Here is a 110,553-nt window from a genome sequence, read left to right as displayed (position 1 = left end):
TGTCTAGAGGAACAGTATAGAAGCACACTGCTATTATTCTTACATCTGGCTGCTAGCAGTATTTTAAAAAGTTCCTCTTTAGGAAGTTGTTTGTGGAAAGGATGTGAAATGAAATAGAGAAAGATTCCTTTAACAGGACTGAGGGCCTATGGTGCAAGAGCAAGTGGAGGCCAGAATTAGTATAGCCCCTCCCTCCCTTCTTAGAAGCAAAGCTATTCAAAGGCTGCCTTCCGTTTCCTCATGGATTTTCCGCTCCAAATATGTTACCACCTTTGCTGCTGGCTGCGGCCTGCAAGTCCACCAAGTGCCTGTATGCGCGACCCTGACAAGCACTTCTGGGTGGAGAGCTGATGCCTGCTGACTTCCAAGCCTTTTCTTTTTGATGTGTGCGCAGGTGTGCAGTCAGGTCCCTAGCAGGGACAGGCAATTCCACACAATTCCAACGATGGTGTTAGTCAAAACTAAATGATACAGAAGACTCTCACTTAAATCCAGCAGACTTTAATAGAAGTTAAACCGAACTACAGCTAAACAATTTGGTTTTTCCAAAATGCTACATATTTTGAATATGAACATTTGTCAAATGACAAACCACTGCACAACAACTTCCAAAAAAGCCTCTGTCGTGATGCGGTTTGGCCTGGATTGTCTTTGGCACCAAGGTTTATGCAAGAACCCCTCAGTTGTGCTTATGGCTGTGCTTGCACTTCCCTGTTTAAGCAAGAAATGGGAGAGACTCGTTTTGCTGCCATGTTTAGAACAAGTCAGTTGTATTAAACCCCAAGTAAAATGAAATAAAACTATATTGGCATCTTCTCCAATACTGTGGTAGTCCACTTTTGTTTATCCTCAGTGCTCCCCAGGCAGAAATAATCCATCCTTTCAAAAGTCTATTTTCCTTCAAAGCGCTACTCTTCAAACAAGACGGAGGAGAAGTCTTCAGGACAGTAATGTTTCTCCTCAGTAAAGACAGCCATTTCCTGGCTGCCAAAAATTTCCTCTTCATCAGCTCCAAATGCCCTCAACTCATCCAGCTCCTCGTGGCTCATAGTGACTTTAGTCAACACTAGATTGTTTTCTGCCTCCAGATAGGTTTTAACCTGGTCCAAACTCCCCTTCTCAATGGGATGATCAGATGGCAGTAAGTTGGCACTGCTGCTGTCTGTGCAGGAGCTGGGCCGTTTGGCTTCAGTGTCCTTATACCTTGGCACAACAAACGACTTCTTTGGACCTTGAAAGGAACACAAAAATCAGTGAAGACTTCCCCTTTGGGCCACAGGGCCATCCTGTGTGGCAAAGCAACATCCTCTCCTAATACATAATCCCAGCCCCTTCCACGGCCTTCTCCTGGCAACGCTAAATGAACTTTAAATAATCATGTTAACCATAGAAAGGCTTCATAACTTGAAGCTCTATTCCCAGTCATGGTTTAGAAAGTTCTTTTCCAAGTCCACTTCTGTAACTTTTGCCTCTGTGCACCTGCTGAGCAGGGTCCGAAGTTCACAAAGGCTTCTGCCACAGTAAATGTGTTAATCTTTAAGGTGTCTTGGTCGCTTTACCTGAAGAGACCAACACATTTACCTTGCTGGAAACTCACTCTTTTGGCAACAAACAGAACAAGCCTCTCATGTACCCAAGCAGAGCTAGAAAGCCGAAATCTTGTTCTTACCTTTCTGATCATCTTCAGGCTTGCTTGCTTTGGGCTCAGTTACAGCTTTGGTGGGCGTTGCCTTTTTTTGGCTCTTTTTTGATAAAGAGGAACTTTTTTTGTCCCCTGCATGAACAAGTTGGGGTATTTATTTTGTTTCTGTATAAGCCCTAGAGCTCAACGTTGTGGGGTACATGGGAAGCAGAAGGCTGGGATGGAAATGGCTTCAAGGAAAAGGGTAGTTTCCGAGGCCAAAACACTCACTTTTCACATAGGTTTTCTTCTTATGCTTTCCATCAGGTCTCACCACTGAAGTCCCAGGAAAAAGCTAGAATACAGATGCGGTTTGTTAATCAGGTAGCAAAACAGACCACATGAGCACACGGACACTTCCACTGAAGTACTTGCCTAATAAACGTGTGAGGGCCTTCTGCCGTGGTCAAATAGGGGGGAAAAATCAGTCACCTCAATAAGCTCCTCTCCACAAACTTATAAGGTGGCGTTATGCCGAGTCTATCCAGTTCAGTACTGCCTATTCTGACTGGCAGTGGCCCTCCACAGTCTCAGGCACAGGCCCTTCGCATCACCTGCTACCTGATTCTTTAAAAAATAAAACCAGGGATGACACGGGTTGGATCTGAGCCTTTCTGTCTGCAAAGCCACTGAGCCAGGCCTCCCCAACTCCACAAACCTTGTCCAGACTCTTGTTTGATGTCACAGCGCTCTCATTCCCGCCACCTGGGTCTTGTGTCTTCTTGGCACGAGAATGACAGGTCAGGTTGTCTAGATCTTCAATGTAAAAAAAAGCACAGGGAGGCTGTGAGGCACTTGGGTGCCGTTTGGCTTCTATGACAACATTCAGGCTTTGGGCTGCACATGCTACTTCCAAGCAACAAAGCCAAAATACCTTTGAGGTCTTTCCCATTGAATCGGCTGCAGAATCCAAACGTTCTTATTCTCTCCTGGTGCAGTAAAGGGGAAGAGAAAGATAGGCACTGATATACTGCTGCAGGGAAAAAAGAGACTGGACCTGGTTGCAGGCCAAAATGAGAAGGTGTCTGGATTAGCATCAGTCCGCCTGCCTCCTCCATCCAGCTACAGCCGCCACAGTGGCTTATTTCAGGGCAGGCAGACCCTGTGGATGGTGTTGACAGGAACACAGAGCCGGTCATGCTGCACTTCGGAACAGCACCTACATCCGTCTCCCCCAGTGACTTCATACCAACGTTAAATAGGATCAGTGCTCAAGCAGAGCCCTGTGGACTTCGGAAGTCTAGCTTCTTAAGAGCTGAGGTGGCATTTCCAATGGCCGCAGGGGGAGGAAAACTGACGGAGAGCTGGATCGGATATCCCAAAAGGGTACTATCAGAATCCTTCACAACCGGATTTCCTCATTATGCAATAGGAGAGCCAGTTTGGTGTAGTGGTTCAGAGTGGCAGAACAGTAATCTGGAGAGCCGGGTTTGATTCCCCACTCCTCCACTTGAAGCCGGCTGGGTGACTCTGGGTCAGTCACAGCTCTCTCGGAGCTCTCTCAGTTCCACCCACCTCACAAGGTGATTGTCGTGAGATAATAATAACATGCTTTGTAAACCGCTCTGAATGTGGCATTAAGTTGTCCTGAAGGGCAGTATCTAAACTGATTACTACTACTACTACTACTACTCTCTCCATTTCCATGTTTAACATTTTATTATAATCAAAAGCATGCCATGCATGACTGCACACATTATTCCATGGCAGACTTCAAATGAGAAAAGTGCGTTCTGTCACAGGTGTTCTACAAGTTAAACAAAGGTGCGCTCTGACAAGCACTGCTAATGCACATCCTCCATTCATTTAAACGAGGTTTGCACAGGCTCCCTTCCAAGCCTCCCAGAAGAAAATGGAGACTGTACATCAGCCGTGTTTGCTGGACAGCAACTCAGCCTTCTGCAAGGTGCCAGCAGTTTTCACTGGGAGGGTTCCCGCATATGTTCTAGAAGTTCCCAATGACAGAACTCCAAAAAGAGGCCAAAGGATAACATTTACAATTGCAGAGGCTGCTCACCACCATACCGGAATGTTTATTTGTTCTGCTTCTTTTGCCATCTTTTGAGCACTTTCTAGATTCTTCCTGTCACTTTTTCTCTTGGGCTTGGCCTGAAAGACAAAGTGCAGGAGACATTGAAAAGACTTTGATTTAGGAACCGGAACTGACACGCTGCCTGTCTCAGTACTCCCAGTCCCCAAAAGTCACTGCACTTTTTGCTTTTCACACATGTCTGCACAGCAAACAGGTACAGGTTTAACCATCCTGGCTTTCCCCCAACGGAACTCTGGGAACTGAAGATGTGTGAAGTGCACAGGGAGAGCCAAACGGGATGCAACGTGTGTTTAAACCCAGACCTGCCATAACCACATAGGAAGAAGGGCAATGATGTATGTATGTGTTTGGTTTGAACTGCAAAGGGTACTTGGCGCCTGCCCATGCCTTGGCTTATCTCCTTGCAGACTCTTCCCTACAAGGCTCTCTTCTATTCATTGTGCTCTGATATCAGAAAGAGCTGGGCTGGGAGAAAAGTGTACGGGAAGAAGAGGACAAGCGATAGGAGAGTTTTGTATTCTTTATCCAAATGCCCCTTTGGCTTTGAACTCAGGGTGGAAAAGAACCCCTTGCCATCCACACAGATCTGACACCATCCCATCCAGTTTGACCATCAAACTGGATTTCTCAGGGTATGTGGGAGGCAGTACGGCAGAACAGCTTTAAAGCCAATTCAAGTTCATAATGTAGCTGTAATGTGCTGTCAACAGTCTTTCCTAACTGCAAAATACAACAATCGTGGAACAATAGAAAGGAAAGAGATGAGAAGAAGAGAAAGAGCTCAATGACCTGAATCTAGTTCAGAGAGAACTGACATGGAGGAAGGGGAGGATAGAGAAATTAACAAAATAAAAGTCCTCCTCCAATCACTAGGAACCTGCCTAAACAGAACACCCCCTTTGCCAAGACGCATACCCACACCCACACCCCCTTCCCAGTTTTGCCAACACATATTCTGTATCGTATTTGTTGTCAAAAGGTATCACCTGTCAGTTGGATTTCTTTCAGTACCCACTACCTCCTGTTGCCTGGTTACCAATTAGGTCATCTTCTGTTGTAATTAGCAACCATAAACAAAAGCTCCTTTACCAGACAATTTTCCTCTGCATTTGGTTCGCTAAAGTTCCTCAGCATAGAAGCAGAGATCCATGCACGGGTCACAGAGTCACCAAAAAATGTCACGTGATACTTGGACTGCAATGGGAAATAAAATAGAACATGTTTGGCTGCAGTGTGTGAACTTAATCCAGCATGCAGTATCCTGGATTCTTTTCAAACACCCAACACCATTCTGTGTGGCGACCCTTTGCCAGAGCCAACACATGACTATCTCTGGGATGGAGGCAGCTGCTTATACATGTCCTCTACTAACATGCAAACAAATAAACGTAATACTTACAGGAAGTGAATCTGTTCGAGAAGAAAACAGGAAGTATTCTCCAATGTCAGGATCAGCTTCTACCATTCCAGGCCACCTATAAAGCACAGAACAGAAGACGCTGTTATGACTGTACCAGGCCAGCCCTGGTTTCTGAAAAGGCTTTTCCTCAACAAGTATTGCGTTATATTTTTAAGAAAAGGCCTGGCTTCTTTGGTAAAGAAAAGTTCTTCTAGATGCCACTCACCTGCGAATTCTCAAGTTCAAATGTAAAACCGTTGACCTTTTAATTAATAAAAGTGACCCATTGCTAAAACCAGCTTATTCACTGAGTGATTGGGAGGGCCAAGCCACACATAACATCGGGCTCCATTAGCAGATTATCTGTCATAACGTTAGCTGCAGAAAGCAGATCTGGTGAGATGGGCAGACCAAGATGGCTCAGAGCCAACTCATTCTGAAAGGGTTTCTTTTTTAATTCCTTGTGTTATTTCCCTGATCAAAACTGTCCTCTAAGGATCAAAAGTGCGGCACAATATGGACACCTTTTTTTCCCCTGCTGCAGCTTAGAACAGCTGGCGTGGGGTCCAACCAGAGAAATGGCACTGCGGGTGCTCTGTGTCGTGGCCCTGATCCACATTTTCCCACAGCTGCTCCTGAGGGCCAAATTACACATATCAACCTCCAGTCACAGAACTTCAGCATCACGTGCAGCGTGGCCTTCAGTCTACATCCCTGTGATGGGAACCAGTATGCATTTTCCTTTTCCTTGCCTTCACTTCTGTCGTGCCAAATATTACTTTTTACCTTTTTTCTGCCCCCTTGAAGGTGCCAAACTTCAACGTCTTGCTTCAAACAGCTCTTTCAAGAACATAAGATGCGTAGCAGGCCTCGAAGCGGAACACATAGCTTATTAAAAGGATCACCTTTGGGAACTTCCCTTTCTGTGGAGGAGAGGCCCCATTCTCGGCCTGTTTTCCACCAAAGGCCTGCAGCTGCTGCACTGGCAAAGGTGCTAGGAAAGCGTGGCTATTTTGGCTAAGCATCTCAAGCAGGGTAAGAAGTTGAACAGACTGCCAGGAGCCGTTGGGCTGCAAACTGTAGATCTGATTATAGTACAGTGGCACTGGTACCTTAAAAAATAAAATCACAATGGAGGCCCTCAGGAAAGTATTTGCACTGCAGAGAATGTACGTGTGTGTGTGTGTGTGTGTGTGTGGCAGAGGACAGGATGGGGTACTGGTTTTGTGCTCCCGGCTGAAAGAGAAAATCTGTCAGTTTAGCAGACAGCACTGCTCTTCTCATACTCGAAGTACCGTCTTCGACAGAGTTGCACCCTTCTAAGTCAATGAACTCAACGTGCTCACAAGGGTGTAAATCTGCTCAGGAATATGCACTGCAGCTATACTTCTCTGCCCCCATGTTGTAAAATATCCCCGCAGACTAATACCATTTTCCTCTCTCTCATTTAGCATTTGAATAGGTCTAATTAATTTCTTTAGGGTCCCAAACTAAGTTTAGGGCAGGGGCATACCATTTTAATATAGATTTATTTGGAGTGAGGTCCCTACCATGGGTATCCATACTGTTTGGCCCACACAATTGACCCAGGAATATAAACCGCGTAGACCACCTCATTCTCAGACCCTGACCACATTTCCTCAGGAATGCTGCAGCTGTTGTACTGAAGATCTGCAACAGCGAAATGACAAGGTAATTACATTTTACAAGCAATCTGACTCTGTGTTTGTAAGAGGCACTGGGCTCCTAGAAGGCATTAGCTTTCTTATTTTGAAGAAGTAGAATTTATAATCCTCTCTTCTATGTTGTGGGGGGAAGGCTGAGAAGAGACAGGTCACAATTCCAGAGACATTTGTCACTTTCTGAAACTCTTCGAAACATTCAGAGGGCTCACTTACTTTTAAGGTTCACAAATAAGTGTGTAGGCTAACCAGAATTTACAATGGCGCTAACATTTATCCTTCAGACACATCTTTTATACCTAGGTAGGCAGCAGTGCAGAGGACATACAACAGTCAAAAGTAACACTAGTACTTCTTGCTTGTTAACCTGAGGAGGCTGCCAAATGCCTGACCACTCCTCCAGAAAAAGCTGGTCCTTCTGTTTTACCTGGGTTCTGGCTGCAGGACCAATTTTCAGGCAGAACTGATGGGTCTACATCACTGCTGAGGCGTCTCCACTTCTCACAGGCTGGGTATGAGCACTGGACCCATACTACACACCAACCTGGGATGGTAACAGGAAAAGTACACTGAACTTCATGAAATACGCTTGGTGCTGCACATCGTTTGGTGTGAAGCGACGTCACTCACTGGGTATGGCTGGCGCGTGAAGTCTTCTGCCACAGGGGATTAAACCCATTCGAGCCTTCTGAATCAAGAAGTGCATTTGTGTGTGTTATGTGCCGTCAAGTCACCTCCAACCTATGGCGACCCATGAATGAAAGACCTCCAAAATGTCCTATTGTTAACAGACTTGCTCAGATCTTGCAAACTGGAGAAGATGTGCATTACCATGTGTTTATTTATTAAACTATTGGTATCCTCATCTTTCCCCAGGTATCCAATGTAGCTAACAAAATGCCAACAGGCAAGAGTACAGTTAAAACAAGATAACAATAAATACAGCCTGCAAATAATACAATAGCCTATTCAGCCCTCCTCCACAACTGCACAGAGCCACATGGCCATCAGTCACCAGCAAAGGCCCTCTGGAATAGCACGGCTTTGCCAATCCTCCTGCAATCAGGAGGAGGTCCTTCCAACTTCCTCTGATAAGCTCTTCCATAAAATGGCCAACAGCACCCTAGAATGAGCAGAGAAGAAACAAACCGATCTCCAAGAGGGCACAGTGAGGGGATGTCTCAAAATTAAGGTCATGGTGCAGATTATGACAGCCATTCCTGAGTGGAGAAGGCTGTTCAAGGAGACGTCACAGAACTGGAAAGATTTCGGATGTTTCAAAGTAAGGTATCCCATACAGTTGTGGGTACATCTATGTCTCCCCAGGATACACAAGGGGCTCAGGAGCAGGGCTTTAGAAACAAGTGATGTCTCTGTTACTTAGAATCATAGAGTTGGAAGGGGCCATACAGACCCATCTAGTCCAACCAACTGCCCAGTGCAGGATGAGCCTAAAGCATCTCTGACAAGTATTCATCCAGCCTCTTCTTGAAAACTGCCAGTGAGGGGGAGCTCACCACCTCCCTAGGCAGCTGATTCCACCTTTGAACTACTCTGACGGTGAAAAAGTTCTTCCTAATACCCAGCCGGTACCTTTGTGCATGTAATTTAAGCCCATTGCTTCGGGTCCTACCCTCTGCTGCCAACTGGAACAGCTCCTTGCTCTCCTCCAAATGACAGCCTTTCAAGTATTTAAAGGGAGCAATCATGTCCCCCCTCAATCTCCTCTTCTCCAAACTAAACATTCCCAAGGCCCTCAGCCTTTCTCTCGTAGGGCTCAGTCTCCAGACCCCTGATCATCCTCGTCGCTCTCCTCTGCACCCTCTCGATTTTGTCCACATCCTTTTTGAAGTGAGGCCACCAGAACTACTAAAGAGATAGCCCATGTTACTAAATCCCCACTCCTGAGCAGGCTGTCGGAGACCTAGTTTGCTGGTATTTGCAACACATTGTGGACTAAAAATGGGCCTTTCAGCAGCTTTACAAAGAAAAAAAAACAACCTAAGAACTCTCGTAGTTTCTACATCATGCTTCATAATTAACTGGGCCAAATAGCTTCATTCTCATCCCTACCAAGAGCACAAAGCTTTTGCCTAGGAACTATCTACAGAGCTACAGCTGTGAGACATTTTGGTGCTCCCAAGGTCCTCTGACATCCAAGGTCTTTGATCGCCACCAATTTTGTGTGTGTGTGTGTGTGTGTGTGTGTGTGTGTGTGTAATGCGCAGTTAAGTTGCTTCTGACCTATGGTGATCCGATGAATTAACAACCTTCAAAATGTTCTATCATTAACTGCCTTGCTCAGCTCTGGCAAACTGGAGGCTGTGGCTTCTTTTATTGAGTCAAGCCATCTCATTTTGCGTCTTCCTCTTTTCCTACTGCCTTCCACCTTTCCTAGAACTATTGTCTTTTCTAGTGAATCTTGTCTTCTCATGATGCAACCAAAGTACAATAGCCTCAGTTTTGTCATTTTAGCTTCTAGGGAGAATTCAGGCTTGTTTTGGCTTTTGTCTACCCTCCCTAAAACCTTGGGGGGGGGGGAAGACTCACTACAACTGCCTTCATCTGCCTCCTCCTCCCCCTCCTTTTGCTTTTCCTCTTGGTGAACGATTTGGGCGTTGCCTTGAACGTTTTTCTTGGGCGCTCCTTTCCGGTTTTCTCTACGCCCCCCATTGTCTGCTTCTGGGTTCTCATCTGCCAGGAGACAAAGAAAAACAAGTCCTGTGCGTGTTATTGCCTCTTTAGAAAAACACCAGACGAGTGATGGGATGGCGACACTGGAGCTGGTGGTAGGAAGAGGAAACTGTGAGCTGTCTAGCAGTCAACAGAAGCAACTTGTTTTTAAACACTGGAAAGAATGTGGATGTCCACTCTGCCCTGTACAGCTGCTCCCCCACGGCCCCTCTTACTGGGGTGTTCTGTCTCTTTCCACTGCCTTGATTCCCATCCAGCCTGATATATTATTTACACAGTCCTGGTGTGGAGCTTTTTTATGACTCCTATTCTTTCCAAGGGAAGGTGCTTCTCAGTGAGTTCTGCTCCATGTAAGAGGCTTACTTGTCTCATGTTTGTCCTCCTCCAGAGAAAGCTTGCTGTGTATCTTCTTCTCAGGTTGAAGCTCCTGCTGTTTTGCTTCTAGAAGCATCGCCTCACCTTCATCTCTGCTTCCTTTTCCAGAGACAGCTTCCCTTGTAGGCAGAGAGGCGTCCAGAGTCTCCCTAAAAAAAAAGAGAAAATACAACACTGAGAAACAGTTCACTGCCCCCTCCCAAAATCAAAATGAGCCAAAATAGGATCTTTTCTGGGACGAGCTGAGGGCCAAAGAGCATGTAGTACTTATGTGACCAGAATTTGAGCTGTATTTTTTATCCTAAAAAACAGCCACAGGAAGCCCTATCTGGGTCAGGGCTGTGTCAATGGGGCAGGAGAGGGGGTTAATTCTGCCCTCCTTTCCCAGTGAAAACTCCCTTTTCAGACTTGTCTCAGGATGGCAAAAAATAGGCACTATGCAGGCATCATGTGTGCGCGTGAGCAGGTTTCCAACTGGGGGAACAGCTTGGAGAGCAGAGGAAGAGTTAAACCTGCCCGTCCCCACTGCTCGAATCCAGTCCTGATCATTCTCCTCTTCCCCTCCAGCCTTTCAGGGCCAAATTACATGTCCAGAGTCCCACTGACAGAGCATCACATACAGAGCGACACTGAGTCACCTCTCACTTTCCAGGGCTTTGGTTTAGTGTAGTGCTTAAGAATGCGGGACTCTAATCTGGAGAACCAGGTTTGATTCCCCACTCCTCCATTTGAAGCCAGCTGGGGGACCTTGGGTCAGTCACAGCTCTCCGGAGCTCTCTCAGTCCCACCCACCTCACAGGGTGATTGTTGTGAGGATAATAACACACTTTGTAAACCTCTCTGAGTGAATGTTAAGTTGTCCTGAAGGGTGGTATATAAATCAAATGTTCTTGTTGTTATTGCATTTCTAGCTAGGTAAGCCCAAGACACAACTTCCCTCCCAAGCGACAGAGATCCTACAATGAGTACCCCTCAGGCCCCTCCAGTACTCAGGAGAGAGAGAGAGAGAGAGACGCAAAAGGGACCCACGCTCTGCTGAAGAGGCTAACTGTTTGTGTCGCCCAAACACACAGAAAAGTGTCCCAATTTCATTTTTTTAAAAAACAGCAAAGGGCAGTTAGCTCTCTCCACTGTCTCTCTTCTCCACTAGCCTGGGACATGTCTTCTCCTCCAGCAAGCAGGGAAATGTTAGAGATCTATTCAGAGCACGGAAATGGTGGAAATAACAACAACAACAACAACCATGTGCTTATATTTATTTATTTATGTCATTTGTGGTCCACCTTTCTCACTGAGACTCAAGGTGGATCGCACAGTGTGAGAGTAGTATAGTCAGTATCAAGGACAACTTCCTAAACAATGCATAGGGTAAATAAACACAAGTTTATTACATAACATTAGCAAGAGAGCTGCTGTAGCACTGTTGTGAAGTGATCTGGCTGTGAATCAGCACTCTACTGGTTCGAATCTTGCTACTGCCATAAGCTCAGTAGGTGGCCTTGGGTTAGCCACTCCTCTCAGCCCAGCTCCCCAGATATATTGTGGAGATTATAACAACACTAACTTGTTCACCGCTCTGGGTGAGGCACTAATCTATCTAGAAGAGGGGTATATAAGCAGTTGTTGTTGTTGTTATTAAGAATACAATAGAGAGTTGAAGAAATGCTGAAACAGAACATAAGCAATTCTAGGGCTGACATAGAAGCACATATTTAAAGCAACAGATAGTATGTAAGGCAACACAGTGGTGAAGTTTGGGAAATGGGACAGGAAATGAAGATGTGGAGAATAAAATTGGGGGAAAGTATCAGACCAGACCTCCAATGTATCCCTCATTATTAGGAAAGTCAGTCAATTTTTGGTTTTGTTTTTAGTCATAGACTATTATAAGTTATTGACAGTTGACCTGTATATAGTATATATATGTACCGTCCTTCCAGACAGATTAGTGCAATACTCAGAGTGGCAAACAAAGTCAGTGTTATTATTATCTCCACAATACAGTTGGGGATTTGGGGCTGAGAGTAGCAGCTTAGGGCAGTGGTGAGAATTGAACTAGCAGAGTGCTGATTCACATCCCAGCCACTTAACTACTATGCTAAAGCAGTCCCCCCCTTCCTTGTTTACTGTTTCTCTGCTCAGTACCTGCCACCCAGTATCTTTTCTCTGAAATCACACAAACAGCATCTCACACGGTTGTGCATAATGTGTAGTCAGGGGTGTGCTTAGGAGCAGAAGGCAACCTGCAAGGCTAAAGACTGTGCATATGCATAGCCTGTACTTGGGCACCACCCAGAGGCCAAAGTGTGATTTCATATATGTACATTGCTTTCTAAAACACTGCTAATGGGGCTGTGGAGTCCTTGGGCATTTTTCACAACTAAGGTTGCTGCCGCAAGGCAGAGGAAAGCACCTGTCAACCCAAGGCTTCAACTGGGCTGCAAATTAAAAAACTCGTGTTGATTATAGCGTACATTCTACCCTCCAGGTAATAACATTTAGATCAAAGGTGCTGGTTAATGTTTTGAGTGAAAATGAGCCATGCAAGTTCTCTCAGGAACAAGGCCTTACAGTGGGATTTTTGTTTTAAATGCAGTGTTAATAGTTTGTTAATTTTTAACTATTTTTATCTGGCTTTTTTACTGTTTTACTTATAAGCTACCTCAAGCAGGTTTCCTGGAGAGACAGCATAGCAATGTTCTGAACAAATAAATAAATGGGTGTCAGAAACAGTTGTAATCTGACACACTACATGAGAACAAGCACTCCAGGCAAAGGTCCGGGAGTTTCAGGCTACTTCCACACCAACAGTTTCGTCTGGCATGGGGATCATGACATCCTATGGCAATCCTCAATGACCTGTCATTTTCCAGACCTGATCCAAGGTGATTGCAAACAACGCAAAACTGAATTATTCAAAAGGGCTTTTTACTCAGGTAGGAGGGCTGTATTATAGAGAGGTGGTCTCAAAGAGATGCTCCACTAACGAGTTAGGGACTATAGACTTCACCACCATGTTGTCGTACGTACTATCTGTTGACTGAAGTATGTGTTCTTATGTACTACCTGTTGCTTTAAGTATGACCCTACTGGGTAGTTCTAATGTCAGTCCTAAAATTGTTTATGCTCTGTATTAGTATTTCTTCAGCTCCGTAATGGATTTTTTGCTAATGTTGTGTCTTCATAAACTTGCATTTATTTACCTTATGGCATTGTTTACTGAAATGTCATTGATATTGATTGTATTAATCTCATACTATGTAACATCCCCTTGAGTCTCAGTGAGAAAGGTCGACTATAAATGACATACATACATACATTTTTTGTGACATGTAAGACACCAGTGTGGCATCAGATGGTCCACTGTGGACAACAAAACAGACCTGAAAGATCAATGGAAAAGATCTTACCTAAAACTTCAGATCAGATTAATCTTAGGGCTTGTTTATTTTAATCACTTGGTTTATGTTGGTTTACTCTGTAGAAAACAACCACACAATAATACATACACTACAGTAATGAGTAATTTCCATGTTTAGAGAGTGCCTCTGAGAATGTACAGAATACCTTGGCTTTAGTATGGAGTCAGGACAGCTACCACACACTAGCAGGTTTGAAAAATTTACCTTCCCAGACTTCGTTCCTCAACTGAAGGAGCTATCTTCTTAAAGTCTTCTGGAAAGAAAAATTACATTTCTTTAAGCAGCTTTGCAATCAAAGCCTCAAAGGGTTATGAGTTCAAAAAGTCTGAAAGTGAAAGTAATTTAATGATTCATTGTGTGACAGTATTGCTAACTCTCAGATATTATCTTCCCGATATCATCAAGAATCTAAACCCACTATGGTTTTTAGCTGACATTCCAAGAGCTAGTGGCCTGACAAGCCAAGTGAAATTGGCCGGTTCAGATCTATACCATGTACCTCTAATATGTACCTCAAGTCACAACCAACTTATGGGGACCCCAGCAAGGGGTTTTCAAGGCAAGGGAGAAGCAGAGGTTTCCCACTGCCTTCTTCTGCCGAGTCTTCATTGGTGCCCCCCCAACCAAGTACTGATCCTGCTAGCTTCCAAAATCTATCAAAAGAACAGCACTTGCAATAGGATATAATCAATGACTTACTGCAAATTTACAGAAAATATTTCATCTATTTAAACTGTTCGGTGCAAAAGTGTGATACCAAAAACTTTCAATTTCTTAACAACCACTATCATACAAAATTCTTACAAATCAATTGCAAAAGACAAATTTCGACCGTGTCCCTTTAAGGCAGTCCCACAGTAGGTAGCAATGTCCTCAAGTATGCGTTTATTCTTTTCATCGAAGACTGGAGACTTTTTCAATTAAGAAATTGAAAAAGTTTTTGGTATCACACTTTTGCACTGAGCACTTTAAATGGATGAAATATTTTCTATAAATTTGCAGCAAGTCATTAATTATATCCTATTGCAAGTGCTGTTCTTTTGATAGTGTTTAGGTTGCATCTTGCAGAACACCTCTGGGTTTGCTACAAGCTTCCAAAATCTGACAAGATCAGGTTAGACCACACCATTCCATGTCCCATCTGCCTTTGACCCCCCTTTAAAATTGCTCACTCTTGTTTTCTGCAGGCACGATATTATTTTGCTGCTAGAAGGATGGGGTCATTTGGAAGGAAAACAGAAGCAGCATAAGATGCTTGGACTGCTCTCTCCCTCCCCCCCAGCTTTTCAAAAGAACAAAAAACCTCAGTAAAACTAGATGAAACAGTTCCGTGCAACAGTGCAGACTGCAATTCTTATGTTATTTTACAGCTTCTTTTATCACTCTCATAAACACCTAAGAGCAAGTGACCTGGATCAGAATACTGGCCCACCCAGTCCAGTACCCTTTATTACACAGTGGCCAACCAGATGACCACAGAAGTCTTATCAGCAGGGAACAAAATCCTCCTCCTGCTGCTTTCTACCACAGCACTGGAATTCAGAGCATTACTGTCATGCAGTTCCACCAGAGGCTACTAGCCATGGTGACTAAAGGGAACCTCCACATCCAGAGGCAGTAAATCTCTGGATACCAATGCCAAGAGAACAGCAGTGACACCTTAAGAGACCAACAAGATTTTCAGGGTAGGAGCTTTCCAAAGGTCCCTTCATCAGATACCAGGAGGCAACATCAGGACAGGCCTTGGCCTCTATGCCCTTTGTTGGCCCGCCATGGTAAGGATGCTGGACTAGGTGGACCTCCACTGGTCTGATCCAGCAGGGCTCTTATTTCTGTGAACACAGCAATTTCATTTAGCCATCAGGGCTAATAGCCATTGATAGATTTCTCCTACTCCATGCATTTGTTTGGTCTTCTTTCAAAGCCATCCAAACTAGAGGTCTGTGACAGTGAATTCCACAACTGACCTACTCTGTGAGTAAAGAACTTTCCTCAAGAAGTACTCTTTCCTATCCTCAGGCTCTCTCTGTCAACGTACCCATGCACTCCGCCAAAGATTTCTTAAGTACACACTCAACAATCTCTTCAAATACTGAGTCAGTGAGGTAACCATCTTCCTGCCAAAAAACAAGCAAACAGGACAGTTACAACAATGCCATTGCCTGCAGCAACTAGACTGGACAGTAAATACAAGTCCCAAGCCAGCACCCCTTGCTCACACAAGTACACGGCTGAAAGATAAGGACTGTGTAACTGGGATCTTTTATACTTGTCCTCAGAGAGGTTCACGCTCTTCTCCAGTAGGAGTTTTATCTAATTGTTTCCCATTACACCTCTCTCTCATGGCCCCAAGTTATTTCCACATATTAGTTAAGTTCTTTCATGCCTGGGCAGTGCTCTTATCTGTCATGACTGTAATTTAAGATCTACTTGAAGAGACTCTATTGAAATTCAGGTGTAAAATGTATACAACTAAGGTCTACGTTTAATAACTTTTAAAGAAACACACAATATCATGCAAATCATCTTAAATAGGAAAATAAATGAGAACTTTACATCTTGAGGGCTTTAAGTTTGACCCTCTTTCAGAGAAAACAAGGGCTTCACTGACTGTGGTTTTCCGTCTATGTTCTCCCAAGTAATACATTTCCAAACTTTCCCAAGAAAAAAAAAACCAACATTGGAGCACAAAAATGGTTCCTGAGGCATGGATATATGTCCATCACATAGGGGACCTCCACATGTAATTTTTGCTTCAATTTGGGCTCCTAATTACAGCAGATTATTTCTGTGTATCTGCATTGTACCTTTTCCTTACCAACTCCAAATGGGTAGTAATGTTACAGGAAAAAAGGGAACATTGTGACACCTTTAAGATTAACAGATGAAGTTTGCATAAGCTTTTGAGCAACTGATGAAGTAGGCTCTAGTTCACAAAAGTGTATGCTATAATAAATCCTCTGGCACCTAAAGCCTCTTTTCGTTTCCCTCAGCAGTGAGAAACTACAACTAGCTCCTCCCCTGTCCACTTTGGTGGTGCCCTCCAAGACCAACAGAGCTTCCAAGCAAACCACTTTCTCCACTTTGCCTCCCAAACTGCAGCGATTCTTCTGGAGACTTCTGAGTGACACTGATTTCCGGCTGGCCTGCCTCCAGGTTTTAACTGTAGGTAGCAGACATATCACTATAGTGTTAAAACACTATAGTGATATACAAACTGATTTTTAAAAACATGCAAATAGTCTAATAGAGACCGAGGGGGTGGGGGGGAGAGATGGAGGGCACAAAAGGAAAGAATGGGGAATCACCCCCAAGCTGAGGCTCCATGCAGTTCCTGTGCTGTTATCTATGCTTTGGCATATCCCCATGCTGACTCTTGGTTCTTTGGCTGAGCACTGGTTGGCCCTGATTCAAACTCAGCCATGAAAGAATGACTTCTGGTTCTATTACTCTGATCCCCCATAATTGTGAGATATTCCACAGGGTAGCAATTCCCTGTAGTTTTTCTGTTGCTGCTTTGGCTTCCTACCCTAGCACATGTGGGATTTCCTGCCCCTTGAGTTGCAGTGGCAATGAGACTGCAAACTTAAGGGGCCAAATCTACCTTTCTGTCTACATTCTTGGTAATGTTCGAAACCTCCTCATGCTTTGCTTCCTTTTCTTCCTTAGTGCTTCTCTTCTGCTTCTTATCTTGACTTCTTATGTTGACCTTTGAATAATGTGCTTTTATGGGTTTGACTGAAGATCCATTGACTTCAGAGTGGTTCAGAGGAACAGGAATTGTTTGGCCATCTTCTCGTTTCCTGTGAATCTCTGGTTCCCCTTCAGCAAAGGGAGCGTAGGGTTTAGTTAATGGAGGGGCAAAGAGTCTCTTTGACACCTTCCTGAGCTCTGAAATCACAAAAAACATAATTTACACTTGAGTGAATAATATGCTAAAGAAAATGAGTGCTAAAATACATTCTAGTCCTGCTGTTACTACAACAGACTAGCAGTGCCATCCTAACCAGAGTCACACCCTTCTAAGCCTATTTACTTCATCCATACTTAGGATACTACTGAAATAGCACAAAGTAATATTTTGTAAAACAATATGCCTCTATCACAGGGTCAACTCAAGCCCCTTTAGTGCTTTAGGCAGGAAATCCCACATGTGCTTTTTCCACATGGCTGTGCTTTCCTGTGGAAGCTGCAATTGTTGCTGTAGCTGTCAAAGCAGTGCAGCAGCAACGGGTCTTCCAGATGATAACTTTCCCCACATTTTCTCTGCACCAGTTCTCATGCTGGCCGTTTCTCCCTGCATTGGGGGAGGGGGAGATCAGTTATTTCAGAGAAATTTTTAAAACCAGTAATAAACACGCCAACGTATCATGTTGATGTTTCAATGGCCAGTTTAAAAAAACTGAAAAAATCCCTTTGTTGACATGGGCAAGGGGGCAAAGGGCAACTGGGATTTCAGCAGGGAAAGTAGCTGCTGTGCAGGCAGGACTAGGAAAATCCAGGCTTTTCCATCCATATGGCACCCAGTCCGATGTTGCTGTGGCCTTTCCCAAAGCGCTGCAGCAACGTACTGTACTGTGATGCTATCGGGAAGCAGGAAAAAACCCCACTTCTCAGTAGCAACTGGGCCAAGTAACACATGACTTAAATAAAAATCCACCAGGAAGTTATTCAGCAGAAAAGCCTTTTAAAATTGTTTTACTAATACTGGAAAAAATTAAGGACTTGTTTCTTTTGGAGGATGTGGGCTTTGTCTCCCACTTCACACTATGAATAATTGTAATCAGTTTCACTTCCTTGTTTTTGAAAAGAAGCCAAATTAAGGCTTTTCAGTCATAGCCTTAGAGGAGCAAGAACTGGGCTGGAACCCTTTAGCATTGGTGTATGCATGTCTAGCCAACTTTTTAAAAAGAGGGAGGGGAATACAGGTGTGGCTATTTCTTCATTGCCAATCTAGAACCATTGGGGACTAAATACAACATTCTTATTTCCTTGAGAATTTTAAAGGTCCGTGCATTGCAGGACTGTATTAATAAGTAGCTGTACTGAGGAACAGCTCCTCCCCACAGGTCCTTTGAAATATATAGAGTACAAGCTGATCTTACCATCATTTTTGTTCTGACTTGCCATTATATAACTGTGTGTCTTGGAGGTATTTGTTTCCAATCCAACTTTTAATTCAGAAAAAGGGGGAGAAAAGAAGGCAAGAAATAAAGGCCATGTATTTAATCAAGTGTCCTTAAAAATGAAACTATGAAACTCCTTGTGAAGGTAAAGAGCAGGAGATTCCCCAGAATTTTCCCTCTACACTTACTTCACATTAACTCTACCATTACTGAATAATTTAACCAAGATGAAGTATAAATGGTCTTCTCAGTGCATGGTCACAAAAGTATAGAAAAATATGAGTGTTAGTCCAGAACAATTAAACCAAAGTGAAAGGATGTCAAAAGTGCTTTCAATCGCTTCTTTCTGAACCAAATAATTCTGCTTTTAACTAACAGGCAAGGGTTTTCCCCACCACACGTTCACTTCTTCCTAATGGAAGGACTGCTTCCATTATGAACTAGCTCAGCTGTCAGTGAAGATCTTCTGCCCAGGCCCTGCCATGTGTGCCCCCTACTTCAGTAGAGCTGTAGGTGGTTACCAGAGACATGAGTTTTTCTGCAGAGGCACCTCCACTCAAGAACTCCCTCCTCACAGCCTACTGCCTAGATGATCACATTTAGGTGCCTTTTCTGTCCACTGAGGCTTTGGGCTAGCTTCATCTGATTATGTCAAGGTGTGATGGGGCTTTTTCAAAGGCCAAACTTATCCAGAGTGAAGCGCGCTGAAGCCTATCTTGTTCCCACAGGGGCCTCATTCAGCTAGTTTATGGCCACAGCACTGGGAAAGAAGAGGGCTGTGCTCTGGGCTACGATTCCCCCCTCCCCACCACCATGGAAGCTTGCTGGGTGACCTTGGGCCAGTCTCACCGTCTCAATCACATCTACCTCACAGTTATCGTGAGGATGAAATGGAGGAGAATGGTGTACGCTGCTTTGGGGACAAATGCAGGGAATACATGAACTGTACAGCGATCCAAGAAAGCCTCAAGATGTAATGGGCACAATCCAGCCAAACCAAAAGCACTTTGAAATCTGAAAGTTTTGCAGTGAGATAATGAAGCACGGCTGGGTCTTGCCCAAATGCTGGTTGGGACGGACTCCTCTTCCTTGCCAGCCAGTTTTGTTGGCTTGGCGCCACTCCTGGGCTGAGGGGCTTCTGCTAACATGGAGAGACCCTCCTCAAGGCCAGCCGTTTCCACATTTCCAGCATTTGGGGGCATTTAATTGTAACAGGGAGTAAGCCTAGGCAGGCCTACTCAGAATTTAGCCCCGTTTTACTCAAAGGGGCTTACTCCTAAGAAAGCGCCCTTAGGATTTTACTGACAGCCCGCCCGCCAAGGCTGCCATCCGACGGGCCGTTTCGTGGGAGTAAGCTCCATCGAACACAGTAGGGCTTGCTTCTGAGCAGACCCGCGTAGGCCTGCGCCCCCAGGTGTTTGCGTCCCGCCGCTCACGCCGCCAGTGTGAGGCCCTGGCAAAGGGCTTTTGCTCAGCATCTTTGAGGAAGGTAAAAAAGAGGCCTCTTCGGTTCCTTGTACCTCGCTGGCACGGGCCTCTCCAACCCAAACTGGAGCTCCGCGAAATTACCTCACGGGAGGCGCGGGCATCCGCGAGGCCAGCGGCGACTTCCGGCGCGGCCCTTTGGCGCCTTTTTCGCCCTCGCGCCTCTCCTCCCCCCGCCCTTCCGCCGAACCAGCGCGCCTGGGAAAGAAAGCGGAACTGCGCATGCGCCCCAGTCCTGTCCGATCCCTATCCCCTACCCTCAGAGGAAGGAATGACTCATGAGAGGAGAGGTCCACACCACGCATGCTCAAAGGCGTCACGGGCTTGGACGGAGAGCGACGCTCTTCTTCGGACATGCGCGCTTGGACTCTATGCGAAGCCTCCGCCCCAGTGGGATGTTTACTGCCTCTCTTCGTTGATCGGGCCTCAAACTCTCCCCCCGCCCCGCATAACAGGGCCTCTGGGCACGCGCAGAGTGCCTTTTACCGACCACCCGCTGCTGGTGTATAAAATCTAGGATCAGAGCACAGGCTTTTCTGGGCCCTGAAAAGAAATAAATGATTAGCCCAGTAATGTATTTATTATTTATTTATGTCATTTATGGTCCGCCTTTCTCACCGAGAGTCAAGCGGGATTACACAGTGTGAGATTAGCACAGTCAATATCAAGGATATTTCCATAAACAATGCCATGAGGTAAATAGATACAAGTTCACAAAGACACCGTTTGGGAGCATCAGTGCTATATATCAAACTATTGATGTGCACTTCCCTCTTGCCTGACGGAAAAAAAGGGAATCCAGGTCAGGAACTGATCCATACTGCATAAAATGCAGACACGCAAATCGGCAAAATCTTTTAAAATAATCCCTGAAATTATAACACCGGTGAGATTGATCAAAACAGCATAATCATAGAAGATACCGCAGGATTTTAACAACCCCGGTTTTCCCCAGGCAACCCTCCTTTTTATGGCCTTCGTTCCTTGTGAAAATTCCCACCCCTCTTCTTGTCTTTTGGGGTGTTTAGGCAAAGTGTTGGCGGGATGCATGGCCGCTGTGGTTGGTCTTTAAGGACCAGCTCGGGGCATTGCTGTAAAGCGTGCCAGGATTATGGCCTCCACCTTGGTGAAAGAGTTTGTGGCAGAGGTAAGATTTGAACCAGGGACAGTTGCAGCTCAGTCTCTGGGCTGCTGGGCGATACTAGCTGTTTTTATGGAGGATATGGAACACTCCACATCCATCTCCTCAGAAGCACTCTGGAAGAAGAATGCTTTGACGTGTTTTCCTGAAGCATTTGGAGGGAGGCCATTACCCTGCCCCCCCCCCCCGAAAAGAGTCTCTCTCTGCTGGTCTTCATGCTGTGGAGCTGGCGTTGCCTAGAGTTAGCTGTCATCTGGCACACCATACAAAGCTCCCCTATGCCACAAGTTCATTAGGAAAGCCATGTTCTTTCTCCCAGGCTCAGGTTCCCTGATAGGGCTGATATAAGGATTATAAAATAACCTGCTTGAAAACTTTGAAAGAGTGAAAGCACTTTAAAATATGTTAGATATTTTTACTAGGTAGAAGGGTTTTGTTATTAGCTAGATGGATTTGTCAAGGGAAATTATTTCATCCTTTGCTGACTGCTCGAGAGGCCCCTCTGCGGACTTTGAAGAGCACTTTGCACGTGCTCAGTCACTGAAAAGAGACTGAAGGCTTGCAGGAGCGTCCCTTGCACAGCCGCAGAGCCATTTGGTCAGGCAGGTCCACCATTTTTATGGGAGCGAGGCTTCGTCGTCTTAAACGCCACCCCCCCCCCCAAATCACATGGTGAGAGCGGAGGGGGGGGAGAGACTATTTACACAGAAAACACGCACGCGCGTTTGAGTTTGCCCGCCCATCTTTCGTACCACTAAAATTTTCAAGCGCGCGCTCGCTCGCGCGCAAAGTTCCGGCACTCCGCGCTTTGAAACTACAAATCCCGGTGACTTTTGCGCAAGCCGGCTTCGTTTGAAGTCACGTGATCGTTGGCAACCGTCTATCTGGCAAGGCTTTTAAAAATAAAATGTGGTTACTTTCATATATATACAAAAGGCAGAATGCGCTGATTCCGCACAATCTCTCCGGTCCGTCCGTGCACTTTAAGAAAAGGTCTCTGTGAAACATAAAGAATCCACAATGTTTTTTCTCAGGGGTTATTTGAGGGGTCTAAATCAGTGCCTGGAAAAACAATAGCTTGCTTTTGGAAACATTTTTCCACAGTTTTTACCTCCTAGTCTATGATGTAAACTTTTTATTAATGGCTGTTGTTAGAGGTGGAAAGGATCCGTTTTGGTCTAGTTTTTGTATTTTGAAGCCTGAAGACACTGAAGCAGGCGCTTGATATAAACTACCCTGAAGAAACGAGGACCCTCCCCGATTGGATTGGCTCCAGTTGTTCTAAACCTGTTCATCTATTGGCTAAAATGGAAATGCGGAGGCGGGAAGAAGAGAGGGGCGGTGGCTTCTGGGGCTCACTGTAGAAAGGAGCGTGATTGGTTATCATTCCAAGTGAGTGGCCATAATATTGAATTTCTATTGGTCTTTTCTAAGGGATGGAGGCGAGTCTTTCTGCGAACCCGCCCCTCAAATATATAAGCCTCAGTCGAAGGGGGCGCGTGCCATCGCGGGAAGGCAGGAGGCGCGAAGCGTTCTTCCTCTGGGTGCTGTTGGAGTCGCGCATGCGCCGGGAGGGGAGGAGCAGCCGACGGTTGTAGGGGAGTGTTTGTGCGCATGTGCGTTTGAACCTGCCAGAGAGAATAGCGCTGCGGCTGCGCGTCGGAAAACACAGGGCCTGCGCAGAACGGAGGAGCCTAACGGCGCACGCGTCGGAGGGCCCGAAGAGGGGTGGAGGGAGACGCGAGCGCCTCGAGCTCGAGGTGAGTGCGGAGAGCGGCGCGGGCGGGCCGGCCCCGGCGCGGGGCATGCTGGAGATGGCCACGGACAAGGAGACCTTCCTGGTCCCGGCGCCGCCGCCGCCCCTCAAGCCCCCGCCCAGGGGGGGTGGGGCCGAGGAAGGGCGCCAGAGCGGCAGCGGGGACGTCCCCCCGGGGCGGCCGGGGCCGGGGCCCGGGCAGCGCGGCGGCGGCGGCGCGGCCCCGGAGGAGGAGGAGGACGGCCTGGCTGAGCTCCAGCGGCCCCGCAACGGCCTCCAGCCCCCCCAGAAGCCCCCCGGGGGCGGCAAGCGGCGCAACAGCTGCAACGTGGGTGGCTTCAAGCACCCCGCCTTCAAGCGGCGCCGCCGGGTCAACTCGGAGTGCGACCCGGTCCTGCCCTCGGAATTCCTGCTGGGCGGCAACATCTTCGACCCGCTGAACCTCAACAGTCTCCTAGACGAGGAGGTGAACCAGGCCCTCAACGCCGAGACCCCCAAGTCCTCGCCCCTGCCGGCCAAGGGCCGCGACCCAGTTGAGATCCTCATTCCCAAGGACATTACCGACCCCTTGAGCCTTAACAACGCCCAGGAGGACCCCCCGGTGCTGGCCTCCCCCATCAAAGCCGGGCGCAAGCGACATCGCCATCGAGGGGCACAGCGGGCAGCCAGCAACCCCGAGGGCAGCAAGGCTGCCTCCTCCTGCAAGTCGTGCCAGAAGGCCTGCAACGGAGCCACTCCGCAGCCCTATGAACTCAACACAGCCATCAACTGCCGCGATGAGGTGGTGTCCCCCTTGCTGCATGGCAGTGGAGACCTGCCACGGGGCCAGCAGGCCTCCAGCTCCGTCGCCCCCTCTGGTGCTTCCATGGCCTCTTCAGCAGGTGGTGGCAGCAGCAGCCGCCATCATCACCATCATCGCAAGAGGCGCAGGACTTGTAGCAAGACAGAGGGTGCTGGAGCCAAGCATCCAGGGTCATCCACAGCGAGTGAACCATCTCATCGAAGCAGCCCAGAGAGGGGACGGAGCGTGCCCAGGTGCAGGCACCAGCCACCTCCTTCCACACAGCAGCCTCGGCGGCAGTCGCAGCGCAAGTTCCAGTATGGCAACTATTGCAAATACTATGGCTACCGCAACCCTGACTGCGAGGACTCCCGGTTGCGGGTAATGAGGCCCGAGTGGTTCCAGGGTAAAGAGGTGCTGGATGTGGGTTGCAATGTGGGGCACCTCACTCTGAACGTGGCCAAGAAGTGGGGTCCCAGCAGGATGGTGGGTGTGGACATTGATGGGGCTCTCATCCACTCGGCACGCCAGAACATCCGGCACTACCTTTCTGAGGAGATTCAAGTGCAGCAGCAGAGTGGTGGCAGCAGTGAGGGGGCTTGCCTTACCAAGAAGACCTTCCCTGTGTCTCTCATGGCCAGCCGAGGGCCTATTGCTGCACCAAGGGTGCCCCAAGATGGTGCAGATGCCAACATCTTCCCCAACAACGTGCTCTTTGTCAAGGTAAAGCAGGGGAAGGGCTGTATCTGTAGCCACCTGGGCTGCTGCTGTGGTTGAGATTGGCTGGTTGGCTTCTGAGAATGCTGTGTTCTGATGTTTTGGGTGGGGCTGGACGGAGCTGAAGCAGGTGAGTTCATGGAGGGCTCCTTGTGCCTCTTACGCTGGTTTCAGAGTTGCATCAATGGGATCGTCCTGCTTCCTTTCTCATCGCACTTCTGGCTGATTTAGGCTCTAGGAATAAAGTAGAGCTGTATTTCACTGTGTTCTTACCTGGAGGCAGTGAGGCTGGCCTTCAGGTGTAGCGTAGGTGGGCAGGGCCTCAGCAGCTGTCTTATCTATGCGTGTACCCATACCCTTCTGGAAGATGGGGAGAAAGAGTTAACGTCCTGCCATGTCATGCCAAATTCCCCTTGTATTGAATGTTCACCCAAGCTGGGGGGAAGAGAAGTTCAGTGCTGACTGGGTCTCCCTGACTGAGTTGGTGGCATGCAGAGATGATTGGCTTGGGGGGTTTTGTGGGGGGAGGTGCTGCCTCAAGCAGGGAAAGGGTTGGCTGCTGGATCACGTTGGCTCTCGGGTCTCCTGGGCCATCCAGGCAATCCCTGGGTGTTTGGGCCCTCTGGAGAACTTGGTGGGAGTACTTGGAGGAGGGAGTTGGCAGCTCGCCTGAGCAGATGGGTCCTAGGAGGTCTTGCAAAGTGCCGAGCCGTTCACAGCCAGAGGAGCAGCATTCCGAAGCTGGCTGTGGAGGAGGAACTTCAGCCTGTAGCACCCTTAATACCAAGGCTGCTTCTGGAGCAGTTTGGGGCCAGGGAAAACCAGACCCTAGGGGGGCTGTTTACGCCGAAAAAGTCTTCCCTGAAGCCTGGAGAAACCTGCTTTCCCTTCTCGCCCTTTCTGCTTTCCAGCTGTACATCTGCTGATGCCCCTACGTTTCTTTTCTCGGTTTGCTGTATAGTAGCTGGGGGGGGGAGGGGAGCCACAGAGAGCTGAGAGACAAGCTGTGGTCATCTCAGCCTCTGTAGGGTGTTGGGGGGGACACACTTGGCTATCAGGAAGGTTCTACTTTCTACATCTTGCCGGCTTGGATTGGGCCTGCCTGGAAGCATCCCTACTGCCTTGCTTGCAGAAGAGCTGAGGCTCAGCCCCTCCCCTTTTAAAATTACCTTGGGGCGCTGGCAGGGAAAGAGGCCTTGGAGAGGGGCCACTGGTCTAACAAGCCTGTATGGAGCACCCCTTGGGTGTGTGCACGGCTCTGATGTCTTGTGGTGGAACTGGCTTGGCCTAAGAGTGTTGGGTTGCTACTCTGTGGTCTGGGCTGGGGGGCAGAGGGATGGAGAGCTGAGTGGCCCTTGGGGCGCAGTCCAGGCCGCATTAAAACAGGGAGCCGAAGAGGGGTTCAGAAGAGGCTGGCAGTGTGGGAGACAGCAGCCAGCATGGGTTGTTATCGATCTCTTGGCTTTTGGCAGTGCAGTTGGACAGGTGACCCACGGGCTGGTCAGGAGCAGCTCTGGTCAACGGAAGCTCTCTCCTCCACCTGCGCCCACGCTGAGTCCCACTGAAGAGCATCCATGTTGCCAGCCCAGGGCACCTGAAGCTCCAAGCAAGGCAACAAAGAAGGCCCCAGCTTAGGTTTTGACTAGCAGCATCCCACAGACAAGCAGCCCAGTGGTGCAGAGGAAGGGGAAGGCCCCCTTGGGCTGTGGACTTTCTTTCCCTCCACCCCATGTAGCTCACGGCAGAGGCATAAAGAACAAGAGCAGGCACCTTTTGCTTGCGGGGCGGGGGGGGGGGGGTGGCTGGTTGCAGGCAGAATACCCACCAAGCCACATTCTTGATTTGAGATTAAACGCAGAAATCCCCCTGCATCGACCCCCCCCCCATCCCTGCCAGCTCTCCTGGCCACCCAGGAGCCCCTAGGAGCTTCTAAGAGCTCTGGTGGTTTGTTTGAAGCACGCTGGGCTCTTTCGAGTGTGGGTTCCTCCTTGGCAAGCAACACCAGACACAGGCGGGTAAAACAGGAGTTTATTAAAGGAAGAACATAGAAGCACGCGGAAAGCAGAAACCGCTCATGAAAGCATTTAGGCAAGGCAGAAAACACCTTGCTGATCTGTGTTCCAACTGGCTAAAATGCTACTTGCTGGCTGACTGACTAGCATTCTCCGAGTTGGTTCCACAGCTGGTTGATCTTACCCAAGGCCATCCATGCCAGCTCACACTGGGCATCCTGGAGATGGCATGGAGCTAGAAGCTGGCTGTTCTCTTGCATAGCTGGTAGTTGGCAATGGCTACAAGGTGGCAAGGCTGGTCAAGACTGGTGGTGGTAATGGTAAACTGCCTAGAAACAAAGAGGCTTCTTCAAATCTGGAGGGGCATCAGCCTGCTCGGGGCATCAATCAGGGCTCGTTTCTTAATTAAGTTTAGGGAGTATGGCAAGAGCTGAGATCAGCACCAAGCCCTGGCCTTCCCAAGGCCACTCTCTCAGGAGAAGAAAGCGGCCCAGGTGCAGCTAATTAACACAGCTTGCGCCTTTCCCAGTAGCCAGGCCTAATAAGATTTCTTGCAAGAACCCAAGTTTTATTCCATACTAGGTGGAACAAGGCCTGCCCCTTACACCCCTCCACCCTTCTCCTGCTCCTTATGCATGGGATGGGGACTAAATTTCTCTTGCACTTTGCAAGAATACTTTGGATTCCTGAGCACCAGACACACCTCTGTGCTTCGGTATGTGGACGGCTGCTGCCAAGGTGCGCACCTCCCTCTCCCCAACCCAGAGGGCACAGCAAGCAGCATCTTGCCGGTGTCCTTCCTGGATTCGTCCCCTTCTCTCTCTGAGAAAGAGTGACCCTCAGGGCAGTGCAGGGATCAGAGCTCCTTGGCAGGGGGGTGGAAAGGGCCGAGCTTAGGGATGAAGCTGGAAGGGGGCAGTTTTCAGCTGCGTTGGCCAAGTTTTCCCCAGGCCAGCCTTGAGGCTGAGCCTGCATTGTCCCCCACCTTTGTCCACTCCTTGGCCTTGAATGCTCCTGGACTCTTCCCAGCTTTTGTGCTGCTCTCTTGGGCAGGGATCAGTCTGCTTTGGGCACAGCTGCTTTGCAGCCTCCAGTGGAAACTGGCAGCATGGCTGCAGATGGCCGTTGTGGATAGAAGTCTGCATCAGCACTGCTGTGCGCGTGCTTGCGATGCTGTGCAGAGGTCTGTGAGAAAGCAGAAGCAAGGACGGAGCCTGGCGGGTCTTCAGGGAGCCGTGTCCTCTCCCCACAGGGCAACTACGTGCTGGAACGTGATGAGCTGCTGGAGGCTCAGAAGCCAGAGTACGACGTGATCCTCTGCCTCAGCCTCACCAAGTGGGTGCACCTCAACTGGGGGGACGAGGGGCTCAAGCGCCTCTTCAAGCGCCTCTACCGCCACCTGCGGCCTGATGGCATTCTGCTGCTGGAACCCCAAGCCTGGGCCTCGTACGGCAAAAGGAAGAACCTGACGGTGAGTGGCAGGCTAGCCTGGCAGGGATGTGCCTGGGCAGAGCTGGCCCTCGCGAGTTGCCGTGGGAACAGCTTGTGTGTGGCCACTCGCACCACCCCCGGCATCCGAAGGAAGAGTGCCTAAGGGGGTGAGGGAGGGCATAGAGGCAGAGCCAGCTAGAGTGATCTGTTGGATGGCAGAGATCTCTGTGCTTTTTGCTGCTGGTCCCAAGGGCAGATACGGAAGGGGGCAGGATTCAGGCGGAGCGACACTCACTCACTGCTTTCAGTATCACTGGTTTATTGCTTAGAGCCAGTGTGGTGGTTAGAGTGTTGGATCTTGGACGCCTGGGTACAAAGCTCTACTCTGCCCTGAAGCTTGCTGGACAATCCACAGCCAGTGACTTACTGGGTAGGGGATGGAAAGTTGGGGACACTGCCCAAGCTCCTTGGAGGAAAAGCAGGAAGAAAATACACTCGACAGAAATCTGTTGTAGGGGGAAGTGCCATCCAGACATTGCCCCCCAGGGGATGATGTGCCTGAGGCCTGGTGGTCATCACACCAACCCCAGGCAAGGAGAAGCTAGAGATGTATTATTTCTGGGAACTTGGAACCCACGGGGTGATCCGTGCTTGGGGGCAAATGGAAATATGCAGTCTTTCCCTATCCAACCTAAAGTTACTTTTACCTTTTTAAAACACAAAATGCACCCTATTTATGGCATCTAAAAGTATCGTTGCCTTAGTTCCTAGTTTTCCCCCCAGGCCTTCACAATCCTCGGTTGGTTGCAGTTCCTCAGGAGGGAGGGCAGGACAACTGCAGAGGCCGTGCTGTGGCCGAGGCCACAGCCACAGCCTCCCACCTGTCCTGCCCTCTCAGATGAAGCAGAACAAACGGAAGACCGTGTTGGCGGGGGGGGGGGCGGGGGGGAGACCCGGCTGGATGTTCCACGCCTTCCTCTCATTTCTAGGAGACCATATGCAGGAACTTCCACCGCATCAAGCTGAAGCCTGACCAGTTCCCTGCATACCTGACCTCGCCTGAAGTCGGCTTCTCCAGCTGTGAATTGGTGGCGACGCCCAGGCACACCTCCAGAGGTGAATGGGGCAGGACAGATCCGCCACCTTTGGAGCGCTTGCGGTGCCTGCAGACTATCGGATGGGAGGGCGAGGGTGGCGTGGTGAAGCTGCCCCCATCAGTCTTGCATGAGCTCTGGATGACCCAGAGAACGGTGCTGAAGGAGGGCAGGGTTGAGAGGAGCCCGTGTGCAGGCCCCTGAAATTGAACTAGGTTGCGTGTTCCTAAGGGAGAGCAGTGGCTGGACAGGGCGCAGCCCTTCAGCATGAGCAAAAAGCAGCCGGTGAGCTAGAGAACCGGCAGCTCTCTAGTATGGAGCCAAAAGCAGAAACTCCGCGGAGGTCCTCAGCACTCATGGCTTTTCCAAGGAACGCTTCTACGGTCTTGGGCTCCTAGCACATGCTCTAGTACTGCTTCAGGGTTATTAATGCTTAAACTTCCCCCAATATTGTAGAGCGCTCTTTGGGGTTGTTCTGATCCACCGGGCCGAGGGGGGGCATGGGACTGGGGGGAGGGCTCTGCTGATCAGAACCCTCGAGCTGCCTTCCGCAGCCTCAGCCCTTTGGGCCCATTTACCTCAGAATTGCTCCCTCTGGCTGGCACTGGTGGGGCCTCCCTTTATGGAAGAGGCCTGGGAGGGAATGTGGGACCTTCTGTGACCCGAAGCTGTGCTGCAGTGCTGAACTGGGCCTCCTTCTGACTGACTGACTGCTTGTTTGGGCTCTCTCCATAGGATTCCAGCGGCCCATCTATCTCTTCCACAAGGCCCTCCCAAAAGCGCAATGAGAAGCTTTGCCCAGGCAAGAGAGCCCTTCTGAGCAGCAGCCAGGGACATTTTCCAGAGACACTTTGACAGGAAAGCAGAGAGGACTGGGAGACTGGCCACCTGTGACCCTGGAGGTGGAGCTGCTTCGCCTCTGGGGCTCCTGTCCGTTTGCCTGCAGCTGGCCAAGTGAAGAACAGAGAAAACCGAGATGGCCTGGAGCCGCTACCATGATCCTTAAGTTGCGGGGGGTGGGAGGTAGGCATGTCCCTCTTCTCATGGCAGTGGAGAGGGTGCTGGCTAGCTTCTTCCTAGTGCTCCTCCTGAAGGCATGACCCAGAATAAGAACAAATGCTACCCTGCAGCTTTTGGCAAGTGCCCCACCCCCTGGCCACTCAAGGAAAAACTGTAGTGGAATCCTAGTTGTGGAGAGGGGCAGATGGGGGAGGGCATCCCCTGAACAGTGAGTGGGGCAGGCAGATCATCAGTGGGAGGCAGCACCCCCCCCCCCAGGACATAAACTAGTGAAGCTTCCCCCCATGCTGTCTGCTTCCTGGGATGAGCTCCCTCTACAGTGTTTAGTATACGAGGAAGGTAGAAAACAGGGTTGGGCTCCTGCAGGCAGCTTGCTACCTGTTTCCAGCGGGAGGGGGGGAGAGACTAGAACAAACCCCTGCTCCACTTAAGGAGGGAGGGAGGGGGCAGGCTACCTCCTGTGCCCTGGTACCCCATCTGGAGCAATGGCTGAAGAAGCCAGGCTATCCCTCCTTTCAGAAGAGCTACCTGCCTTGCCCCTCCCCCACAATGGGATGGTTTGAGCCAGGACTTTGATCTTTACAAAGATGTTGATTCTATATATAAATAAAGCCTACAAATTACCAACTGATAGCCCAATTTGTGTTTATAGGGAGGAGATGGGTGGGTAGTAGGGGGGACAAAGTCAAAAGTGTTGCTTGTAATTCAGTTCATGTACAAAAATAGAGAAGTGTGTGTGTGCGCGCACACGTACAAGCCGCCTGTGAATGAATAGCCCTCTTGCCGTGCTACAGCCAAGGCAGTCTGAGTCCTTTGGAAGGCACAGGGAGCAGCCTGCCCCCCCCCCCCTCAGCTGTCCCACTGGCGCAGCTTCCGGTACATCACGAAAGTGGCTGCTGCATCTCGTGTGCGTGGCTTCGGCTCCAAGGGTGGCAGTCCCTCCACATCCAAGAAGGCCGTCTCCGTGAACAGCTCCTCTGGGTCATAGAATGCCAGTAGGTCTGGGCCCTTGCAAGCTGCCTCCTAGTATGCAGTGCCAGGGGACAGCTTAGTATTTATTGAGGAAACGTTATACCTGGGTCTCAAAAAGAGAGCTGGGCAGGGGAGCCTGTACCGAACTGGTGCCACTGCTCAGGCACCTGTCCTCCAGGAGCTTTGTAGAAGCAAGAGGAACTGAATAGCTCCCTCCCCAACCAAGACTGAGAAGCTCGTTTAGCCCTCAGTGAGGGCCACGGAATGCTTTGCAAAAAGCTCTCCCCAGCTCACCTTTCTGGCTTCTGGCAGCCGGGGCCCAGTAAGTGCAAGCTTCTCCCGCACCGCAGAGCTCACCAGTTCCTCTGCAGGCACCTGCAGGCTGACCAGACCTTGATAGAGCTGCTGTTCCCGAGGGATGTTCATGCCTGTGGGGTGAGAGTGATCTGGGGAGTGGGAGAACTTTGAGAAGGATGGGTGCACGTCCCACACTTGATTAGATGGACAGGGCAGCTTGAAGTAGCTGCACCATTTTGCTATCTCTTGCTACAAAACTGGATTATCTGACAACTGCCAAAGTAGTGCGTGAGACACACACAATCCTAGTGCAGTGTTGAGGACTGAAGGTACTCCCATTCTGTCCAGCTGAAGGAAAAAAATGTTCCCATTAGTCCGTCCCCCCAGTTCCTTGGAAGAGATGGCAACAAGAACACATTCTTCATTCCCGCCACCACCTTGCATAGCATAATGTTGCAGCATGGTTCCAGTGCTCACCTTCCTCTGTGGGGGCGGGGGGGGGGGGCAGGGTTTCAGCAGATGGAACTGCAGCCAAGTGATGTGACAAAGGCCACAAGATAAGCCCAGGGCAGAGGGAGAACATGGAACCAGTTACCTCCTCAGTACTGCTCTATAGCCGTTAGGCAACTGTGTATTCTAGCCTTCTCTTGTAGAAGACCATATGACAGCAACAGTCTTCTCCAGTGGTGCTTCTTAATATGCCACTCGCATTTCTGGGTCATTTCCCCCCTGAACCTTGTCTGTAGGAGGGAGGTACTGCTACCCCTCCTCCCAAACCCTGCTTTTGAGCCTATGGCTCTTCTGGGAGCAGCCTTCTAGCCAGTCCCGAGGAGCAAAGCACCCAACTCAGGACTTTAGGTTTTCATACCCTACTGTGCTCTCTCTCTCTCTAGTGGGGAGCCGAAGCAGCTTTCGTTTTTCTCAGTTCTGCCCTCTCAACTGCCCTGTGAGGTGGGTCAGGCTGAGCGGGCAGGACTGGCCCAAGGCCCCCGGGCTGCTTCCATGGCGGCGGGGAAGCGAAGCGGCGCCTGGCGGTCCGAGTCAGAGATTCTCCCTCGGGTCTCGCCTGCGCCAGCTGGCAGCGACGCCGGGTCGGCTTTTCCCCGGACGGGCAGTTAACTGGCGCTGCCGCGGGAGAGGCGCCCTGCAGAGCCGCGCGACCTACCTTCGCCCACCCGAGCCTCCGCCGCGCAGCGGGCCACGAAGGAGCTGCGGAGGCGCTGCCGGGCCGCCTGGCGGGCGTCGAAGGCCTGCTCGCGCGCCGCCCGCACCTCGGCCCCCAAGGCGGCGCTGCTGTGGAGCACGGGGGCGCCCAGGCCGCGGGGGGGCTCCGGCCGCCAGTCCTCTCTCGCCAGCACGCCGGCCAGGCTCTCCGCCGCTTGCCCCGGCAGCTCCGGGCCGCCGCCTTCCTCCTCGCCGGAGTCCAGCCGGAAACGAACCTGGGGCGGAAGAGCAGCAGAGGCGGCGGAGGCGGCTGCAGGGGCCCCTTCGCCCGGCCCGGCCCGGCCGCGGGCCCCGCCCTCCCCGCTCACCTGCCTGCGGCGCGTTCTGCCCGGGCCGCAGCGCCGGAGGATCCCCCCCGCGGGCGCGCCGCCCTGCCGCTCCGGGGTGAGCCGCACGCGGGGGTCGGGGCGCGGGGGCCGGGCCGGGGGCGCGGGCAGGGGGGCTCGGGCGGCGCAGGGCAGGCTCTCCGCCGCCGCCGCCGCCGCCTCCTCCTCCTCGCGGCCGCCGCTGTGGCGAGGGGGGGCGGCCATCGCCTGCCCGAGAACCGGCGCGGGGGGGGGCAGAGCCCCCGACGGCGCCGAGAGGATTCTCCCCGCAGGCCCCGGCAAGCGCGCCTCCCCTCCGTCCGGTTTCCAGGCGCCCGCGCCCCGGCCAGACCGCTTCTCCCCTCCGGCTCCTCTGAAGGAAGGACCGTTGCCCGGAGCGGAAGCGCCTCCCGCCCCGCCCCGCGGTCTCGAGCCAACATGGCGCCAGCCTGAAAGCGCCCTATCACAGGCGTGGAGATGGCCCCTCCCACCATAGACAACCCAGGCCCAGAAGGTCCACGCGGAGTCGGCGCTCGCGGAGGGTTTCCCTTAGGACAACAATTGATGAGTTCCGCTCTAGCCTTTGGAAAGACTCTCCGAGTCGAAAGCTTTCGCACCGCCCACAGAGACACAGAGCCAATGGGGGCGCTGACTTCCGATGACGTTTAAGTCGGGGGACGGGGAAGGCTGGTCGCTGCGGCCTCGTTGTGAAACCAAGATGGCGGAGAGGCTGGGAGTGCCCTATGGTCAATACAGAGCGGAGCGAGCCGCCGATGGCAAAATTCTCCGAGAAGGAAATGGAAGCTGCTGCGCGCATGCGCTAGGAGACAACAGCGGCAGCCCAAATAAGCTTAGGTCGCAGGTTCGAATCTTGTTTCTGGATCTTGTGTTTCAAAGGACTGGTTAAAAAAGTGCAAACCCCCTTTTAATTATATGGGCAAAGGAAACCTGCTTGGGTCTGTGTTAGCCAAACAAGGGGCTGGTGCCCTAAAGATCATTGTTAGCCCAAGATGTTAAATTCAGTTCCCAGCCTCCAGCATGGAGGCTCCAGATGGGGCCTGGAGATCTCCTGGAATTACAACTGATCTCCAGAGCAGAGAGATCATTTCCCCTGGGAACGGCTGCTTTGCAGGGAGAACTGCATGGCATCATGTCCTACTGAGGTCCCTCCCCAAACCCAACCCTCAAAAACCCTACATGTTGTCATCTGCCAACAGGCTAAAGCTTTATTCTAATGGAACAGAAGGTCAGAGGCAGTAGTCTGCAAAAGCTCTCAGCCTGCCTGGGGGCAGGATGCCACATCTTTTATACAATCAGGTAAACAATTCTGTGCATGTCTTTTAAGCACTTATACAATGGAATCTTCGTTTCTACTGATTAATTCTAAGGCTCTTTGTGTATTTTCTAAGCAAGCGGTTGTACTGGTTAGAAACCAGACAGTTCTGCTTTTGCAGTGAGTGCTTGTGGGTGAGCTAGGTTCTAAGAATATTTCGGACTTTCTTCTTAACCTCTGCAGAAATCCTAAGGCTCTCAGACGTTCTAGCTTTGTCAGGAATCCCAATACCCAAACTTGCCGGCCTCGTCAGAAATCAGGAATAACTCAGACATTTGCTATGTGAGACAAAAACGGGAGAGTTGCACTTAGCTGTCACTTCTGTTCACTGAGATCTTCTGCGCATGCACAGGCCCCGTGTGGGATGGCACTAGGAGACCGACAACGAGCAGTTTAGTTTGCAGAGTGCAGCTTGAATACTTTTTGCAAGTTACATGATTAAAACAAATTACATGATCAAAAACAATATATAGTAGAATCACTTAGGTTTTCCTGATTTTTCTATCAAGAACACAAAAGGTAGCAACTCAGGGCAAAAAACCCTTCCCTGAAACCTTATTTATTTATTTATTTATTTATTTATTTATTTATTTATTTATTTATTTATTTATTTATTTATTTATTTATTTATTTATTTATTTATTTATTTATTTGATTTATATTCCGCTTTCCCTACACCAGCGGGCTCAGGGTGGATTACAACCTTAAGGGCATGCTTTGGCTCTGGGCTTCTCCAAGGAACACAGGATGCAGCCTTCCCTCAAACCAGACCCACTGTAGGTCCAGTTAGCTTCTCTGACTGGCAGTTGTCGAGGGGTCCTTCTTTCTCAAGATTTGCTACACATCATGTCAGAGACTGAAGCTGGGACCCGGAACACGCAAAGCAAGTTCTCCAGTTCTACCGTGGGAACCCATGCAAAACTGCCATGTAGGACATGAGATCTATAACTGCTTTATACAAGCCAAATTTATGCTTGTTTTCAAACTTCTGCATCCCGTACTTGATGGTATTATTCCTAGCTGCTGGCAGTATTGACTTGCATTGCGTAATCCTCCTCGAGTCCCAGTGAGAAAGGCGAACTATAAACAAACATACATTTCGGCAAAGTGCAGCCTGAGTGCGAAGTCCCCCGGGAGAGCGCTTTGGCCTCAGCCAGGGTTGAATTCAAATATGGCCCTCCTCAGGGCTTTTTTTTCAGCTGGAACGTGGTGGAACGGAGTTCCAGAACCTCTTGAAAATGGACACACGGCTGGTGGCCCGCTGGAGCGGCGTGGAGGGCCCCTCTGTCTGGAGATCCGGGGGGCAAGGCCACCAGCCATGTGACCATTTTCACCAAGGGTGATTTAAACTTTTAACCCCCGCCCCCTTGTTCCAGCTGACCCAAAGTGACATCATTGGTCCTGGGAGCATGCGTGCACTTTGTGCATGCGCATGTGGTACCAGGGGCACCTCCTCCCACCAAGAGTTGCCCCCTGTGCTGGCAACCCACTGAGTTCCACTGCCTCTTTTCCCAGAAAAAAAGCCCTGGCCCTCATGCATCATTGGTATGAAAGGGATGTCTCCCATTAGCAGAAGCCTCTATTCAAGCCCTCGCCAGGTTCTAGAAGTTCTACAAATGTGGTCGGAGGGGGGAGGCCCTGCCCCAAAGGCATTGCAGTCTGATCTGTGGAATGATAATGTGTGGGAGGCGGGGGGCGGGGGGGGGGAGATGAGGAGGTGCAGCATGTGAAGCCACCTAATGGTGAGTCGGCCCCTTGGCTCCTGGGTCTCTGCATCATCTCCCTTGACTGGGCCTGGCAGAGAAGGGCCTTGTCTTTAGCTGGAGGTGCCAGAGGTGGAGCCTGCAAGGTACGTGCTTGACCAGACGGAAAGAGGTGTCCCCAGGAAATGATTTTTTGGTACTCTGAAACACCGGGGGGGGGGCTGCTTCTCACCCATCCTGAACACTCCCCTTGCTTGCTTCCTCTTCCAGTTGTCCATCAATAGGTCCACTGATCCTCAAAGAAACGTAAGGTTTCTGCCCTAAGAACATATATTTGGAAGTAAATCCCGTGGACGTGAATAGGATTTCCAAGTACGCTCAGTGAAGATCAGACTGCAGGCCCTGCTCAGGAGCCAGATCTCCCAGAGGGCCCAGGAGTCCTGTCTCTGAACCTCAGCCCTCCTGCATCTCTTCTCCCCCCCCCCCGCCCCATGCGCCTGCTTCCTTTCTCGGCTGGCTGAAATAAGGTAAGCTGGCCGGGTGATGGGAGCCCCCCACACAGCGATAATTTCTGACAGTCAGCACAATCTATTATTTTGTAGCCTGATGATCTGCTTTCCCCCCTCTGCTCAGGAAATTCCTCCAGCCGCTGCCAGGCATTCATCTGCCCTGGCCTATTGTTCTGTGCGGCTGCTGGCTGCTGCGGAGGGAGGCGAGAGGGAGTCTCTGTTGACACCGAGGCCAGCAAAGAGGCAGCTGGCTCTGGGGTGGGTAGCGAGAGGAAGGAGAGGGAGAGCCAGTGGGCTGCTGTGGGAGCATCCTGGGCAGTGGCTCTTCTCTTGCAAGCACTGGGCCGCTTGGGCCCTAGATCATCCCACCTGTATTGGGCTCAGGTGGTGGAGATTCTCCATGCTAGGGAAGCCAGGTGTTTACCTGGGACTCTGTGCTTTCAAGCCAGAGCCCCTGGGGATACGACTCGGGCACTGGCTGCATCCCTCTGACACTGTCTCCCTAACCAAGGAATAAAGAGTCCTCATGGTCATATCCAAGGGTGGGGGGAGGGGCTGCTGTTTTCAGGGCTTAATTTGAACCCAAGATTCAGCCTCCAGAACGCCTGAAGCACTTGTACTGAAGAGGGTGTCTGTGCATGCGTGGAGTGCATTTGCCTCAGTAATCACACCTAGAAGAAGGGAGTCCATAGTAGGAAAGGGAGAACGTTGGGCTGCTCTGGCCAGGAACTTCTCTCTACAGAAATGAAGCACTGTCTACTTTTAATCAGTCCCAAAGTAACCTGGACTTTGCCCTTCTTCTCTCAGCCCCCCATCCATCCAGTGTGGAAATTGCCCCTTTCAAGTGCGTGCCAAGCCAAACAAGGCCAGGCCTCTGCAAAGTGGACACCAGTTCAGCTGAGCTGGGAGGTTATCAAGTGTTTCCCCAAAGCAATGTCTGGGGGACACTCCAAAGGAGGTGGCAGGCCAGGGGGGGGCACCGACTGCTCAGCTGGCAAAGATGGCAGTGGGAGGAAGCTGGTATAATTTCCTCACCTCCCTTCCCGGGCTTCCCAAGAGAAATGAGAGAACAAAAGAATTTTCCAGTTTGGAAAACAGCACAGAAATGGAGAGGCATGGAAGGGGTTAAGGTGTGGGCAGATGGGGCGCTGGGTTCTTGGGCAGGGAGCGGGGATAAGGGAACAGGGCAAGAGACCCCTTAGCAGGAACAAAAGTTGGCAGCTTTGGGTCCATGGACAGTTGTGGGTGTTTCTAGCAGGTTAAAGCAAGGCGGGACAGGTTGGGCGCCAGGACTCCTGGGGTGGGTGGGGCTGGACTTGGGAGAGTGGAGGTGGAAAAGCCAGACCCCAGAGCCCAACAGGATTGTTGGTTTAGGAAACATGTAGTCCGAAGGAAGAGGGAAGAGTCTGGAAACTTCTGATCCCACTGTCTAGGACACACAGCATTCCACTGTGTGTGGATGGGGAGGGGGTCTTGCAGCCCAGAGGGGTGCCCCCTCTCCTCTTCTGCTCAATCCATTTGCCAGCACCCAGGGACTTTAAATAGCGGTGCAGAGAAAAGGTAGATGGAGGCATTAAAAACACAGAGAAGAGATGGCGGGCAGATGAGGAACATGTGGGCAGACCTGTCAGAGGCACAGCTAATATTGTGTTTGCCCCCCCCGCCCCAGCCTTCTTGGGGGCCTCATGGCAAGACCCTCTGTAGAGGCAAAAGGCAACCTTTGTCCACCCCACTGAGGTGATGCCCATCCAGGTGCCCTGTGGTTCCCCAAACCTTCATTTGTCCACTGGAGGTCTGCTTGAGGGGTTCCCTGCTTGACTCCCGTTCTTTCTAACCCCCCCCTGCCCCTCCCCATCCGGATACAGACTGGAAATTTATCGGGGCGTTGAGTGGGAGGGGGAGCAGGCGTAATTCAAAACAGGTTGGTTTTCAGAGAGCACTCCAACCAGCCAGCCGGAGACCCGGGTTCCCTGCCCAGCTGTCTGGAACCAATTTGTGTCTGCAGTCGCATGGACCTGCTGTACGGCTTTAGTGAGAGAGGCTGGGAGCTAAAGGGGGGTAGCACTAAACACCCCCCACTCAATGTCAGTCTTGCACCTTCCCTGCCGCTCCTTAGTGGCAGCAGGGTGCTACAGACTGGATGGTCCCTCCAAGCAACAGGGGCCCCCTCCCAGGTCAGGCCCAGATGAGCAAGGTCAGGCTGCAGATGGGGGGGGGGATAGAAGACATTGAACTCCTGGGGGAATGAGATGCTGGAAGGAAGGTCCAATGCCAGGGCCCGTTCTCCAGCCGGGCCACCCAAGGCGATACAGCGAGAAGGGCATGGCAATCCCCTCCTGGGCCAACAGGGCTGATGGTGAGCCCAGGAGCGCATGGGGGCTCCTCATTGTGGGTGACAAAAGCCCTTGAAGAAGGCCTGGCTGGGGCTGAGGCCAGGCCACACACCGACTCCACAGAACTAGGATGCTCCAGGCCCTGGGTGGAGAATCAAAGATCAGAGTCTCTCCAATGGGGCCAGTTTCCTTGCTCTTGCCCTGGAGCATCCACCACTGGCTGGAGAGGTCAGCAGAGGGGAGAGCTGGCGAAGCTGGTGGCCAGGTGGAAAGAGGGGAGTCTCTCTGCATGGGCTCAGAAGCAGGACTGGTGACAGCATACCCTGAGCTGGGGCAGCTGCCAGGGCCCACTGCTGCCAACTCTCTACTCTGATGCCTGCACTCCCTTCTATGGCCTGCTTAGGTGTGCTTGGTCACCTCTGCTCCCAGCTGCATGTGCTGCCTAGCACTGCTGGAGAAGGGCATGCAAGGGTGTGCACAAAGCATCAGCGTTCCTGGTGGCCATGGTAGGGACACTCCTAGCAGCACCCAGCACCATCGGGGAAAGGGCGTGCGGGCAGCAGGGGAAGCTGTGACTACAGGAGCTGGGAGAGCTTGCAGGTGGGCAAAGAAGGACACACAGGCACATGGGTGGGAGGGCAAGAAGGGAAGCCAGTAGTGGGCATGGGGGGGCTGAGCACTCTCTGCCCAGGCCCCCCCAAAACCTGGAACCAGCCCTGCTCTGAAGCACCCCCATCTTTCCGATCATGTCAAATATCCCAAGAGCAGAGAGCTTGCTTTGCTCTGCCAACACATTCTGGGGCTTCAGCTCAGGACTTCCTCTCCATTCCCTTTTCCAGCCTCAACCTGGAAAGCTCTACAACAGCCGCTAAATTTAATGATACCCAAGACCCCATCAAATACATGGGATATTCACATTGCCCCAGATGTGATCAGCTGACTGAGTCCAGGCATTTGTGGGCCTGGTTTCCTCCCCTCTGCCCCCGCCAAGGCATGTGAGCTTTGCCCCTTCTGTTTCCTGCCCCACGCCTGACCCACAGAGGGGTGAGGTGTGTGTGATTGCAGCTGGCCGAGGAGATAACCCCGGAGGGGAGTCACAGGTTTTCTAGCTGGTGACCTTGCAGGGCAGTTGGAATTTTTTCCACCCACAATGGGGGTGGAAGGGTTTAGGAAAAAGATCAGGCAAAGCTGCTAATTATTAATCTCAATTAAATAATGAGGAAAGAAGGGGGCTTTGCTTAGCTCCTGAGCCTTCCTTGCAGCCTCAGTGGGGTGATGACTGAAAGCAAGCATGCTTTAAAGCATGTGCAGAGTGCTGTCTAGTCTGTACTGAGAAGTTGCAACTCATCTGTGAACAGAGGAGAAGGGCTTCTGGATGGGAGAGTCCCAGCACAGCACTGGGCACGGCTCGCCTGGCTTTGTGGACTTGGCCGTGAGGAGCAGGGCCTTGCTTCTGCCACAGGCCTCGGCTCAGCCTTTCTTTCTCTTCCTGCCTCAGTTTCGCCTCTGAAAAATGGAAGTGATGCTCTTTGCTTAATGCCTGAATGGGAGTTGGCTTGCTGGGGAAGTGGAGAAGCAGGGGAAACGGCCCGTTCTGATTTCACTGATTTCACTCCTGCCCCTTCAGCAGCTTGATTGTTCCCCGCCTTCCCTGCAAGTGGGCTCAAGTGTGGCCACAACACCTGCAGTGACAGTAAAGCAGGTTACCCCAGAGGGCTCTCAGTGTCCCCGATACACCCAGTCACTTGAGATGTTGCGGGGCAGGGCAGGTGTAGATGATACATGGTGTTAATAACAGGCGTACCACGGATCACAGCGGGGTGGGGGAGGAATCGGGACAGTGTGCCAAATCTTAGTCACCACCGTAGGCCTGGCGGAACATCTCCAGCTTACAGGCCCTGTGTAACAAGTCCCGCAGGGCCCTACCTTCAATGGAGAGGGAGTTCCACCAGTCTGGAGCCAGGACCAAAAAAGCCCTGGCCCTGGTTGAGGCTAGGCGAATGTCCCTGGGGCCAGGGACCCACCAAAGATGTTTGTCAGCAGAACAAAGTGCCCTTTGGGGAACGGATGGTGAGAGACGTTCCCGCAGGTATAAGGGCTTTAAAAGTCATAACCAGTAACTTGAGCCTGACACAGAACTCGAGTGGAAGCCAATGCAGCTGCCACAGAATAGGTCTTCTATGCATCCGAACCGGAGGTCCAGTGAGGGTCCGTGCTGCTGCATTCTGGACCAGCTGCCGGATTAGCCTCAAGGGTAGCCCTGCATAGAGCGAGTTGAAGCAGTCTAAGCTGGAGATGACCGTTGCCTGGATCGCTGAAGCCAGGGTGCAGGGCGCGAGACGGGGAATAAGCTGCTCGTTCTGGCAGAGATGGGAAAATGCCAGTCTGGCAACCGCCATAACCTGAGCCTCCATCGAAGGGGAGGCATCCAGGACCATGCCCAAGCTCCTCACCATCAGGGCGTCTTACAGAGTGGCTGCCTCTAAAAACACTTAGGAAGCCAGCGCTTAGTTTTTTCTGCGTTAGCAGGAGCTGCATGGGGGAAATTCTGTGCATGCTCAGAGGCATCTTTCCCATTCCATAGCTCAGGCCTGACACAGAAAACAGAGAAAGCCCTAGAAAAGTCTGGCTCCAATTAAGCGCTGGAGAGTGGACCCAAGACTCTTGAACCGGAGATGCCAGGCCACGGGGTCCAGGGCATGCCTGGCCACTGCACAAAGAACACTCGAGCTGCATCTCGCGGATAGTAAAGCGTCTTCGCAGGGGCCCTGCTGTCATTTCCCACCCCAAGCGCAGGCTAGTCCTGGCAGTGAATGCCGAAATGCAGCCCAGGTTCACCAGGTGCTTTAAAAACATAGGCTGCTGCCTACCCACCCACCCACCCACTTTTTTTCCCGGGCTGACATCCTGTGCCTTTAACACCCTCTCACTGCAAGCAGAAATGCCGCAGGTGAAGCCTTTCTTTTGCTAGCTGTATCTCCTGGGGTGAATCTGGTGTACAAGAGGAGGGATGAGAGACTGGAACCCAGGCTCTGCGGGGCCCGGAATGAGGCTTCAGGAACAAGAACCAGGTGCTGGGATCCAGAACTCCCAGTTTCTCCGCAAGGGGATGTGTTGCAAGGAGCCCAAATTCCATGTCAATTGCTGGGAAACATTTGCTCTCCCTCTGCCCCCCCCCCACATGCCCCCTTCTGCCAGGACAGATGCAGTTTCTCCCTGCGCTCCTGCCAGGACGGCTTTTCCGGCCTCATCTTCCCCGGCCTGATGTGGCAGCTCAGCCAGAGCGGAAAGGGCAGGGGATTGTTTCATTCCGGATGGCTGGAGCCAGGCAGGAAACGCCACAAAACGGGCCCCTCCCAGATCACAGGCCTGATTCTGCTGAGGCCCCCTCAGTTCTGACACACACACACCCCAATCCTTCACGGCCAGCTTCCTTGACTTGCCAGTGCGGACTGAATTTGTAGGGAGGACTTACCTGCCTAGTGGAACCAGTGTGGCTCAGTTCCTATGGTTTGGAGAAGCAGCACACCATTGGGTCATTTGGGACTGGGCAGCATCACACCAGCACACATACACACACACACACACACCCAGCAACATGGGAGCAATACCCACTTATCTCAGAGGCTCTACTTTTTGGGGGGGGTATGAGAGGTGACGCACACACACAATGCACACAGGGCTAGATTTATGGAACTCATTGCCACAAGATTTGGTGCTGGCCGGTGGTTCAGATGTATTCAGAAAACAGAGAAGGAAGAAGGAAGAAAAGGAGAAGGAAGAAGAGGTCTACCCATGATGGCGAGGTTAAAATAGAGCTGCCATGGGCAGAGGCAGTATACCTCCTGTGTACTGGGTGCAGGTTTGGGGCAGATAAAGTCCTGCCCCAGCAGGCAGAACATGGACCAGCAGATCCAGGAAGTCGCAAGCACGCAGCCGCCGCCCCCCCGAGGGGGGGGGGTCTGGCCAGTTCTTTCAGGAGGTAATTCTGGGTGGCTCCAGGCGTCCTTTTGCGGGCCCGCAGCCTTCTCGCGGAGGACGGGGCCTTGGGCCCTTCATCCAGAAGCGTTCCGATGCGTTCCAAAAGGCAGCGGGCGCGTTGCCTGCCGCCCAGAGTTTCCAAGGGCGAAGGGAAGGGGTCGCTCCCGCGCCCCACCTGCCCAGACCCCGGGATGACCGTTCACACGTTCTCCGCACGTCCACCTGGCCCAGAGCCCGAAACTTCGCGGCTGTCTTTGCAGCCGAGCGGCGGCTGGGCCCGGCGCAGGCAGCTCCCGGTTTCCCGATCCGAAGGCGCCCGGGAAAACCCCGCCGAGCTGCAACCGCTCCGGGGACGCCAAGCGGAAAGGCGCACTTGGGGGCGCGGAGACCCCCGTTCGGCCTGCGGCGCATCCCAGGTGCCCCCGGCGCCGGCCGGCCGTGCTTTCGGTGTGTGGGCGGCGCCCCCCGTTCTGTAAACAATTGGGGCGCCCGAGGCGGGTCTCCGTTTGCAACAGTGTGTGTGGGGGGGTGCGCGCTCTCGGGCAGCGATCTTTGCAGCAAGTGGGGGCGGGGGGTGCCCGTGGAGAGGCGTCGCAGCCACAAAGCGTCTTTTTGCGCGGTGTGTGTGTGTGTTTTGTTTCCTTCCCCAAAGTTTTTGGAACGCGTCTGGGGTCACTTTTTGCAGCGGCCCTGGGCGGGAGAGCTCCCCGTAGTCCAGTCTTTGCACTTGTGTTGCTGGGGGTCGGGGTCTGGGGGGGGGGGGTCGGCCCCTGCCCAGCAAACGGGCGGCTGAGTTCGGGCTGCGATTCTTTCCGCTTCTCGGGGCGGGGGCGGGGGCGGGGACGATTCCGCCCCGCGCGTGCAGCAGCCCGTCCGAAGTGACACTCGGCGCTTCCCCCAAATTCCTCACCCGGATCCACTTCGCCCGCCCCCTCCCTCTGCCTCCCGCCCCGTCTGCTGGCTCCAGCCCAGCCCAGCCCCGCTCCGCCGCTCCACATTGCTGCGGGGCTTTCTTTGTCCGACGTTCGCTCGGATTCTTCGGCAATTCCGGACTTTCTGGTTTGGCGGCGGCGGCGGCTCCGGGCTGGCGTGGGGAACAGCGGCGCTTTTGTCTGGTCCCGGGACGCGGCGCGGCGCGAGGGAGCCTGGGCGGGCCCCTCCGAGCGGGACGGCGGCGGCGTTTTCCTGCCAGGCGGCCGCGCGGGCAGCGGGCGGACCTGGGCCGGGACGCTCCCCGGGGGCTCCGCTCGGCGCCCCCGCCCGCCCGCCCGCCCCGGAGTTGAGCCCCGGCCGAGCGGAGTCCCCTCGACGGCACCTCCTCCGGGGAGACCGAGGCGGCCCAGTTCTTCCCCCGCCGCGAGAGTCCCAGCGCCCGGCCGCCGGGAGGGACGACATGGATGCCTGGCGCGGCGTGTGAACGACGCTCCGGCCGGTTTTGCGGGGCGGCGTCTTTTCCAGCCCTTCTCGGGACTCCGACGGGCCCTCGGATTAATCTCTTTCTCCCCGACGGGGGATATTTTTGCGGCGCTTGATCGCGGGTCCTGCGCCGACTCCCCTGCGAGGAACTCTGGCGGCCCTGGCGCTATGGAGCTGCGGCTTCTTTACCTCTGGGTTTCCCTAGCCGCAGCGGTGGAAGGTGAGCCCCGCGGGGCGGCGGGCAGGGGCCGGGGGCTCTTGGCTGCGGAGCGGGTGGGGGGACCAGGGGGCTCCGGGCTCCTTTGGAGGGGAGAACCGGGCAGCCCGGAGCCTCTGCCCGGAAAGTTGAGTCCTGGGGCGCGGGAGGGCGCGGGAGGCGGGCGTTTGGGTGCTTGCAGAGGTCGGTGGAGGGGGTCTCTGCCCAAGGTGTTCTTCCCCGCAGCAATCTATTTTTAAAATGCCTTCAGAGTCTGCATTGATCTCGGTAATGAAGCGCTCCCAAACCATTGATTCTCCCCCCCCCTCCCGAAAGACAACGATTAGCAGTTGGCTTTCATCTCCGCACTCCTTCCTGCCTTTGAGTTCCAGCTTTCCCTCCTCAATCTGCCCCCTCTCAAGTATCGCAAGGCGCTGATCCCCCCACCTTCCTTCTCCTCCTCCTCAGTTGGTATTCTTTGTTTTTAAAAATCCGATTTTGTTTCAGAATCCAGTTTGCAAGGAAACATGCCCTGTTGGGTGTGCATGGAGGACAGTGAAAATTGGGGCATTTGAGTTCCTTGGAAGAAAGTTGGGTCCATTGTGCAGGGAGAAGGGAGCCAGGACTCCTGGGTTCTCTGCAGAAGATGGGGGGAGGGTCCGGAGGGGAGGGGAGGGAGAGCTGAGAGCCAGGACCAGGGCTGGAGGGCAGGTGTGAAACTTGACAAGTTGTCTTGGAGAGGCGAGTGGATTAGAGCAGGGGGCAGTTAGATTACTGCAGGTTAATGATTGGCTTGCTGCTGGAATTGGTCTCAGGTGGGGAAGAGGAGTGGAGCCTAGTGGATAGAGGGGTTGTGTCCCTGCAGTGCTGGCTGCAGTTCTACTTGGTCTGATTTGTGTGCTGGTAAACTTTTCTCAGTACTTTAGCTGGGCCTGTGAGGAGCCTCACACGGGGCTCCCTTCCCTTTGCAGAGGGCCCAAGGGACATGGTCCCCCCCCACTGCCCTTGCCGGCAAAGTCTCCCCTCTTGTTTTCGGAGAATCCAGCCCCCCAGACACAATCAGCCTTCTTCTGGATTCTCGGAAGATATTTTCTGACACTAGAGGAGCCTGCAGCCCTGGCGCCCGGAGCCCCTGCCCATTTAAGCCTGCTCCTCTCCTCTCCCCCCTTTCTCCCCCCCCCCCCTCATTCGTTCATTCATCCCTCGCCAGGAGCTGAAATCTCATTGAAAAGGGATTAAACGGACGGACGGACCAGAGAAATGGCTGTTTTTTATTTCCATCGTTCTCTCTTCCCACCTCCCCTAGCTGAGGAAAACAAGGAATTTGGGGGCTGCTAAACTTTAGCCATAGCCAGCTGAGACCAAAGCCTCCTTTCTAAAATACACAAAGAAATCCCCCTTCCATCAAGCTGTACGCCCCCCCCCCTGCTGCAACCTCACTTTTTCTTCCGCTGTCTCCAGCTCCTTTCCACACACACACACACACACACACACACACACACACACCCATCCAATATGTGCTCTCCCCCTCCTGGGTCAGGTCTGTCCCAGGGCTGTGAAGGAGCTCTGGAGCATGTAATGCATTAATTGAATTCCTCTATTCTGGTCCTTCCATCCAGCCACACGTGGGTCATTCTGAAAGCGCCCCCCCCCCAAAAGAGGGGAATGTTGCTGCTTGCCTCAAATGTTGCAAATGGTAGGGGCTGTCTTCCGCCTCCCCCCCCCTCTTCTTTCAGAGAATTTAGGTGTCTCTGTTCAGGGCCTCCACCTGAATGCACACCCTCTTGATGCACTCTTGGTCCTAAGACCCACACACCCACACCCACACGCTTGGTGTGTGAATAAAGTGCCATCAAGTCACAGCAACCCCCTGAGGACCCCCCCCATAAGAAAGATGAACAGAGGTGGGTTGCCATTGCCTGCCTCTGTATCGTGACCCTGGATTTCCTTGGAGGTCTCCCATCCAAGGACTAACCAGGGCCGGCCCTGATAAGCTCCTGAGGTGGTGCTAGCCTGGGCCATCCAGGTGAGAGCCCTCTTCGGTCACTGCAGTTATTTTGGCTCCAGGCATGGGAGGAGGAGTGGCAGACTTAGGACCCAAAGGGCCTTGGAGTCCAGGGTCCGCCACTCTTCTGTCCCCCAGTGGGCACATCTCACGTGGGGGGGGGGCATTTGTGACTGAATTTTAACACACTCCTTGCTGTGTTCGCAGATGAGCCAGAGACTCTGACCCCTCTACGACCCAGAGTGGCATGCTGCAGCCTCCCACCATGGGAGAAGAGAGTCATGCCACCCTTTCTTTTGGTCCCTTGACCATCCTCTGCCCTGAGATCACCTGAAGCTCCATACCCCAAGTCAGAGAGTTGGTCCCTCTGGCCCAGGGCTGCCTGCTTAGACTCGCAATACTTTCCTGGGGTCATATGTGTGGAGGGGGCATTCTTGTGTAATGTTGCTGCAGATTCAGCCTGGAGCCTTCTGCCAAGAAAGCATGTGGTCTGCCCCTGCTCTGTGCCCTTACTATTAGAGCCAGAAGTAGGATTTGAACCCAAGACCCTTTGGTGCAAGTTGGAGTCAATTGCCCCCACGCAGCTGTTGTGCCATAGAAGGCCCAAGTCTTTCTGGTGGGATAATCTAGGGTGTGATGGCTGTTGTGGGTTTTCCGGGCTGTATTGCCGTGGTCTTGGCATTGTTCTCCGGCCGTGAAAGCCTTCGACAATACAATCTAGGGTGTGCTCTGAGTTCCAGTCCTGTCTGGATGCCAAAAAGGCAGCGAGGTGGGGTGGTGAGCTTGCTCAGAGGCCCGGCTCCTGGATTATGCAGCAGCTGGGCCCACTGAGGTCTTGTGAAGTGCTGGAAACGGCAAGAGCGGTGTTGGAATCCCGAGATCTGGATTGGCCGACGCTCCTCTTTCCGCAGGGAGACCGAGGCAGCTTTAATCTCAGCGCCTGGCTCGGCTATCAAAGGCAAAGCTCAAGCTTCTCCTGCTTTGGATGTGCCGAGACCCGTAATCCCTTTGCTGCTCAGGGAGGCACAGATGCCTCTATCAAAGGTGGAAATCGCACCCCCCCCTGTTGTGAACACACCCACCAGTTCCCGTTCTCATAGAGCTAACTTGCTTGCAAGTTTTCCAAGCTCAGTAGGGGAGAGCAAGTGCAGGATGGGTGCAGGCACCACAAACTGGACCAAACCTCAGACAGATGCAAAACAAAATTGGGGAAGTGACAGGAACTGAATTGTGCCGTGTAGTGTGTGTCAGGAGAGGCAGGATGCCGAACTGAGCCCTAGACCGGTTTCTGGACTGGCGTTGAGAGGCAGTCTACACCAGGCTCTCTCTCAGGTGCTGGGGGCAAAGGACAGGGCGGTCTGCTCCCGTTCAGTCCTGCTTTTGATCAAGATTCGGCCAAAAGTGCATCTTGCCCTTCACATTCTCACAGAGAGTGAGGCATGGAGGTTGTGGCCTGCTTTCCTATTTGGGGTTTGGAGATACAGTGCCTCTGAACATGGCAGTTCCATTTTTAGATATCACAGCGAATGGTCTGAGGTTTGTCTAGATTCCATGTATGAATTAGATCCCTTTTAAAAAAGTAATCTTAACTGTTTGACATCCATTTGGTGTCGGCAGCAAATTCCACACTGGATTTGTGTCTGTTTATTCTCTCTGTCCTGTGTATAATCATAAACCCCCATTGCTCGTCTCCCCCCTTTGTTTCTGACTCTCCTGCGAAAAGATTCCAGACCTCTTTTGCCCTTCCTTTCCAAGGGAAGTGCTCCAGCCCCTTGAACATCTACGGTGCCCTTCCTGGGCTGTTTCCAGCTCACACGTGTTATCTCGTAATTCCGACAATAGCCTTGCAAGTAAGCCAGTGTCAGGCCTGAATTAAACATGATGGCGAGGCAAAAGCGCTCACCTGTGGAACTTCGCACTTACCCGGTGTCCTTTCTGAACATGCCTGCTGCCTATGCAAAGGCCACTTTCAGCAAGATGTCAAGAGAGTGCCAGGCCCTCCAAGGGACAGTGTTTTGGCCTCAGCCAGCATCTCATTTGAAAACTGGGCCTGGGCCCTCTGCCGTTGGCAGCCAGTGGGCCCCCCCATTTAAATCAGGTCATTTGCCCCATAGGGAGGGGAGCTTGTCATGGGACAGCTGGAAGTTGAGCAAGGAGCCAGGATTCCTAGCTTAGACTAGAACCCAGGGAGTGCATGCTGCTTGCCTGGACTTTTGCAAAGAACACTGGGGGGACTGGATTTGGGTCTGATCCAGTGAAGCACTTATATATGGACGCAAGGAGTCAATTCATAAAGATCATTCATGCCCTGGCCAGAGCAGACCCTCTTCCTTTGCAAATGGTACACAGAGTGGGCCATGCTTTTATTTATTTATTTTATTGATGCTATTTATAGTCCACCTTTCTCACTGAGGCTCAAGGCAGATTACACAGTGTAAGTTAAGGTAGTCAACGGGATGGGACATCTGTTAAGCAATGTAATAGGATGAGAAATTATAGAAAGCTGATACCAAGCAGAAATCTGAAAACAAGCATATGCATTAACATAACGATGTAGAAGTTACATAGCAGGATAATATGTACTACAGCAGTTTGCACATAGTATACACGGCAGTGTCATCCACGGACTTCTCCCTTCGTTCAAGCATCTTTCAGAACCATTTTGTTACAATATTATCCTATAACTTTTCCTGCCAAGTTGCAGCCAAGATATGGCAACCCCTCAGGGTTCTCAAGGCAAGAGGTGGCTTGCCTTTGCTTACCTCTGTGCATCAACCCTGGCGGGTCTCCCACCCAAGTACTAACGAGGGCTGACCCTCCTTAGCTTCTGAGATCGGGCTAGCCTGGGCTATCCAGGTCAGGCACAGCCCTATTGCCTTTATCTAAGTGCCCTCCTGAATAATTTGACTCTGCGCTGTTCATGGGAGAGTGGGAGCCGTCCTGGTCTCCCCCAGCAGCCCATTTCACGAAGTGGGGTCCACAGCAGAGAATGTGCGAGTCCGGGACGAGGAGGGTCTAGCTATAAAGCCAGGAGACGGTCCAGGGTAATAATAGCAATAATGATAATTGCTCTTCTATACCGCTCTTCTAGACAGATGAGTGCCCCACTCAGAGCAGTGAACAAGGTCAGTGTTGTTATTATCCCCACAATGCAGCTGGGGCCGAGAGGACTGGCTTGCCCAAGGCCACCAGCTGAGCTCATGTCGGTTGGGGGGGGCATGGGAGAGGTCAGGGGAGACCCGGAATCAAGGCCTGGCTGCTCGGCCAGGCCCAAGAGCCCCCCTGAGTGGGTGTGTTGGGGGTTTGCCGCCCCCCTTCCCCAGCCTGGGAAGTGAATGGCCGGGCCTTGCTCCTTTGGAGGGGCTGCAGACACCCAGCTCCTCTCTGTGCGCAGGGCAGGATGCGGCTGCCTGCAATTAAGTAAGTCAGAAACAAGGTACTGGGAACTGTGCCCTGAGTTTAATTAAAAAGGCTCCGCAAGGTACAGGGTGCGCCCTTTCTTCTAGGGTGAAGGTGGGGGGAGGTTTCCACGTATGTCTCCCACTGCAAGGCTGTTTGTTAGGGAAGACCAGCATGGAACCCAGGAGTCCTAGCGTCTGCTACCCTCCCGTGGACCTGTTTGCCCCCACCCCCGAGCAGAGCCTTGGCTCCTGCCCCCCCCCAGCTCCAGCCAGCTCCCTTCTTGGGGGCCCTCCGTGCTGCCCCCCCCCTTTCTGACGCCCTGACTCTCAGCCCTCCGTACTCAAATCCTCCCACATCTGGGATGGATTTAGACAGGAATGAGTGTGAGTTGATGGGAGGGGAGCGGGAGGCCTTGGTGAGTTTGGCGGAGGATGGGTGGGGAAAAACTGAAATAGACCCGGGCGGGCAGCTGGAAATGGGGGGCCCCAATAGGGGCTGGCGGCGAGAGGTGGAGCCGGCTGGATCCTGGGCTCCCCCGAAGTGGGAGTGGGCCGCATCCCCAGCCCGCCACAGACAAAGCCGGCTGCTGGGGCAAAGCCGCCTCTCCCCAACTGACTTCTTCCCGGGCCAACTTTCCCTTCTTGGCTGCCTGCCTATCGACTTTCCTCCCTCCGGCTCTGCAACCAACTCGGCTGCGTCACCCTCCTTACCCAGGGTTCCCATTGCCCCCCCTCCTCCCCCAGGTGATCCCAACAGCCGCTTCTCTGGATGGAAAGTTCTTTTGTGTTCGGTTTCCTTTCTGCTTTATCTTGTCTGGGGCTGCAGGGGCTGTTGGCAGCCAGGACGGTCTTTTGAGGTGGGGAGGCGGTCTTTCTCCTGCCACCTAAGCAGAGTGATTGGTTGCTTGGATGGAAGGGCGACCAGGAGGGGGCAACAGCCCGGGGAGTTGGGGCCGCTGGTCCTTTGCCGGTTGTTGGACGGGGCAAAGCAGGGGCTGTAGACAGCCAGGAGACCAGAGGGCTGCTTCTCACAGGTTTAGCACATGCAATTTTGCATGCTGCTAGATGGTTTGGTGTCACTTGCAACAACTACCCTGCCCAGTAGGCCTCTCTTGTCTCCCACCCTTTCTGTTTAGACTGAGAGAGTTGCACAGCAGGACTTCTATGCCCCCCACCCAGCTGGGGGCAGCCCCTTCATGGTGCCTCGGTCTTGTGGGGCTGCCTCTTGGGGGAAACGCATAGTTTTGGCTCCCAGGGGCCTTCACTCTCACCCCCTAGACCGTGCCGGGAGGTGTGTGTGTGTTCAAACAAGGGTCCTTTTGTTTTGCCGGTGACCTCGCCAGCCGAAGAGGGGCCTGGTTTCAGGTATCATCCCTGCCACCGGCTACCAGGAAAGGAGGGTGTTGGCTGCTCTCGAAAAGGAGGTGCTGGCAGAACGGGGTGTTGGGGGGGCCGGTGGGAACCGTCCAGGGCAGGGAGGGCGAGAGCGGTGTGCAGGGCCCTGGGTTGTGCAGTATCAGTTAGATAGCAGGAGCTGGTTTCCTGGCCAGGGTGGCGGCAACTGTTTGGGGAAATGACGTGAGTCCGGCTTTTATGACTATTCCACCACCAGGCGCCCACCTTTGACCCACCAGGAGCCCGTTCTGATCCCAGAACTGCGTGCTGCGGAGACACCAGGAGTTTCAGTAGACTCGATGGTGTGTGTTTGAAAAGGGGGTGAGGAAATGGGTTTGTTGCCTACCTGGCTAGCAAGGCATTCTTTCTGAAGCTCGGTCTTTAGGGTGCTTGCACTGAAATGAATCACTACGTGTACATGACAAGAGATGGCTGTGACTTTTCTCTGCTTAGGTAGAGTTAATAATTTTAAAGGGGGATTTGTGGCTTCATAAGGAGACCTAGGTGTGTGTGTGTGTGGGGGGGAGTCTGTTAGACCCCCCACCCCCCAAAAAACTCATGACTCCCGAGCCCACAGATTCCCCACGTCCTTCTCCCGTCATCCCTTTGTTTCAGAGGGAGCGTGGTGTAGTGTTTAGAGTGTCGGATGAGGAAATGCCCTGGAAGTTTGCTTGGTGGCCTTAGGCTGAGAGTGTGGGACTGACCCAGCCCACCTCACAGGGGTGTTGAGAGGAGAAAGTGGAGAACGATGTAAGCCCCCGTGCATCCTCTTTGGGGGGAAAGGCAAATCTAAAGGGAGCGAATGGTTCTAACGCCCTGGGCAAGGCGGTTTAATCTACACTAGGATTCTGAGCTGCAGGCAACCGGGCCAGTGGGAATTGGGGTTCCAGCTTTGCGTGTCTGGAGCTGTGCTATGGCATGCCAGGTCAGACCACGGAGCTCAGCATCAATGGCCGTCCCTTCCAGGGTGTCTGGCTTCTGACAGGCTGGGGGTCGAACCGGAGACCCTTGGTGGGCACGGCTGGTGCTTGGCTGCAGGGCCTCTGACTGGCGGTGGCTTTCTGAGGCCTCAGGTAGTGAAAGCTCTTTCCCAGCCCTTGAAGCCTGAGCTCCTTGCCGTGGCAGCACCAGGGGCCTTGACCTGCGAAGCAGAGGCTCCCCGGCTGAGCTGTGGCCCCCGGGAAATCTAATCCTCTCCTGGTTGCTGTGCCAGAGCCTGCTGTGGTCCAGACCTCCTGTCTGTCTTTGCATGGGCTTAAGGACACCGAACAGGAGCTCTTGCTTGCAGCCCAAGCGCCCAGCGGCCCAGGCTGGGTGGTCACTGAGCAGAACAGAACAGAAAGGAAGCGGCCATTCTGCTGGGGGACCACCTGGAAACAGCCATTGTTTGGACAAGAACAGCTGTGCTTTGTAGCCACTGGTGTCATTTATAATGCTTTGAACGCAGAGGTCAAATGCTTGTGCCTCTGGTGGTTCTTTTACAGCAGTCCAAATAGCTCGGCTTAGCCCAGGCTCATCAGAACTTGGAAGCTAAACAGGGTCGGCCACAGACAGTACTTGGTCGGGAGACCACCAAGGAAGACGGGGGTTGCTTCGCGGAGGCAGGCAGTGACAAACCCCCTCCACTTGTCTCTTGCCTGGAACGCTCGTGGATCGAGTGCCCGTGGTGTGATAGCAATTCAATGCCACCTTCTTCTTCTGTCCTTTTACACTGAAAATCAGGTTCAGTTTTAGGAGACTGTGTTGGATTCAGTCAGGTTTTCTGCTGATGACAAAGGGCAGAGAGGTCCCCCATAACCACCCCAAATGGCTGTGCTGGGGATTACGGGACCTGCATGGAGGAAAGCCACATGGGAAGTGAGGAGAGAGAGCGGGCAAGATTGCACGAAAGAGCTAGGTGGGTCGAACCCAACGAGGGTAGGCCACTGCCCGAATGTGCCATGTAACAGTGCAAACCAAGGGACCGTTCATATAACTGAATTTGTTCTTGCAAAAGTCCCATTAAAGTTTTTAAGATCCATTTTAAAGGTCTGCTTTTTTGGGAGGCCCTTGTTTGTTTGCTGTTAGCCCATCCTGCTCCTGGGCCTCACTCCCAAATCTCTCCCATTGTGCTTCCCTCTGTTGCAACCTCCGGCATCTCGTGTGACCCTGGCCTTGTTTTCTTGCCCTGACCTGTTGACAGACCCCCGGCCTCCCATCTGTCTTTCAGAAAGCCTCATGAACACCAAACTGGAAACTGCTGATTTGCAATGGACAACGTACCCACCTGTGGACGGCCAGGTAGGGGGCAATTGGTTCCTTCAGCATGGTGCCCGTGGGAGCACCTGTCCTCTTGTGGGGTATGGGCTTCGGCAGAGTCTTATCCTCTTGCTTCCTCTTGGAACACCTTGAAGGAGAAAGCCCAGCGTTTCCTGAGTCTTTTAGACAGGGAGGAACAGGAGCTGAAGCAGAATGGACAGGAGAATGGACAGGTTTTTAGCTACATGAGGAGAGAGGGACACAAGAAACCCAGAAAGGCTAAGCCTCATTTCCGAGGAGAGAGGAGAAAAGGAATGCCTTCCAAATCCCCTCCCTTTTAATTGCGGTGGATCAGTACAATTATCCAATATGTAATGAATGCAAGAGTGCCTCTGAGCCTGTGCAGAATGGTGTTCTTCCATCAAGAGTGGATTCACTCCCCACAGCTTGAATTTCAGGGCGTGTTTCCAGGCGCTAACTGCTTCCTGGCAGGCTTAAATAACTACCACCTCCATTCCAGGAATTAGTCAGTGGCTGTAACTTGTGCTGGAAGAAATGCAGACTAGACTCCGTGGAGCATGGAGGGCGGGGGGGGGGGTCTGAACGGCCTCAGGGCCCCTGCGTTGTGGTTCACGTGCCCTTTCCGTGGGAAAGCCGAGCGGCAATGTGCAGAGGCAGGAGATAAGTGTAGCGTTGGCTATTATCTGTGATAGCTACGAGGAACTTCCCTGTGAAGAGGCAGTGCACCTTGGAGGGTCAGTTCTTGGGTCACACTGGCTTTTGACCTCACACCCCACTTGCATGACATTGGGATGGCTGCTTTGTTAGAGTGCTGGATTCCTCAGGCTTTTGGTCCGATCCTACAAACCGGTCCCCATGGACGGCACCTCCTCTGCCTCTCTCCTCTTCCGTCAGTCGTGATGGGGCCGGCGGGAGGGAACGAGTGGCAATTCCATCCTGTGCATTTTGCCTCTACTTATGACTTGTTTTCAAATGTATGATGAGAGCCAGTTTGGTGTAGCGGTTAAGAGCGGCGGGACTCTAATCTGGAGAGCCGGGTTTGATTCCCCGCTCCTCCTCCACTTGAAGCCAGCTGGGCGACCTTGGGTCAGTCACAGCTTCTCGGAGCCCTCTCAGCCCCACCCACCTCATAGGGTGATTGTTGTTCTGGGAATAATAATAGCATACTTTGTAAACCACTCTGAGTGGGTGTTAATTCATCCTTAAGGGCGCTATATACATCAAATGTTGTTGTTGTTGTTTTCAAATTTCTGCAAGCCGTTGCCTCTTGTCTGCTTCATTGACTGTCCTAGCTGTTGATTGTGTTGACTTGCATTTTTTCAATCTACCTTGAGTCTCATTGAGAAAGGTGGACTAAACAAACAAACAAATAAAAAAAAATCTACCTCTCGTCCCCATCAGTGGGAAGAGCTAAGCGGGATGGATGAGGAGCAGAACAGCGTCCGCACCTTTGAGGTGTGCGCTGTCCACCAGCCCAACCAGAACAACTGGCTTCGGACCACCTTCGTCCCCCGCTCGGGCGCCACCCACGTCTACGCAGAACTCCGTTTCACGGTGGTCGAGTGCTTCTCCATCCCCCGGGTCACTCGCTCTTGCAAGGAGACATTTAACGTCTTCTTTTACGAAGCCGACGCTGACGTGGCCACGGACACTTTCCCAGCGTGGATGGAGAACCCGTACGTCAAGGTGGACACTGTGGCAGCAGAGCATCTCACCAGGAAGCGGGCAGGAATGGAGGCCTCGGGGAAGGTGAATGTGAAGACCCTCAAAATCGGGCCTCTCTCCAGGGCTGGTTTCTACTTGGCTTTCCAAGACCAAGGGGCCTGCATGGCCCTCCTCTCCGTTCGCCTCTTCTACAAGAAATGCCCCTCCATCACGGTCAACTTCACTGTGTTCCAAGAGACGGTGCCCAGAGAACTGGTCATGCCTGTGGCTGGTCAGTGCGTGGTCAACGCCATCAAGATCGGCTCCAGACCCCTCAGCATGTACTGCCGGGAGGATGGGCAGTGGGCCGAGCAAACCGTCACCGACTGTGCTTGCGCTGCAGGCTACGAGCCCTCCGAGGAGAACACCAAGTGCAGGGGTGAGGAGAGCAGAGCTGGGCAGGGCGTGGTGGGGCACCAAACTCGTGATTGGGGGAGGAGGGGGGCACCACTGCTGAGTGTTCTGGGCCTGGTGTGTAGCCAAGAGGCTCCTTTGGGGAAACGGGCGGCTCAGATCCCCCCGAGTCGTTTTAGACTAGGAGAGGCTTAGACTGGAAGGCAGAAGCTGGGGATTTGGGGTGGTGGTGGTGGTTGTGATCTGTAGTAGGTGAAATCAAGCGGGGTGGGGGGGGGCAGAAGAACTGAGAAACTCGGGAGTTATTATGGGAGGGAACCAGGAGACCTGGGTATACTTACGGGAGGCCTGGGGGACAGCATGAGGCTGGTGCTCCTGGGTTATAGCGCAGCCTGGTGTAGTTAGAGGGGCAGGTCTGGCAGCTGAACCCTGTGACTTCTCTTTCAGGGCATGGGGGATCAGGGGCCCCCAGGGCTGCAGTGCTTTGGGGGCTGGGATGCCCAGCCTCTGGGGGGGGGGGGCGAGAACAAAAATGTGGGGAGCCAAGAATCCCGCACCTAATGTTTAGAGTGAAAGAAAGTGGCAGCAAGCAGATTAACCTTTCATGCACATCGGGCCTGTCTGCTGGCTGGCCCACCAAATCTCTCCCCCTGAGCAGACCCCGCTCCGCTGGAAAGGGTGGGGCTAGAGCTTGCAGAGCATCTTGTCTCCCAGGCAGCCCCCCCGCCCCGCCCCGCCCCGCCCGGGAGAGCTGCAGCTGCTCCCTGTCTCTGCCTTTGTCTCTTCTTCGGACAGGCAGCCGCTGGGAGACGGGGGCTTTGAACTCCCAACTGGCCGTTGGGAGCCCGAGGAATGCCAGACATTTGGGGGTCAAGAGCAGTTGCAGAGCAGGCAGATGGGGGAGAGGGAGGAGGCCACGGGCATGGGCCGGGAGCTTGGGGGTCTTTTAATGAACTTTACTGCGGGAGCAGGAGGGAGCAGGCTCATTAGTGCCTGTGGTGATCCCCCCCCCCGTTTGCTTTGGCATGCCTTTGTTTTGAAAGCATTTAGAAAATTCCCCCCAAGCGCCCGAGTGATGATGACCAAAGTTGTTGTCTGTGTTTGTATGGACACGGGACGAGCAGAAGAGTTCATTCCCGTGCGGTGATGGTGGGAGGGGGTGCTGTTGTGCCTCCACAACTCTCCACACGTTCTCTCTGAAGAGAAATCTGTCCTTAATCCTGCCCCCCCCCCCGCCCCGAGAACCGAGCCCAGAGGTACCGTGGGAAGATATGCTTCAAGTTCAGCTCCTTTGTAGAGAGGCAGGAAGCTGCGCCCCTCTGACAGACACTAGCGGAGGGAGACTTGCAGGAGAGGGGCGTGTGAGTTTTTTGCGGGGGGTGGGGGGAGTGTACGCTGCCCTTGGAAGTGGAGCCCACCCTCTTGTTGCTGGTTCACTTTCTGTTGCCTCTGGAAGCGCAGGTGTCATAGATGCCCCCTTCGGGATCTGGTTTTGCCCCAGGGATGCCCTCTGCTTACCCCCCACCCCCGTGTCTGTTAGGGCCGGCCAGCCACAGAGAAGAGGAGTTTGCTCCGACCCCCCAAGATGTTCTCTGTGTTTCTCCCACCCACAGCCTGCGCTGCTGGGTCCTTCAAGCCCTTGCAGGGCGAGGGCTCCTGCTTGCCGTGCCCCTCCTACAGTAATTCTCATCTGCCGGGCTCCAGCGAATGTTCCTGCCGCATTGGCTTCTTCCGGACCCGAAACGATCCTCCGACAAAGCAGTGCACAAGTGAGCGAGTCCTTTGGGGCAAGCATTCCCGAGAGTGGGAAGGCTGAGGGGGTTTCCGGGGACAGAACTCCCGGGCGTAACCCGTGCCTCTCTCCTCTGCCCAGCCACCCCATCTGCACCGCGCAGCATTGAGGCCAGGATCAATGGCTCTGTGGCGGTGTTGGAGTGGAGCGAACCCTTGGAGAACGGGGGTCGAGACGACGTGGCTTACCACATCATCTGCTCTGAGTGCCTGGAAAGGCAATCCTGCCGCCTCTGCACCCGTCTGGTTTATGCCCCCAGAGCCAGGGGGATCGTGGACCGCACAGTCACCATAGAGGGGCTTCAGCCGTACATTACGTACTCCTTCCAGATCCAGGCTGTCAACGGCGTCTCTGACATGAGCCACAACCCACCCCAAGTTGAATCCATCAATATTACCACCAATAAAGATGGTAAGTTGGGCCTTAAAACGGGGAGCCGGTTAATATTGGGTTCAAACCCCTGCTCAGTCATGAAGATCACTGGACAGACTTTGGCAGTCTTTCTCTCACTGTCCTACCTCCCCAGGTTGTTGTGACTAGAGGGTGGACAAAGATATGGTAGATTAAAATAAATAATACCTGGGCTGAAGCGTTGCTCAGGCATAGGAGACACACTATCAGGCAGCCCTGCGTATTCATCTGTGCTACAAAGATCATCTTCTCATAATCAGAGTCTCCTTGCTGAAGGGTCAACTCAGTTGTTCTGGCTGCCCTCGCAGAGCCTGAGTGCCTGGCCCATTTCGGCTGCTCTCAGTCATGAGAAGGTCTTTGGGGGATCCTTTGAGCCCTGGGGGGAGGGGGCTAGCGGCGTCTCTCCTGGCACTGGGGCAGGGGTCCATGCATCCTTCCTTCTCTCCCCCAGTCCCCCAGCCTGTTTCTGAGATCCAGCCGACAGCTGTCACTCCAAATGGGATGACCCTGGCTTGGCCCTCCGTCCAGCCTCCAACTGGGAACATCTTGGATTACGAAGTCAAGTATTACGAGAAGGTGAGTGAAAAGGAGCAAAGGCATTCTGTTACTGGTCAGCAGCTCCCCTTCGTACTCAGAACCAGACTGGTAAATGGCTGGACTTTGGCTCACTGGAGACTGTGGGCATTGCAGAGAAGTGTTTGGGGGCTAGAGCTCAATTCATGATATCCTCCGTTGGCAGATAACACACACTGTCCAGGGAGACGGAACAGGTACATCAGTGGGATCAAAAGCCCCCTGCCACGGTGGCTTTGTTGGCTGCCGTTGCTGTGAGGGTGAGATGGCTCACATCTTTGGAACATCACAATGTCATTAAAAACCCAACAACTAAACACACAATTTAAATGTCCATAAAAGCAGCAGGTGCAAATGAAGGTATACACTCCTTGTGCACATGCTGAGGTAAGCTTTGACCCACGTAACCTTCTGCCACAATAAATCTGGCTTGTTCTAATATGACACAAGGCTCTTTTTCTGTTTGACACAATGGTTACTCCTCTGGAATCATGCAGGGTGGTGTCTTAGCGTTCAGGTGGAGCCAAACATAGTGATGACAGTTATTCTGGACTAAACAATTGGGATTAACTAATGTCTGACAAAGAGAGCTGTGGTTCTCGAAAGTTTATGCTACAGTAAAGTTGGTTAGTCTTAAAGGTGCTGCTGGGCTCTCTACTATTTAACAGATACTAGATTCTGAGTAAGTGTAAGAAGTGTTGGTGGGACCAAGATCAAGATAATTCATAATACGGTATTTCCTGTTACCGTGAATGGATGTGAAAGTTGGACAATGAAGAAAATTGAATCCAGAAGAAAACGGATTCATTAGAAATATGGCGATGGAGGAGAGTTTTAGGGATACCATAGATAGCCCAAAAGACAAATCAGTGGGTTCTAGATCAAATCAAGCCTGAATTTTCCCTAGAAGCAAAAATGACAAAACTCAGGCTATCGTACTTTGGTCACATCATGAGAAGACAAGATTCTCTGGAAAAGTCAATAATGCTAGGAAAAATGGAAGGCAGTAGGAAAAGAGGAAGACCCAATGTGAGATGGCTTGACTCAGTAATGGAAGGCACAGCCTCCAGTTTGCAAGCTCTGAGCGAGGCTGTCAATTATAGGGTGATTTGGAGGTTGTTAATTCCTAGGATTGCCATAAATCGGAAGTGACTTGAGGGCACATAGCACACACAAAGCAGAGATTAATTAATTAATTAGCAGTGATGATGATCTCGCATGTCTGAGGCATTAATTAGTGAGCTGTGACTCACACAAGCTCCTACCCTACCACAAATTTTGTTAGTTTTATAGGAGCTACTGGACTCTTGCTCTTTTCTGCTGCATTCATTAGCAGTGAATGATCTCGCATGTCTCAGACAGGAATCAGGGGAATGGTAGATGCAAAGTTATTGTCTTGTTCTAGAATTCCAAAATGATAGCAAGTCCAGATCTAGGAGAAACCTATTCCGTGCACCCCAACAGCCACTCGCCTTTCGAGCTTACAAGTGGAAGTGGCACAGCCTAGCAACAGGTGTGTTCCCTGGGGCCTCTGCTGGTAAGGCTTGGCTCTCGAGCCAGATGAGAAAAGGCAGAGCACAAAGCCACGCATGCATGGCAGGGCTTCTCTGAACAGTCCTCCTTCACTGCCCTGCAAACCTCCAAGTTTAAAGAGAAAAGAGGATGTTCTCAGAGGCAGTGTGGGCTGGACAGCTGCCATTCATTTTTTTTTTTAAATATATATATATTTTATTTCAATGACAGCTGCCATTCATGACCAGTTCTGCAGATGCACCAAAGAGCTTATTGGGTTCATAAAGAAAAGGAGATGGCGATGTGCTTGATTCTTGACTTTTATTCTTGGTGTGATGAATGGAAGCAGAATGTGACCCCCCCTTCTCCTACTCCAGGGTGTCGGGGGACCCATGTTTGTGAAGACCTCTGTGAACCGAGTGACTTTGACCGGGTTGCGCCGGGGTGCTGTGTACGGTGTTCAAGTCCGAGCCCGTTCGGAAGCTGGATATGGTGGTTTTGGACCTGAAAGGGCCTTCCAGACTCAAGGGGCTGGTGAGTAGGAAGTCCTAGTTGGGGAGGGGGGGGGACATTCCCTTTTCACCAGCTCTGTGGTAGATGCTGTACCGAGTGTCAAAGCACATTGTGGGGGGATTCAGGCCAAAAAGGGTGCCTCCCCCTAACAGGGGTTCTTTTTTGGTGAGAGGCAAAAGTTCTGAACAGCCCAGGGCAAAACAAGCCATTTTTAAAAGGCAGGAATTTGTTTATTAAAAACAAGACATCATTTCAGGCTTATTAACAGAGACACGAAATAGCTAAAATTATTTCTAGCTAGATAATAAAGGTACCAAAAACATTTGAACACGTGGGAGGGGGAAGTGAAGTGATCTACCCTCCCCCTCTTCTTCTTTTTTTAATTTGCTGGTAGAGAGAAGGGATTTTGTGAAAAGTGTACCTACCGGTCTCTGTTGACTGCCTGTTTCAAGCTTGTTGATCTCTTTTGAGCTTGAAAGGAATATGCAGAATAGACCTGTCCTGGCATGAACAGGCAGATTAAAAAAGAGAATCGCTTGTAGAGAAGAAGTGGAGACATTTTTCTGCTCGCGGGTCTTGTGGAAGAGAGCCATGAAAGGAAAGGCCGGGAATGGCTGAGCAACCTCCACCACGTGCTTTCCGTTTCCTCCCCGTTCTGGCCCCAGAGGGTATCCTCACAAGGGTCTGGGCTTGTGCCTGCCCATCATTCGTGCTCTTTCTCACCTCTCCCTGCAGAGTTGGGAAGCAGCATGGAGCAGCTGCCACTCATTGTTGGCACCCTGGCCTTGGGAGTTCTCCTGGTCCTTGCGGTTGTCGTAGTGGCTGTTGTCTGCCTCCGGTGAGAAGCTGCGTCCTAAACGGAGGGTGTAGGAGAAGCTTAGCCGGGAGTGTTATGAACTCAGGGCAGGATGCGGGAGAAGCCCAAGGAAGAACGGGAGGGGCTGAGAGGGCAGGGGAGGTCCCGGGTGGGGCCAGGGTGTTGAGCGTAGAGGGCAGAAGCAGAGGAGAGGATAAAAATGTGAGGTGAGAATAAAGAGGTGGCAGCGGGATTATGGAAAGGGCTCTGCAAACTGTGGGAGGGGCTAAGAAGATGGGGTAGAGTTGGGAGTCTAACTGGAATGCAGGTGTAGCTAAGGGGGTGTTGTGCCCAAAGCTACAAAGTGTGGGCATGGCTTCAGGGGGCACTGAGAGGCGCTGAAACAGGCTCATTGGCGTGGGTGCCATCCTTTTCCTTCCTTTTTGCAGGCGCCAAGGTTCCTCTGGGTCACGGGAGGCAGAATACTCTGACAAGCCTGGGCAGTACCTGATTGGGCACGGTGAGTGTGTGGAGGTGGCTGGGCTGCTGAAGGGGAGACGGGTGGGGGCAGCAGGGGCGCAGTACTCATTGATGTGGCCAGAGGGTCCCTTGGGGCTCGTAGGCCGGAGGATGGGCTAGGATATTCCATTTTGTTCTCTCGTCTTTAAGGGCTTCTCCGTTCTTCCCCTCTGTAGGCACCAAGGTCTACATTGACCCTTTCACCTACGAGGACCCCAACGAAGCCGTTCGTGAATTCACCAAAGAAATTGATGTCTCTTACGTTAAAATCGAGGAGGTCATTGGTGCGGGTAAGAGCTGATCCTTGCCAGACCCTGTTTACGAGAGATCAGGAAGGGGCTCCAAATTGTCGTTATTTATGTTACTTATGATCTGCCTTTCGCCCTGGGACTCAAGACAGATTACATAACGCAAGTCAGCACAATCAATAGGACGAGGAGACGTTAATAAGCAATGTCATAAGTCTAGGATAGCAGAAATCTGAACCAAGGCATAAGTATGAAATATAACATATTAAACAATGCATGAAATGGTAGTAGAAATGCAGTGCAGTGAGAGCAAGATAAAAACATAGAGCAACAAATAACCCCTGTTAGCAGTATAGGCCACAGTCCCGTTCCTTCTACTGAAATGTCTTCCCGAATCCTCCTGTTATCATGTAGCCCTATTCCTTTATGAAACTACCCTCCTGAACACTTCTGGTGTGCAGAACTTGTGGGAGGCCAGGAGAGTGGGAGCCCTCCTGAGCCCCTCAGGTAGGCCATTCCATTAGCGGGGCCACCACAGAGAAGGCGCTTGTGCGGGCACTTGTTTATTTTGCCCATTTGTAGGGTGGCACCTGCAGAAAGCCCTGTTCAGGTGAGCCAAGCTGCTGTGGCAGAGGATGGGGAGAGAGGCGGTCATATAGATACGAAAGATCGAGGCCAGGAAGGGCTTTGCATATGACAGCCAATACCTTAAATTGAGCCCAGTATCTCCCATCTACATTTGGCAAACAGCGTCTTCACATAGGGCCTTTTGCAAAACTCTCCTCTGTTGGGGGTCACCATAATTCCTTGCAAACCACTGTTGATGGCCCTCCGTATGCACATAAGAAGTAAGTGCCACAGGGAGGGAGGTTGTTCATCTGTTCCCCTTCTGAATGAGAGAAATGGGTATCTTGTTCAACACGGGGAAGAATCTTCCCTTCCAAAGAGCCTGTCCCATCCCTGTGGGGCATGTCTAAGCTACGGGCGTATCAACAGTCTTCAAACTGGTTTATCTGCCTTAACTTATCCAAGGGAGTTCTGCCATCCTGGGGCAGAGGTTTCTCGGAAGTATCTCCAGTTGTTCTGCCACAGAGCTGCGTGATTCCCAGAGCTCTTTGGAAGAAAGTTCCATCAGTTAAAAGTAATTCAGTTTGCAGCGTAGACATCCCCTAAGAGAAAAGGGTACTGGATTGGCACTTGACTATGCCTCACCGTGTTTTAAGAACCCAAGCACAGGGTTAATTGAGTACAAGCCAGCCTCGAGCGCCTTCGTTCCTGTAATGCGTATCTGGGTCTTTTTCCTGCCCCTGGTGCTGGACTTCCGCAGGTGAGTTTGGAGAGGTCTGCCGTGGCCTTCTGAAAGTGCCTGGGAAGAAAGAAATCTACGTGGCCATCAAGACGCTCAAAGGGGGCTACACGGAGAAGCAGCGCCGCGAATTCCTCAGCGAGGCCAGCATCATGGGGCAGTTCGATCACCCCAACATCATCCGCCTGGACGGCGTCATCACCAACAGCGTCCCGGTCATGATCATCACGGAATTCATGGAGAACGGGGCCCTCGACTCTTTCCTCCGGGTAGGGGAATCCTGCCTTGCAGGAGCTGAATAGACAGGGATTGCAGGAGGAGGTCTGACCTAACTATCTGCTCAAACGGCTTTTGAGCTGCACTCAGCACAAAGTGCCTGGGCAAAACCCATTCCACCGCACCTTCCCTTCCCTCTTTCCACGTTCTCCTTGGTTCCCCCCCCACTCTTCCCCCACCTTGGGAATCCCCATGAGTGTTGTTGCTTCTTGGAGGAGAAATCCCCCCCCCCCCGCCAATCCTGTTTGCTGCTCTTTCCCTATCAGGACAGGGCCCCTTCATCGCTCTCTTTCCTGAGTGGAATCACATCGCTTTTGAGAAGCATACATTTTGGAAAGGAGGCAGGGGCCCAAACCAAAGCAGTTTCAGAGCCACCTTGGCACTGGCTGGCTACTGGACTGACCGCCTGCTCCTGAGCCCTTACCTAACTGACTTCTCTGTTCCTGTCTGCAGTCCAACGACGGCCAGTTCACACCTATCCAGCTGGTGGGCATGCTGCGGGGGATTGCGTCGGGCATGCGCTACCTCTCCGACATGAGTTATGTGCACCGGGATTTGGCAGCCCGTAATATCCTGGTCAACAGCAACCTCGTCTGCAAAGTGTCAGACTTCGGACTCTCCCGCTTCCTGGAGGAGAACTCTTCCGACCCCACCTACACCAGTTCCCTGGTATGCAGAGCTGCTGCTTTTCGCTGTGTGAAAATGTCACCCTCCTCTTCTCTCTTCTCCTGAAGTTCCTTTGGGCTGCCAGCTTTTTAAATGCCCAGCTCAGCAACAAGTTGAAGCGATCGAAGACTGGGCAGTTGGGCAAAGAGCAGAGAGAGGACCACAGAGTGCTCTGGGCTGGGAATGGCGTCTTGCGATTAGGTCAGAGGGTCCAGGACTGGACGGAGGGGGTGAGGCATAGTGGGGGAAGAAGCCGGAGCTGGGGTGTCTGGAGCGGGGAGTGTCCTGGAATGGAAAGGAAGAGGGAGCAGCAGGGAGCTGGGGAGGGAGAACTCCCAGCTCTGTGGAGAAAGGAGGATATAGCCCCAAATGCATTAGCGCAGGTGAAGCGAGAACAAGGGCTTTTCTATTGCTGGGGGTGGGGGGTGGGAAGAGGGCCTGGTGTTGTGGTTGTACTGGCTGCCCAACAGATGCCCCGAATCTCTCCCTCAGGGTGGGAAGATCCCAATCCGATGGACAGCGCCCGAAGCCATCGCCTTCCGCAAATTCACCTCAGCCAGCGATGTCTGGAGTTACGGCATTGTGATGTGGGAAGTGATGTCATTTGGAGAGAGGCCATACTGGGACATGTCCAATCAGGATGTGAGTGACACTTGCAGGCCCTTGAAGGGGGTCCTGAACCCAAGGTGACCCACCAGATCTCTTCGACGGGGTCTCTGCCTCTGTTTTCCACCCACCCTCATGACTCTTCCCCCTCCACATGACGGGCTGTGCTGCTCTGAGCTGCTGGTTCCTCTTTTCTTTCCTTGCTGATACACTCCTAGCCCCCCCCCCCCAATCCATTCCTTTGAAGGCTTAGCCCCCCCTCCCCCTGTGCACACTCAGAGTTGGCTGTGCCCCAGGCACAGAAGGGGGGGGCAGGGCCCTTCCGCCTTCCCTGCAAACAACGGAGCCTGACTCCCCTCCCCAGGTAATCAATGCCATTGAGCAGGACTACCGGCTGCCCCCTCCGACCGACTGCCCCACTGCGCTGCACCAGCTGATGTTGGACTGCTGGCAGAAGGACCGGAACGCTCGGCCCCGCTTTGCACAAATCGTCAACTCCTTGGACAAGCTGATCCGGAACCCGGCCAGCCTCAAAATCATCTCACGGGGCAACGGAGGGTAAGCAAGGCCACGACCCCCTGCAAATTTAGCCTCCCCAAGCTGTCCATTGAAACGTCAGGCGTAACATCACTTGCCCTGTCTGTTCCAGCCTTTTGCTAGGCCTCTGAGCTGTACTGCATTTCAGAACGAAAACAAGAGCTTGATCACATTGCTCTTGCAGCCTAAGAAGGTTACTCCTTGGCCCAAACAAAACATTACGTGTAACACGTGATCATGGGGACTGCAGCTTCCAGTACCCTGTGGGAAATCAATTCTGAAGTGCTGCAGAGGTCTGGTTCAGATTGGGCCCATGGCACAAAAGAAGAATGACTCAAACTCCCCCTCCCAGGACAGTTTCCCAACCAAAAGTCAAAATACATGGAAGTATTCAGTGTACATGCAGCTCCCTCACGGGGCAAAGAAGGCCCCTGGAACATTTTAGGCTGGGAAAAGGGCACGGAGGAGAAGGCTGAAGCCCCCCTCCCCATGCTGTGTTCATGATCCAAATTGGGCCCCTGTGGTCTATGGAACTGAGTTGCCATGAGAAAGTTGCCGCTGCTCCCTGGCTACAAGCCCCCACAGCAGTCATGCTTTATATGTAATATCTCATTTGGGCCGTAGAGGGTTAAAGTCATAGAATTGCCTGCCCAGAACAGAGCAGAGCCCCCCACCCCTGTGTGAGTCACTCTTGGCATGCCACCTGATGGAGCAGTGACTACTGCAGAGATTCACTGGGCAACCTCCTTTGAGAGACCCTCTCCCTACATCTCCCCCAGAGTGATCAATCCACGTTCCTCTGATGCAAAAGCCTGCTGGAATGTCCTGTGTGCCCCCTCCCAACTGGAGGCTAACTGGAGAGAGAGGCGTGGCCAGAGCACGGATTCTGCCACCTCTGTGGTGGAGTTTCACGTGATTTGCTTCTCCCAGCATGCAGTGCAAGACTTCCTTGCCCGTGCAGTCCTGTTTCTTCTCCGTGCCCTCTCCCCCAATGTTTTTCTCCTTTGCTTCAGCACTGGGGATTTGAGGAGAGGGCAACACCCCTCCACACAAGCCCTGCCTTCGCACAGCTTCATCCTCCAAGGGAGCTGCCTGCCTGGTTGTATTAGAAGAGAGAGGACTGGGTCAAATCTGCCAGGGTTGGAAGGGGGAAGGTGAGGGATTGCCCAGCCGTTCTATTCAAGTCTGCCGTATCCCTGACCAGGGTGTCCTCTGAGAAGACCAAGGAAGCCAGTGCTCTGTACGGTGCTCCATTCGAGTCTCCCTGGAGCTTCCTGGGTGACCTTTGGCCAGTCACGTGCCCTCAGCCTAACCTGCCTCGCAAGATTGCTGTGAGGCAGGAGAGGAAGAACAAGGTGGTTACCCATGAGAGAGCCCGGGGGAGGAGCGGGGGCGGCATCATTGCTGCTGGCACTGCCCCAAGGCAGACGGCGTTACGTAAACACCTTTGCGAGACTCTTCTCTCTGGGAGGCCCAGGCAGGAGGGTGCTGGGTTGCTTGGTGTTTGCGTAGCAAGAAGAGAACCCAGAAGCCTGAGACTTCAGTTCATTGGATCGGCTTCCTCTGTAGAGTGAGGAAGCCAAGAGTCCTGCCCGCGACCAGTCAGAGCCAGTGGTGCAGCATGCGCTTGGCACGTGGAAGACGCCACGCGCTGGTTGGGAAAGACCTTTCTCTGGCCTGGCCCCATATCCTGTGGCCCCCGTGAGTGTCCAGAACCGTTTGGTTCTGCCTCTCCATCCAGCGTTGACTTCTTCTCAATAGTTCTTAGGGCGAAGCTACAAGTGACGAATGACACTTGAACGGCAAGTGTATTTCTCCCTGTTCACTTGCGCTCCACTCAATCCACTTGCTGTTCAAGTGTCATTCATCACTTGTAGCTTGGCCCTCAGTCCTCCTTCCTTTGCCTATGTTAACCTCTCTGGACTTCTGGCTGCTCTTTCCGGAGAACCCGGGAGTCGTGGTTGCTCCGTGTCCCCTTGGACAGCCAGCCTGTCCCGGATACCCTTCCTGGCTCTTGCCACCCTTGGGTGCTACATCTGTTGCCTTTCCCCTGAGCTCTTGCTCCCTTGCCTTGGACGGCTGCGAGGCCGTTCTCCCCCCACCCAAGAATCCCAGGCTCCTCACTGCTGCCTTTGACTCATTTGTGCTCTTCCCCCCTCAGGCCATCTCACCCCCTCCTGGACCAGCGCCTGCCCCACTACTCGTCCTTTGGGTCTGTGGGCGACTGGCTTCGGGCCATCAAAATGGGCCGCTACGAAGAGAACTTTGCCACTGCTGGCTTCACCTCCTTTGAACTCGTCAGCCAGCTCTCAAGCGAGTGAGTGAGCGAGCCGCAGGGGCCAGGGAGGGAGCGGGGTGAGGCGGGTGGTGGGGAGGAGGGGTCCGGCTGAGCCAAGGGGGGTGGGGGTGTTGCCACCACTGCATGCAACTGAAGCCTGTTGCTTCGGGTCCGGTTTCTCCTCCACAGAGATCTGCTCCGAGTTGGGGTGACGCTGGCTGGCCACCAAAAGAAAATTTTGTCAAGCATTCAAAATATGCGTGTCCAGAGCAAGGCTGGTCCGTCTGTTGGTACCAAAGGAGGACATTACTGACCCAAGTTGTGCCTCTGGGCTCCTTCAACCAACAGGATTCAGGGGGTGAAACGAAGTGGTGGGCTTGCGATTTGGGAGGCCAGCTGCCTCAGGTCCCCCACCCCTTCCTTTTTTCTCTTTCCCTTTGGAACAGGATAGTCACTGGGGAATTGGCAGCTGCCTCCCCGACAAATTCTCTCCACTTTTTTTTAAACTTGAAGATGGAAGACTCTTTTTTGCTCCCCCAGTCAAGTTATGAAACGTCCACTTCTAAATTGGGCGGGGGATCCACGGGTGCTGCTCGCTGTGCCTCATCTCAGCGTGGCCGCCTGCAGCATTGGCTGAGGAGGCTGCCGGATCTCCCGTCTCTTCCATCTCTGGCTCATCGCCTGGGTCTCTTTTGCGGCCAATTAAAATCCCAGGCCCTCGGTGCCTTGAAATAATTCTCCTGTGTTCTGAATCTTCAGAATAGTGAGATGGAAATTTCAAAGATGGCCTCACATTTATCCTGCTTCCCAGACTGCTCTTCTGTGAAAAACGGCGCACTTCTCTAGTCTTCAGGAACAAGGGCTCCACCAGTGGAATTGCCAAGATGGCCCACCTTGAAGATGGCCTGCCAAGATGGCGGTGGGGCTTACATTTGCATGGGGGAGGTGTGAAATTCTTTCGGTGTTTCTAAGGGCAGCCAGTATTTCAGGGGGGCTGCTCAGTCTAGCTGTAAGATTTCCAAAATGGAGAGTCTTGATTTGCTGTTCTTTGCCCTTGTGGCGATGTTTGGAGAATTTGTTTGGGGTAATCACCATATGCCTTTAAAATCTGTCTTCCGTCCTTTGTGGGTGAAGGGAGGACCGTTGCCCAGGACCTGCTGACTTCCCCAAAACAGGGAGTTTTACTTGAAACCAAATCTGCTCCCTTGTCTGTCGGGGGGGGGGAGTGTCCAGTCCACTTGGGATGCAGCCCCGTGTGGCCTGATTGCTAAAGCGTGGTTAATATTGGCAGGATGCAGCACTTGGCAATGTGGCTTGAGTGAAAGAGGGACTTTCAGGTGATGATGTCATATCTGTGCCAAACTGTGTGCTGACATCACAACCTCTGCGCAATGATATGGGAACGAAAGGCTTTCATAGGGAAACTGGCCACTGTGAAATGGAATAAATCGTTGTGGTGATGTAACCGTATGACAATCAGAAAACTCTGCACTACTGTTGCCATTGCGATGACATCACAGGAGAAGAAAAGTGAAGCTTTGAATTCTGGGGGGGGGTCTCGCACTGGTCACGTGAGACCAAGAAGAGCTCAAAGAATTCTACAAGCACGGGCACGAGACTGTGATATCCGTGTGGAGCGGCTGCGGACACGGGCCATCCTTCTGTATGGTGTGACACCAGGATGCTACCGACAGCCCTCTTAATGACATCAGTATGATGTGCCTCTGGACAAAGCTTGGGTGCTGGTGGATGATGTCTCAGGAGCCGGCCTGTGATGTCGTAACCAAGCAGAACTTCTTTTGTATCCATTCTTTAACCTTCATATTGAAGGTGGTGATGTTGATTTTTATTAAAAAATTGTATCTTGTAAACCAAAATTAATGGAAGTGCTGTGGGGTGGGGGGAGCAGGGAGCTGGGGGAATATCTCCTGGGGGAAAGGTTTTGGTGCCGAACTTGCTTGAGCAGAGGCAGGAAGCATCAGGGCTCCTTCACCAGGTCCCACGTTAAAGAAGGACGTGGGCTGCCAGGTCCCAGCCAGAGAGCCGAGGGGGCCCCACTTTCTCCCGGGCTGTGAACCTTTGTTGCTTTTCAGAAGGCATGCTGATTGACTGATCCGAGCCCCAATCAGAAGCAGACTGAAAACGCTTCCTTCCAGTCAGTGCCTTTGGGATCTAGCTGCTTGGAAAACTGCTTCCTCTTCCTGAGTTTTTTTTGGGGTATCTTCCCTCTATATCCAAAAGAGAATTGGGGGGGCGGGCTTGGGGGGGATTTTTGAGCCTCACCCTGCCCTGCAGTAATCATTACCCTGCAGTAATGATTGCTCTGCCCCTCCTCCAGATGCCTCCCGTCTGCAGTGGGATAGGAAGTGAGTTGCAGAGAATGGGGAGTGTGCCAGATTGGGAGGGAGCCATGGAGTCATGGAAGGGAGGGGCTTCTGAAAGCCCCACCCCCTCTACAGAATGCTAATTTAAAACACAATTATCTTTTTGTTTGTTTAACAAAAGGTTGTCTTTTTTAAAAATGGAGATTTGCAATGGACACAAAAAGGCTGGCGACGGGGATTTGAAGAGCAGCGGGTGGCCAGGAGCCCCAGGCTCCCTCGGGTTATGGAGTGGGCGGAGGAGGGAGAGAAGTGAGGTCTCGTGGGAAGAGCCAGCCTGGGAGGGCTCTTGGGCTATCTCACCCAGATTCTACCTGCTATACTCCAGGCACTCCCTCCCGCCAGTCCCATTGCCTATGCAATTCTTCTTTAGAGCAAAAAAGAGTCTCCAGAGCAAAAAAATTCAGAGGATTTTGCTGTGATTTTGTGCACCAACCTGCAAGTCAGCCCTAGGCGATCAAGACTTTGCAGTAAACAGGGAAACCGGCTACCTAATCAAGCTCGCTAGGCATAAAAGTGGCCGGGCCGGGGTTTGAGTCTGTCTCAGTGGCTTTCAGTCAGCCAATTTGGACCCAGGAGTCCACCCAGTTGAATGTTTGGTTCAGGCACAGCTGGAGTGAACAGAATGGTGCCACACAGCTGGTGCCAAACAGAATTTGGCAGCCAAAGAATCTGTCCTTAAGACAAGTTGCTAGTCCTCATGACAGCAGAATATTCTTCCTGCCTTTCCCTCCAAGGGGCCACAAACCAGCGCAAGAAATAGATTTTAACCACAAGAACAGAAAATGTTGTCAGTGGCAGAAGCTCAACCTGTAGGGGGGCCCTAGGCAGGATTTTCAGTAATTATGGGTCTGGGTAGGCATGCTGGCCTTGAGCAGAATAAATTTGGATAGGAATGTACATTTAGGAACATGGGGTAGAATTCCAGATCACTGCATCAGAACATTGCATTCACGTGGAGAAGGCACAGCCAGTCAGTTGCTACAAAAGATTTACTCGGGTTCAGTGGTTTTAAAAAGGGAATAGATTCATGGAAGAGGAGAGAATATCAGTGTTTTTTAGCCAGAAGCTAAATGGAGCCTCCATGGTCAGAGGCAGTGTACCCTGAAATAGCAAGTGATACTGCTTTTGCCCAGTTTGTGGGCTTGCAAAGGGCATCTATGGCTGTCCCCTGATGGAAACAGGATGCTGGGTCTAGATGGTCTGATCCAGCAAACTTCATTGTGGTCTTAGCGCTGCCGTTGTGGGAATTAAAATAGAGTTAAAATTCAACAAGATCTGAATACTCTGGAGAAGTGGGCGGTTGTGAACAGGATACAATTCAACAGAGTTAAGTGCACAGTATTACATCTGGGCCACAAAAATGTGAAGCACAAATACAGGATGGGGGATACACTTCTGGGTAGTAGTATATATGAAAGAGATCTTGGGGTAAGAGTGGACTGTAAACTAAATATGAGCAGTCAGTGTGATGCGGTGGCAAAAAAGGCAAACTCGGTCTTGGGTTGTATCAAAAGGGCCATTGCATCGAAATCGCAGGAGGTCATAGCCCCTCTCTATACTGCCTTGGTCAGGCTGCACCTGGAGTACTGTGTGCAGTTCTGGAGGCCTCACTTCAATAAGGATGTGGACAAAATCGAGAGGGTGCAGAGGAGAGCGACAAGAATGATCAAGGGTCTGGAGACTGAGCCCTATGAGGAAAGGCTGAGGGCCTTGGGAATGTTTAGTTTGGAGAAGAGGAGGTTGAGGGGGGAAATGATTGCTCTCTTTAAATATTTGAAGGCTGTCATTTGGAGGAGGGCAAGGAGCTGTTCCAGTTGGCAGCAGAGGGTAGGACCTGAAACAATGGGCTTAAATTACATGCAGAAAGGTACCGGCTGGATATTAGGAAAAACTTTTTCACGGTCAGAGTAGTTCAAAAGTGGAATCCGCTGCCTAGGGAGGTGGTGAGCTCCCCTTCCCTGGCAGTTTTCAAGAAGAGGCTGGATGGATACTTGTCAGGGATGCTTTAGGCTGATCCTGCGCTGGGCAGGGTGTTGGACTAGATGGTCTCTGTGTGGCCCGTTCCAACTCTGTGATTCTGAACTGGTGAAGCAGGTTTGGAGCCTGAATGCTCAGGTTAACTGCTCAGCTGGGGACAGAGAGGGAAGGGAGGGGAGCATTGGTCCCCACCCAAGGAAGGAAGTTGGAAGGGAAACTGGCTGAGCTCAAACACATTAGGGAGAAGAATCCTTGGCAGGGAGGGGAAGTTGGAGGTCAGATGCCTTGTCCAGACACAATGGTGGAGAGGATGGAGCTAAGGGCCCCTCCCTCACTGGCTGCAATCTGTGGGGTATGTGCTTGCTTTTAAACAACCTTTTCCTCCATGGAAAAGCAGGTCTTTTCGGCTCCCAGTGCCTCCAGCAGGCTTGGAGTTGCAGTTCTGTGAACTCAAGTGGGAAAAGAGGACCTGGGACTGGGGCACAGCTTGGAGTCTCAGTCCCCCCCCCTTTTTTTTAAAAATGTGAATCTGAAATTCCATGCTTTTATTTTAAAATTTTCTTTTTGATGGTTGTTTTTTAAAAACAACCCAATCCTCCCTTGATGTAGTTTTTTGGTAACTGTATAGACGGTAGTGCCTGATGTCATTGTATATCCTGATCTTTCCTCAACGAGGGAAGGGAGGTATCTGAATTTCTGCAGTCAATTTGCTTGAGTGCCCCCCCACCCTTTCCCCTAGCTCCAGTTTGTATCTCAGCATGTGAATACCCTCAGGAAACTCCAGTTCCTGGGGGCCCTGGTTGGGGGGGGGCATTAAAAGCAATATTTGGTATTCCTGCAGTACACCGTTTCAAGTATCTCATGGCCAGCTGTTCCTGCACTGGGCAGGGGGTTGGAGTAGATAGTCTGTAAGGCCCTTTCCAACTCTATGATTCTATTATTCTAATTCTGAAGACAGCTTTGCCAAGTCCGTCTATATTATTAGCAGTTCCTACAAGCTGTTAATGACAGGACAGTTTGGAGGTCATTCGTTCATAGGGTCGCCATGTGTCAGAAGTGGCTTGACAGCACGGAACACCCCCCCCCCCCCATACAGCGGGAGGGCAGAGGCCACGCAGCAGCTCGACAGTCCAAGATACTTTGTCACCCTCTGCAAGGCCCAGGCCTCCCTTCTTGGGCCAGGCCCAAGTGGGGGGGGGGGGCACAGGTGGCTGGCAGAGTGCTGAGCCCCTGTGGTGCCCTGGCACCCATCTCACAATGCCACTGTAAGCAGCTGCTAGCCTGCCAGGGGCACCACGGTGCTGCTATGCCTGCTTGCTACTCTCAGGCCTCCTGTAGGAATCAATTGAGTAAACACAGATACTCGGTCTTGCCTGCAGGCCAGGAAGAGGGGATTGGGTTCATCTCTGCACAGTAAAGCCTCTTTAGAGGCAGGGCTGTCACCTGTCAGGCACACCCAAGTGATCACCTAGGGCAACAGAGGTGGAGGGTGTGCCCAAACTAGCCCTGCTGCCACCCCGCCCACCCGTGGGTTTGGGGTCTGTTCCGTTAAGTGGCACCTCGGGCCCCAGTGAGCAACCCAGATTGCGCATCCGGATTCCCTCGATCAAGGGGGTGGGTCCTCTTCCTCCTTCCCTCCCCAGTTTGAAGAGGGGAGGCAGGGCCCTTTTTGCGTCTCCATAGTAGCAAAGTCCTTCCCCTAAGGCTCCAGGACCCCTTGGGCTGGCCCTGCTTCGAGGGGGCCAATTTCTCCCTCCTCATTTGGCCCTTCCCAGCCTTCCTGCCCTGTTCCCAAGCCCAGTTTTAACTGCTACCACCCTGTGTGCTGGAGCTTCCCCCCACCCCACCCCACTGCCCTTGATTTCTTCAAGTATATGAATGCACAGAGCAGTAACCGGTTTTGATCAAAGGCAGGTTTGTGGGGTTTTCTCATTCTTGCATGGTTTCATTTGGGCGGGGGGGGGGAGCTGGTGGCACATAATTTCAGAATAGCCTGGAATCCTCACATTCCTCCAGCCTTTCTTGAAAAACGTGCAGCCGGTCTCTGCTTCGAGCACGTGTGTGTGTTTCATTTTGCTGTGTTTCCCCAGCACGGAGGGAAGGACTCGTGCAAAGTGGCCTGCAAGCTAAACCCACAGCAAAAAAAGACAGCGGGTTCCTCTGCAAATCCCCAGGCATGCAGTGCCACCCTGCGGCCTGACCAAAACATATGCCAGAAAATGCATTCACTTTGTGGAAAAGCTCCAGAGGAGTTAGCCGTATTAGTCTGTAGTCACAAAATAGTAAAGAAACCAGTAGCACCTTAAAGACTAACCAACTTTATTGTAGCATAAGCTTTCTGACGAAGCTGTGGTTTTCGAAAGCTTATACTACAATAAAGTTGCATCTGACGAAGAGAGCTGTGGTTCTCAAAAGCTTATACTACAATAAAGTGGGTTAGTCTTAAAGGCGCTACTGGACTCTTTACTACACTGTGGAAAAGGCTCTTTGGAGCGCATGTGGCTAAGCTGCAACTTAAGCCCGGGTTCACAAGGCTTCAGCCCCATAATCTTTTGAACACTAGTACTCAGCTGTGGACCAGGAGAACCAATAACAGTGCTTCCGGGTACGTGCAGAGTTCCTTTTCCTGAGCAGTGGCTAATTTATAAGAAGGGCTGCTGGGCACATGCCTCCCTAAGAGCCCCGTGTGCAGGATCTGTCCCCCTGACCCAAGCGATGCATGTATGTGCAGTCAAGTCACGACCAACTCAGGGTACCCCCAGCAAGGGACTTTCAGGGCAAGGGAGAAGCAGAGGAGGTTTGCCATTGCCTTCCCCTCCAGCGTCTTCCTCGGTGATTCTGCAGTCAAGTAACAACCCTGCTTAGCTTCCAAAATCTGAAGAGATCGAGTACACCATGTTGCCTCCCCTCCCTCTCACCCATAGGCAAGGAAATACACTCTGTATGTGCACAGAAGTGCCCTTTTAACTATTCATGGGTATGGGCTGAGCTCTAGTCTTGGAAAATGAGTTCTGGACTTTTGGGTGCAGTTTCCAAGCCAGAATTCTTTTGTTGCCACGGGGTACAGTGAATTGAAATTGGAGGGAGAGGGAAACTTTATTTCTGTAAAAATTAAAACCTGTTCCAGTGGGTTACAGATGACATCCATAATAAAACGAGTTGAGCTGGCCCTGGGCCTTGCTTGGAGAGGGCAGGCTGGGCCAAGCCAGGGAACTGAGACGAGTCGCCCCGAGAGGTGGGCAGAGCAGCCGTTCGCAAGCACAGCGATGCTTTTGTCAGGGTGGGGTGGTTCGGCCCTGCCTGGGCTTCGTCAGGGCGTGAAACCTGTCAAAAGAAGAACACAAGGAAGTGGGGCATTCCGCTGCAACCCCAAAGACGTTTCCATGGATGAAAGACCTTCCTCCTCCTCCCCCCCCATTCCAGTGGCTGCCAGAACTGGCAGGTGCAGGGGGGCCTGGGGCTGTGAGCCTGGACCCGCTTCCTTTCAGCAAGCACAGAAATGGTAGGCAATGAGGATCTTGCCCCGAATCGCTCTCCACAGCTCCCAACCGAGGCTCTCGCTTTGAAACAAGCCAGTTTAGGACGGTGCCTGCTGTGTGTGAGAATTTTCTGCTGGCATGCATTGAACTGAAAAACAGTGCCGGAGGAGCGCTGGGGAGGGGGGAGACTATTTAATTTCCAGTGGCCTTGGGTGCGTCACAGAACGCTGCAAAATAATAAGTTCAGAGGAGGGGCAGGAATGAGAAACTCAGCTTGGGCACTTAGAGGAGCAAACGCTGACATTCTTTTCCCTGGAAGGATCTTTGCAGTCCGTCCGGAAGAGAGCCCCTCCTCTCTTTCCATGGACTTGTCCAAGCTGCTTGTACCGCTTCCCTCAGACTTGGCCAGCAAAGAGGGAAAGCCCCTGTCAATGGCCCCCAGTGGACTCTGCTCTGGTCCAAAAATGGGTCTCCATCCAAGCCCAATTCCTACATGCTCTATGAACTCTACACACACACACACACACACAGCCAGTGTGTGTAAGATCTAAAACAGAGAGGGCTAGTAGGACGCGGTGACTGCCTTGAGCCTCCCTCTGCAGATGCTCAGGGGCTCTTTCATGGTTCAGTGCTGGTCCCTGGCCTTCGAGGGAAGTGCTGGGGCCAAGGGCTGGGAAGTCCTCGTTCCAGTGAAGCCACGCTGCCTGTCTCCCCCACCCCTGTCTTCCGGCGGCTGTGTGCTGCTCCGGCTTTCTCCCCCATGCACTGCCAGGACAGCAGCTCCAGAGGCATTTTCCAAGTGCAGCCCTCTCTCTGTCCCACACTCCTGAGCTCAGTCCAGGCCCCCAAGCCCCCACAGCAGCCTCTCTGCACCTCCAAAGAAACTGATGCTCATTTCGGAAAAGGCTATTTAGACCCAAGAGGGGATCAGTCAGGGGGGTCGCCCGCTAGCCAGGAAATGACAGACTCCAAACGCCCAGCACGCATCTGCTTTGGCCCCTGGGCTGGCTTTTGGAAAGGGGATTGAACTGGTGGGGAAGGAGAAGTTTTTTCAGTCATGACAGCCGAACAGAATATCCATGTTCAGAGGCAATTTGAATGCCAGCCGGGCAGGGGGTAACTGGGGAAGGGGAAGAGTGCCAGGACCTTGCTGAAGCACCTCATAGGGTCCGGGTGGGGGCAGCATGCTGGACGCCCTTGGTCCTCTCTCCAATCTAGTTTCAACGCCCACCCCACAAGCGCCTTTGCTCCAGCATGGTGCCAGGGTGCAGAGGGGCTTGACATGCCCGCATCCCCCCCACACACACTTGCTTAGTGCCGTGGTCAGTGTGCTGGAACAAGACCCGGTTCAGGTGCCCATTCTGCCACAAAGCCGGCTGGCTGGCCTTGCGCTCCTTTCTCAGATGTGCCTACTTCATGAGCTTGTTGTCAGGATAAAATGAATGGGGGGAGGGCAGGACTGTGTCAGCCGTTGCTCCTTTGAGGTAGGGCAGGATAAAGGGAGGTAGATTATCCTACTCACTCACCATTAGCACCCAAGGCCACTGAAGGTCCCGATCCGGTCAAGCTTGATCCCAAAGCACCCTTGCGGGGCCATTTTCTTGGTGCGCCCTCGAAACTTCTTTTGGGTGTTCATTAAGTCTTTGAAGAAGTGGAGCCAGGCATGTTCTGAGGGGGCACTTGGCGGGCTGGAGGGGTCCCGGAGGGGGCGCTGCCTGCTTAGGAGCTGCAAAAAGGAGTCCTGTGGGACCGAGGGGGGGTCCCACTCATTGCTAGACAGCAGAGTTGCCAGATCCTTCTCCAGTAGCTGCAGCAGGACCTGAAATGGAGAAAGAAATGGGGGGGGTGCACTTAGGACTAACTGCTGTAGACCAACAATCTCCCCAACGGAGGAGATCAGCATCACTGAGCTGCCCACCCGCCCAGCCCCTTCCTATGTACTATTTCCACTTCTTCCGTCTCCCAAGGAGCATCACCTTGTCCGGCCAGATCTTCTGCAGCAGATGCTGGCTGCCCCGCCCTCTACAGCAGCCCAAGTTACCTGGGAGCCAGGCAGCCGGCCAGACAGAAGGCTGAGGGGGTGCCTGTCCTTTGAGAAGGGAAGGAGCTCCAGCTGGGAGCTGGGAGGGACACCCAAAGGGAAGGGAGGTTTAGTGAGCTGGAGCAGGAGAATGAGGAGGGTGTGGACTCCTGGGCTCTCCACCTACCTGGGGCGATTGAACGGGGCTCTGAGAGACAAGTGGCACGAGGATCAAGACGAGGAAGGGGTGAACGGCCTTCATCCTCCTCCGGAAAAGCTGCTTTGGGGATACAAATGTGGATGGGTGCCAGGGGGGCTGGGCAGGCTGCAACTGGCCACCCTTGGTCCCAGCTCTGGTTTTTATAAAGGTGCTCAGCTCCCCCCCCCCGCCATCTCCGGGGCAACAGGAGCCACCCCCTGCTGGCACAACAAGAGAGCCAGGGTGTCCTGGGGGGGACTTTGTCCCCTAATGAAAGGCAAATTGGAAGCAAACGTTGCCTGGGGGACGAGTTACGGGAAGGGGGGGATAAAGAAAGGCTGGGAGGCTGGGGGGGGGCGCTGAGGAGCTTGTCTAGCTGGAAGGAGGAGAGAGAAAGGAAGACATGCCAGTTGGAGGTGGGCAGGGTGGCCTTAGCAGCTAGGAAGAAAAAGGTTAGTGGGGACAGATGGAGGACAAATGGAGAGAGAGGAGATGCCTGGAGAAATGCCCTTCAGCTGTGGGGACTGTGCTGGTCCCAGTGGAATGGGGGGGGGCCTTGCCTGGCCACCTCAAGGGTCCAGCCTTTGCTTCGGCCCTCTTTGCACCCCAGTTCTGGATACCTGCTGTTCCCTTCTGCACCTTCCCCCCCACCCATCTTGCCTAAGCCCACCTGATTCCCCGACTCCAACCCAATAACCCTCCCCCCAGCACAGCCCCAGCCCCTCTCTCCCCTCCTCCTGCCCCCCTCTCCTAAGCTCGTCACAAGGGGAAACCTGGTGGTGCCACCAAACCATCCCCAGCTAAGAAAGGGCTCGGCCGATTCTTTCTGCTCGCCAGGGAGGTTTCCCCAGAGACGGTCGAAAGTCACCCTGCGATTGCAGCCTTTCCCCTCCCCTCCTCCATTTGATTAAGGAAACATATTGGGCACTGGAGGGAGGGTGGATCTGGGGGTGTTTCCCCATAGGGGGCGCCACGCTCGGATTGCTCAGCTGGGAAGGGGTGCAGAAAACTGGTTTTAAGACACCTTACAGTGCAGGGGCCTGTCTTGCACCACCGCAATGGTAGGGCGGGGCAGGGGGGGGGCGGATTTTTAAAAAGGAGGTGCCTGAAAGGACTGTGTGGAATTATACAATCTCTGGTTAGCTGAACAAAATTACTTCTTAGAAATGCTCAGACGGGACATTACTGAACCTTTTGTGGACAGAGGGTGCTCATCTGCGATGTAATCTAGATCCCTCCAAATTTTTCAGATAATAAAAGCAACATTTGGGTGACTAATATGGCAGATCCATCACTTTTGATCCCAAAAATCTGTGGTCCAACCAAGATCCACAGAGCTTTCCAGTCTCCTTACAAGTTATATGTGCGCTAATATGGCCATCGTGCATTCTTGGACACTTCAATCTTTCTGCCTGCATTCTTGTGCTACAGTAAAATGTTTACACGAAATCCATGCAATATATTAATCCTTTTGTATTTGAAAAAAACGTATGTGGCCCTGAAGGTGCAAAACCCATGATGCAGTGCAATACTATCTGTCGCGGTTTGCTTATGTTGCAGTGGCCTCAGTGGCAGGTTCAAGAGAAGACACGGCACACCAAGCTTTAGTACAAATGGTGTATTAAACAATATTTACAGGTGGATACATATACAGACTTCTTATGCTGGCTGACAAAGTGCTTCGCCAGACAACCCGCAGAGCTGGAGCCCCAAAAGTAAAGGACTCTGTCCTCTTATATAGTGATTACTAGCCTATCACAGCACAGTGCTGACTCACTGTGCCAGCCCAAATGCCCTTGGCATATAGAGAGAAACACATCACCTGGCTGATGTCATGTGATAGCTACCTGTCATCATTCTGTAACTCCTGATGACTTTGATCAGCCACTGCCAGCTGCCTCGTTCTCTGGGCATGTTTGCCTCAACACTATCCCCCCCCGACCCCGCCCCTCTGGCAGGGAGACATCCTTGACCTTCAATTGAAGAGAGAAATTGTTGGCATTGACAGACTGGCCAAAGGCCTAGAACCAGATGAAAGTCCGTTAGGCAGATGGATCTCCCAAGAAATTCCAGTGGGAAGTTCTCTTGCACAAACCCTAATGAAATTAATGGGAGTCTATGGAAGAGCAGAGCCATGGGTGTGGGGGCCTCAGGCCTACCCAGAAGCAGTCCAAAGCCCCTGCTATGAAGATCTACTCTAGAATAACAAATTTGCTGTGGCTGAGAAACCAAAAAAGCCGCTTGGACTGCTCATGTAGGAGGCGTGTTTTCCGTGCGGAGCCTGGGAAATGGGTCCTGGAACGGACTGTGGCTCATATGTTGGATCGCCCCTGGGCAGGGTTGCCAGCTCCAAGTTGGGAAATTCCTGGAGATCTGGGGGGTGAAACCTGGAGAAACCTGGAGAAAGAGGGGTTTGGGGAGGGAAAGGACCTTGGCCTGGCATAATTCCATAGAGTCCACCCCCAAAAGTAGCCATTTTCTCCAGGTGAACTGATCTCTGTGGCCTGGAGACCAGTTGTAATTCTGGGAGATCTCCAGCCACTACCTGGAGGCTGGCAACCTCCGGGGGTTTCTTCTTGGGATGAAAGGTGGTGGCCTTCAAGGCTCAACCTGTGGTGGGCGGAGCAGGCCTTGTGGCACCTCCACACCACGGTGAGATCACGGGCTGCTTAAATAACGGCACCAACCCCACTTGGATTTAGCAGCCCACAAAGTAATTAAGCTAGGGGACTCAATGGCCCTCATGGCACATAGAGGGCTCAGCTTGCCTGTGGCCTTTATCCTCCCTGTTCAATACACCAGCAGGAGCTGTAGCGGCCGCTCCCATACCCTCCACCTCACCCCCAAGCGTTTCCCCTTTCATTCGTGGGGATTAGCGCAGCGAATGGGCATTCCCGCCCTTCATCACACGGAAACCCTGGAAACCAATCCCAAGCTGAGGGAGAGCCGTGGCCGCCATCTGAGGTCACTGCCTCTTCCCTGGCTGGGTCCAGCTCCGTGGCTGGCGGGCCACGCCCTCCCTTCCCTGGATCCTGTTCATTTCACTTGGGTCTATCAGAGAGCTCTCCTGCAGATTGCACTCTACAGGCCGGATCTGGCGGAGTTAGCCGTGTGAGTCTGTCATGGCAAAATAGTAAAGAGTCCAGTAGCACCTCGAAAGCTTTAGTTTTAAAGTAGACGGCAGTAGGAAAACGAGACGGCTGGACTCAGTCAAAGAAGCCACGTCCTCCAGTCTGCAAGATCTAAGCAAGCCTGTCAATGGTAGAATGTTTTTGAGGTCTTTCATTTATAGGGTCGCCAATGCCACAGGAGGTCAGAGGCGACTTGATGGCACGTGACGCACACATGGGCTTGGAGCCCCGATTGCCGCCTTTTCTGCTGCAAACGACTGGATATCACCCGCCTGCCTGAGAGCCCAGGAATCCCGGGCTTGGCAGTAAGGAGGGGCTTTTCCTTCCGTGTCCAGATAAGGAAAAGTGGCGTATACCCTGATTATTTCAAGCCGGGGGGCAAACAGAGGCTGGAGGATTGCCTAGGAAGCAGGACTCCCGAGTTCGTTAGAATTCCAAGCTCTTTCCGAGCAAGCCAGCCAGACAAAGGAAGGGCTGGGGATGACGTGGGCTCCACAAAAGGGTCTCTAGGGGAGACTAATCCCCCCATACCTCCCACTTGATGGCTAAAAATAAATATTTTGACCCTGGGTGTTCATGACCTCCCCTCTTGGCACGGGGTGACGGCAGCAGCAGCAGTGAATGGGGATCTTCAGAAAACAAGGCCCGAAGGCACAACGGCAGGATACATTCCTGGCACAGGCTCGGGAGTCTCCCCTGCCAACTGTGGCATTCAGAGCTCACTGGCATGATGTCACAGAAAGCTGCAGCCTGCATGGGAGTTGGGGGGAGAAGGCCTTTTATCTCTTTCTCCCCCTCCACGAGACCTCAGATATCTGGGTTCGTGGGACCCCAAAAGCAAAGAATATACAGAAAAAGTTTCTGTGTTTTTGCTTGGCTTGTGAAGTTTATTTCACCACAGAAACCAAGCAGTTGGCTTCTTTTCATCATTTCAAATGATTCCCTGGTAATCTCATCAAGTGTCATGTGCCACTGTGACTGGCTGTGGCACAATTACATCATTTTCTGATTATGGAGCAATCAAAGTCATAAGAGGTGGTAGCAGAAGTGTGAGTTCAGCCAAACTTGGGGAAACAAAACTTTTTTTAAAAATCCACAGATGCAGCAGGGAAATATCATAAGAAAATGGTGTCTAAGCTGCTTCTAACCAACAAACAGTTCTGTTCCAATGCTTTAGGTAATTTGAGATTTTAATGTTGAAAATGAAAATTTAGTTGCACTGTACATTTGTGCACTGAAAATTGTAACGGATGCAAACGTGGGACCCATGTGACTTCACAAGATGCCTTCTCCCCCCTCCCCGAACACTCCAGCCTCTGCTCCAACATGTCCCCCTGTTTCCTACCCTGAAAACTTACAAAATGTGGCCCTCATGCTGGAGTTCTCCTTAGGCCAGAAGACTAGGCTTGGGTTGATCCACTCACTCCAACTGCAGAAGCAGCCCAAGTGCTCCCAGCGATCTTTGTGGGCCAGCCAGCCAACCAAGTGGCCAACTGCTCTCCCAGTGGGGGATCCCAAGTTCCTTGGACATGTCTCAGAGGACTCCGGGAAATAATCCGTGGGTTGCCCAAAGCACCCCTTGGGCAGCTGTTCCTGAAGTGAGGAGCCCCCAATTTCAGGTGATCTTGGTTCTGGTGGGAGAAGCAGCACTAAATATTGGGTCTGGATGGCTCCGTGGGTTCCATGGCTGACCGGCCCCTGGTGCATCACGATTTACTTGAGCTCTGCTTGAGAGATACAGCTGAGGAACTGGGTGCCTGTTGTGTGGGGCACGAATGAGCCTGTGAGTTGCTGAGTGCGGCAGAATCACGGGTGGTGGCTGGCGTGAGATGGGCACAAACGTCAGTTGCGCCGGGTGCTGGTTCACCTTGAGTGTGGTTTTGGTTCCCATCTCCACCCTCACCCCCAATATATATTTGGTCTGTAACGAGTGTTGAATAAAGTGCCTTCAATAAAGGTTGCCCCCAAATCAAGAATCTCAGAGTGTGGGTGGGGAGGACAGCAAGGAAGAGGCCACATTCTTGCCTGTGGGCACTGCGCTCTGTTGCCTAAAACGCTGCCTGATTTATGCCTCGTGTTTAGGGGAAAGTCATAAAGTGTTTTTACAGTAAGAGGGAACAATGCAGGCGCAAGCTATCAGCCAAAGAGAAGGTCAGAGGGAGGCACCCACGTTCACATGCCGGCTGAGTAACTCTCTGCCAGCCAGTGTCAGAAACCCAGCTTCGGAAGAAGGTCTCACAGCACGATGCTAGCCGTTGCGTCGCGCCATACTCAACTAGAGTGCCCCGTGATCAGGACGGAAGGTCCTCTTGCCGGTCAGGCTGAAGACAGATAACTGGGGGACTCGAGACAGCGACTGGCCAGTTCCAGAGCAGAGCAAGGGTGTCAGATGCAGAGGGAGGACACCCTCCAGTGTCCTTTGTAGGAGGTCCCAGAAGCCTTCGTGCTTAGAGCAGAGGGGGTGACATTCACTGGGTGTCCTCTGCCTCCCACCCTAAGAGAGAGCCTGGGGATGTCCTCCTTGGCGTGGGCCAAGGCCTCCTTTTAAAAGAGGTGCTAAAGCCACGTGGGCTCAGGAATTCCCTGGCAACACTTGTGAGACGGCTCTCCCGCCAGAGAGAGCATGGCAGAACCACTGGCTGCAACATTCTCTCCGCCAGCCTTTCCTACACAGCAAACAGCCGATTGATTTGGTGATGTGGCCATTTAAGGGTGCCGTGCCGCTCCTTCTGAGTTGCCAATAGCACTGGCATTAAGCCAATCCCCACCTCTGAATCCGAACAGTCAGTACACAAGATGAAATACCTGTTAAAATCATAGACCCAGAGGAGTTAGCCATGTTAGTCTGTAGTCACAAAATGGTAAAGAGTCCAGTAGCACCTTTAAGCATAAGCTGCTACTGACAATGCATCTGACGAAGAGCTGTGGTTCTCAAAAGCTAAGGATGCATCTGATGAAGAGAGCTGTGGTTCTCAAAAGCTTATGCTACTATAAAGTTGGTTAGTCTTTAAGGTGCAACTGCAACAGATCCTGTGGCCATGCTTTACAGTACATACCGTGTGTTGTTGAATGTTCCTACTGGATAGCATCTGCGTTGTTTAAAATGTCATGTTTACGCTTGGGGTTCTGCTTGTTTCTAATTTCTACAAATTTGCATTTGCATACCCTAGCATGTTATTTATTGAATTCTCCAGCTGTTGATCATATTGACTTAGACTGTGTCATCCATCTTGAGTCCCAATGAGAAAGGTGGATTATAAATTATGTACTGCAAGGGTGCCCTAGAAAGCAACACATCAAAAACGCCCCTGTTGCTGTACAATGCAAGACAAGACAAGAGGGGTAATTGCTGGCCAGCCGTCTTCCAGGGAAGTTTTATTTGCTGTGGAGGAGCACCTGCTAAGTTTTCAAGAAATTCTACAACAGTTTGAAATTCACCATGCCATAAACCATTAGGGTAATTGGATTACCTGTGTTGGAGCCAGCTGGTTGATCGGAAACCACACAGCAAGGGTCTTAATAAGAAAGAGATGCAGGGTGAGCGGATGGGCCCTGGATAGGGCTTTGGGCTTTGGTCAAGAGGGGGCAGAGCAAGGCCTGGGTCTGAGGAGCTCTGCCACTGTATGGGGCTTCTCCTCAGCCTTTGCTTTCGGTGCCTGAGCCGCCACAAAGAGAGCATCTGTATGCACGTGCAACATGCCTCAAACCCTTCCAAAAAACTATAAGCAACTGCCAGTGCTTCAGAAGCTGAGACTTGTACGTCTGAAGTTATGCAAGCACCTCTCTTTTCAGAAGGAGAAGAACAAGATTTGGAAGGCTGGTCTTATGAATGTGCATTGCAGAAACATTGGACAGAGCTCCATCAATTCATCGTTGTTAATTTTATGCCACCATTTGCAGAGCTCAGGGTGGCTTACATTGTCTTACCCTCCCCCCCACCCCTTGCCTTTTATCCTATGAGGTAAGTTAGGCTGAAAGATAGTGGCCGGCGAGGTCAACCTGCACTCTACTTGGCAGAGTGGCTACTTGAACCACAGTTCTTCACTTTCACCACCACACTGGCTTAGTCAATGGCACACGTGGGATGCCATTCCGTGGTGAGCTGGGTGGTCCAAGCGAACCAAATGCCTAGAATGCGGCCTGAAACCCATTTTCAAACCTTTCTTCAATGTCATGGCACTGGGTATTGTAATTTTATGAGCACTTTTTTGGCCTGATGCCAGATTGAAGTGGGTTAAGGGAAGCTGTTCTACCACCCTTTGCTCCATCACTTTTCCCCACAAGGCAAACTGGAGACCAGCCTGCAGTTGCCCACCTCCTCCTAGGCCACTGAGGTCCCTTCAGCAGGGGGCTTAAGGACTGCCTCCTTCAGCTCTTATGGGGCGAACCCTCTCCCAGCCCCCCAAACTTTTTCCTCGTATGATTTCATAAGCCAAGATGGACTCGGGTATGTCTGCTAGCATCTGCCAGGAATGCTTGAGACAGATAGTGCTCTGTCATTCCTGTAGTAAAAGTATTTCTTCCTTGCTTTTCCAATTAAGTTCCACTGTGGGTACTCACAACATGCATGCCTATTGCAGCATGAGGAATTGTTCATGCGCATGGGCTCCTGTTTCAGGGTAAAGTGGGAGGGGAGGCACTCGATGCAAGAGGGTGCATTACTTGGACTCCCCCCCCCCATAAGTGGCGCTTGGCAAAAGGATGGAGCTCCCCCCAGACCCTTCACACCAGGTAAACTTGTATCTCAGGAGCCCTCTGGCGCAGAGTGGTAAGCTGCAGTACTGCTGCCCAAGCTCTGCTCATGTCTTGAGTTCAGTCCTGGCAGAAGCCGGGTTCAAACACCTGGCTCAAGGTTGACTCAGCCTTCCATCCTTCAGAGGTCAGTAAAATGAGTACCCAGTTTCCTGGGGGTAAAGTGTAGATAACTGGGGAAGGCAATGGCATACCACCCGGTAAAGTCTGCCAACAAAACGTCCTAACGCGACATCCTCCCTTGGGTCAGTAATGACTCAGTGCTTGCGCAGGGGATAGGGTTGCCAGCCTCCAGGTAGCGGCTGGAGATCTCCCAGAATTACAACTTGTCTCCAGGCCACAGAGATCAGTTCACCTGGAGAAAATGGCTACTTTTGGGGGTGGGCTCTATGGAATTATGCCAGGCCAAGGTCCTTTCCATCCCCAAACCCCACTTTCTCCAGGTTTCAGCACCCAGATCTCCAGGAATTTCCCAACTTGAAGCTGGCAACCCTTTACCCTAAACCTGTATCACAATGCAGATTACAGAGCAGTGGCCTGGGTTTTTTTACTTTTTTTTGTAATTATCTGTGTGTTTTATCACACAGTAATTTAAAAAAAACCCTAGAATCCCGTATCCAGGGCTTTTTTCAGGGGTATGCGCCTCTTGGGCAGTCGGGACTGGGGCGGAAAGGGGCGAACATCACGAAGGCCAGCGCCTCTTCTTCTTTGGGGGAAAAAACACTGTAATAATTTGCCCAAATCTGAAGGGTTGTTTAGACAGAAGTTAGATTCGTCAGGAGTCGGTCTGAGGAAAAGTGACTGATTTATTCGTACAAGAAGAGTCAGAATTAACAGTCTAGCCATATATTTATATTACTATATTATTATTTGTATTATTATTTTATTATGCATAACAATATACACGGGGTTTGTACATATATTAAGGGCGTATAGCAGCGTCTTCGCGCGCGCATCTCCCCCCCCCTCAGACGCAAGATGGAGGAGGCCGGGCCGTCTGCCGCCTTCGACCCTCCCCCAGGCAGAGGGGGCGGAGCATAGCCTCCTGCGTCTCCAGACAGCGGACCGCGGGGACGGCTTTTCTATTGGCCCCCTGAAGAATGTGGGCGGAGCGACAGGGAGAGCGGTTCAAAGCCGAGCCGGCCCACCCTCTTCCAGCGGTCCTCGCGATTGACAGGAGAGCTTAGCCAATCCAGAGAAAGGGGGCGGCCCTTCCCAGGCAAATAGGTGAGGCTCCGTCGCGCCGGGCGCCTCGACGCGACTCTTGGCTCCTGAAGGCGGAGCGGCGTCTTCCAACGCTGTGAAGTTAGGCAAATATTTTTTTTTGATGAACAAAACCATCCTTAAAATTCCGTCACAAACTCTTACACAGAAACACAAAACCAGCCGCCGCTTCATTCAAACCGAATAGAAAAAATAATCAAAATGGTACTTGCAGATGTATTTAATAAAATATATTAAAAAGGTTGCAATACACATTATAGTGCAGATTACACATTATAGTGCAAACCACCCTGTAGCAAGAAGTCTGCCAAGAAAATGTGATGCGACGTCCCCCCATGGGTCAGCAATGACTCGGTGCTTGCACAAGGGGACTGCCTTTACCTTTTACACATTATAAATGTAAAAGAAAAATTCTCTACTTGTCCAATTTGCAGATCCGAAATACTTCCACGAGGTGGAAAGAAAAGAGGCTCCCGGCGCCGCAACCTGCTCAAGGAGGTTAGGGGAAGGGCTGTATTATTTCGGAGGGAGACGACAACCCGCGTAATCCTACACAGAGTTGCTCCAGTCTCAGCCAATTGGAATCAATAAGTTTAGACTGGCACAGCTCTGTTTAGCATGGCTCTGACAGAGGCCTCAGGATTGGCTGGAAGAACGGCTCCATGATTGGTCAAGACGAGGAGGGGCGCTCAGGAGCCTCGACCTCGGGTTGGTCGAGCGCTCTGCGATGAAAGGAAAGCTATTATTGGCTCTATGAGAAACCCATCTTTCCTTTCTATTGGTCGTTGGGAGGGGAGGAAAGAAACGAAAGCGCGAGAGCCAAGCGGGTGGGGAGGAGGGAGAGCGTTCTCCAATCGCTGTGGCGCGAGGGCGCGCGGCGGCCCGGCGATTGGCCAGTGAAGGAGCGACGGGGCGGGGCAGGCGGCGGGCGTGGCTCCGCGCGCGAGGTGGGGCCCCGCCCTCCCCCGGCGCGGCGCGCACGCACGCAGGCACGCAGGGCGGCGGGGGGGCGCGCGCTGTGTGAGGGGAGGTCTCCTGGCGCCGGGCGCGGGTGGGGGAAGCCAGGAGGAGCGCGCAAGGCGAGCGGAGTGGGCCGGGCCGCGCCAGGCCGCGGCTGGGCTGGTCACGGTGGCGGAGCCGGAGGAGGCCGGGCCCCGCCCCGCCCCCATCCCCCCACCGGCGGCGGCGGAGGAGACACAAGCGCGGAGCGGTGGCGGCTCTTCCCCGCCCGCGGTGGCGGCGGCCGCCTCGTCCCCCTCCTCCCCCTCTGCCGCCGCCCCCTCGGCTACGGCGGGGCCCATGGAGGGGCTCCCCGTGGAAGTGCGGGGCTCCAACGGGGCCTTCTACAAGGTGAACGGGGTTGCCATGGCGACGGGGAGGGCGGGGCCGGCGGGTTGCCTTGGGGACCACGGGAGGGAGGGGGCCGCCCACAGGCCGTGCTGGGGGGGGCAGTCGCCCCCTGGGGCCCCCCGCGGGAGCTGCGCGGAGGGGGGCGAGCGGGCCGAGCCGCCCCCGGGACAACTGGGGGGGGGCAGCTGCCTGGCCGGGCGAGTGGGGGGCGCCGGAGGAAACGCAGCCGGCCCTGGGAGGGGTCGGCGGAGGGCTCGCCGGGAGGGGCAGGCGCCTTCAGCCCGTGGGGAGCGGGCTGCTGACTCAGGACCGGCGGGGGGGGGGCTTGGTGTGGAGAGGCTGGGGGTCTGTGCCGGGCTCTGGGTCGGGAATGACTGGACAAGCCGGAGGTGGGCCACTCGGTCAGCTGGGGAGAGCTGGGTGTGGTGTTGGTCCTCGGATGCAGGTCGTGGCTGCGGGGTGGGGTGAAGGGAAGGTGGAGGAAAGATGGGGCCTGGGCATGGAATCGCCTGAGTGGGCCAGGGTGTAAGGGAGCGGGTGGGGGGCCTTGCACTTCAGACTGCTTTCGTTGGTGCACTTTCAACTATCCATGATAAAATATCTTTTAAATCTTTAAGCAGGTGGAGAGGTTGCAAAGAGGAGAGGAAGGAAGCTGTGTTGACTGGAAGAGTGAGAGAAAAGGGGGGAGCACTTCGGTTTAGACATTCTTGCATGAGGGCTAGATCTTGGTGACGGTGGCAGCAGTGGTGGGTCAAGGGAGCTGCGGCATGCTCTCTCCCTCTGAGGAACTTTCCACGGAGCTGTATGGTGGTCTTGCTATGTCTTTGTAGGGACCAGTCCTTATTGGGCAGGCAATTGGGCCAGGGAAATCCATAATTTGAATTAAGGTCTTTCCCTCTTCTGGAGATACCGGTGCTGCTCCACCAGCCACCCTGCACCTTTGCATTCTGAAACTTGCCTTTCTGTGGTAAGGCGTTCTCCCTAAAACGAGGCACCTTAGAATGCAATGAGCTCCATTACTCAATTGCCATCTAGCAGGAGGAGATAAATATATCACAGTTTGGTGTTCCTTTATTGTGTAAGGAAATAAGTAAGGATGCAAGCAAGGCCTTGTAACTGTATCTATTTGCTCCTTGATTGGCATGGACACATGCTCCTTCTAGCTCCTGGCTCTTTCTCCCTAGTGCAGCTTCAGCCCAGCTGGGAGGTCTGTGTATTCAGGAGGGAGCAGTGCTATTTCACTCCTTCATAAAGGCGGCAGATTTCCATCAAGTTGTCCCCCTGAGGGATGAAGGCAAAAACTTCAAATTCTGCCTAGTAACAAGAGGTTGTGCTTGAGTCTTCCAAGTGACAGGCTGTCTTAGACTGTATCTCCATATTTATATTCCATGCTTTCTCTTATAAGCTTGAGTTAGTGGACATGGATTGGGTGATCCCATTCTTTCGTCATCACAACCTTGTGAGCGAAGTTAAGCTGAGCGTGAACAGCTGGCTCAAGATCACCTAGTGAACATCATGGCAGAAGTAGAAATCCACATCCCTCGTGACAACAACTTTCTCACACCCTTCTCCGATTGGAGTACGATAGGGTTCACTTTCTCACAGGCACGCATGCATGCATCATAAAGGTTCCAGAATCAATACCTGCAAAGCTCTCTGGTAGCAGAGCTGGTAAGGAGCTCTTCCTGGGGCTTTGGAGAGCAGGTGCTAATCAGTAGCGGACTAGGTAGACCAGTGCTTTGTGTGTGTGCATGTTTTGAAGTAAGCAGAGTGCTGACTTCCCTCCAGTGGCAGTGTAGTTCCCATCTTAGCACAACATAGCCTGTGAGTTTGAGGGACAAACATGCTTCTGAGGGGCTAGCCTTTGGATTTCACATAACTGCCCAATGAGTCCTGAGTGGAGCTGAGATTTTGATCTGGTTCCCTGGGTTGTCCTTTCCAATTCTGTTGATGAAACAAACCCTGTCAAATTATGAGCATTTCAGAGAGCTTATTCTTAGTTGTGGCAAGACCTTGGTTTCTTACGTAAAAGTGGCTGCTCCAGATACCTTGGGGACGTAAATTTCAGAAGGGAGACCAAGGACTTGTAAGATTCTGAATTCTGTGGCACTTGGATTGGTTGTACACAGAGGGGCTATGCTCATAAACTACTTCTGTTGTGCTGAGGCAGACAGGCATATTTCAGTTAAGAGATTGCTCTTTGGGGAAGCTCTGGGGAATTTGGTAACCTGACCCAAGTGGGGGGTGCAGGGCATTGTTTCTAATGGCTAATTTTAGACCTCCCACCTCAGAATGGAGTCACACCAGCCAGTATGTTCCATGAAGATGGCCGTGAATCAAAGGGATAGGAACCTCTGAAGGCTCATCTTGGCTCCTAGCATCAAGCGCGTTATTTTTGGCCTGTTTGCATACTGTGTGCTGTGGCATCTTCACAGACTTCTTATGATATAATTATGCTTAAACTTATTGCCCATCCTGCCACATAACCAGGTTATCAGCAAAGACACCGCCCCCCCCAATTGTGTGTGGTTCAAAGAGTAACCCTGACTGATGAAGGCAGGAAAGAACAATTGTTTGTAGGTGCCAAAACCCCATACCCAGTTCTGTGAGCACCAGGGTTAGTGCTTTGGATTTTTCCAGATCTGTTATCTTGTTAACGTGCAGATGTGGAGACCATATCCATGTAGTGGTCTCTCCCTCTCCAGCCGAGGATTCCACACTCCCTGTGCCCTCCCTTCTGGCTCTTTTTCTCTACACCACCTTCCTGCATCTGCCTTGGAGTGCAGCTGCTTAAAAAGCTGCTGGGGTGGTGTATCCCACCCCCCACCCCCGCACTGAGAACTTGCAGGGGAATAGGTTGGGCCAAAAGAAAAGGTGTATTTCTCCCTCAGCCGTGAGTTCCCCTGTGAGAGAGAGGTCTTGGTGGCTAGCCTGTAGCTGCAGCCATAGGTGGAGTAGACTGACTTCAAGCTGGAACTATCCACTTTATTCTCTCCAAATGGAATCTCTTCAAAGATTTGCCCTGTTCTTTGCCTACTGCAATACTGTCTCTAGCATCCTCTGTATCAGCTATATATTTATTCATTTTTTGTTTTCTTGAGCTCTCACAAAGACATTCTTGGGATTTTTAAAATTTCTTAGAGAAAGATGAGAGGGTTCAGCATTTATCCCTGTAAGTCCCAGGCTTCTCTGTTCCACAAGCAACCCCTCCTGGAAGTGTAGGTAAAAGCTCCAGCATGGTTCTCTTCACCCCCACCCCCACCCCTCATTTGGGTACATCTGTGCTTCTCGGAGAGTAGATCAGAAGAGCTGAGTGTACATTCTGCCTGTTGCAAAGGAGTAAGTTGGGTGGTTTGGTCTTCCTTGCAGGAGCTTTATAGCACCTGGTGTACATAGCAATACCTGATTATTATCACAGTGTACTTTTTTATCCCAGTAACCCTCCAAGGAGCTTGGGGAGGCATATTTGGGTTTCCCTGTCCCCACCCCCCATTTTGTTTTTGCATCAATCATATGCGTTAGTAAAGAGTCCAGTAGCGCCTTTTAGACTAACCAACATTATTGTAGCATAAGCTTTCGAGAACCACAGCTCTCTTGGTCAGGTGCATTGTCAGAGCAGAGAGCTGTGGTTCTTGAAAGCTTATGCTACAATAATGTTGGTTAGTTTGAAAGGTGCTACTGGACTCTGCTTTTCTGCAGCTGCAGACTAAGGCGGCCGACTCCTCTGGCCATATGAGATAGGTTAGCTTGAGAGAGTGATTGCCTCAGAGCTACCAGTGAGTTTCATAGCTGAATGGGAATTACAGTACAGGTCCTAATCAGACATTCTAACTACCGCGCAATACAAACTGCGTGTGACAACAACTGTATGGCGGCCATCCTGGGATTTAAAATATTTGGGAGCTAGAAATGTTTTTCTTGCCATGCAGTTAGGCAGAACTGTGAATGCAGGTTCTCTGTTGGTGTTAGTGTTATTGGAATATTATTTGTCTTATGTTTTAAAAAAACTTTATATATATATATTATATAGGATCTAAGGGGAACTGTATTGTACTCTACAGTAACATAAATGACTAGTTGTGAATTCTTGGATCCTACACCCAGGGGGTCGCAAATGAATCACAGCTGGGCTTGAAACTCAACACAGACCACAGACCACAGTTTTATTTTAGCACTGACAGTATGGGGGAGGGCAGGTAGGGCAGCCTTGAGGTGGGGATCTGGGAGATATAAATGTCCCTGCGTGCTGGCCGAGTGGAATGAAGGGGCTGAGCTAGTCTGTGTTGAATGAATGATAAATGAGGTGCTCTTTACTGCCTGGCCCAGAGACACATATAGCCTCAGGCACAGCAGCTCTTGAAAGGGGGGGAACCTTCTAGCCCTGTGGGCAATGGGAGAGGGCTGGCAGGCAGACGCTGTTGGCAGAGCTTCCAGGGCCTTTGAGACCACTCCTATTAACACAGTTGTGGGGGTCTTGTGGGATGGTGCTTCTCTGCCACCCTCTGAATTGCTGCAATATTAACTTAGTGCCGGATCTGTTTCTGAGTGATGGGCGAGGGACGGAGTCCAGCCCTCTGCAGCACAAAGCACTGCTTGTAACCTTTGTGAAATTTGTGCGCTCTGCTTGGCAGATGGAGCTGTAGGCAAAACGCAGGCTCTGGCCGAGTGCTCAGGTAGTGAAAACCTGCCCTAAGTGGGGCTTGGGTAAGATCCCCCGCTTCCATGTAGTCATGGATAAGGAGGTGGCCAGCCGCAGCCTCTTCCTCCAGCACCAGGCAAGTTCTTCTTTGCTGCTTGTGCTTTCTGACCTGAGCTGACTGGAACTGTTGCCAACCTGGTCTTCCCCCTTCTGCCAAGTACTATTGTTGCATGTGTAGAAAACCTGTCCTAAAAGCTGCTCGTGGTGCAAGTGGAGGTGGCAGGTCCTAAGAGACAAGTGCTTGCTGCTTCCTTGTGGAGGGCAGCTGTCTAGGCAGGCCTCTTTCTGCAGGAGCAGCTGTTCCTCTTGTCACCCTTTTTGGACACGCAGGACATTCTGCCCTGTGCTCATCACGTTCTGAACTCGGGGCATGTTTGTGCTTCCCAGCCTTGGCCTCTTCCCAGCACCCCCCGGCAGCTGCCCCTCTTCCCTTGACAGTGAGGCGGACTGAAGCCCATTGCTGGCAAATACGTGAAGGGTGAGGGGTGGCTCTTTCCTCACGGGAATGCGGCCACAGATTGCCAGCCCCTGGAGAGAGGGGCTGTTTGGCCCTTCATCCTTTGGGCAACGGGTCTCAGAACAGTTACAGACCCATGCAGGAGTCACATGCATAAAATATCACTGAATCCCCCTGTAATACTCTAGGATGTTACTTATGCTCACACATAAGTTGATACTAATTGTAGTTTCAAATAAGTTACTGTTCCTTGATCTGGTTTCTGTCAACTCCTGAAAGTTGTTGGTGGTAGCCACCTGTGCCAGTGCACTGCTAGCTAGCCAGCTGGGTGCAAGGGAGAGGAAGGAGCTGGCTGCTGGGGCCCAGGACAGTAGAGAGTAGTGGAAGCCGGAGTTCAGCCTCCTTTGTGTGCCCTGCATTGCTTTAACGTCAAGATGTGCTGAGCTGGCTTCTCCCATGGACTAGGGGTGGCTGATGCCATTCTGTGAGTGGGGAGAAGCAAGTCTGGCCCCGAGCAAACTGCTTCCCAAGGAAACTGCTTGGGATGTGTGTGTGTGTGTAAGATGCCGTGAGTGAGCTCATTGAAGGAAGGCTGGCACACGCAGTGCAGAGAACGCATTCTAAATGGCAAACGAGATGCTGAGCGTATGAGACGAGCGCATGCCTTCCTAGAAACCTTCACGTGAGGCCTGGGGGACCACTGTTTTGCATTGGCGTTGTGTCCTGAGCAGATGTCCCTTGCCCCTGAGTGTTCCTGGTTCTGTAGTAGCAGAGGATGGCCAATGTTTCGACCCTCCCGGCCACGGAGCCTGTTCTAAGGGCCAGGTCCTCTGGGGCCCTTCCAGGCATTCAGGTCATATGCTTGCTCTGTTGTGGCCACACACAGTGTTGTCGGTGATTCCTTGTTTTGTTCAGGGTCTGTCCCTTGCAGCGTGGCTTGGTAGGTACAGGGTGCCAGGTGCCTTGAGTCCAGCTCTCGTTGTCCAGTGGTGCAGTAGCTTTGTTGTGGCCTTGGGTAGCAATTCTGCCCGGTAAGGTTTGGCCAGTTGCTGCTTGGTGTTAATGCCTGTTCCTTTTCTGCAGGGTTTTGTTAAAGATGTTCATGAAGATTCGGTCACGATATCCTTCGAGAACAAGTGAGTACCCACCAGGGAGGTGCCCTGCTAGTCCCTGGCCAGGGAATGCCTGGAGAGCAAGGGCAAACGCGTGCCCGTTGCCACTCAGGGCCAAGGCCCACACATCTTCTTTCACCCAGACTCTTGAACAAATAGGAATGTCTGTTCCTGGGATCTTAAAATAAATTGCCTGGGTGGCAAGTGGCTGTGGCAGTCCCAGTAGAACCCAGATGTCCTGGCACAAGATCCCGCCCCCTCCCCATGCGGTTCCCGGAATGTGACGGGCGATCTTTTGGAAGTTGCCTGGTATATAGGAAGCTTGCAGCACCTCAAGTTTGGTGCTGACTCTTTAGAAGCGGAGACCGGCACCTGTGGATTGGTGTTAAAAACATTCTGAGAGAGCTGTCTGACAGTTCACTTAGTTCCCTTTTCCCATCTGGTTTATATTCGTAACTTTTGCCTGGCTGATGTGGGGTGAAAGGGGAGCCAGTGTCATGGCACCGTTCTTATTTCTGGGAAATTCTGCTTTTTGGCATCTCCTGCTACCGGCCAGATTCCCTCCCCCTTATGGAGAACGCCTCGTTGTTCACTGGTGGCTCGAACAAGCCTAGTCTGGCTGTCCCCTTAGGCCTGAGTGAAACCCCTGGGTGCCTGCCCTTCTGACCAGCCTCTTCAGCCACCCCATTCACATTTGCAGCTTTGATTCTCGAGTGGGTGCCGCTGATACAAACTGGCCATTTGGAGATGGGTCTGGATTGGCTTACATTGAACTTTCTTCTTTCTCGTGATTGTGGGACATGGAATGTTCTGTAGCAGGAATAACTGTTACCACGTACCTACAGATTTCTTCTTCTTGGTTCAGCTGCTTTGAGTCAAATTAGAATGGCATTTTCAGTCATAATTTTCAGTCATAATAGGCTTGTCCTAGTCTTCCTTTTATTAGACATGCCTTGGATGGGGGAAAAGTAGTTGCCTGCCTAGAGTCTTCGCAAGGGCTGTGTCTAATGGCTTACCTAGCCCTGATTTCCCACCCTGCTGCAGGAATCATGTAACATGGTGGGGTGAGATGTGTCTCCGAGGACATCAGACCCCCTGGGAGGTGTGGGTATGCACTAGACACCAGATTACAGCCTCCTCCTCGCACAGCAGATACCCTGACATGTGACTAGCATTTTTAAAACTTATGTGGGGGGAGGGAGAATGACCTGAGCCAAAATCCTGAATCAGCCAGTCAGAAACTGAGATTTTTAAAAATGTGCTGTCAGACAAGGCCATTTCTTAGCAGCTGAAGTAGAAGGGAATCCTGTGGCCTGCCTGGCGCAACAGCTGCAGGAGTGAAGCCATCCTATCCTTCGGCCAGTGTGGCTGAACCATTGCTGTGTGGCCCCACGGCTGTTGCCGGTTGAGTTTGTGTGTTGGACCCCTCCTCGGCATGAGCAGCGGCTGGCTTTGCTAGCATCGCCTCTCCCCCAGTGGGCCCCTCCTGCAGCTACACCTGCCTGCTTCCTCAGAGGCATGCAACTACTGGCTGCTCGTCAGTCCGTTTTGCAGCACCCTGGCCAGTTCCTTGGGCTGTTCTCTGGTGAGCTGGAGGCAGAGCTTCGTCCTGCCCTCAGACAGATGGTGAGTGGCAGGCTGTGAATACCCATGAAGCCTGGCTGAACTTTGGAGGATCCCAGGAGGAGCTCCCAGCATTTCAGCTCCAGGTGCTGGGAAAGATACTCCTCTGCCTTGAGACCCTAGAGAGAAGAGGCAAGAATGAGCTGGACAGATAAACTACTTGATTCAATAAAAAACAGCTTAATGTGAAGATGGTCGGCTAAAAATATGGGCTGGTCCCCATAGCAGATGGCTTGTGCTTGAGATGTTTCCCTTTACTGTTTTTCTGTCATGGAGAATTCTAAACTAGCTGAAAATGGAAATCTTGGGAGGCCTGAACTCCTCACAGTTTGGGTTCCAGGAGTCCAGCATAAAACGTTCAGAGCCCGCCTCTGACATGCCTGGAAGCAAAATCCAAAGCTCCAAGGGAATCAGCACACGTCTCTCGAGGCCTGTGCTACCCTTGCCCTGAACCAGACAGGCCTTCTCGTTCTAGCTAGTAAAGCACGTCGCGAGTGGCAGGTGGTGACTTCTCTCCAGCAGGATCAGTCCTGCTGAGTCAGGAGAGAAGTGAAGATCTTCTTAGCAATTGGGGCAGGGCATATACAGAGGGGGTGCAGAGTTGTTTTCCTAATTGCTGGCTTACAAGGTTTGTAACTTGTTGAGCAGTTACCGGGAATAATTTTCTGTGCCTTCTCCCAGCTGGCAGCCCGAAAGGCAAATCCCGTTTGGTGATGTGCGGCTGCCCCCACCCGTGGAGTACAGCAAAGAAATTTCAGAAGGAGATGAGGTGGAGGTAAGCAAGGCCCGCCTTGCGGCTTCATCCTGTGGGTGGGAGGAGGAGCTTTCGGGCTGGCCCAAATGCTGACTGCATGTGCTGTCTCTCTAGGTATATTCCCGAGCCAATGAGCACGAGCCATGTGGCTGGTGGCTAGCCAGAGTCCGCATGATGAAAGGAGACGTAAGTCTTGTGGCATGACTCCCCCTCCCCATTGAATCTTACCTGGCTTACAGCTGGGTGCAGAGTTGCAGTTCCCTTTTTACCCGTGTGTGGCCCTCCGTGCAGAAAGTTTTCCACCTTCTCTCTCTGGCCACAATGAACACAATGTGGGGAGTAGAATTTGCACCCCATAGATGCTTTGGGGTGTCTGTTCCCTCCACCTGCATTTTTGCCCATCCACTTCCTCCTGCTTTCTCTTGTAGTTCTATGTCATAGAATATGCTGCTTGCGACGCCATCTACAATGAAATTGTCACGCTGGAGCGACTGCGGCCTGTCAACCCCAGCAAAGTGGCCACTAAGGGCAGCTTCTTCAGATTTACCATTGCGGTGCCAGAGGACCTCAAGGAAGCGTGAGCATTGCGGGTCTCATTGAACGCGTGTGGTGTGTGAATTGTATGCCAGCTCCACAGGTTTTACAGCTGAGGCTGCCCATCAATCAGCTCTACTCTAGATGCCCTCCTGTCTGCCTCCCCCTCCAGAGCCTTTTTTGTAGTGGCCCCTTCACTTGTTGTGCTTTGCCTGCTGCCAGGTGGGCTTTTTGTGTGTTTGCCTGCTTAGCCTCCTGTTCATGCTGCATTTCAATTTTTGGGGTTTTTATTGATTTTATTGCAAAGGATTTTTAAGAGATGATATCAAGGCTGCTGCTTTTATTGTATTACTCGTTTTACTATTCACTGATAACTTGTATTTTTTTATTGTGGAGATTGGACTCCATCTCAGGTCTGTGTGCAGGAGGCGGTAGGGTGTTTTAAATCTGTGAGCTGAGATTTGTTTGCATCATGCGCATGTCTCTCAAGGCTGGGGGACTGGGCTGAACTAGGAGTGTGTTGGGGAGGCAGTGTGGGAAGAAAGAGTGCTGATTGGGAGCGGAGGAGGAAGGGTCCTGAGCTTAGCAGCAGAAACAGCTGCCCTGGGCAGCATCAGCCCCTTCCCAGCTGGGCTTCCAGTCATGCTGGTGTTGAGGCTTCTCAAAATGGATTGATGAATCTGTCGCTTCTTAACAGCTGCTCAAATGAAAATGTACATAAAGAATTCAAGAAGGCTGTGGGCGCAAACTGCATCTTCCTCAGCTCTGCCAGCAGCGAACTGGTTATCCTTGTAAGACCTGCTACCTCTTCTGGGGATACTGTTGGGGGGGAGCGGGGAGGGAAGGCAATTCCAGCTGAAGTGTGTTAACTAAATGCCCTGCCTGCATTTTTCTAGCATAAAAGTTTTGCAAGGTGACGCCTGGTTTCTTTCTTGGCTGTACTTTGTGCTTGGGAAGGATGGCTCTTCACACCCCTCTAGTGTCAAGACTCTGTATGGCCATTAAACTTGTAGCTACCTTTTTGAAATAGGCAGGTATTTTGTGAAGGGCTTTGCCCATGCCAGGCCTGTTGTTCTCTGTTCTCCTTTCCTCAGTGCTGAGAGTTCCTGGAGGCGCACTTGCACTTAAGAGTAACTGTTCCCTTCAGGATCTTAATTTACTGTTTTCAATATGTCAATTTATTTTAATTTAAATGATCTGCCTGTTTAAACCAGGCCAAAAACTGATGCAGCACGTCTTCAATCTGACCATCTTGATGATGTCTTCATTAGCTTTACGCTCTCCAACTTGGCGAGCCTTTAATTTCCCACTGAGACTTGATATGGGCAGATTTGGCGTCTTGCCGTTCCCCTTCCTTGGGCCTGGTCATTACAGCGTGACTCCGCCAGGCTTGCGCTTCGACCTGTGTAGGGCAGTGGTTTTCACACTTCTGTGCTTTCACAGTAACTCCACAGTACTTCCTCCTTCCCAAGAGAAATGCAGGAACCCCGCACATGTATTCTGGTACAGTGGGCCCCCTCCTCCCTGCATTATGAACTTACAGCATTGCTGTATGTAACGGGGTTTCCCACATGATGTGGGAGCAAAAGCAGAGCCTCCTCTTCTCCCCTGGATTTGTAACCCACCTGCAAGAGAGTCCTGCGCCACAGGGGCAGGGGTCTGTGTTCTCTCTGCTGCCTGGGAGGGGGCAGCTTCCTGATTCCTCTCCTTTCCCTGCAGTCCACAAATGAATCCACTGTCAAGAGGGCCTCCCTGCTGGGAGACATGCATCTTCGCAGCATCCGAACCAAGCTGATGCTGATGTCACGGAATGAGGAAGCCAACAAACACTTGGAGGTACAAGAGAAGCCCCTTCGCAGTGCAGCGGGTGGGGTGTGGAAGAGTTTGAAGAGGGAAGTGCCTCATTTGCGTGGTGCACCTGCCTCTTCCCACAGACAAGCAAGCAGCTGGCCTCGGCATTCCAGGAGGAGTTCACGGTGCGCGAGGATCTGATGGGGCTAGCCATCGGCACCCATGGGGCCAACATCCAGCAGGCCCGCAAAGTGCTGGGTGTTACTGCCATTGAGCTGGATGAGGAGACCTGCACCTTCCGCATCTATGGGGAGGTGAGGGCCGGGGGGCAATCTAGTAGAACTCTGGGTTTTTTTGTGGGGGGGGCAGGTCTTTTATTTGAGAAAGGCATGCAAAGGCTAGTTTCTCAGGGGGGGTGAAGTGGGTTTGGTGATCTGAGCCAGTGAGTCTGTGTTCTTGTGAGACTGAGCTGGAGCAGAAAGTTGAAAATTTGGAGCTGGAAGGATCCCGAGATAAGAGAGACTTTAAAGGAGAGCAGGAATAAGCAGAAGGTTGTGGCTCCCTAGAGAGAGCCAGGCTGACCCAGTCCTCGTATGCCACAGGAGGGATGTCTTGACGCATCTTGACTGTTTGGAACCTCAACAGCCAGCGGATGAATGTTAGGCTGCTTGTTACTTGCTATACCTTGCTCTTCTGTTCTCCATAGACCCCTGAAGCCTGCAAGCAGGCCAGAAGCTATCTGGAATTCTCTGAAGACTCTGTTCAAGTCCCCCGGAACCTCGTGGGTGAGTGAAACAGTTTCCCAGCTCCAGGATAAACATACTGAAACCTCCTAGTGGGAGTGAAAAACCAGCTCTGGCTTGTGTGTGCAGCAGGGAAGATGCGGGATTGAGGATATGGTGGAGCTAGAGATGGCCTGGGGTGGGGGATTCAGAGCTGGTCTTCAAGGTATCTTCTAGCTGTGTTAGGGATTGTGTTAGACTGTAGGGTTGGGCATAAGCATGTGAAACAAAGATGATGATGAGGTACCTTTTGGCACAAAGATTACTGATGGTTATGTGATGTGAAACTGTCCTTCTAGCTTTCTTGCACCCATACCTTTGTCCTGTAGTCTCCTAGCCTTCTAAGACACTCCACCCCCCTCCCCATAGCATACAGCTTCCATTTCATAGACTCATGGAGTTGGAAGGGTCCTTACAGACCATCTAGTCCAACCCTCGGCCCAGTGCAGGAACAGCCTAAAGCATCCCCAACAATGATTCATCCAGCCACTCCATGAAGACTGCCAATGAGGGGGAACCCACCACGTCCCTAGGCAGCTGATTCCACTGCTGGGTTACTCTGAACATGAAGAAGTTAAGATGGGCGTCCAGTTACCACGGCTCCCACGCAGCTGCCTCAGTGGCTAGCGTGAGCCCCCAGGCAAGCAGTAGCTTGATCTTGGCCTCGACTGCCCCGTTTTAACACCGTCCATCTTTTGCTTCCATTTCGCTGCAGGGAAGGTGATAGGCAAGAATGGGAAAGTCATCCAGGAGATCGTGGACAAGTCAGGCGTTGTCCGGGTCCGGGTAGAAGGTGACAATGACAAGAAGAACCCCAGGGAGGAGGTAAGTGTCTGGCTCTCCTCGGCCCTTTGGCCAGGTCCCCCTTCCTTCCTTCCTGTCCGTTTCGTGCCTTGCTGGCTGGGGGATGTGCTCTGCTTTGGACCCTGGGTTAAAGCAGCATGAGAGAGGCCCTGGGCAAGATTCTGCAAGTTGGACCCTGGTGTTTGGAGAGGCCGTTCTTTTGGCTTGGGGGCTACATAGTGTTAGCCACACAAAGGTTACTTTTCCAGTTTGAGAGAGTCCCAGGATTACATATGAACATAAAAGCCCCATGGATTAGATCAGCGAGGGCCCGTCTCATACAGCAACCAACCAATTCCCCTGGAGGGGCAACGGGCATAGCAGCCGAGAGCCTTCCCTGCCGCTGCCTTCAAGCTCTGGTGCTGCTTCCGGATATGGAGGCTCCCTTTGGTCTCCTCTCCTCCAGGAATCTGCCTAACACCCTTTTAAGGGCGGCCTTCTCCCATATCACCCTATATGTGTCCTCTGGTCATCTTCCTTGCTTCGGGTGCCCCCTTCCATCTGAGGCTAGACAAGTGGCAACTCTAGAAAGGGAACTCGTATTTGCCTGGTTACCCTGTATGCTTGAGAATTGGTTAATCAGCTGCTGGTTTATAAAGCTCCTCCTGCTGTGTTGAGGCCCCCTTGCTAGTCTCTCTGCTTCTTCCTCAGGGGATGGTTCCTTTCATCTTCGTGGGGACACGGGAGAACATCAGCAACGCACAGGCACTGCTGGAGTACCACCTCTCCTACCTTCAGGTGAGGTCTTTGCTGTTGCTACAGAGATGTGCCATGCACCAGACCAAGATGCTTCCTAAGAAGCTGTTCCTAAGAAGTCTGTGGTATCTTTTGCAGCCCTATCCTGAGTTGCAGTGTGATTGATTTGGGATGAGGGGCAGCTGGTGGACTGTGGGGATTGAGTGGCCCTTGGGGAGCTGAAGAAGGGAGCTCTGGCTCTCAAAAGCTTACATTCTGGAAATCTTGTCGGTCCCTAAGGTGGCACTGAACTCCAGTTCTTGAGGGGCTGTTTGACAGTGTGGCACATGCTGCGTCTCCTGTCCTTGGGAAGCCCCAGCCACCTCTAGCCTCTCTGTGCGGCTGTGGTGCTTTCTCCACCTGGTTCCGTTCTAGAAGTGGCCTGTGATTGGACTTTGGGGCTCTATTCTCAACCCTTCCCATTCCTCTCCTCCTAGGAGGTGGAACAGTTGCGCCTCGAGCGCCTACAAATTGACGAGCAGCTGCGACAGATCGGCCTCGGCTTTCGCCCACTCTCCAACCGGTCCGACAAGGATAGGGGCGGCTACACGACTGATGAGAGCACCTCCTCCTCGCTGCATGGCACACGGACCTATGGGGGCAGCTATGGTGGGCGAGGCCGAGGGCGCAGGGGACCCAATTCTGGCTACGGTGAGGAAAGGGACATGGGAAAGTGGCGGTGCTTAGTCTTTACCCTGACATCAACCTTTTCTCCTGGAAACGAGTATATGTTGAAAGCAGGGATCTCCCCCAAAGGAGCATGCAGAGCAAATGACTCTTGACAGCAGCTCGTCTACTTGCTGGACAGGAAGTAGCCAGACATTCTCCCTTTCCTCCCCTCCACCCTAAATGACACCTTTCTGGCTTTGTTTTACCAGCTACCAACTCGGATGTGTCCAATGCCTCAGAGACAGAATCAGAAAAGAGAGAAGACTATGAGTGCCCGCAGCCCAGTGACCGCGACCCTCGCCAGGAGGACAGCCGCAGACGGGCAGGCGTGGGGCGGGGGCGGGGTCCTGCTGCAGTGCCCCGTGGGAACAGCAGCAAGTACACCAACTCCTCCATCAGTTCAGGTAGAGAAGGCGGGGGCCTTGCCCTGCTGGTGTTGCCAGGGGTCTGTATGTGTTGTGGCGGTTGTAGCCTTTCAGTCCAGCCAGAGGCTGGGCAAAGGCACCTTGGAGAGCAGCCAGCCTCTGAGATGGGGTTTGTGTGAGCCTCCCAGACAGCTTCGTCTTTGCCTCTTTGAAGCGGCATTTTAGGGTGGAGAGGAGCTTATCCGTCCTTCTTTCTCTCCAGTAAAACTCAGCTCAGACTTGCACTGCTGTCCATGCTGGGGCCAGCTGGGATGCGTGGCTTGCAGAGTGGCCCTGAGTCTCCACTGACTCACTCACGGTCCTCTCCCCCTGTTCCCTGTAGGCCATCGTGGACTCCTTTTCTTGAACTCACAGCAAATGGATCCTGGACTTTTAATTTGTTATGCTGAAAACATTTATATCTCATACTGTCAACTCGTAGCTCCTGCTGTGGGTTATAAATGTCCAGTAATATAACTGCAGTCCCTGTCAAAATGAGCGAAAGATCATAGAAACAGTAACAACAAATCTTACGAGGAACCATCAGTAGTATCTGGTGTCAAGTCTGATAAGCAACGAAAAAGAGTCACAGTAAAACTGGCTGTTGGTAATCATAATTTTAAAAATTCAGCAAGCCAGAATAACATACATTTACGTGGCAGCAATAAAAAGGTGGTAAGAGAGACAGGCACTACCAGATCAAATATGCAGAGCTTGAGGCAGGTCCACTGAAAACGTGCCTTAGCCATCTGCTTCAGCGGAATGTTTTGGCTTGGTGGAGCGAAAATTGACATTCCTGCCCTCCTCAGTGATGCCTGCTGGCTGATGCTAGGCCTCTCCCAACACAGTATTGAAAGATCCTGACAGCAACCCATACAGCCTGCTGGACAACACCGAAACAGACCAGACAGCTGATACTGATGCCAGTGAGTCACAACCAGTCAGCAACCGTCGGCGCCGGTCTCGCCGGCGCCGTACAGATGAAGATGCCACAATGATGGATGGAGCCCTTGAATCGGACAGTATGTCTGTCAGTGAAAACGGCGTGGGTATGTTTGGTGTGGGCAGAGCCCCTTCCCGGCTAGGAGTAACTGTGGGTAGGGCTGCCTAGCAGGCCTGGCGGAGAGAGGGTGGGAAAGGATGGGTCTGAGAGGGGGAACTCTGGCAAGAAGCCAGGTCAGCCCTTGTGGCCTTCAGCTGCCCTAAGCCTCTTTTGCCTTCTCAGAGCAACATGGTGGCACCGCTGCTGTCAGGAGCAGATAATAGGTTGCTCAGGAGCTGGAGGGCCTGGGCCGTAGGTGTCACGTGGTGTAGGTTTGGGCTGCAGGATGGGGTCTGACCTGCTGGTGAGGGTTAGCTCACTGAAAATAAGCTACACCTCAGGGTGTGGCAAGAGAGGCACATTCCTTGCTGGGGATTATTAGGAAAGGGATGGGAAACGGTAGGTCTGTCGTAGGGCTGCATTTAGAATCTCTGTGCAGTTGTGGATGCTCTAGGCCAGTAGGCCAGAAAATAGCAACCCAAGTGATTTGGGACTTGGATCAGCCGTCCCTAAGAGTTCAGAGCTTTTCAGTCTAGAGAAAAGACAATGGGGGGCGGAGGGGTCACATGTTGTAAGGGTCCGTGCAGTTATGCACAGGGTAAAGAAGGTGGATTGAGAACCAATCTATTTTTCATCCCTTTCACAGAAAGCTAGGTTTCGACTGCTGCCCAGTATACTAGGGCAGTAGATTTAGGACACTGCATAGTTCAAGGAGTTGCTACCATGAGGTCTAGTGATGGCCAGTAGCACAGAGGCCTGTAAAGTGGGGGCTGTGCTAATTGAGCAAATGAGGGCCCTGAACCCCCATGTTCAGTGTGTCTCTCTGAATGCTGGTTTCTGAGGGAGGACCGCAGCCTTCTGCTTCGCGTCAAGCTGAGCTCGACTGCTTCCTCGTGGCTCTTGGCTTGAGGGTGCAGGTCTGCCATGTTCTTCCCCGCTTGTCAAGCCTCTCTGTCCTGAGTGTTTGCCTGTCTTTGACTTTTTCCAGAGGAAGATTCTAAGCCTCAAAGACGCAATCGAAGCAGGCGCCGGCGTAACCGTGGCAACCGTGTGGATGGTTCTATCAGCCGGGACCGCCAACCTGGTACCGTCTAAAGTTGGGCCTTCTAAAAAATTAATTGAAATGGGGTTACCTATCTTTTTGAATCCACAAAAAACCACTCTCAAGGCACTGTGTGCTGTAGTCTGCTTCAGCTGTGCTGTTGATCTGGTCCATTTTCTTTCTCTTGTCTTCTGCCCTTTGACCCCCACCCCTCCACCAGTTACGGTCGCAGATTACATTTCCCGAGCAGAGTCTCAGAGCCGCCAGCAGCCCCCACGCAAAGAAAGTCGGGAGAAATCAGCAGAGGATGCCACATCCAAGCAGAAGGTGAGCTGGAAGGGGAAAGGAGCACCCAGTGCCAGACAAGACTGGGAACAGTGGTACACTTCACATCCGCCTTTAGAGCAAAGCAGAGCATCTTTCATTTCGAAGGCTCTGTACAGAAGGGAGAGAGGGCTTGATTTTTTAAAGCAGCAAGAGAAGGGGGACCAGGTTGTAGTCATCACCTGCTATCCAGTTGTGTTGTCTCTCTTCTCTTCCAGGCTGAGGCCAGCAGCAAGGTTGTGAATGGCCCTTCGGAGAATGGGGAGCACGTGGCTGCCCCTAGCAGTGAGGAGGGAGCTGCCATGGTGAATGGGGTGTCCTAAGGGTCCCCTTAAGTTGTGGCAGCCAAGCTCGCCTCAGCGGAACAAACCGATCCCTACTTTTCACCTGCTTGCAACATCTTAAGACAAATGAAATAAACACCACACCGATCTCTTGTTTAAGAACAAAACCATTATTTTAAAAAAACCAAACCAACCCAATCCCAAGGTAATTATCTTGTGCTCGTTAAAAGCTTGCCAAAGATGGAAAACGTTTTTCCACGGCTCTTAACACATCCTGGTTAAGCTTCAGCAATGGCAGCCAGAGAGGGCAGTGAAAACCCCTCTCTTTCTTTCTTTCTTCTGCCCTCTGTCAGGGTGGGTTTCTGATGCTACCTGAGCTCATTTACCCCCCTCTGGGAGGTGTGGAGGGGGGAGGAAAACTCTGACTGACAGGCATCTGTTTTTGGTGACTTTACCTTTTTTTGCTTTGAAACAAATGAGAGGAAAAATAACCGGCTATTCAAACTGGAGAAAGGAGAGGGGGAGAGAAACCTGTGCCTTCTGATAATGCAGACACGCGCAACCTAGTGCAGAATGCTGTTGTGGTTTTTTGTTCCTTTACTCTTCGACTAGTTTTAAATCGAAGGCAAGGAGTCCGTCATGTCCAAACGGGAGGCAGGAGAGCTAGCCCACCCAGTGCAGAGGGTTCTGTGGCTGTTCGGCTGACACCCCCCCCCCCCCAGCATCAAGCCTTTGCTGGTGCGACTGGGTTTGTGGAGGGATGGGGGAGGTGGTGCCACAAGAGGGTTAAGGGGAGGGTGTGGAACTTGGTTTCTAGGCCACACAGACGTGCATCTTTTTTCCTTTCTTGAAACACTGTGGAAGACGGGACAGGCGTAGGACAAGCTAGCAAGGCAGCGTTGCTCCTGAGGTGGCTGCCGAAAGTTTGTGTGTTTGTGCGTGGGGAAAGGGGGGATTTGATCTGTGACGGTCGAGACTATTTATTTTTCACTGTACAGTATTTAAAGAGAATAAAAACCCAAACTCTTGAACAAAACCACCCACCGGGCTGCTTTCTGTCCTGCCCCTCCTGGTCTTCCTTTGCCCAGTGTATGGCCACAGGGCCGAGGGCCCCCCCCCCCCAGCGACAGGATTCCCTGAAACAAGAGGTCGCCCTCGCCAAGTGCAGCACCTTGTGTGCCGGAACAAACGGGCTGTGCTCTTGGCAGAGCCCATCCGCAGGGTTCTGACCCAGTGCCTGGAAGGTCTGTGTGGGGAAGGATGAGGGTGTGGCTATGGAGCAGCAGCAAAGGGACGGGCGGGAATTGGGGCAGGGCTGCCTCCTGCACTTGGCACGGCTTCTCTGGGCCCCTGAACTGCTTCAAGTGGCAGTGGTTTGCGGTGATGGTCGTCATGTGGCCCAGCTGAGTGGGGCCTGCTGCGGGGAGGGGGTCAGTGTTATGCCTGGGCCTTGGCTGGAGCGGAACCATTTCATGCCCTCCGGTTGCCCACCTCTCCTCTCTCCCTCTGGCTCTGAATAGGCGTGCCAGTAGCTGCGGCTGGAGCTCAGCAGCCTGGTCAGTGTTGCCTGCGTCTTGGAAAGATCCTTCCATGGGCCACTTTGCGAAGAAGGGAGGGCAGGGCCCAGGCTCCCCTGGGGAGAGTAATGCCTGAGCAGGTGCCTTTCCCTGCCTTTTCACTTGCCACACCTATCCGCCCTAACCTGGTGATGAACCAAAATAAGTGGAAGTATTCAAAAGGGGGAGGGGCGGTGTTCTGCCAAGCTGCTTGGCCTGCCCCTGGTTCTCGTGGGAGTTTGGTTTGGGGCGGGGGAGGTGAGAGTTGGCCCTTGACTGCCCTTTGTGTTGAAGGGCTCTATGGCTGGACACTGCTGCGGCTCTGAATTCTCCCCAGTGTCTTGCAAGCAGCCACTTCTTCCTCCTGGTTGGGGGGGCGGGGGGCACGCCTTTTGGCTTCTGAATCTCAAGGCTCTCTGGGTCTCTGTGCCCCAAGGGCATACGGCAGGGACCACGCGAGTGCTGCTAATGGCTCCACTTGGGCTGTCGGTGTTTGTGTTTGTTTGTTTTTCTGAGGGAGGCCCAAACCTCTCCCGCTCCCAGCGAGGCAACGGCATGCCTGGTGCAATGGGTCTCGGACCAGAAAGCCCCGGGGGGCCTGAAGGCGCCATTTTTGGGTGCCCCGAGCTGTGGCTGGGCCTTTAAGACAGGAGTGGAAGAAGTGTGCATTTCCCATCCTTTCCTCCTATTTTAACTGAGGCCTCATTCATTTAGTGCAATGGTGGTTATATTTCCTGTGGTCCTTCTAGTGTCCAAAGCTGTTGTACCTATGTTCTTTTGTAATCTCTTCCACCCTGCAAAGTAGACCCTTATATTGCAGATGCTGGTGCTGAGGCCTAAGGTCACCAAATTCTGGGCAGGGGATTTGAACCAAAGACTTCTCGGATCACACTCCCTGTGCCAAGTCACACACACACACACACCCAAGCTAGCTTTTGTCTTGACAATGCCTTATATGGGAGAGGGAGAAACGGAGGTGTTTGTGCACCGAGTATTCTAGTTCCCCTAAAGGAAGACTTCATTTCATTAGCAGACACAGCAGTGGTTTTTTTAAAAAAAGGGTTTAAACCTCTGCATACCAGTGTTAGGGGCCAATATCAGGGGGAAGCCTTGGCCCTTTAGGGCAACTGGTTGGCCACCATGGGCCACCCGTCTAAACCAGCAGGGCACCTGTGGTTTTAGTCAGAGGCCATGGCTCACGGCTCACATCAACAGGTGAAGAGGCCATTCTGGCCCCTCTACTAGAGGGGGGGGAGGCTTCAGAGCTGAACTTTGCCAGGAGAGGTGCTATGGCTTAATTTAAGTAGCCGCACAGTGTGCTTGGTGGAGGAGTGGCTTTCCATGGGTGCTACAGGTGTGCCTTACCTCTCCAGCCCAGCCCAGCCCAGCCCCTGCCTGCAGCTCAGCTGCAGTGGCCCACAGAAGGGGCTTTACAGCAGCCTGTGGTTTTCAAAACAGGTTTGGGGGCTAGAGCAAACCATGCCCCTCAGTACCCTCTCGATGCAGAGGACCTGTTTGACTAGCCGCCAAAGAATGAGCAGAAGGGAGAAACCATAAGTGCTTGGTGTATGGAAAGAGCTTCAGTTCGAGCTCACACCTTATCAACGAACCCACAGAGATAAGCCATATAAATTCTCACTGTGGGAAAAAACGAGGAACTGACCACATAAAACTACACTGAAGAACACGCGTGAGAGAAAACCATACAAATGTTCGGAATGTGGAAGGAGCTTCAGCGATAGATGAAACCTTACAAGTCATGTTCATGGGGGGTGGGGGCATATAATCAATGAAAACAAGCCTCCCTCCATGGCAGGCATGACTTCTCAGCTGTCTCCAGATTGGCCACAGGGATCAGAATGGGTGGGATTTTCAGAGCCGAACATTAAAGGAAAAGCCTGGCCCATACAGTCCCCTGAAATGTGGCACAGATCAGCAGTTGCACAATGTCCCTCTGTTACTGGCAATGGAAGTAAAGATGTATTTTTAAGAATCCAGGGAAGTGCCAGCAGCACAGACAGAGAGGGTAGACAAATCCCCTCTTGAACAAACACTAGATGCAACCACTTCTCTAGTCTATAAGAACCTGTGGTTAGAATATCCAATCAGGATTAAAGAAATTGAAGCTCAAATCCCCTCTATGCTTTTTATTTATTTATTGTCTGCCTTTCTCACTGAGAATCAAGGCAGATTACATAGTGCAAGTCAATATGGGTCAATGGCTGGGACATTCAATAAACAATATGGTAGGTATGGAAGAAATTTGAAAACAAACATGGATCTGAATACAGATATGAAACAGTGCAGAAACAAAACAAGTAATTTGACATGCTATATTAAAGAATGTGGAAACTCCCAGCAGGAGCATATCTACACTTACAGCCAGTATCTAGTAGTATAGTCTACAGTCCCTATCCTTTTACCAAGACAACTGCCAGAGTAAAAAGCCAAGTTTTGCATAGTTGGTGGAAAGCCAGGAAAGTGGGAGTTTTCCTGCCACCTTCAGGCAGGCCATTCCACAAGGTGAGGGCGACCACAAAGAATGTATGTGTACAGGTCGCTGTTGATTTTTCCCGTTTGCAGGGTGTTAGCTGCAGAAGGCCCTGCTCAGATGAGTGAAGGTGCTGTGGTGGATGTAGAGGGAGAGGCCATAAAGGTCTTTCTATGTGATAGCCAAACCCTTGAATTGGCCAGTAACGAACAGGAGCGACTGCAGCATTGGGAATAATGTGTATGCTCCACCTAGCTCCTGCAAATAGCCAATCTGCACAGTTCTGCCCCGGGTGGGATATCTCAATTTACTTTGAGGCAAGGCCCATGTAGAGTGCATTACAGTAGGTTAACCTCGAAGTTAATCATGGCGTGCATCCAGACTGCCAGATCAGCTTTGTTGAGGTAGGGGGGCCATCTTCCAGCCTACTCTAAGTAGGGAGAAGGCCTTTTTTGCAGCTGCATTAATTTGCTTCTCTAGCAGCAGTGCTGGATCCAGTATAACCCCCAGGCTCTTAACCAAGTCTGCAAGGGCCAACTGAACCCCATTAAAAGTGGGGAGCACCATGACCTTCAAGATCTCCGTCTTCCCAACCGGCATCAAGAACCCAACTTCTTGTCTGGGCTCAGTTTCAGTTTGTTTCATTTCAGCCAGTTGACCACAGCTGTCAGGCAGTGACTGGGCACCATTATTGTATCACCTGGGATTTGGGTAGTGAGAATATACAGCGCTGGGTGTCACCTACCTTTTGATGGTGTCCAGTTCCATAGCTACAAATTATTTCTCCTGAAGGCTTTACGCGGAGCTTCAATCCCTACTGCATCCCTGTTGGTGAGAAAGGCAGTGTAGACAGGGTGGGTGGGAAAATGTCCCCTCCTTTACTAAACAGTTAACCTCTTTGAGTTATGAGACCAGTGTGGTTGAGTCTGACTAGGATCAAGGAGGACTAGGTTTGAATCCTGACTTAGCCTCTGAAGGTTGCTGACTTTGGGCCAGGCACACATTCTCAGCCTAAACTACCTCTTAGGTTTGGTGTGAAGGTAAAATGCAGGGAAGGTAAACTTGGGGAGAAAGGGGGACATGACGGTAACAAATTACAACTTGACCTCGCTCCCCCCACCCCCTTAACTGTGTCCCAGCAAGCGCCTGTACTTTACTGGCTGCATGGCAACCTGGCATTAAACGGGGAGCTCCCCTACCCCTGCCTTTAACGGGGGAGGGGGGCAAGAACAAGAGTCCAGTGGCACCTATAAGACTAACAAAATTAGTGGCAGGGTATGAGCTTTTGTGAGCTACAGCTCCCTTCTTCAGATCTTTTCCACTGCTATAGACAAACGCGGCTGCCCATCTCGATTTAAGGGGTGGGGCGGTTAAGAGAACGACTGACCAGAATCTTTTCCTTACCTCAAGGCCCCGTGGTGCAGAGTGGTAAGCTGCAGTACTGCAGTCCAAGCTCTGCTCAAGACCCGAGTTCGATCCTGGTGGAAGCCGGGTTCAGGTAGCCGGCTCAAGGTTGACTCAGCCTTCCATCTTTCCAAGGTCAGTAAAATGAGTACCCAGTTCCCTGGGGGTGAAGTGGGGAAGGCAATAACAGAGAGTCTGCCAA

The 110,553-nt window shown here is 52.2% G+C and overlaps 6 protein-coding genes across 6 annotated transcripts; 3 read left to right on the top strand and 3 right to left on the bottom strand.

The window, feature by feature from the left end:
* Positions 1 to 505: 505 nt before the first annotated feature.
* ZCWPW1 (zinc finger CW-type and PWWP domain containing 1) lies at positions 506 to 20,073 on the bottom strand. The gene is made up of 16 exons (XM_054995143.1): positions 20,002 to 20,073; positions 18,412 to 18,477; positions 16,911 to 17,197; positions 15,345 to 15,423; positions 13,511 to 13,559; positions 9,873 to 10,033; positions 7,243 to 7,359; positions 6,684 to 6,804; positions 5,134 to 5,209; positions 4,824 to 4,928; positions 3,707 to 3,790; positions 2,556 to 2,610; positions 2,340 to 2,437; positions 1,913 to 1,976; positions 1,670 to 1,774; positions 506 to 1,231 (listed from the first exon to the last, which is right to left on the bottom strand). Exons 2-16 carry the CDS (start codon positions 18,434 to 18,436, stop codon positions 909 to 911), a joined length of 1,749 nt encoding a protein of 582 aa, XP_054851118.1. The 5' UTR covers positions 18,437 to 18,477; positions 20,002 to 20,073; the 3' UTR covers positions 506 to 908.
* A 2,499-nt stretch (positions 20,074 to 22,572) lies between these two features.
* MEPCE (methylphosphate capping enzyme) lies at positions 22,573 to 30,496 on the top strand. Its single transcript, XM_054995136.1, has 4 exons — positions 22,573 to 24,318; positions 27,577 to 27,795; positions 28,745 to 28,871; positions 29,585 to 30,496. The coding sequence occupies exons 1-4, from the start codon at positions 22,864 to 22,866 to the stop codon at positions 29,635 to 29,637; spliced, it is 1,854 nt and encodes a 617-aa protein (XP_054851111.1). The 5' UTR covers positions 22,573 to 22,863; the 3' UTR covers positions 29,638 to 30,496.
* A 1-nt stretch (position 30,497) lies between these two features.
* PPP1R35 (protein phosphatase 1 regulatory subunit 35) lies at positions 30,498 to 33,071 on the bottom strand. Its single transcript, XM_054995204.1, has 4 exons — positions 32,671 to 33,071; positions 32,304 to 32,577; positions 31,136 to 31,269; positions 30,498 to 30,892 (listed from the first exon to the last, which is right to left on the bottom strand). The coding sequence occupies exons 1-4, from the start codon at positions 32,890 to 32,892 to the stop codon at positions 30,719 to 30,721; spliced, it is 804 nt and encodes a 267-aa protein (XP_054851179.1). The 5' UTR covers positions 32,893 to 33,071; the 3' UTR covers positions 30,498 to 30,718.
* Positions 33,072 to 43,800: 10,729 nt separating this feature from the next.
* Positions 43,801 to 69,157, top strand: EPHB4 (EPH receptor B4). Its single transcript, XM_054995109.1, has 16 exons — positions 43,801 to 44,162; positions 53,149 to 53,219; positions 54,600 to 55,281; positions 56,870 to 57,025; positions 57,130 to 57,459; positions 57,911 to 58,035; positions 59,922 to 60,078; positions 60,793 to 60,895; positions 61,303 to 61,373; positions 61,549 to 61,662; positions 62,948 to 63,195; positions 63,656 to 63,871; positions 64,361 to 64,510; positions 64,839 to 65,032; positions 67,173 to 67,328; positions 67,479 to 69,157. Exons 1-16 carry the CDS (start codon positions 44,111 to 44,113, stop codon positions 67,600 to 67,602), a joined length of 2,949 nt encoding a protein of 982 aa, XP_054851084.1. The 5' UTR covers positions 43,801 to 44,110; the 3' UTR covers positions 67,603 to 69,157.
* A 7,500-nt stretch (positions 69,158 to 76,657) lies between these two features.
* Positions 76,658 to 77,411, bottom strand: LOC129340434 (C-type natriuretic peptide 3-like). The gene is made up of 2 exons (XM_054995232.1): positions 77,337 to 77,411; positions 76,658 to 76,948 (listed from the first exon to the last, which is right to left on the bottom strand). The coding sequence occupies exons 1-2, from the start codon at positions 77,409 to 77,411 to the stop codon at positions 76,658 to 76,660; spliced, it is 366 nt and encodes a 121-aa protein (XP_054851207.1).
* Positions 77,412 to 87,455: 10,044 nt separating this feature from the next.
* FXR2 (FMR1 autosomal homolog 2) lies at positions 87,456 to 105,932 on the top strand. Its single transcript, XM_054995144.1, has 17 exons — positions 87,456 to 87,805; positions 94,045 to 94,097; positions 96,378 to 96,471; positions 96,565 to 96,636; positions 96,879 to 97,027; positions 97,682 to 97,775; positions 98,704 to 98,820; positions 98,919 to 99,089; positions 99,482 to 99,560; positions 100,273 to 100,382; positions 101,052 to 101,138; positions 101,573 to 101,786; positions 102,014 to 102,208; positions 103,057 to 103,257; positions 104,239 to 104,334; positions 104,513 to 104,619; positions 104,835 to 105,932. Exons 1-17 carry the CDS (start codon positions 87,755 to 87,757, stop codon positions 104,937 to 104,939), a joined length of 1,995 nt encoding a protein of 664 aa, XP_054851119.1. The 5' UTR covers positions 87,456 to 87,754; the 3' UTR covers positions 104,940 to 105,932.
* The last annotated feature ends 4,621 nt before the right edge of the window (positions 105,933 to 110,553 follow it).

Source organism: Eublepharis macularius, chromosome 12 (genome assembly GCF_028583425.1).
Source record: "Eublepharis macularius isolate TG4126 chromosome 12, MPM_Emac_v1.0, whole genome shotgun sequence".
Taxonomy (NCBI): Eukaryota; Metazoa; Chordata; class Lepidosauria; order Squamata; family Eublepharidae; genus Eublepharis; species Eublepharis macularius.
This window is presented reverse-complemented; position numbering and strand designations above follow the sequence as displayed.

What these genes read in the sequence shown, in the direction of transcription:
- ZCWPW1 (XM_054995143.1), bottom strand. Translation starts at nt 18,436, where the DNA reads ATGGCAAGTCAGAACAAAAATGATG. An exon ending in CTCGAACAGATTCACTTCCT is followed by an intron (nt 4,929 to 5,133) that starts GTAAGTATTACG and finishes TTCCCATTGCAG; the next exon opens with TCCAAGTATCACGTGACATT. An exon ending in ATGCAGAGGAAAATTGTCTG is followed by an intron (nt 3,791 to 4,823) that starts GTAAAGGAGCTT and finishes TTTGTCTTTCAG; the next exon opens with GCCAAGCCCAAGAGAAAAAG.
- MEPCE (XM_054995136.1), top strand. Translation starts at nt 22,864, where the DNA reads ATGCTGGAGATGGCCACGGACAAGGAGACCTTCCTGGTCCCGGCGCCG. An exon ending in ACAACGTGCTCTTTGTCAAG is followed by an intron (nt 24,319 to 27,576) that starts GTAAAGCAGGGG and finishes CTCTCCCCACAG; the next exon opens with GGCAACTACGTGCTGGAACG. An exon ending in GCAAAAGGAAGAACCTGACG is followed by an intron (nt 27,796 to 28,744) that starts GTGAGTGGCAGG and finishes TCTCATTTCTAG; the next exon opens with GAGACCATATGCAGGAACTT.
- PPP1R35 (XM_054995204.1), bottom strand. Translation starts at nt 32,892, where the DNA reads ATGGCCGCCCCCCCTCGCCACAGCGGCGGCCGCGAGGAGGAGGAGGCG. An exon ending in GCAGAACGCGCCGCAGGCAG is followed by an intron (nt 32,578 to 32,670) that starts GTGAGCGGGGAG and finishes CTTCCGCCCCAG; the next exon opens with GTTCGTTTCCGGCTGGACTC. An exon ending in GGAGGCTCGGGTGGGCGAAG is followed by an intron (nt 31,270 to 32,303) that starts GTAGGTCGCGCG and finishes CTCACCCCACAG; the next exon opens with GCATGAACATCCCTCGGGAA.
- EPHB4 (XM_054995109.1), top strand. Translation starts at nt 44,111, where the DNA reads ATGGAGCTGCGGCTTCTTTACCTCTGGGTTTCCCTAGCCGCAGCGGTG. An exon ending in CTTCCAGACTCAAGGGGCTG is followed by an intron (nt 60,079 to 60,792) that starts GTGAGTAGGAAG and finishes CTCTCCCTGCAG; the next exon opens with AGTTGGGAAGCAGCATGGAG. An exon ending in GTCAGCCAGCTCTCAAGCGA is followed by an intron (nt 67,329 to 67,478) that starts GTGAGTGAGCGA and finishes TCTCCTCCACAG; the next exon opens with AGATCTGCTCCGAGTTGGGG.
- LOC129340434 (XM_054995232.1), bottom strand. Translation starts at nt 77,411, where the DNA reads ATGAAGGCCGTTCACCCCTTCCTCGTCTTGATCCTCGTGCCACTTGTC. An exon ending in GCCCCGTTCAATCGCCCCAG is followed by an intron (nt 76,949 to 77,336) that starts GTAGGTGGAGAG and finishes TCTCCATTTCAG; the next exon opens with GTCCTGCTGCAGCTACTGGA.
- FXR2 (XM_054995144.1), top strand. Translation starts at nt 87,755, where the DNA reads ATGGAGGGGCTCCCCGTGGAAGTGCGGGGCTCCAACGGGGCCTTCTAC. An exon ending in CAGCCGGGACCGCCAACCTG is followed by an intron (nt 104,335 to 104,512) that starts GTACCGTCTAAA and finishes CCCCTCCACCAG; the next exon opens with TTACGGTCGCAGATTACATT. An exon ending in ATGCCACATCCAAGCAGAAG is followed by an intron (nt 104,620 to 104,834) that starts GTGAGCTGGAAG and finishes CTTCTCTTCCAG; the next exon opens with GCTGAGGCCAGCAGCAAGGT.